General features: G+C 42.1%; 1 protein-coding gene and 1 long non-coding RNA gene across 8 annotated transcripts; one reads left to right on the top strand and one right to left on the bottom strand.

Moving 5' to 3' along the window:
• Positions 1-33,657: 33,657 nt before the first annotated feature.
• On the top strand, positions 33,658-48,253 carry LOC133249801 (uncharacterized). 2 transcript variants are annotated; one of them, XR_009737106.1, is made up of 3 exons: positions 33,658-34,118; positions 34,960-35,071; positions 47,587-48,253. It is a non-coding gene; the product is annotated as an uncharacterized LOC133249801 (long non-coding RNA). The 2 variants fall into 2 exon arrangements; XR_009737105.1 differs by lacking the exon at positions 47,587-48,253 and adding an exon at positions 40,225-40,970.
• Positions 48,254-57,965: 9,712 nt separating this feature from the next.
• Positions 57,966-138,076, bottom strand: GPAT3 (glycerol-3-phosphate acyltransferase 3). Of its 6 annotated transcripts, XM_061420679.1 has the most exons (13): positions 137,487-138,076; positions 136,391-136,677; positions 126,009-126,075; positions 99,182-99,452; positions 94,432-94,506; positions 91,140-91,229; positions 88,251-88,344; positions 83,206-83,321; positions 78,592-78,647; positions 77,342-77,427; positions 76,144-76,272; positions 75,576-75,655; positions 57,966-59,227 (listed from the first exon to the last, which is right to left on the bottom strand). In XM_061420679.1, exons 2-13 carry the CDS (start codon positions 136,529-136,531, stop codon positions 59,116-59,118), a joined length of 1,317 nt encoding a protein of 438 aa, XP_061276663.1. In that variant the 5' UTR covers positions 136,532-136,677; positions 137,487-138,076; the 3' UTR covers positions 57,966-59,115. The 6 variants fall into 6 exon arrangements, with proteins under 6 accessions (XP_061276663.1, XP_061276662.1, XP_061276664.1 ...); XM_061420678.1 differs by lacking the exon at positions 137,487-138,076 and having other exon boundaries at positions 136,391-137,017; XM_061420680.1 differs by lacking the exons at positions 94,432-94,506; positions 137,487-138,076 and having other exon boundaries at positions 136,391-137,020.
• Between the last annotated feature and the right edge of the window lie 6,103 nt (positions 138,077-144,179).

Raw genomic sequence — 144,179 nt, 5'->3', positions numbered from 1 at the left:
GGATTCTCTAGGCAAGAACACTGGAGTGGGTTACCATTTCCTTCTCCAAAGCGTGAAAATGAAAAATGAAAGTGAAGTCGCTCAGTTATGACCGACTCTTAGCAACCCCATGGACTGCAGCCTACCAGGCTCCTCCGTCCATGGAATTTTCCAGGCAAGAGTACTGGAGTGGGGTGCCATCGCCTTCTCCGATCCATTTGCCTAGCTGGTATCTATACTAAAGCATTCCTGTCTTAGCAAAGTCCAATTCTGCTGAGCACATTCTCTGCGAAGCAACTGGCTGAGCCCTGATGATTACTAAATAAGAACATAATTAATTATTTCTTCAACTGAATAGTCCTGAATTCTACCACAAATCAATCAGTTCTTCTAGCCTAAGAAGCTCTGACTCTATTTTAGCTCAATGAAAACAAAATCGATGAAGGCCAATTATAGCCCATCTCGTTAGAGTATGCAAATAGTGTGCCATACAAATTCCCAGCCATCACCTCCAGAGGAGAGGGGAAGCCAACTGTAGGCTGCTGCTGGCCCCTAGCTGTCCAGGCCATACAGGACAGCTACACCTGGACCAAGGGTAAGCATCCATTCGTTCTTGTAACAGGTGAGTATTCAAAGGCTCCTATGCAGAAGACATCACGGCATATCATCAGACTACAGGGAGCAAGTCTAAGCAGATAACCCCAACGTTCAGAGGTATTGACCTATATTCTGCATATGAAAGAGGATTTCCCTATAATTGATAAGCTTGCAAGCTGATTATGCAGTGCCCCAGAGTTTCTGAGCAAGGATAACATATATGTCGCAAAGGACACCAGACAAGCCTCGGGACAGACACAGAGTTGATAAGCACAGAGCACTGAGCGATGGAAAAAAGAAGGCCACCTGTCTCCCCAGGATTTCCCTGATACCCACCACAACCCAGCCACAGGCTGACATTTCTGCCTCTGCTATCACTCTCGGGGCTAAGGCTTTGCACCTGTAGAGGGTTCCTGTTAAATAAAACACAAAGGCTCCAGATGGAAAGAGCAGGTCACTAAGCTACTGTTTGCTAAATTCCAGGTATTTCTTCACCAACTCTCCATTCTTTCCAAGTCATATTTATTTACCATGTATCACTGAATCTAAAATGCTCCAATGTTGATCTTTCTCGACTCGACCACAGGTGTCACCTAAGGTTTCCACCCCACTGAGTGCCGACTTAGCCCATGGTGTCACAAGATGAAACCAATCGTGTGATGTATGATGGCTTCAGAGAGATTAAAATATTAAGGGGAAATGTGAGTCTTTAGAATCTGTGAAGTAGTGTAATACTTTTTCTTTAAATCAGTATCTACTCACTAAATTTCTTTTTTTAAAAAACTTTGTTAAAAACCAGTATCACTAACATAAGTAAAATGGAACTGTATAGACAATGAGAATTATTTAAATAATTTTAAATCCTAATACAATTAATCAAGGTATACATTTTTTACTTACTCAACTTTCTAGTGCATATATTATACTCAATACAAAAAAAAAAAAAGTCTAACAAATAATTCTACCTCCCAAGGCTGTCAGCCTGAAGACCATAGACTCGTTTTGTCAAAGGGGAAGATGAGCAGTTTGTTAAAAAAACAAAACTTTGTTGAAACCACCAAAACGAAACTTTCTCCTTCCCTTAATCAGAAAGATTTGAGAAGAGATTGAAAAGGGAGTAATGTTCACTCTACGTGATTCAGTGCTATGTTTTGCCACTTGCATATGCCATCTAAAATGCTCTTCCTTTACCATCAGTCCCACCACCACTCATTGAGGGACGCTGAGGAACCACCTTTAACCCCTCTACAAAGTCAGCAGTGTTAAGCTGTCAATTTGGAAAGCCAAGTAAAGGATCCTAGATGATGGGACAAAGGAAAGGGAAATGTTGACAAGTATGTGAGGAAGAAGGAGCCCAAGAAGTAAAGGTCCATCCCAGAGACACCAGTCCACAGAACAATATCGACATGAGCAAGGAGGAGGGCATTGAACTGGCAGGGAAGGGCAACTTAAACATCCCGGGGAATCTGAGAGAGAAATGTTCTAGGATGTGTTCATGGAAAAGGGAAACGAAGAGTAATTGGGAAGAATAAGAAGCAAACTTGCCAGTTTAGCAATTGCAGCATCATAGCAGAATTCCCACTGAAATGGGCACCAGTTTATCAATCACTTTTATCAGATCCACTGAATCAAGGAATAGAGGGTTCTGTGACAAGACAAGAAAGCAGAACAGTCAGCCCTCTGCTGGTTCCACATTCACAGATTTAGCCAACTCTGGATCTCAAAATATTCTAGGGAAAAATAATCCAGAAAGTTCCAAGAAACCAAAACCTGAATTTGCCACACATCAGTAACTATTTACATGGCACTTACATTGTACTAGAAATTGCAATTGATCTAGAGATGACTTACAGTATACAGAAGGATGTGCACAGGTTATGTGTAAATACTATACCATTTTACATAAGGAACTTGAGCATCCGCAGATTTTGATAGCCAAGGAGAGTCCTGGAACAAATCCCCCTCAGTTAGTTACCCAAGGGGACAACTGCATGTATTTAAGGGCCACGGATTTTTTCAAACTTTTATTTATTATTTATTTTTGGCTGTGCTGGGTCTTTGTCACTTCGGGGGCCTTTTCTCTAGTTGCAGAGAGTGAGGGGCTCCTGTCGAGTTGCAGTGCGCGGGCTTCTTATTGTGGGGGCCCGCTTGTTGTGGAGCATGGGCTCTAAAGCGCAGGCTCAGTAGTTGTGACGCCCAAGCTTAGTTGATTCACTGCCTGTGGGATCTTCCAGGATAAGGTATCCAACCCGTGCCCTGTGCATTGGCAGGCAGACTCTTACCACTGGGCCATCAGGGAAGACCCAGGACCATGGATTATTATGCTAAGGATTTGTGAGGAAAAGGAGCCCTCCATTCTGGTACATAATCACATAATCACTGTTAGTTTAGTTCTTTTTTGGTCTGACTCTCATAATACCAGTATATACCAAAACTCTCACTCTCCCCTGTGGAAAACAAAGCAATTAGCCAGAATGGTTTTCATGATAATCCTTCTTATTTAAACAAGACCACCCATCTCCTGTAACCTGAGATATGGCTATTGAAATGTCAATCATTTAAGATGCAAAAGCTGGATGTTCCAAATTAGTGTGATCTGGAACTTGGTATTCTTAACCAAAATAACGTCAGAGTGGAGAATTTACCTCCACTATTGGTTTTTCTCACCAGTATTTTATTCCATTTGCCATATTTTTGCTTCTTTCCTTGAACCTGTTCATCTCTTTTAATATGCAGTGACCGAGATTGATAATTATATTCTAAATAATGGTTGATCAATGCCAAGAGGATCCTTGCCCTTTTCATGTCATACATCTCTCGATCATGTTCCCTTTTTCAAATAATAGCATTACAAATTGCTGACTCATTTTCAATTTATGGTCCACAATACTTCAACCAATTGTCTTAGTATCCTTGGATATAAATCACCAGAGTCTGCAATTTAGATACAGATCTCTCTTATTTAAATTATCTTCCTCCAAGTCTTCTTTTATACTTTTCATTCTCCTGAAGTCTGCATTACATATTTCCAGAGCCCCATTCTACTCGATTGTGCAGAAATGTCTTGTAAAAAGACATTGAATAGCCTGTGGCCTTTTGATGTCATCACTGAGTCTCTTGCTTTCCTATGTAATTAAAGAACATCACTCTGCTTTAGTCTTTTCTTGCTCTTGATAGTGAAAAAAAAAAAGAAAAATAGAATGTTCTATTTCAACTTTAGAGGCTGCATTTCATTTCCTGCTTTAGTAATTCTGACCTTACTTCTATGAACCTTTCTACTGGTATTTGTCCTTGAAGATTCAGCTTTCTCCAAAGTTTTTTCTATTTCAGAAGCTTATGGCATTCTTTGATAAATCAATTAGATTTTTTTTAATCTTCCCAACTATCCTATTTTTTTCTTAATATGTATATTTTATTGAAGTAACAATGTTTCAGGTGTACAATAAGGTGATTCAGCTGTACATATGCACATTATTTTTGAGATTATTTTTCATCACAGGATATTACCAGATATTGCCTATAGGTCCCTGTGTTAAACAGTAAACCTTTGTTGTTTATTGTATATCTATTTTTTAGAATGTTAGAAATCTAACATTCTATTCATACTAAGTCAAAGAAGTGGAATCAAAATGTCATAAAATTTTTAGTTAGGCAAAAATTCATAAGCTTTCTTATATATATATTATTTACATATGTATACAAAAGTTTTTCTGCTATGCTTGATAAAGGCTTGAGAAAGAACATACAAAAAAAAAGAGACGGAGAGACTGGAAAACATAAACTGGGAGCACTGAATATGAAATAGAAAATGTGAAACAAACTACATAAAAGTAAAAGCTCATCATATAGTCCAGTTGTTTTTAAACATGGCTGCTCATTAGAAACGTATCTGGAGCTCCGAAGGAAAAAAAGCAATACCTGGACATTTGTATTTTTCAAATAATTCCAAGATAATTCTGATATGCATCTGGATTTTTAAAAGTGACTACAGGTTTTTTTATTAAATGGTAGTTTGGTAATACAGAATTCTATTATTTTTCTGTTAACCAATCATGATACAATGGTAGTGAGTGAGTAATAGTTACATAGTCACAATAGTAAAAGATGTTTATCAGTTTTCACAATCAATAGCCAGACAAAAAATAAAAGATAATTATAATTGCAAGCCATAATAGAACATGATTAACCTAACAATATCGGAGAAGGCAATGGCACCCCACTCCAGTACTCTTGCCTAGAAAATCCCATGGATGGAGGAGCCTAGAAGGCTGCAGTCCATGGGGTCGCTGAGGGTCGGACACGACTGAATGACTTCACTTTCACTTTTCACTTTCATGCATTGGAGAAGGAAATGGCAACTCACTCCAGTGTTCTTGCCTGGAGAATCCCGGGGACAGGGGAGCCTAGTGGGCTGCCGTCTATGGGGTTGCACAGAGTCAGACACGACTGAAGTGACTCAGCAGCAGCAACCTAACAATATAAAATAATTACATACAATTTGGGAGTAGAGAGCTGTGTGAACCTATTCTCCATCTCACCCCTGACAAAATTCTGATAATGTAACTTTACATAATCTAATCTCTTGTTTAAGTAATTAGTTGAAAAAAGAGATGAAAGGGAAGGAAACCAGGTGAACAGAAAGTTTCCTAAGAAAATATGTTGTTGCTAGGATTTTTGTCAACACTGAAATAGACGTGGTCACTTTATTTTAAATATTTTCTTAGATACTTTTCTAAAATATCTCCAAGAAAGATATTCCACATTATCTCCATTTACTAAATCCAAAATTCGTCCTTGAAACTCTTTTTTTTCCTGCTCTTAAATTTCCGTCCTTGCCTTTTGAGCACATTTCCTCCAATAACGTCCACAGCACAGTGTCAACTACAAATTGGCCCTTGCCATTATCAACATTCAGAAAACTAAGATCATGGCATCTGATCCCATCACTTCATGGGAAATAGATGAGGAAACAATGGAAACAGTGTCAGACTTTATTTTGGGGGGCTCCAAAATCACTGCAGATGGTGATTGCAGCCATGAAATTAAAAGACTCTTACTCCTTGGAAGGAAAGTTATGACCAACCTAGATAGCATATTCAAAAGCAAAGACTTTACTTTGCCAACAAAGGTCCGTCTAGTCAAGGCTATGGTTTTTCCAGTGGTCATGTATGGATGTGAGAGTTGGACTGTGAAGAAGGCTGAGCACTGAAGAATTGATGCTTTTGAACTGTGGTGTTGGAGAAGACTCTTGAGAGTCCCTTGGACAGAAAGGAGATCCAACCAGTCCATTCTAAAGGAGATCAGTCCTGGGTGTTCATTGGAAAGAATGATGCTAAAGCTGAAACTCCAGTACTTTGGCCACCTCATGCGAAGAGCTGACTCATTGGAAAAGACTCTGATGCTGGGAGGGATTGAGGGCAGGAAGAGAAGGGGACGACAGAGGATGAGATGGCTGGATGGCATCACCAACTTGATGGACATGAATTTGAATAAACTCCGGGAGTTGGTGATGGACAGAGAGGCCTGGAGTGCTGTGATTCATGGGGTCACAAAGAGTCGGACACGACTGAGCAACTGAACTGAACTGATTGCCTTCTACCTCTATAAGGATTAAATTACGTACTGCTGCAGCTGCTGATTTTCAACACCCTCTGAAAGGAGTTCAGGGTGGAGAGCAGAAGTGAGGCACTCTGTGCTTGGGGAAAAACTGGGAAGACAAGTCTACAGATAGGTATTTTTAGGAGCTGATTTTATGAGTCCAATTCTTGTATCTCCCCATATCTAGAAAAGCACTAAACTCCTTCATGGTGACTACTGTTCTTCCTGATAGCAAAAGCTTCACAAGACTAGTAGAAACCTTCTGGAAAAATAAGTGCTTGATTGCATGCATGCCCCTTGCACCAAAATGATATATATACTGACCTTTGGAGCAGTTTCTCAAAGCTATCCGAGGTGCCATCTCCAGAGCTGCAGTCCTCATTTTGCCCCAAATAAAACAACTCTCGACTCTCACATTGAGCAGTTTTTTTAAGCCAACAACAGTAGGAATGAAAACTACATTGTTGCTCTTCTTAATATTGTTGCCATGGCTGTTAGCCTCTAGCTCTAACCCTTCTCCTTCCTTAAGAGAACGTAAGCTGCAGAGAAGCATTATCTTTGTCCTACAGGAAACCACCAGAAGAGACAAGCAAGAGCCCACTGGGACTGGTTAGAACCATTCAAATCCAAGATCATCCCCAGATGACACAATCTTCAGTAGACCCTGAGTCTCATTATATGAAAAGTGAAAGTGTTAGTTGCTCAGTCGTGTCTGTCGCTTCACGACCCCATGGACTGTATGGACTATAGCCAGCCAGACTCCTCTGTCCATGGGATTCTCCAGGCAAGAATACTGCAGTGGGTTGCCATTTCCTTCTCCAGGGGAACCTTCCCGACCCAGGAACCGAACCCAGGTATCCTGCATTGTAAGCAGATTTTTTACCATCTGAGCCTCTGGGGAAGTCCCAAACCTCATTACCCTGCTCATTGTAATAAATTAGCGTGCCAATTGACACACCCACCAGCACCAAGACTGCTGTCAGTGCCACCTATGACAACCGGAAGAGCCTATACAAGGACTGAAAGGAGTATTGCCTCAGTTCTGAGCAAACTACACCCCTGTTCTCAGATAACTCATGAATATTCCCTCTCTTTACCCAATCCCTCCCTTTTACCTCAAGCCTCCTACCAGTAGGGTTAAGAAGTTGATTTGCGAACTAAGTTCCCATTTTTCCATTCTCTGGCCATTGAATAAAGCTTGTGCTGCTTCAGTCTCAATATTGATTATGTTATTAGCTGTGCAAATCCAAACAAAAAAGAACCTTCCCCACCAAGGCAGAGGGCTTTGGCCAGGCTAGGGTCCAAGTGGGAGTCCATTCGACCAGTTCAATAACAATACAATCCCAAATTCTATTTAATAATATTCAATGGGGACTTCCACTGTATATCGTAAAGGAGTTGATTTAGGTCATACCTGAATGGTCTAGTGGTTTTCCCTACTTTCTTCAATTTAAGTCTGAATTTGGCAATAAGGAGTTCATGATCTGAGCCACAGTCAGCTCCTGGTCTTGTTTTTGCTGACTGTATAGAGCTTCTCCATCTTTGGCTGCAAAGAATATAATCAATCTGATTTCAGTGTTGGCCATCTAGCAATGTCCATGCGTAGAGTCTTCTCTTGTGTTGTTGGAAGAGGGTGTTTGCTATGACCAGTGCATTTTCTTGGCAAAACTCTATTAGTCTTTGCCCTGCTTCATTCTGTACTCCAAAGCTGAATTTGCCTGTTACTCCAGGTGTTTCTTGACTTCCTACTTTTGCATTCCAGTCCCCTAAAATGAAAAGGACATCTTTTTTGGGTGTTAGTTCCAAAAGGTCTTGTAGGTCTTCATAGAACCGTTCAACTTCAGCTTCTTCAGCATTACTGGTTGGGACATAGACTTGGATTACTGTGACATTGAAAGGTTTGCCTTGGAAACGAACAGAGATCATTCTGTCATTTTTGAGATTGCATCCAAGTACTGAATTTCAGACTCTTTTGTTGACCATGATGGCTACTCCATTTCTTCTAAGGGATTCTTGCCCGCAGTAGTAGATATAATGGTCATCTGAGTTAAATTCACCCATTCCAGTCCATTTTAGTTTGCTGATTCCTAAAATGTCCACATTCACTCTTGTTATCTCCTGTTTGACCACTTCCCATTTGCCTTGATTCATGGATCTAACATTCCAGGTTCCCATGCAATATTGCTCTTTACAGCATCAGACGACCTTGCTTCTATCACCAGTCACATCCACAACTGGGTGTTGTTTTTGCTTTGACTCCGTCTCTTCATTCTTTCTGCAGTTATTTCTCCACTGATCTCCAGTAGCTTATTGGGCACCTACCGACCTGGGGAGTTCCTCTTTTAGTATCCTATCTTTTTGCCTTTTCATACTATTCATGGGGTTCTCAAGGCAAGAATAATAAAGTGGTTTGCCATTCCCTTCTCCAGTGGACCACATTTCATCAGAACCCTCCACCATGATCCATCCATACTGGGTGGCCCTACATGGCATGGCTTAGTTTCATTGAGTTAGACAAAAATGTGGCCCATGTGATTAGACTGGTTAGTTTTCTGTGATTGTGGTTTCAGTCTGTCTGCCCTCTGATGCCCTTTCTCAGCACCTACCGTCTTACTGGGGTTTCACTTACCTTGGACACGGGGTATCTCCTCATGGCTGTGGCTAATGACCTTGGATGTGGGGTATTTCCTCTTGGCTGCTCTTGGCTCCAGCGCCCCAAAGCTCAAAAGTTGTGCTCAAACTACCACACAAGTACACTCATCTCACACACTGGTAAAGTAATGCTCAAAATTCTCCAAGCCAGGCTTCAGCAATACGTGAACCATGAACTTCCAGATGTTCAAGCTGGTTTTAGAAAAGGCAGAGGAACCAGAGATCAAATTGCCAACATCTGCTGGATCATCAAAAGAACAAGAGAGTTCCAGAAAAACATCTATTTCTGCTTTATTGACTATGCCAAAGCCTTTGACTGTGTGGATCACAATAAACTGTGGAAAATTCTGAAAGAGATGGGAATACCAGACCACCTGACCTGCCTCTTGAGAAATCTGTGTGCAGGTCAGGAAGCAACAGTTAGAAATGGACATGGAACAACAGACTGGTTCCAAATAGGAAAAAGAGTACATCAAGGCTGTATATTGTCACCCTGCTTATTTAACTCATATGCAGAGTACATCATGTGAAATGCTGGGCTGGAAGAAGCACAAACTGGAATAAAGATTGCTGGGAGAAATATCAATAACCTCAGATACGCAGATGACACCACCCTTATGGCAGAAAGTAAAGAAGAACCAAAGAGCCTCTTGATGAAAGTGAAAGAGGAGAGTGAAAAAGTTGGCTTAAAGCGCAACATTCAGAAAACTAAGATCATGGCATCTGGTCCCATCACTTCACAGCAAATAGATGCAGAAACAATGGAAACAGTGTCAGACTTTCTTTTCTTGGGCTCCAAAATCACTGCATATGGTGATTGCAGCCATGAAATAAAAAGATGCTTTCTCCTTGGAAGAAAAATTATGACCAACCTAGATAGCATATTAAAAAGCAGAGACATTACTTTGCCAACAAAGATCTATCTAGTCAAAGCTATGGTTTTTCCAGTGGTCATGTATGGATATGAGAGTTAGACTATAAAGAAAGCTGAGTGCCAAAGAATTGATGCTTTTGAACTGTGGTGTTGGAGAAGACTCTTGACAGCCCCTTGGACTGCAAGGAAATCCAACCAGTCAATCCTAAAATAAAATCAGTCCTGAATATTCATTGGAAGGATTGATGCTGAAGCTGAAACTCCAATCCTTTGGCCACCTGATGCAAAGAACTGACTCATTGGAAAATACCCTGATTCTGGGAAAGATTGAAGAAGAAGGGGATAACAGAGGATGAGATAGTTGAATGGCATCACCGACTCAATGGACATGAGTTTGAGTAAACTATGGGAGTCGGTAATGGACAGGGAAGCCTGGCGTCCTGCAGTCCATAGGGTAGCAAAGAGTCAGACATGACTGAGTGACTGCACCAAACTGAACTGAAATGGAATGTAAGTTCTGTGAAAGCAAGAATTTTCATTTCTATGCTGTATTTCTAGCAACTGGAACAGTACCTGGCATCCATACACCAAGTACTCAAAAATAATTTGGGGTTAGTTAATGATGAAATAACCTCTGAACTTTTTACCTAGTAATTTATCACATTCCTTCAGACACACAAATTAAACACCATGATGAAAGCAGATTGCCTAGAACTCATGTCTTTTGCCCTACCAGAAGACTCATCAAAAGAAGAGTATTTGACTTTATATTGATAATGCATCTTGACTGTGTCTGTTGTGGAACACTATTCTGAGTCATCTGTTGTAAGTTCACTAGGGAACCAATTTGCAATTTATCTACAGAGCAAAATTTTGCTTTGCCCACCGCTGTTTGCAAAGGTCAAAAAGGATGGTATTGATCAGGGTATAGGGAGGATAAAAATGTTGAGAACATAGTCATTCTGGGGTGACTTATAAAATCTAAGAAAGCATGCAAAGTACTATAAAGAAGGCTAGGGTATGGATGCTACCCTAGAGAACATATCCATAAGAAAATACATTCCTTCTCTTTGTCCACAGCTATATCTTCCAGGGAATGAAATGCTCAAAGCATAATCACATTGGAAATTTCATTTATCGTTGTGTCTATTGCAGAATAAAAACCAGAGGGAGAAAAAAAATGATCTATGATATACACGGACCGTTTTCCTAAGTATTCTTGTTTAAAATAAATAAATAAAAGCTGAACTGTTGAACTGTAAAATCAAAAGTGCTTTACCAAGGCAGAAAATCTCTATTATGTTTCCCAATGTAACTCAGCTGGTAAAGAATCTGCCTGCAATGCAAGACCCCCGGTTCAATTTCTGGGTTGGGAAGATCCCCTGGAGAAGGGATAGGCTGCCCACTCCAGTATTCTTGGGCTTCCCTGGTGGCTTAGATGGTAAAGAATCCACCTGTAATGTGGGAGACTTGGTTTCGATCCCTGGGTTGGGAAGATCCCCTAGAGAAGGGCATGGCAACCCACTCCAGTATTCTTTCCTGGAGAATCCCCATGGACAGGGGAACCTGGAGAGCTACAGTTCATGGGGTCGCAAAGAGTTGAACATGACTGAGCGACTCAGCAGAGCACGATATTTCACTGTGATTTGAGCAAATATGTGGTCTTTTTAAGCAGTTATTTATTCCTGTATTCCATCCTTCAGTTAAGAAATGGTCAACAAAAACTGGTTGCACACTTGCTATGTCCATGATCCTGGGAAACAGCATCAACAGTGGTGGGAAGCAGATGATAAGGGGGTTGACAGGTGTGGTCCCTGATTTCATAGAGATTACAAGCTATAAATAAATTTTACAAATGGAGATTACAAGCTGGTGTGTTCATCAGTTAGGCTCCAAGTACTACTGCTCTATGTGCTTTTGTTAAAAGGAAACTTGATTCCGACCCAAGCATCTAGCCATGGCCAAAGGGTCTGAAGAGAAATAATTTGGGCACTTATTTGGTCACAGATGCTGGAGAAGCAATGGTTTTCCAAGTGTCTTACAAAATAAACAGCTCCATTAAGCTCATTACTATTAAATATGTTTGTGAATAAGAATTGGAGTTGCTATTTATCTAATGAGATTTTAATGAGTATGGGTTTTTTGAAAATAGTTTTAAAGGACAGGGACTGGTTTTTCCAATTTTTTTTTAACATATACTTATTTATTTGGCTGCAATCCATTGCAGCGTGCAATATCTTCTTTGCGGCACGTGTGACCTTAGTTTCCTGACCAGGGATCGAACCCAGACCCCCTGCACTGAGAGCGTGGAGCCTTAGCCACTGGACCACCAGGGAAGTTCTTCCAATGATATTTAAACTGTCTCTGTCTAAATGTGTCTGGTGTTAACAAAGTGCTGGCCTCCAAGTAATTCAGATTTAGTGTTAGAATTCACTGAAATCAGTCATGGGATCAAGATAAGGTAACAGTGGACGGTTTACACTTCCAAACACTCATGTGCTATTCTTTGCATACACATGCAAAATCAAGCTTATGCAAGAAGAGAAAATCGAAGCCCTCCCAATTTTCCAACCTGTAAACCACTATGTGGTGGGAACAGCGGATGGATGTGCTGTTCATTCATCCCAACCTCTGTCTACCATGCTTTCCTGCACCGCAGAAGCCGGAAAGATAAAAATTCCATTTCCATGACTCATTTGAAAATGAATTTGGGCAAGAACTGTATTTCATCCTGAGCCAAGTAGGGAGGGAGATATTCATTTGGAAACCATGTGCCTCAAATTGGAACTTGAATGCATGCAGCGCCAGGACTCGAACCCAGCCCAAACCCATGGTCTTCCGAGATCACACCCTGGTTTCAGCACTTAATTAAGCTCAGGTTCTTGGTCTTATCACAGAAAGAATTCAGTGAGAGACAAAGTAGATAGGAAAGTAGGTAAGAAGTGGATTTATTTAGAGAGAAACATACTCCACAGAAGGTGGGTCATCTCAGAAGGAGAGAGTGGCCTCACAATATGGCATGGTTAATTTTTATGGGCTGGGTAATTTCATAGGCTAATCAGTAGGAGGATTATTCCAACTAATTTGGGTAAGGGATGGAGATTTCCAGGAATCAGGCCACTGCTCCACTTTTTTACCTTTATGGTGGGTCTTGGAATTGTCATGGTGCCTGTGGGTGTGTCACTTAGCTTGCTGATGTGTTACAGTGAGCATATACTGAGGCTGGTGTGTTAAAATGAGGATATTCTGAGGCTCAAGGTCCAGTGGAAGTCAACTTGTCCACCATCTTGGACTACTTCTGTTCTAATCAGTTTATGTCATGTCTTCAGGCTATGTCATTCTTTTAAAGGTTGCACTCTGCCCCCTTGCCTCCTGTTTCAACTTTGCCAGTGCAGATTTATCAGACGATCACAGCTCCAGAGCCAACAATGACGGGACCAGCTTCCTGACCCCTAGGTTTTGGTTGAGGTGGTGTGTTTGTGAACTGACAGGGGAGGTGGTAGCACCCTGACCCCAGACTCACAGCTAAGGTAACGTGACTTCAGGACCAATAGCAGCCTGAGGAACCTGCTGGTTCTCCAACGTCCCCACTGTGCTGAAGTCATGGCCCTCTGACAAGCTGGTGTGGGCTGTCCTTTAGGTACTAGCACCCGGAGGGCCACCCAGGACCTCCTCCTCCAATCCCTCTAGTGATTTCATAAGCACATTTATTCCCTGTGTGAAATTTCCTTCTGCTTAAAACAACTGAAGAGTTTTCTCCTATATCTAACCAAGCCCTGACTGATAGATCCCTTACCCAGGAATTAACAGCCAAAAGCACAGAGACTGGCTTTTTCCATCTGTCTATAGAAAATGTCCTCTGAGTCTTATCTAAACACTACTTTGTGTGGCATTTTAAGGATTTTTTTTATACTACTTTAATGACTTCTAAAAAAGAACATAAAATCCCTTTTATGTCTTCTTGCCGTCTCTCCTCCTCCAATTTTCATCAGCCTCCATTTCCTGGGTCATGTAAGCTCCTTGAAGTAGATCTGTTAATGCAAGAGTAATAAAAGCAAGACGTGCCTTGAAAATGTCGGAAGGGGGCCAGGTGGGGCCGGATGGAACCAAGAAGCTCCATTTTTACTTCAGTACAAATTATTTGTCTAAAAACTCCGCACCTGAGAAATACGAAAATCTAGGATTCCGGACTTTGTCTTAAAACAGAATGCTAGAGATGATGTAGTCAAGCCTTCCAAAGCTGAAAGAATTAGGCATTTCATTCTTCTTCATGGTTCTTAAATCAAGCATCACCTTCTAGCAGGTGGAGCAAAATTGATAATAATAATAACGACAGCAACAATTGCTCCCACTTGAATGTGTATGCAGTGCAAGACTCTATGCTACATCAGTGATTGTTTCCAAACCTCACATCTCCCCAAAGACATCATTTCCTTTCTATGGATGAAAAAGTGAGGCTCAGAGAGAGTAAGAAAATTGTCCGGGGTTTTAACTCTGTTTTGAGCACATGTACATGCTAAGTTACTTCAGTCCTGTCTGACTCTTTGCAACCTCTGTACAAGGGGAGTCTCCAGCCAAGAAAAAATAGTAATAATAATCCTTCCAGTACACTCACTCCATCCATCACTGAATAAATCTCTTTTGAACACCTCGAATGGGCCATGCTATTCAGGGGGCCATGCCTTCCATGGGCTAATCCAGGATAGCTCAGACACAGCACTCTAACTTGTTGAAAGAGAAGTGGCCTGTCATGCCACTAACATTGTTCAGGAAACTTCATGTGACCAGATCTCAAAGCATCAGGGATGTCTTCTGAAGACCACCTTGCTTTTGTTTTGATCTTTCCACTTTTGCTTTTCCTGACTGATTTTGCAACCCAGCACTGTATTCATCAGCAACATAGCCTTGGACAAGTTATTTAAACTCTGAGCCTCAATTTTCCTCATCCTGAAAGTGAGAATAATAAAACTGCCTACCTTGTGGGGTTATTGTAAGGGTTAAATAGAAAATAGTAAATTGAGCATTTAGAAGAGTGCTGGCACATAGTAGCACTCAATTTGTGTTAATTGTGATTGTTGTTATCTTTACTGCTATTATTCTTATAGCACCAGCCAACATTAGAAGTACACAGAGTACCTACTATTGACTGGAGTATGAGAAATCTTCAGTCAATCCTGAAGGAAATCAGTCCTGAATATTCATTGGAAGGACTGATGCTAAAGCTGAAACTCCAATACTTTGGCCATCTGATGCAAAGAACTGAATTATTGGAAAAGACCCTGATGCTGGGAAGGATTGAAGGCAGGAGGAGAAGGGGACAACAGAGGATGAGATGGTTGGACGGCATCACTGACTCAATGGACATGAGTTTGAGCAAGCTCCAGGAGTTGGTGATGGACAGGGAAGCCTGGCATGCTAAAGTCCATGGGGTCACAAAGAGTCAGACAGGACTGAGCGATGGAACTGAACTGAAGTGAATGAGAAATCTTAGGGTATGCTCTTCTCAGAATGAGAAGGCCATAGGAACAGATTGGAGCTCATTCATTTTCATCTGACCTGATTTAAAGCTTAGTTTAAAGACGCAGTCAGTCCCCGATTCCCAGATCTGAGGATTACTACAGTTTGCTTGGGCTTCCCAGATGGCGCTAGGGGTAAATAACTTACCTGTCAGTGCAGGAGATATAAGAGATGTGGATTCAATCCCTGGGTCAGGAAGATCCCTTGGAGGAGGGCATGGCAACCCACTCCAGTATTCTTGCCTGAAGAATGAAATGGACAGAGGAGCATGGTGGGCTACAGTTCATGGGGTCACAAAGAGTCGGACATGAATGAGCGACTTAGCACTCAGTTTGTTTCATAGTCACACTGACTTCTATCTCCCCAAACCAGAAGCACTTCATTCAGTACATTTCACTGGTCTCTCAAAAAGTAAGTCCCTATGAAACAGACTGTGCTATCCCACCTAAATCTCAGCTTTAGGACTGAAGGTTTTATACCCCTACCTCCTGGGCTTGCTGCCCTCCACCAACCCTCAGCCCTTGGGAATACCCTCAAGTTGGCTGAATGCAACCACCTCAGCCATAGTCTTACCACTTCCCAGGGTCAACCTGCATTTGATGCCAAGTTGATATAGGGCCATTAAAATCCAGCCGCCAAGCCCCAAATGGGGTCAACTCCAAAAGAGCTATTGTAGTTGCAGAGCTAGCCATGGGGGTAGCCACACTGCCATCCAACCCCTCCTTCCACCCAATCCCTCCCCAGCAAGTCCTGATCCCAAGAGCACCCCTAATAAACTCACACACTAAACTCTGGTTTAGAGTCACCTTTCCAGGAATCAAACCCACAACATCCATTCTGTAGATGCAAACTCCATGTTTGCTGCATGGCAAAACTGCTCTCCCACAGATCCCCACCTCAGCTCAACATGGTGGGCACCTCTCCAGCCTCTGAGCTTCTGCATCAGCAGTATGGTCTTACGGGGTCTTATATCTCATGAGTCTGTTTCTCTTATGAACGTTCTATCATTGAAGCACTTCTAGTCTGCTTACAAACAGATGTTTTAGCATCACAACTCTGTCCGCTTCTGCCTTAGAGCATTTTTTTTTTCATTCCTCATCTACGAGAGAGAGACAGTGCACTAAGTTGTGTCCGACTCTTGTGACCCCATGGACTGTAGCCCACCAGGCTCCTCTGTCCATGGGATTCTCCAGTCAAGAATACTGGAGCAGGTTGCCATTTCCTTCTCCAGGGGATCTTCCCGAGCCAGGGATTGAACCCTGGTCTCCAGCATTGCAGGAAGATTCTTTACTGACTGGGGTTGGGGAGGGGGGGACCAGTGTAAGAACAAGAAAGCAAATAGAACAAGGTGGACAAAGAGTGGAATGATTAAGATTAATGGGGGCTCTAACTGGATCCGTTTTGCCATGACTCTCTGGCCCTCACAGGCTCTCAACAATCACATGAGATTTTAGGAATGCACCACACAGAACTGATTAGTGAAAGGATATACCACATAGAACTGATTTGTTAAATATCACCCCGCCCTTACCCTCTGCCTCCAACATACTCCCTAGAGTACTACAGGCAGGGAAGACCTAAACTATTAGGAGGAATCCCTAACACTTTTCCAGAGTAGAATTCGGCTAGTCCAAAAAGGGTCTTTCTTTTAAGGGTTTTGGGAAACTAGACACTGCAATTTTTTTTATTATTGGTGACGTGTGTTTGGAGCAAATTCAGCTCCAGGAGCTGCACAGTTGAATGCAGGAGGGGTTCCACCAATTGCTCCAATTCCTTCCATTGTAGCAGCTTGGCCAAAGCGTTCAGTTGTTGGTGGAGTCAATCCCAAGGTTCCATCTGGCATCATAGTGGCTGGTCCTGGAGGAGCTGGGGTACCAGCTGGCACAGGAGCAGGGGGCATGGCACCTCTGTTGTTTATGCCCATAGCACCTCCTCCCATAGTCATCTGACCCATCCGTATCTCTTGCTCTCTCACATCAGGGAAGGTTCCCCTGAATCCTTCCTGCTGCCGTTGCATCATTTCTTCTTGTTGCTGCCACATCTCTTCCTCACGGCGCCTGCGCTCCTCCTCCTGCCTGAGCTCCAGCTGCTTTCATTTTTGCACTTCTTGATTGTGCAGCCCTTCCATCCTCCGAAGTTCTTCTTGACACCTCATCAAATCCTGCCTCATTAGCATGACCTGGTGCTCATGGCGAGCAGCCTGCATCTCCATCTCCAGCCTATGAGGTAGAATATAGATGGTGCTGGTGGTAGTTTAGTCGCTAAGTCGTGTCTAACTCTTGTGACCCCATGGACTGTAACCTGCCAGGCTCCTCTGTCCATGGGATTCTCCAGGCAAGAATATTGGAGTGGGTTGCCATTTCCTTCTCCAAAGGATCTTCCTGACCCAGGAATCGAACCTGTGGCTCTTGCATTGCTGGCGAATTCTTTACCACTGAGCCACTAGAGAGGCCCATTCAAATACTGGTCCTCCCAAAACCTTACCCCAGACTTGGTCAGGGACTGGGCTCATGAAGCCTGATTCCTGCCTCATGCAGGGTCAGTCCTCTCCACAAGGCTCCCCAGCACTTTAAACAGACCTATTTCTGTCAACACCACTGAACACCAGCCGCCAACACAGCTGATGCTGACATTGCTTTCCCAGTCCACAAATTTTGCCACCAACTGTTAAATGTTGTTTTCTTGTATTCAGTTCAGTTCAGTTCAGTCACTCAGTCGTGTCCAACTCTTTGCAACCCCATGAATCGCAGCACGCCAGGCCTCCCTGTCCATCACCAACTCCAGGATTTCACCCAAACTCATGTGCATCGAGTCAGTGATGCCATCCAGCCATCTCATCCTCTGTCGTCCCTTTCTCCTCCTGCCCCAAATCCCTCCCAGCATCAGAGTCTTTTCCAATGGTCAACTTGTCACATAAGGTGGCCAAAGTATTGGAGTTTCAGCCTCAGCATCAATCCTTCCAATGAACACCCAGGACTGGTCTCCTTTAGGATGGACTGGTTGGATCTCCTTGCAGTCCAAGGAACTCTCAAGAGTCTTCTCTAACACCATAGTTCAAAAGCATCAATTCTTCGGTGCTCAGCTTTCTTCACAATCCAACTCTCACATCCATACATGACCACTGGAAAAACCATAGCCTTGACTAGACAGACCTTTGTTGGCAAAGTAATATCTCTGCTTTTTAATATGCTATCTCGGTTGGTCATATTCACCTTCTAAGCAGAGAATAACCTCATTCAGCCCAGTCTGTAGCTGTAATTTTTTTTTAACTGGAATATAATTGCATTACAATGTTGTGTTAGTTTCTGCTGTATAACAATGTGAATCAGCTATATGTATGCATATATCCCCTCCATCTTTAGCCTCCTTCTCACCCCCCATCCCATCCTTCTAGTTCATCACAGAGCACCGAGCTGAGCTCCCTCTGTTATACAGCAGCTCCCTACTTGTTGTTCAGTCACTAAGCCATGTCTGACTCTTTGAGATCCCATGGACTGCAGCACACCAGGCTTCCCTGCCCTTCACTGTCTTGGATTTTGCTCAAACTCCCATCCAGTGAGTCAGTGATGCTTCCCACTAGCTATCTGTTTTATACATGGTACTGTGTATATGTCAATGTAGCTGTAATTTTTTAAAGACTGAATTCCTAGTTTCCTTTAAAACCAAAAAAAAAGAAAAGTCTTAGCAGCAGAATCCAACCATGTGAAGGTGAATTCAGCAAATTTACTATCTGGACTGGGTACAGTTTCCGGTTGCCCAGTAAGGAGGATAGGCTATAAATTTGCTTTGCTGCCCAAGGCAGGTACTTCAAAGTGTCTCTCTTCTCCTTGAACACAAACCTGGCCTTCATTGTACCTGCTTCTGGCTCTCATCCCTGCCAGAACACTTGAGAAGGATTACTCCTCGACCCCAGGATGACTTTCCCTGGCTCAGAAAGTCAATGGAACTGCTGTAGGGAAAGGAGAGTGGGTTTGTGTGGGCAAGGCTGCTCCCACTGTCCATCACATGTATTGCTGCATGCGCTAAGTCTCTTCAGTCCTGTCTGACTCTTCACTACCCTATGGACTGTAGCCCACCAGGCTCCACTGTCCATGGGATTTCCCAGGTAAGAACAGTGGAATCAGTTACCACACCCTCCTCCAGGGGATCTTCCCAAACCAGGGATCGAAGCCTGGTCCCTTATGTCTCCCGCACTGGCAGGCAGGTTCTTTACCACTAGCACCACCTGGGAAGCCTTGCATGTACTTCACTGACAGCTATCCATCAGGTCTCCCTTCTACTTTCCATCCTGGTTCTTAGCCGAGGAGAGCAGTCCTCCCTTGGAGGACAGAATAAATTATATCCCAGAGGAGTCCCAGGAAGAAACGTACAGGTTCTGATGAAATCTTGGATCAGCTGGTTTGTCACACAGATCAAACTTCAATCCTAAGAAATTTATCAAATGGATACTTTATGCTTTCAATCTGAGTCTCAGCTAGAAAACAGTTCTCAGAATTAGAGTACATATCAATTAAAAGTTCAGGAAGAAGGAAGATGGTATAAAATGATAAGAGAAAGAAGTACCAAATGTTATTATTTAATCATGGCAAGTGAATGAGATGACTTTGTTGTTCAGTTGCTCAGTTGTGTCCAACTCTTTGCAACCCCATGGACTGCAGCAAGCTTGGCTTTCCTGTCCTTCACTATCTTCTGGAGTTTGCTCAAGCTCATGTCCATTCAGTCAGTGATGCCATTCAACCATCTCGTCCTCTGTCATCCCCTTCTCCTCCTGCCTTTAGTCTTTCCCAGCATCAGGGTCTTTTCCAATGAGTCAGCTCTTTTTATCACGTGGCCAAAGTATTGGAGCTTCAGTTTCATCATCAGTCCTTCCAATGAATATTCAGGACTGATTTCCTTTAGGATTGACTGGTTTGATCTCCTTGCAGTCCAAGGGACTCTCAAGAGTCTTCTCCAGCACCACAGTTTAATGACATCAATGAGACGGCTGCCCTACTATTAGAAACGAAAGTGTTCATAGCTACTATTTGTTTAGAATTATTTAATCCTAATGACTAACTATCATGAAGGAATTATGTCCCTGTTCACAAATAAGAAGATGGAGGTTTGCAGGGATTAAGTCAATTGCCCCAGGATACACAGCTAGAAAGCCCGGGAAAGGGATTCCAATAAAGGACTGTCTGACTCCACCTTTAGCCTCTCCTCATTGGCCATCCACCACTTTTCACACCTTCAAAAATCAAGACAGACATCCCACACTCAGCCTGCTTTCTCCTCATTTTGGTGGCAACTATAACTATGCCATGAAATTAAAAGAAGCTTATTCCTTGGAAAGAAAGCTATGACAAATCTAAACGGTGTATTAAAAAGCAGAGACATCACTTTGCCAACAAAGGTCCATAGCTTCACTATCTACTATAAAAAAGCTGTGTTTTTTTTCAGTAGTCATGTACAGACGTGAGAGCTGGACCATAAAGAAGGCTGAGCACCAAAAAATGGATGCTTTCAAACTATGGTGCTGGAGAAGACTCTCGAGAATCCTTTGGACACTAAGGATTTCAAACCAGTCAATCCTAAAGGTAATCAGCTCTGAATATTCATTGGAAGAACTGATGCTGAAGTTCCAATAGTTTGGCCACCTGATGCGAAGAGTCAAGTCATTGGAAAAGATCATGATGCTGGGAAAGATTGGAGGCAAAGAAGAAGGGGGTGGCAGAGGTTGGACAGCATCACTGCCTCAATGGACATGAGTTTCAGTAAATTCCAGGAGATAATGAAGGACAGGAAAGCCTAGCCGCTGCAGTCCTTGGGGTTGCAAAGAGTCAGACATTACTTAAGGACTGAACAGCAACATCATAACTGCACCAGGGCCTGCCCATCCTCAGCTTCCACCCACAGTCTACTCCGCTGAATTTCCGAGGCCTCCTTTCTAAAGACCCTCACCCCTCCAGCCTGGCTTCTCTGCAGGTAGGAGGCCTGTCTGGCCAAGCTCCCAGTTCCCTTCCCTCAAATTCAAGTCTATTTCAACCTGGACACACTTCTCAAGGTCACAGGAGTGTTTCCTCAGGCTGCTACTCACCCGATATTAGAGACGAAGACATAAAAGCTTCCAACTTATTTCCATCTTTGAAGTTCTCAATAAAGCTGAATAAAGCTTTTAATAATGATAAAGCCTCATCTTGAATTGAGGACAAATTCTTTCTGACTCAAGGACTTTACTCATTTTTTTACCTTCTCAGATGCTCAGTAAATAGTTATTTACATGGCATTTCTGAGCTATAGGTGTTTTATTTCGTTTTTAATTTTTTTAAACATACTCCTTTTTTTTTAAATTGGGATGTAGGTGCTTTACAATGTTGTACAACAAAGTAAGTCAGCTATATGCATACATACATAACTTCCCTCTTGGCTTTCCCCCTCACCCCCAAGAGAAAAACAAATACATCCTATATTAATGCATATATGTGACATCTAGACAAATGGTACAGGGGAACCTATTTGCAGGGAAGAAATAGAGACACAGGCATAGAGAATGGACATGTGGGCAAGAGTTCAGGGAAGGGGTGGGGTGAACTGGGAGATTGGGACTGACATGTGTGCACTCCCAAGTATCAAACAGCTAGCTGGTGTGAACCCGCTGTAGAGCACGGCAAGTTCGGCTTGGCCTTCCATGGTGTGTGCTTGTGCTTAGTCATATCCAACTCTTTGTGACCCATTGGACTATAGCCCACCAGGCTCCTCTGTCCATGAGATTTTTCAAGTCAGAATACTGGAGTAGGGTGCCATTTCCTTCCTCCAGGGGATCTTCCTGACCCAGGGATTGAACCCACGTCTCCTGTGTCTCCTGAATTGCAGGTGGATTCTTTACCCGCTGAGCCATCCAGGAAGCCCATTCTGTGGTGACCTAGGGGTTTTATTTCTGATTAGAAGAGGACTATCTGAGCACAGACCACTCAGAGGGGCCATTCCCTCTTTGTATGCCCATGGCCTGCATACCTGCTCCTCTGGCACTTGGCTTGTACAGGCGTGACCTCTGCTTTCTGGACATGTGACTCCCCAGGTCCTCCAGGTAGAGAGTTCATTGAGAGCCCATTTGTTTCGCTAAACTTCTGCCTTCAGAAGCCCTTTACATAGAAATTGCTCAGAAAAACTGTTGTTGGGTTGAATTTGACCTTTCTCTCACCCAGAAGCAAATCCAGAATAAACCCATTCTCCAGAGTGGCCAGCTCACCTGGGTTGGCCAGACTTTCCCAAGTTTGGCCTTGAAAGGCTCATGTCCTGGGAACTCCCTGCATTTTAAGCAAACCGAGATAGCTGGTCACTCAGTCATCCTCTCTGACACATAAACATCTATTTAAATGTAGTTCTTCCCACCAGTCTGAGAGAATAGTGAAGAATGAACAAAATTGTCACACACACACATTTGGACTTTTTCAAAAAACATAAGATGGAATCTGAAATAGGTTTCAACACATAATTAGCTACAAGATAAACTTAAAAAGAAAACAAAACTGTAATGTCCAACTCTTTGCAACTCCATGAACTATAGCCTGGCAGGCTCCTCTGTCCATGGAATTCTCCAGGCAAGAATACTGGAGTGGATTGCCATTCCCTTCTCCAGGGGATCTTCCCCACCTAGGGATGAAACCTGTGTCTCCAGCATTGCAGGCAGATTCCTTACCTTCTGAGCCACCAAGGAAGTCCAGAACAAACTGTAAAAGAAAACAAAATTTGAGTCCTAGAGGTATTTCTTTTAAAAAAAATAGTTAGAATTGGTTATTCATATCATATATGAATATCTGCATGTCATAACTAATGAAGGGGCAATATTCGGGTGTTGTAGTTGAGGGGGAAATGATGGCAGAAAGAAGACCTTCAGCATGTACTGTCATCTCTTCCAACACCAAAGTGATGTGAACCAAATGGCACCTATGTAATTTTAGCAGCATTCAGTGCACATGGTTAAAAAAAATCAATTTTTCTTAAGAGCCAAAGGGTTAAGAAGAGGTCGCAGGCACAATTGGAGAGCCTAAAAGCCAGATATTATTTTTGAGAGACTATAATAGCCTGGTGATCAGTTCAAGAAAATCACAGTCATTCAAGATGATGTCTTACATGTACTGGCTTCTCTGTAAAATGAATTTACCTTTTCATTATTATTTACTGAGTGAGCCAGTATTTCATTTGTATGGATTTTATCCAGCAACTAGGGGGGAGAAAACACAGAAAATCTAATAAAAAGATGAAGCTGCTGTACAATATTTTGAGTCTGTATCCTGCCTTTTGAGGTCATGCTTCTGTCTTTTTTATGATGTTCGTTTTAGAAAATGAAAAAAATGTGTACATATAGAGGTATGCGTTTTATGTCTTACAACTGGCGACAAATTTAACCTGGCAAGTATAGAGACATGCTTATCAGGAGTGACAGCAACAAAACAGTGCAAAAATAAAATCACAACATCACAAGGGTTCACCATTTGAGTATTAATGGAGAATCTTGTCTGCCTGGTATAAGCATTACCATTTCAAGATGGGTGACAGGAACACACTACAGTTAGATATGGCTCACGGTGCCATTCTCCATATAAAGTGGAACTCCTAGAAAGCATGTTCATTAACGAGTCCTGTCCTCTTGAAAGGGACCTTCACTAACCCCCAAACTTTCCATTTCTTACCATCTACTGCTAATATCTGGGTGACAGGGAGTTTCACAGTTAAACATCTTGTTTATAAGAGCATTGCATCATGCTGCCATTCAGGTCAGAGTTTACCAAAAGGTTTTTAAAAATGAAAACCTCTTATGCAGTGATTTTCCATCCTAGGCATCCCCAAGGAGCTACAGTGTCACTGCAAATGGTCTATGACTCTATTCTGGATTTTCCCAACTAATAAATACTAAAAATATAGCTACAGAAATAATCCAAGTGTCCATCATTGGATGAAAGGATAAGCCAAATGTGGTATATGCATCACATCAGATCAGATCAGTTGCTCAGTCGTGTCTGACTCTTTGCGACCCCATGAATCGCAGCACACCAGGCCTCCCTGTCCAACACCAACTCCTGGAGTTCACTCAGACTCACGTCCATCAAGTCAGTGACGCCATCCAGCCATCTCATCCTCTGTCGTCCCCTTCTCTTCCTGCCCCCAATCCCTCCCAGCATCAGAGTCTTTTCCAATGAGTCAACTCTTCGCATGAGGTGGCCAAAGTACTGGAGTTTCAGCTTCAGCATCATTCCTTCCAAAGAAATCCCAGGGCTGATCTCCTTCAGAATGGACTGGTTGGATCTCCCTGCAGTCCAAGGGACTCTCAAGAGTCTTCTCCAACACCACAGTTCAAAAACATCAATTCTTTGGCACTCAGCCTTCTTCACAGTCCAACTCTCACATCCATACATGACCACTGGAAAAACCATAGCCTTGACTAGACGGACCTTTTTTGGCGAAGTAATGTCTCTGCTTTTGAATATGCTATCTAGGCTGGTCATAACTTTCCTTCCAAGGAGAAAGCGTCTTTTAATTTCATGACTGCAGTCACCATCTGCAGTGATTTTGGAGCCCAGAAAAATAAAGTCTGACACTGTTTCCACTGTTTCCCCATCTATTTCCCATGAAGTGGTGGGATCAGATGCCATGATCTTCGTTTTCTGAATGTTGAGCTTTAAGCCAACTTTTTCACTCTCCTCTTTCACTTTCATCAAGAGGCTTTTGAGTTCCTCTTCACTTTCTGCCATAAGGGTGATGTCATCTGCATATCTGAGGTTATTGATATTTCTCCCAGCAATCTTGATTCCAGCTTGTGTTTCTTCCAGTCCAGCGTTTCTCATGATGTACTCTGCATATAAGTTAAATAAACAGGGTGACAATATACAGCCTTGATGTACTCCTTTTCCTATTTGGAACCAGTCTGTTGTTCCGTGTCCAGTTCTAACTGTTGCTTCCTGACCTGCATACAGGTTTCTCAAGAGGCAGGTCAGGTGGTCTGGTATTCCCATCTCTTTCAGAATTTTCCACAGTTTATTGTGATCCACACAGTCAAAGGCTTTGGCATAGTCAATAAAGCAAAAATAGATGTTTTTCTGGAACTCTCTTGCTTTTTCCATGATCCAGCAGATGTTGGCAATTTGATCTCTGGTTCCTCTGCCTTTTCTAAAACCAGCTTGAACATCAGGAAGTTCACGGTTCACATATTGCTGAAGCCTGGCTTGGAGAATTTTGAGCATTACTTTACTAGCGTGTGAGATGAGTACAATTGTGCGGTAGTTTGAGCATTCTTTGGCATTGCCTTTCTTTGAGATTGGAATGAAAACTGACCTTTTCCAGTCCTGTGGCCACTGCTGAGTTTTCCAAATTTGTCGCCATGTTGAGTGCAGCACTTTCACAGCATCAATAGCTCAACTGGAATTCCATCACCTCTGGGATATTATTCAGCCCTAAAAAGGAAGAAAATTATGACATACCTTGAAGACATTAGGCCAAGGTGAAATAAACCAGTCTCAAAAAGACAAATATCATAAGATTCGACTTATGTGAGGTAGAGTAGTAAAATTCATAGAGACAAAATGTTGAATGGTGATTACCAGGGGCTTAGGGGATGGACAAATGAAAAATACTATTTAATGAGTATAGAATTTCAGTTTTACAAGATGAAAAAAGCTCTGGAAATTGATGGTGGTGATGACTGTACAACATTATGGATGTATTTAGTACCATGGAATTGTACACTTAAGAATGATTAAAATGGCAAATTGTGTGTGTGTGAATACACTCAATTGTACAGTCATGTCCAACTCTTTTCAGCCTCATGGACTGTAGCCCACCAGGCTCCTCTGTCCATGGGATTTCCCAAGCAAGAATACTGAAGTGGGTTGCCATTTCCTTCTCCAGGGGATCTTCCTGACCCAGGGATTGAACCCAGGTCTACCTTATTGCAGGCATTCTTTACTGACAGAGCCACCAGGGAAGCTAAATCCTAAATATAGCTCAAGCTGAAAATCAAAATTCAAGTTAAAAGTCAGGCAATAAAATCTGCAGTAATTGTGAACAATAGTGGTCTTTGAAGCACACAGCAGTTGTCCACTTTAAGAGATAAGTTCCAGAAATTCAATACTAAAAAGCTATTTGAAACCACAGCTTTGTGGCCCATCTAGATGGATATAAAATAACATTATTGCTTGTATGAAATAACATTAATGAGAAAAAATGGAATATAAAATGGTATTTTTAAGACAAAGCAATCGATGGATTGATTACTACTAGGCAGAATGCTCATATGTACATCAATAAAGAGAGATTATCTTGAACAATAAAAATTCTTTAATATGTATTATTTTGGTAAATTTAAGGAAAGAAATTAGAATGAAAGAAAAAGATGTGCAGAAAGATTCAATACAACTTAAGTGAAAGCAGTTTTAAACAAGTGACCTGTGATATTAGCCCATAAAAATCTCCCTTAGAGAACTCTGACATCTTTGGGGTCAAATGTCCATAATTCAGTGACCATTTCATTATCTAAATCCAGTGGGTACCATGCTTGTCACACACTCCAACGTTGCCTTATTTTGTTATTTGCTCTGCCCAGATCAGAAGCTGCAAGTGGTTAGGGAACCAAAAATGCAGGCCCACTGGAAGTGGAAACCCCCCTGCAAATATTCGGTCGGATGGTATTAACTGTCAGAACTGGGGGGACACGAAGCTGATCACGAGAGAAGGATCTCTGCTGTATGTTAATGCTGACCTTCTCCGGAGCAACGTGCTCTCTTTAGCTTCTACACATGTCTAATCACTGGGGATTTGTCTAGCTACACGAATTTTTCACATTTGTCAGCTAAATCAGCGCTCCAAATGCACAATGCAGCACTTAGAAACATTATGTGAATTTATTAAATTCTCTGGAGGACTTTAGGTCCATAAAGCAGTAAATTGATTACAGGGAACTGAGGCCATAATATTTTCATCAGCAACAAAAGCAGTCGGGCTCCCATATTGTCCATGGCAGTTGAAGAGAAACTGTTTCTCACTTCATTTAAGCCAGCAGGCTGAGGATCACACAGCAAATGAGAAGGCTCTGGGATGCCCCAACCTCACCTGTCATTTCATCAGTGTCTTTGAGAATGCCAGCTTTCCAGCTTACCATGTACAAGAACATGTGTGAAAAATATAAATGGTCTCTTTCCACTCTGGATTTGCCTATGGATGCTTTCAGACTTGGGGCTTCCCAGGTGGCTCAGGGGTAAAGAATCCACCTGTCCATGCAGGAGACAAGGGTCCAATCCCTGGGTTGGCAAGATCCCCTAGAGAAGGGAATGGCAATGTAATCCAGTATTCTTGCCTGGAAATCCCATGGACAGAGGAGCCTGGCAGACTACAGTCCATAGGGTTGCAAAGTGTCAGACACAACTGAGCAGCTGAGCATCCACACACGCACACTTTCAGAATCAGCCCTTGAAATCCTTTGCCCATTGACTTTACAATAGACAAAGAAATTGTCCATTGGCATTGCCACCAAAATGAGGAGCATTGCTAGCAAACCAAGAGATGATGGGTCAATGGTGATGACATCATTTTGATACCAAACATCCTTACACATTGTCTGATGACTGTGTGACTGACCACCCACACATGCGTGTATGCTCAGTCGCTTCAGTCATGGCCAACTCTTTGCAACCCACTGGACCATAGCCTGCCAGGCTCCTCTGTTCATGAGCTCTCCAGGCAAGAATACTGGAGTGGATTACCATGCCCTCCTCCAGGGGATCTGCACAACCCAGGGATCGAACCATGTCTCCTGCATGTCCTACATTGCAGGCGGATTCTTTACCACTGAGCCACCAGGGAAGCCCAACTGACCACACATACCCCCTCTCAAAGAGGGGAAAAGTAATCCTAAAATTTTCTTGACTGCCTCATATGCCAGGAATGATAGTTGCTTTCCCATGTGTTATCCTATTTCAAGCATTCCAACAACCTTATGAGCTGGGAATTATAATTCCTATTTTTTTAAGTGAGACAACCAAGGCTCACAGCAGTTAAATAAATTATCCCAAATCACAGAGCTGACATGTGGTTAAGTTGGGATCTGAACCAGGACTGTGTGTTTTCAAAGATGTCTTTGTTCTATGACCCATTTCAAAATGGTTGCTGCTCACTTCTTCTAAAAGCTCTGATTCATAAAAAGTAACTGGGCATCTTTCTGCTACTGCCTAGGACAACTTTTACCTTTCTCAATTTTTCTGGATGATGAGGAGCGGATAAACCTGGGAACAATCTTATTAGAGCCTTGGCACAAGAGGTGTCATTTTCAAGCCTTCTCCTAGAATATGACTTTGACCATTTTGCCATGTCTTTGAACCTTCTACAAGCATCCTGGAAAAGGATACAATTATAAAATTCAGGTGTGATGCATGAACATTTTTAACCTATCACTGGATTTTAATATACATCCAAAATGACCGTACTTCTTCCCTGTTTGAAGGGTGAGAGGGAATTCCCTGGTGGTCCAGTTAAGACTCTGCTGTCGCAATGTAGGTGTTGCAGATTTCATCCTTAGTCAGGGAAGTAAGATCCCACATGCCACATGCCACAGCCAAAACAGATAAAATAAAAAATAAAACCACTTTCAAACCCATTTTTAAAATGGTAAAAACATTTTTTAAAAAATGAACACAAAAAGTGTGGTAGTACAAGAGGCATGTTGTTGTTCAGTCACTCAGTCGTGTCCGACTCTTTGCGACCCCATGGACTGCAGCATGCCAAGTTTCCTGGACCTTCACCACCTCCAGGAGCTTGCTCAAACTCATGTTCATTGAGTCAGTAATGCCATCTAACCATCTCATCCTCCCCTTCTTCTCCTGCCTTCAATCTTTCCCAGCAATAGGGTCTTTTCTAATGAGTTGGCTCTTTGCATCAGGTAGCCAAAGTATTGGAGCTTCAGCATCAGTCCTTCCAATGAATATTCAAAGTTGATTTCCTTTAAGATTGACTGGTTTGATCTCCTTGCTGTCCAAGGAACTCTCAAGAGTCCTTTCCAACACCACAGTTCAAAAGCATCAATTCTTTCGCTCTCAGCCTTCTTTGTGGTCCAGCTATCACATCCATACATGACTACTGGAGCATAATCAGAGGGTGAACAATTCTAACTCCTCTGCAGCCCCTGACTAGGCAAGGTTTCTGTGTGAGAGAAGCAGGGACTTTGCTACAGAAGGGAGCAGGAATTTAGGGAGCATTGAGTCCTCTCCTTGCACCACAGCCCTTGGACTGAGACCTTAGCTGTGATGGAGGAGAAGCAGGGTCTCCACAGGTTTGCAAACAGCTGGGCTGAAGGCTGACATGGAAGGAAGGCCTCCGTTTTACTAATTTGTGTATTTCCAGTGCTTGGCAGACTGCCTGGTACATAGTAGACCCCCAATACATGTTTATTAAATTCATTTGAAATATTAAGATAGCTCAGCAGTTTGTCAAGTTATACATATCAGAGTATTAAAAATTACTGTATGACTCGTTTTTAAATGTAATAATTTGCAAGCATAACTGTGGTATTTATGTGGTAATTTATATGTATTTAGGCGGTAATGCACAAAGTCAAGTCCCTGGTGGCTCAGATGGTTAAGAATCTGCCTGCACTGCAGGAGACCTGGGTATTCCCAGGTTGGGAAGAGCCCCTGGGGAAGGAAATGGCAACCAACTCCAGTATTTTTATCTGGAGAATTCCATGGACAGAGGAGCCTGGCAAGCTACAGTCCATAGTGCCTCAAAGATTCAGACACAATAGAGTGACTAACACTTCCACTTCCGTGTGGTAATTCACAAAGCTAAGTCTAATACTTCCCAGTTCATCTTAAAACTGTACTTTTAAGCAACTCTTAACCCTATAGCAGAACTATCCATTAAACCTGAATTTTTCCTGGCATATGTGCCTGTCCAAAACAGTTTTCAAAATTGGGATTATTCAGGCCACACAAGCGGATATAATCAACTTACAATTACCATTATTTTTTTTTACTTTTCATTTTGTACTGAGTATAGCCGATTAACAATGTTGTGATAGTTTCTGGTGAACAGAGAAGGGATTCTGCCATACATGTACAAGTATCTATTCTCCCTTACATGCCTCTCTCATCCAGGCTGCCACATAGCACTGAGCAGAGTTCCCTGTGCTATACAAGGTCCTTACTGGTTACTCATTTTAAATAGAGCAGTGTGCACATGTCCAGGGGAAGGATATGGGGACAGAATAGTTAGGGAGTTTGGGATAGACTTGTACATACCGTCATTTTCATGTATTTCTTCTTCCCCATACTACTGACTGCAGTTGTACGAACTGCAAAGATTGTATCTCCCTCTGAATTTTTTACTTGTGGAAGAGGGTGACTGATTTTTCTCCCGTTATTGCTTGCCTGATGCTAAAATCTTATCAATCCTTCAGAAACTAATCCAATTCATTTTGAGATTAATGTGAACTCAAACACAGTCCAAAATAAAACCACCTCGATTGCTTCGTGAAACACGCCACCTACTGGCAGAATTGTCACATTTCGCCACTGTATTCTCAGTCTTGAAATTTGTCCAAAATTGCTGAACTCTCTCGCTTTGGGAATGAGATTCCCAGGTGACTCGGTGGTAAAGAATCCTCCTGCTGATGCCGGAGACGCTGGAGACTCGGGTTTAATCGATCCCCGGGAGGACGAAACAGCAACCCACTCCAATATTCCTTTGGAAAAAGCCCATGGACAGAGGAGCCTGGCGGGCTATAGTCTGTGGGGTTGCGAAGAATCAGACATGACTGAGTAACTGAACCTGCAGGCACACTCCCTTTGGGAAACTTTGACAAGTCACTTCACAAACAGAACCAATATACACTATCATAAAATAGACAGCTAGCGGGAAGCTGCTGTATAGCACGGACTCAGCTCAGTGCTGTGATGACCTAGATGTGTGAGATGGGGAGTGGGAGGGAGGCTCAAGGGGGAGGGGATATATGTATACATATAGCTGATTCACTTCATTGTACAGCAGAAACTAATTCAACATTGAAAAGCAATTATCCTCCAATTAAAAATAAATAAATTTTTTAAAAGACTTCAAACAATAACATTTTTATTCCATCTTACCTTCATGGAAGCTACTCCCTGCTTACCATATTTGTTTAAGAGAGAGAAATATCTGATCTCTACTTTTTCCATGGACCATAAAATTGTAAAAGACAAGTTTCCTTCAAGTCTGACCCCAGATCAGATGGATTCAAACCAAGCATTCATGTCTTTGTGTTGAAAGAGTTCAGCAGTACTATCCTATGTGTAGAAATACAAAGTACAAAAACTTGCTTTATTAATATTCATATAGTTTTTTTTGCCATGAACATTTATTTATTCCTGATCAGAACATGCAGTCAACAAATATTTACTAATCACCTAGGCTTGGAGACACCACAGTGAACAACGTGGATCTTGTCCCTGCCCACGTAGAAATGAGATAGCCCAGGAGAAAGAATAGACAATGTGTACAATGCGGTAGGTTTTATAAGGGAAGAAACAAGAATCTGTGGAGACTTCGAGAAGGAATTTACGGCCTCCAGGGGAGAAGAATGGGAGGAAGGGATAGTTAGGGAGTTTGGGATTGACTTGTACACACTGCTATATTTAAGATGGATAACCAATAAGGACCTACTGTACGGCACGTGGAACTCTGCTCAGTGTGATGTGGCAGCCTGGATGGGAGTGGAGTTTGGGGGAGAATGGATACACGTGTATGGATGGCCGAGTCCCTTTGCTGTTCACCTGAAACTATCACATCTTCGTTAACTGGCTATACTCCAATATAAAATTAAAAGTTTAAAGAAAAAAAGAGTCCGTGGAACCACAGGGTGAGGGCACCTAACATAGCTAAGAGGGATTCATGGGAAAGTTTCTAGCACACATTTCTGGTACCCCACCCATATCCCCCCAACCCACACTCAGTCACTCATAGCCTCAACAGAGAGTTCTAGCCATACTGATGCTTTTCTATACCGAGGACTATACCTGCATCTCCCCAACTAAAGATTTCCACTGGGTACAAAATGGTCAGCTAAAGGTGTCAGGGAGTTAACACCCCCAAAGCAACCCTCAATCAGTAAAGAATGTGTGTGCTGTGCTGTGCTTAGCTGCTCAGTCATGTCCAACTCTTTGCGACCCCGTAGACTGTAGCCTGCCAGGCTCCTCTGTCCATGGGGATTCTCCAGGCAAGAATACTGGAGTGGGTTGCCATGCCCTTCTCCAGGGGATCTTCCCAACCCAGGGATCGAACCCAGGTCTCCTGCATTACAGGCAGATCCTTAACTTTCTGAGCCAGGGAAGCACTAGTTACTAATTCTGTTATACGTTTATCAAACCCTCACAATAATCTCATAAGGTAAGTACTGCTATTGCTCCCATCACTCAGATCAGAAAACGGAGACTTTGGTTAAAAAAGGTGCTGAAAGTCAGGCAATTAATAAGAGTGGAGCTAGGATTCAAATCTTAATCAATACAGTGCCAAAACCCATGCTCTTAAGCACTACTCTATCCTTCTTCTCTAATCATTAAGCTAACTGTAGGTCTTAAAATAAATCATTCAATTTGCTTTATATTAGAAACACCAACAAGATAATGAGCTCTGAAACTAATTAATGAATAATGTAAATTGATTCAACATTGTTTCATGATTAATCAGCCCTCAAGTGCACAAACTCTGTTTGGAACAAAAGACTAGAAAAATTCAAAAGAAGAAAATAGGCAAACCATTGCCAAGTATCTTTCACTTGAAATTATTCCCAGTAATATGGCTAACTCTGTGAGGTTCTATTGATGTTTGTCCTTATTCTCTGTATCAATGAGATTCTCTTATTTCAGCGGTCTTAATTTTCCATAAAGACCACTTGTGAAATATACAGAATTCTGAAAAATGCTACAAGTTAAACATATATGCGATTCCTTCTACAGTCCCTTACTGCTTAGTATTGTAATTATTTTCCAGATTTTTAAGTTCAGAGAAACCAGGGACATATTCCCAGGAACTAAAATAACTGACAAACAGGAGAGTTTCAAATAACTGTTTATTTGACTACGTGATTGAATGTCTCTGAAGTGTCTGACTTACTGACATGTTTTTCAGAGGATTTTTTTTCTTTAGGAAATTTTCAAAGATAAGTTAAGGGCACCCAAAATAGATCAACTCAAGTGAACTGACTTTGTGGTTGAGTTTTGTTTTTTTTTTTTTTCCCTTAATGGAAACAGATTGTTGGGCCAAGATTGGACACTCTATCTGGACCTAAGAGGAATGTACATCATCTAGAAATCCTGAAACTGTTGGTGTTGAATTTGTCAGCTCAGTGCATCTTTGAGTTGCCTCTGCTTAAAGAGGGGGTAAGCTTATGTTGTTGCATGTACTCGGGATAAAGTATTTGGGCCCTTTCAGATCCGAGGAAGGGTTTGGATGTGTGCTGGGGTCCAAGTAGTGCAGTTATAATGGGTCGGGTCGTGCCTTTTGTTTGCTCATTTGCCTATAAGCATTCCCACAGGTTCCGTCACTATGGTAACATGTTCATGTTGCTAAGGTGCCTTCTCCTCCACCCCCAACCATGGGGCGTGATCACAGACTCTAGCTGGCTGTTCAGGGTGCCCCCTTCCCCTTATGGCATGATTGGTACCAGGCTTGGCATGGGACCCAAATCGGGCCCAAGTCCTTCCTTCAAGATTCTTCTATCTGAACCTGAGTCACAACGCAGAAATGATTTGAAATCTGGACTTCTAGCAGCATTCTTCCTGGAAGCAAGAGGGGATAAAACCAAACAGAAATGAGAAACAGAAGGGCAGGTCCTGGTGACAACAGGACATGGAATTAGCCCCCAAGGCCTTGGCTCCTGCAGCTGCTTCTCCAGTTCTGCAAGGTAACACCTTTCTTCTTTAAGACAGTTTGAAACAGGTGTCTATCAACTGACACAGAAAGAGAACTGATTAATAGACCAAGGCTTTGTCATAGCCAAATAATGTAAATTCCTTTTAAGACACTAGTTCTATGGGGTGAGGTTTTAAGTCTGAACAGCCCAGAAGTCCTCATAAACCTTTATCTTTTTTCTTTTTTTTTAATATAATTGCTTTACAATGTTGTGTTAGTTTCTGCTGTACAATGAAGTGAGTCAGCTATATGCATACATATATCCCCTCTCTCTTGGACCTCCCTCTCAACTACCCCCACCCCACCCATCTAAGTCATTTGCTGCTGCTGCTGCTAAGTCTCTTCAGTCATGTCTGATTCTGTGCAACCCCATAGACAGCAGCCACCAGGCCCCACCATCCCTGGGATTTTCCAGGCAACAGTACTGGAGTGGGGTGCCATCGCCTTCTCCGATCTAGTCATCATAGAGCACCAAATAAATAGCTGATGGGAACCTCATAAACTTTTTAAACAGTCTTTCTGGAAACTTGAAGATGAGTTGAATTCAATACATTCATAATTCCGACCACAAGATGGCACCTAAAGCATTCTTCCAAAGACTTCTCAGCCACTCAGGATGATTGCCAAAGTCTAAGATCTTATTTTGGAGAAGGCAATGGCAACCTACTCCAGTACTCTCACCTGGAAAATCCCATGGACAGAGGAGCCTGGTAGGCTGCAGTCCATGGGGTCGCTAAGAGTCGGACACAACTGGGTGACTTCACTTTCACTTTTCACTTTCATGCATATGCACCACATAGATTCTTACTGATAGCAAAATTGCTTCATTCTAGATGATTCCATATACATTCTGGTAGTCACAGTATACCTCACAGAGTATCCTGCCCTTAACGACGGTCTTCAGGTGATGGTCAAATCACTAACGTGTTGAACAAATGTGAAAAGGTGAGGTTTGGTCATTTCTTTCAGGATAACAGATGCACCTACAATGTGTTTGGGAAATTAAGTTATATCACCTATTTGCAGGGCAGCAGCAGAGATGCAGACACAGAGAGCAGACTTGTGGACACAGTGGGGGAAGGGGAAGGAGAGGGTGGGACGAACGGAGTGGGTAGCATGAAGACATCCACATTACCATATGTAAAATAGACAGCCAGTGGGAATTTACTGTATGACCCGGGGAGTTTAAACCAAAGCTCTGTGACAACCTAGAGGGGTGGGATGAGGTGGAAGGTGGGAGGGAAGTTCAAGAGGGAGGGGATATATATATACCTATGGCTGATTCATATTAATGTATGGCAGAAACCAACACAGTATTGTAAAGCAATTATCCTTCAATTAAAAATAAATAATTTTTTATTTAGTCATATCAACATGTCATATGACAGCTGAGATCTCCTAACTCCTATGATGCACCCATGCAATTAGCCTCATTATCTGTTCTTTCTTCACAGCCAAACACAACTTTAATGAGTTTTAAATCACTTTCCCTGTTGAAACTTAGAGTCACAAGTTTATGTCCCCGTCTCTAAATCAGATTCAATGCCCACCAAATGGCCCAACAGGCTTTCAGGTGGCACAGTGGTAAAGAATCCATCTGCAGTGCAGGAGACCCAAGAGACTCGGGTTTGATCCCTGGATTGGAAGGATCCCTTGGAGAAGGAAATGGCAACCCACTCCAGTATTCTTGCCTCAGAAATCCCATGGACAGAGGAGCCTGGCAGGACTACAATCCACGGGGTCACAAAGAGTTGGACACAATGGAGCAACTGAACACACACACATCATTGGCCCAAGAGGTCTTCTTAAAGCTTTGCCTTCAGTTTTCAGTTACAACATACTACACATAAAACCAACACAAAAATATACTGTATCTTACAGAATGTATCGCACCAAGCCTCTTGGATAAAATGCAAAGATCTTACCATCAGAATGAAAGCTGGTGAACCCTCTTTACAGGGAAAAGTCTCTCTCCATAGCCCTTCCTTTGATAGTAAAACACCATCACATGTTACATCCTAATCACAATTTGCAATATTCCTGCTTAGCACATGGTACAATGTGTAATTATATGCTTAATCGGAGAAGGCAATGGCACCCCACTCCAGTACTCTTGCCTGGAAAATCCCACGGACGGAGGAGCCTGGTAGGCTGCAGTCCATGGGGTCACTAAGAGTCGGGCCGACTGAGTGACTTCACTTTCACTTTTCAGTTTCATGCATTGGAGAAGGAAATGGCAACCCACTCCAGTATTCTTGCCTGGAGAATCCCAGGGACAGAGGAGCTTAGTGGGCTGCTGTCTATGGGGTCGCACAGAGTCGGACACGACTGAAGCGACTTAGCAGCAGCAGCAGCATATGCTTAATATCATTCTCCCCGTCTCTATAGTTACTATCCCCTTGAGAAAGGAACTGTATCTATTCCGTACCACTAGGTACTTAGCATCAATATCAGGGACTGGCATTCAATAAATATTTACTAAATGAGTAAACAAATGAGTGTCACAAATCTGAGACAATTTCCTGAAGGCTGAGAGTGACTACAAAGCAGGTACAATTATTTATCAGGACAAGATCTATGTCCTGATAAACAATGGCAGGTTCACAGGACAGCTCCAGGGTCCAGTCCAGTTCAGGCTGGGAGAACAGTCTAACTCAGGGAGCCTAAGATCTATGCCAGTCACTGGCATCCAACCTGTTTCCAGCACACACACTGCCCAAGGAAGAGGCTGACTAAGAAGTTCTGATCTATTCTTGTCCCAACAAGAATTCTCCCTAAACTCTCTTGGCCATAGATGGATCAAACCTGACCTGATCTCCAACCCTACACAGGGTTCTTTATTTTTAATTAATTAATTAATTTTAATTGGAGGCTAATTACTTTACAATATTGTAGTGGTTTTTGCCATACATTGACATGAATCGGCCACGGGTGTACATCTGTTCTCCATCCTGAACCCCCCTCCCACCTCCTTCCCCATCCTATCCCTCAGGGTCATCCCAGTACACCAGCCCTGAGCACCCTGTCTCATGCATCGAACCTGGACTGGTGATCTATTTCACATATGATAATATACATGTTTCAATGCTATTCTCTCAAATCATCCCACCCTCGCCTTCTCCCACAGAGTCCAAAAGTCTGTTCTTTACATCTGTGTCTCTTTTGATGTCTCACATATAGGGTCATCGTTACCATCTTTCTAAATTCCATATATATGCGTTAATATACTGTATTGGTGTTTTTCTTTCTGACTTACTTCACTCTGTATAATAGGCTCCAGTTTCATCCACCTCAGTAGTACTAATTCAAATGCATTTTTAATAGCTGAGTAATATTCCATTGTGTATATGAACCACAGCTGTCTTATCCATTGATCTGCCAATGGACATCTAGGTTCCTTCCATGTCCTGGATATTGTAAACAGTGCCTACACAGGGTTCTTAACCAATAGACATCTTTATAACTACCTTTTCTCTTCTTGAACCCACTGTTTCCTGGTGAGCTCAGATTTCCCACACTTTTATTAACTGTTTAACCTGGCTCCAGCTTGTCTTCTGCCTGAAAAGGGCTTTTTCTCCACAAGTTAGCAAATGTACAAAGTATTTGCATAGAATATGAAGACTGCCCACAACAAAGAAAATACTGAGCAACACTGTACTACCGCTGTACTTCCTAGAGTTTTTTTTTTATTATGCTGTGCAATGAAGGAAGCCTGAGTTTTTCCCCTCCTCTTTTCTTCTTGCTCTACGACACAGGCAGGAACCAACTTCTGCCCCCAACATTGGGAGTACAGAGCCTTAACCACTGGACCACCAGGAAAGTCCTGTTAGAGATATTTAGACTGAAGCAACCAAAATTAACTCTGGGGTGACTTAAACTAAAGGCAGTAAATTAGAAGGGCATGTGGTAACTTATCAAGTCAAAAGAAATAGAAAAGTATCAGGCCCCAAGGAGGAAACAGAGCAGCTTTGAAGATCTCGGTAGCAGGAAATAACAACCAGATTCTCTTCAAGTTGTCTCCCTCAAAGTGAATCACTTCAGTCCACCTGAACATTTCAGTCCAGACTCCAATTTCAGAGAGGGAATCTGATTGGCCTAGAGTGGATCATGTGATCAACCCTTGGCCCAAGGAGGGGCATCTTGATTGACAGGCCCACTAAGAACCCAGTCAAGGGGGATGCTTCTGCTACTCAAGAAAAAAAAAAAAAGGAAGACACAGAAGAGTCCATATGTCCCTTAGAGCCTGTAAACCTAGTGTGGATTCTTCTGGGTCCTACGGTGTGCCATGTACCCTTGAGCAGAGTGAAGCATAATAATCTTTCAAAAGAGTCTCCACAATAATTGGCCTGATCTCTGAGCTCTGGCGTTTTCCTCCCAGAACATTTTGACGAACAGTACGTGATGATGTCATAAGGAAAATGGGAGTTAAAAGGGCCATTATCTGTATATCTAAAGCCAGATCCTCATGACTTGTTGAAGCAAATCACTCTATCCCTTCATTCATCATGCCTTTGTTGAGTGATTGGGCTGTTTTGACATTTTCCTCTAGAAAAATCTGCCTTCAGTCCCCACACCTTCTCCCCCACCTCCAACACAGGCACAGTACACGCAGGCACACACCTCTAGGCACTGTGTTTCTGATCATAATGGCAGCAGAAAGAGCTTCAATCTAGAAATCTGAGTCTCTTCTTCCTCATCTGTAACAGCGTAATTTACATGGATCAATCGAGGGGATGTATGCAAAGCTGCTTACATGCACAGAAAAATAAGATAGTATTTTTATTGCTAAGAAAGTATTATTTCTGAACTATTTCCCCATTTCAGGGCTTTAACTCCCTCTTTCTTCACTCTTCCTTCTTCAGTTTCAGAAGCCTGATGACCAGTGGTGGGTTAGGGAGAGGAGATGGTGGTTTGGTTTTTGTTTTTTTTTAACAGCAGAACAAACAACCAGATAACTCAAATCCCAAGAGGAAAAGTTACAGACTAAAAATAATTGAATATTTTAATATTACAGTTTAATATTAAGTAGCAAGTGATATGGGGGTCTGTTCCCAGGGAGCTCTGAAACTTGTGGCTAGGTTTCCATAGCACCTTGGGGGACCTCCCTGGGGATCCAATGGTTAAGACTTCACCCTTCCACTGCAGGTTTGGTACCTGGTCCGGGACCTAAGATCCCACATGCTATGTGGTGGGGCAAAAAAGAAAAAAACAAAAATGACACTTTGGAGCTAATCTAGTAAAACACACAGCAGCCGGCATGCCTGGTAACTGTGTCCACCTCTCTCCCAGACTAAGCAGGATAGTCTATTGGCCTACCATCCACAGGAATACAGTCCGCCGGCCATTCTCCAGTGGTCTCCTCTCAGGCTGGTTTTGTCGCTTACACGATTCATCCTATCCTTCCTCGCTTCACAGACCTCAGTTCCCTCTGCACACAGAAGTGTCTGGTGCCTCCCTCCTTTCCTCTGGCCACCACCCCCACACAAGTCATCATGGGTCCTCCTCAACCATGCTCCAAGGCTTCTCCAATCAATTCCCCACCCGTTCTGGTAACTTACTCTGTGCAACTTCACTCGCGCCTGTAGGTGAGCCGTGGGAGGAGATTGTGCCTACACACGCCCCACCATTCCGCTCTTCTTCAGCTGCGCCATCTTAGTATGGGGACTGGGACAGAAGGACTTCCAAGGCTTGTTGCCTTAAAGCTCACGTGGGAAATAAGAGGCAGGTCCTCTCCCCTCTGACATCTCCCAGATGAATTAAAAATGTCTCTCCTTTCTCATCCTCCACCTCCACTACATGGTTCAGTGCAGAAGGCTCATCTCAGACACTCAACAGCATCAAAGTCTCAGTCACGTTCTGTCTGAAACTTGGATTCTAACATTAGACTTAGACTTTAATGCCTGTCTGATGGGAAGCTACTACTGCACCATTGCGCATGCTTTCCAGACCACAGTTAGAAAGGTAACTCAATGCTTAAGGCCTCCTTTTTTCTTTCAAAAGTTTGACTTTTCCAATAGGAAGCCTGATTTTCAATATAATAATGAATGCTGCTATGCATTTTTTTTAATCACATAAAACTCAATTTTTACACTTTCTAGGGCCAAAGCAGTGAATGCTAGCAGTAGCCTATGGAACAACAAGAAAATTGCAGAAAAGAAAAGCATTGGTTATTATTTTGCAGTTCTATCTTGTCACACTAGTCTGTGTGTCACGTGAGGACTTGGAAGTACAAACAACAAAGGCATTTGGATATGGTTTTCGAAAGTCAAATAATAAACTAACACAGCAGAAGTCTTGGGAACTGTATTTAGCTTCACTGAAAGTCAGAGCTCGAAAGACCTGAGAATTCATCTTTGTCTAACCCCCTCCCTGCACACATAAGGCTCTGAAGCTTTGGAAAGCGGGGAACAGATGGAATCAAATGATTCGCCCAAGGACATGGAAACAGACACTCTTTTTTTTATTTTTAGCTACAATCTATTCAGTGCTTGCTCCCTGGCAATCCCTCTGCTGTCACTACATAGTCATTGTCTCATTTACTCCTCTCAGCACTCCTGAGAATTGGTATGATTAAACTCATTTTACAAGGGAGTAGCTGGGGTTTACAGAGGTTAATTTATCTGCTCAATGTCACATAGCTACTGAATGAAGAGCCAGTTTGCAATGCCATGATGTTGGACGCCAGAACCCAGGCTTCTAACCTGGGCCTACTGTGTTTCAGATACCATGCCGAGGACTGAGAAAACAAGGAAAAATAAGGTACCCTACATGGCCCTGAGTCTCTGAATCTGCTAACAATACAAGCTCCTGTGGTCTACTACTGTGACCTGCAGTGATAATTTCTATCAGGTCAGGAAGATGGATTTCTCCTTGGAAATCTACTCGGTAGCAGCTACTCATTCATGCGCAATGTCGTTATGAGCAAAGATCACAGGACTTGGGGTCTGAAGGCTCTAGTTCTAACCTCAAGTCTGATACCTACTCATCAGTTATGAGTCCTGGGTGAGCCTCTTTTCTCTACCTGCAAAAGTATAAAATTTCCATCCAAGTTAGTTCATAGAACTGTTGTGAATTTCAAAGACCATAGATTGAAAGCCCTCAGCATGAAGCAAAGAATTACTGTATTGATAAATATACATCTGAAGTCATATTGCATATTCTCCTAAAAAGTTTTCAAAACTCTTTATAAATATAGTCAGCTCATGAAAATTTTGGAAAGCACAATGTGGTTCATAGTGGGAAGGGAAGAAGGAGGAAGGAAATGAACCACAGATCAATTGAATAGCATTAACCATGTCCTGGCTCAGAAGCAGATTGGTGGTTCCATGTTCAACTTATTAGTAAGTTTCTTAATTATGTATGTGGTGCAGACATTCTTTCTTACATATTAACTGTTGAATAATAAATGTTTGAATTTTTAACAAAGAAAGGAAGGTATTACTGACAAAAAAAATCTGTGGACCCTTTTCTGGAGATCTTTTTATGTTTGGGGTTCTTTTATGGAGGGAGCTTAAGACCACACAGATTTGAAGGATGGAGAGGGAATAAAAGCAGGACCCCTAACCTACTAACCTCTCTAATTCAGACCCCATCAAGTTTCAGCCTTAATACAATTGGGTGCCCACTTTCCCTGTTTGAATGGAAAGAGACCATTTCCTTTTCCAAGAAAAAAACTCTCATGTAGTCTAGAGAGATACCACAGTTGTCATAACTATAAATTTATTTGGAAGAACAACTGGGCTTTACACAGGCCATCTGGAGAAGACAAATGTTTCGTGTAAGCATGTGGGAAATTTCACCGACGACATATGCAGCTAAATGAACTGTCTTCAGCATTGCCAAAAAAGAAAATTCCATTACACATGGGGAAGGTATCTCAATCATCACCTTAAAATAAATACTTGTCCATCTTTTAATTTAACTAAAACATACCTAAAATGTAGCTATGTTTCTTTTCAATGTACTGACAACCAAATATACAGCCTCTGCAGAGAGATGCCTTAGGTTCAACTCCACAGGGACAGCTCTGAAATCACTGCATTCATCTGCTCATGTTTTAAAAAAATACATCTTCCTACCACCTCCTCTGGTTTGTACACCTTCCACTCCTCTGAACACTGGATGTGACATCATGGAAGAGTGTTAGACAGTAAATCAGAAATTTGAGTCCTGCCCTCAACACTAATTCACAGTGACCACAAACCCTGTTACCGATCTGTTTTCATTTACTCCCCTCTAAAACGAAGAATAATTCCTTCCCTATTTACATCTTAGAGTTTTCTGTGAAGATACTATTAACACCTCACATAAGCAGAATATTTTATAATTTAATAAGTGTTTAAATATATTATTTCAGTAACAACTTTATGCCCATTTTATAGATTTTTAAAAATTGATGCTGGACCTTCCCTGGTAGTCCAGTGATTAAAAATATGCCTGCCGATGCAGGGGACACGGGTTCCATCACTGGGCAGGGAAGATGCCACATGCTGCGGGCAGCTAAGCCTGTGCACCCCAACTACTGAGCCCATGTGTCCTAGAACCCATGCTCTAAAAAAAAATAAAAATAAAAATAAAAAAATTAAAAATTAAATAACAACAAGAGAAGCCACAGTAAAGAGAAGCCTGCGTACTGCAACTAGAGAGTAGCACCCCCTTGCCACAACTAGAAAAAAGCCCCCATACAGCAACAAAGACCCAGCAGAGCCAAAAATAAATGGGTAGCCAATTCCTCCTCCAAGCGGTCTTCCCGTCCCAGGAATCGCACCGTCTCTTATGTCTCCTGCACTGGCAGGCAGATTCTTTACCTGAGCCACCTTGGGCGTCCTAAAAAAAATTAGTACATAAATAAATCTAAATAAACAAATAACAATTTTATTAGTTTGGAACCATACTGTGGGGAGCCTAGAATTCCAGGCTAAGGAACTGACCTTTGTTTGGCATCAAGTAAGGAACCAGGACAGGACGAAAGGGTATTTTAGGAAGCTGAATCTAATGGTGGCTTTGGATTTGGAGAGTTTTGGTTCCAAGACTGTTACAGTCTAGCAACGGAGTGAACAGGTCTGAACGCTGCCTGAATGGTGATGACAGAAAAGAAGAAAGGAGTGAGCCCAAAGGAAGATTCCAATTGCGTGTATAGGGCAGGGCAGGGTAAAGGGTTCAGAGATTGCCAGACAGGTTGATGGGGAGACAAAGGTGAGAGAGAAGAACCAGAAGTCATACAGTATCATGAATCAGAAAAGCAATTGGAATGCTGAGGCAAAGAATTAGAATTGAGGAAAACAAGTGATAAGGAGTGGCAGCCATTTTGAAAAATATAGCAGTAAAATATTTACAAAGAAATATCTTAAATGTATACTAGCTGTGACTCCATCTCAAAAACTGTGGGGCCTTAGGTAGCCTCCTAGCCTCTGTGGGCTTCACTCCTGATCACCTGAAAAATGAGGATAATAATTCTTACATCCTAGGGTCAGGGTCCCTGGTATACAGAACACACAGTAGCAATGACACCTACTTTCGCAACTCAAAAGAGTCAGCGAGGAGACTGCCCTGGCCGACCAGTGATTAGGACGTGACACTTCCACTGCAGGGGTGCAGGTTTGATCCCAAGTCAGGGAACTAAGACTCCACATACCAAGCAAGCCTCACGCGCAAGCCTCGCAGCATGGCAAAAAAAAAAAAAAATTAAATAACAATAAAAATGTCCATGAAACACTTTTTTAAAAAGTAAGAGAAGCAGTGACCACATGCTTGGCTGTGTGGCTCAGACAGATCCACCTATTGAAGCAGCTACAGGTCAAGTTCCTTTCTCTTCCAGGAAATTGCATGAATCTAGCAGCTTTAATGGGAAATCCAACACCAGGGGATAAACAGAAACACAGTCTCCTTCAACCCTATTTGACCTCAGCAGTCTTCAAATGCCAACCGCTCTCACTGCTGCCGCTGCTGTGTAGTCACTAAGTCTTGTCTGACTCTGTGACCCCATGACTGTAGCCCACCAGGCTCCTCTGTCCATGGGGATTCTCCAGGCAAGAACACTGGAGTGGGCTGCCATCGCCTTCTCCAGATAACCTTCCCAACCCAGGGATCAAACCCACATCTCCTGCTTTGCAGGTGGATTCTTTACCACTGAGCCACCTGGGAAGCCCAGTAACTTCCACTGGCCACTAACAAATCTGCCAACATGGCAGGGACCACCTCCGGCCCCTCCACAAGGAGCACTAGGAGCCAGTCTCACAAGCCATGCTCAAAAGCTGGACGCACCAATGTTGGCCACGCCCTGCCCCCCCAACCACCACAATGAGGGGCTGGGACATGTAGCCCAAGACTGGAGGAAGATCTGTAGGCAGACTTAATTCCTGCCTCATGGCCACACCCACAGACAAAAGGGTGAGACAACAATCAACGTGAAAAATTAATGCTTTTTTCTCCCCAATCAAAAGGTTGTCAGAAAAGGTTCTATTTCAGTGATCACTGAGTAAATGAATGAATCACTGTCTCTAAGCTTTTGTTCAGAACGTTGGGCTATAGATACAGGACAGGTGGTTAATCCACAAAGTATTTTGAACTGCCACTAGAAGATCCACTCTCTCAACTTCATCTGTAAATATAACAACAGCAGAATAAAATCTCCTGAATTGGAATTTATTAGGAGTCAAGAGAAGGAAGAAATGTAAAATCTTTTGATAATATAGCAATTTCCCATTATTTTTTTTTAAAGGTGCTAATTGACATTATTTACTTTCTAAGTAGAACATGAAGTTGAACTTTTGGTCACAGACTTTGGCTTGTGTCTGTGAAACTGGATTTTCTTCTAAGGATGCAAGCAATTATTTGATGAGACCACTTTAGAAGGAAATGAGATCAGTCCTGGGAAATAAATACTTCTTGCTCCAAAGCAAATCTCGCTAGAATTCACATAACCACTTGGAAAATACTACTCTTAAAAAAAAAAATTCTGACTTGGCTTCACTTCAGTGATTACTACGCCTTTGTTAGCTGAATGACTTGTGCTGCCAAAGCACATGATTTTGATCCAAAACTACCTCAATGATGTGCTAAAAATAGCAAAGCTAAATGAACTGAACACAGGCGACCAAAGCCACACTGAGTGTTGAAGGAGTCACACTATAAATAGAAGAAAAGAAAAGAGCAAAAGAAAACAGGGTCAAAGGAAAAGCCAAAATGTTTTTCTTTAATACAGACTGGGATTCCCAGATTACAATGAGAAAACGGGTTACTTCTGTTTTAAAAAATTTTATTGGAGTATATTTTTTTACAATGCTGTGTTAGTGTCTGCTGTACAGCAAAGTGAATCAGCCACGCGTGTATATTTGGCCCCTCTTTTTTGGATTCCCTTCCTATTTAGGTCACCATAGAGTATTGAGTAGAGTTTCCTGTGCCATACAGTAGGTTCTTGTATCCATTTATACATAATAGTGCATATATGTCAATCCAGGCTCCAGTTCAACCCACTCCTCTTCCCCTCCTTGGTGTCCATACAGTTGTTCTCTATGCCTGTGTCTTTATTTCTGCTTTGCAAATAGTTTCATCTGTACCATTTTTCTAGATTTCACATATATGCATTAATATACGATACAGCTCATGCAGCTCAATATAAAAAAAAAAAGCAAACAACACAATCCAAAAAAATGAATGGAAGACCTAAATAGACATTTCTCCAAAGAAGACATACAGATGGCCAAGAGGCACATGAAAAGGTACTCAACATCAATAATTACTAAAGAAATGCAAATCAAAACTGTAATGAGATATTATCTCACAGCCACTATGAAGAACAGTACGGAAATTCCTAAAAAAACAAAAATGGAGCTACCATATGACCCAACAATCCCACTCTTGAGCACATATATCTGGAGAAAACCATAATTTGAAAAGATACGTGTATCCCAATGTTCATTGCAGCACTATTTACAATAGCCAAGACATAAAAGCAACTTAAATGTCCATCCGAGGAATGGATAAAGATGTAGTACAAATATACAATGGAATATTACTCAGCCATAAAAAGGAATGAAACTGTGCCATTTGCAGAGACATGGATGGACCTAGAGACTGTCATACAGAGTCATAAGGAGAGAAAATTGGTTACTTCTTATGTTGCTTTATAGAAGGTTGCCATGGTTTACTCATTCTGAGATTCTGAGAGTTGTTCTGCAATGCAGCATTCTCTCCTGGACTTCCCAGGTGGCACTAGTGGTAAAGAACCTGCCTGTCAATGCAGGAGATGCAAGAGACCTAGGTTCTATCCCTGGGTAGGGAAGCTCCCCTGGAGAAGGAAATGGCAACACACTCTAGTGTTCTTGCCTGGGAAATTCCAGGGACAGAGGACCTGATGGGCTACAGTCGAAGGAGTCGAAAAGAGTCAGACACAACTAAACAACAACAAAAGCATTCTCTCCTAATAATAGAGGGTTGTTTACAGAAGAAAAGCACTGACACCAGCCTTCTCATGGCCCCCGTTAAAGTGTAACTACAGTGGAACCTCTAATTCCCAGTATTTTATTATTAAACCCCTTTGAGAATCTGTTCAATTATCCCTTTTATGTTTAGATGTCAGAAACATCTAAAATGGTGTGGGTGAAAGTGTGTGTGAAAATGAAGTGTGTTAGTCACTCAGTCATGTCTGACTCTTTGCAACCCCATGGACTATAGCCTGCCACGATCCTCTGTCCATGGGGTTCTCCAAGCAAGAATACTGGAGTGGGTTGCCATTCCCTTCTCCAGAGGATCTTCCTGATCCAGGGATCGAACCCTGGTCTCCCACATTGCAGGCAGAGTGGTGTGCCCTATATCAAAACCTATCATTCTGCAGCATTAGACAATGTGTGTGTGTTCTGCTGAATATGGGGACTTCCCTCAGGAGATGGCTGGAGTCGGGTATAGATTCATCACAAGAGGTAATGGGGTCTCAAGTGCTCTTTTTCTCCAGCTCACTGCTAAAGGGAGAGGGAGACTTCTGAAAAATCTCCCTCTAGTTCCTGTGAGTGTGTGATAACTTTGTACTGCTCAGGACAGGCTCAGACTGGCTGGCTGTCTGCCCTGACCTTGAACTAAGATTCTGTGCTCTGCAGCTGCTGAAAGAATCCGTGACTCTGAGGTCTGCCTTGTCTAGGCGCAACACCCACACTGGCTTCTCTACCTCAGACAGGTGCTCTGCAGTAGGCAGGAAGGTGCCAGGAGCTCATGGCACAGTTACCTATCTCAGCTGGACTCAGGTTTAATTACATTAATATTTAATTAGCGTGATAATTGATGCTGTCCAAAAAGTACCCTGAAGGAGATGTTTAAATTCTATAAATAGTCAATAACAGGTTTATTGTATTTGTTTTATATTTAAACCACTAAAATTAGGCCCTACTTAACTAAAGGGGAAATTCCTAAAAAATACACATTGCACATTCATTGCCCAAAAATGGGCTTTCATTTTTGTCTCGCAGAGCCCCAGGATTTCACAGCGTTGCCCCAGAGAGAATGGATGGAGGCAAAGGGCGACTGAGTGAATGAGGCTCTGGGCATTTGGAAGCCCATCCCTGATCCAGTGAAAGTATTATGTTTTGGAGTTCCAAAGATTTCAGTTGAGGGGAAAAAGAGAATTCCTGGGACTTCCCTGGCAGTCAAGAGGCTAAGACTTCAGGCTTCAATGGAAGGGGCTCAAGTTCAATCCCTGGTCAGGGAACTAGATCCCACATGCCTCAACTAAGCGTTCACATGCCACAACTGAAGACCCTGCCTGCCACAACAAAGACCCAGCACAGCCAAATAAATAAATATTTTTAAAAGTTAAAAAAATTCCTAGCTGGAAAGTTCTTGTGTATGTGCACATATATGTATATAAACTATACATATGTATTTACAAAGCTATTTGTTTTAGGACTGTTTCATTTTCAACATACTATAGCCAAAAATTTAAACTCACTCTAAATATAAACCCATCTAGCTTAAGTAGGGGGAAAATAGTTTATCGATTATTGTATCTCAAAATTCATGGGGTTTTCTAGCTTCAGGCATGAGTGAATGAAGGCTATCAAACTGTACCATCAGGATGAATCCCACTTTTTCTGTCTACTTTCCTCTATGTTGGCTTCTTTCTCAACAAGCTGCTCTCCATGTGCAGCAAAGATGACCCCAGGATCTTGAGATCTACATGTGCAACCTCAGAAAAAAATAAGAACTTATCTCCCCTATATGCCTTTCGCTCTTTCAAAAGACTCTTCTTGACACTCTTGGGTCATCTGTTCACACTGGGAACAAAGGAACTTCTCTAACTGGCTAGCCTAGAGGGGATGTACCAACTTCTGTGGTAGGAGAAGTTGCTTGCTCTCAGTACTGTAGCATGGCAACAACAGGAAAGAATATGAGCAAAAGTAAAGATAACATTTACCCTCTGCGGCACAGTAATATCAGATCTCAGTTTGTTTCATAGTACTACCAGACCTCCAGGAGATGGTGAGGGACAGGAGGCCTGGCGTGCTGCAGTCCATGGGGTCTCAAAGAGTCGGACATGACCTAGCAACTGAACAATAAAAACAACCATCAGATCTCAGTTTTCGAAAGAAAACATAGCCCTAAAACATTTTGAAATTCCTTGTTTGTTAAAGCAAAATCAGAATTCATCCAGGAGAGGACTTCCCTGGCAGTCCAGTGGTTAAGACTTCCAATGCAGGGGGTGAGGCATCGATCTCTGGTAGCATAGCCTATTCCCACATGCCCTGGGGCCAAAAAAGCAAAACATAAAACAGAAGTAATATTGCAACTAATTCAATAAAGACTTTAAAAGCATCCACATCAAAAAAAAAATTTATGCAGGAAAATGACCCTGTTATTTAGAGTGAAAGTTAAAGTGCTCCTTGCTTAGTCATGTCCATCTCTTTGCAACCCTATGGACTGTAGTCTACTAGGCTCCTCGATCCATGGGATTCTCTGGGCAAGAATACTAGAGTGGGTTGCATTTCCTTCTCCAGGGGATCTTCCTGAACCAAGGCTTAAACCCAGGTCTCCTGCATTACAGGCAGATTCTTTACCATCTGAGCCACCAGGGATCTTTAAATATGTACACTTATCTATGTGTAATTTAAAGAAACACGTAAGATCGAAAGTAAAGGTTGGAAAAAAGATACACTCTGCAACCACTAACCAATGCCCCTGCTGTCCCCTCCTCAAAATACAAAAAATAGGAATGGCTCTCCCACCTCCCCTTTCTCTGCTTCTCCCTTTCCTGAAGCATCCGGTCTTTAGGCCACAGGTGGTGCAGTGTAAGGCGGCCCCCACACCGGGGGTCAGAAGGCTGCTCAGGGTATCAGAACCTGCACAGAGGGCGGAGCTGTCCATGGAGGAAGGAACCACAGGGCTCATTTCACGGGCAAGTGACATGATTCCATTATGATTCTAAAGGATCATAATCATTCACTAGGATGCTATTTGGTGATCCGCAGTCACCAAATAGACTATTTTTGAGAGAAGAGCAGAAGCAGGTTAATCCGATGAAAGATTCTTACTGTAGCCCAGGTGAGAGATGAAGATGGTTTGGGCTCAGGTAGCATTAATAACAGGAGAGAAAGAGTAAATGGCTCTAAAAATAAGAACAGGAAACACTTCACAGACAAACAGTTCCGTGGTTATAAACAACCCTCTCCTACTGAGGCTTTTGTTTTGTTTTTGTTGAGGCGGGGGCGGGGGGCGGGGGGAAGGGAGGGCGTGGTGTACCTAGGTGCACATAAGGAATGAGGAATCCATTCATCTGCATTTTCCCTCATTTCATCAGAGAGCACTTACCCTCCAGAGATGGCTCAAATGTCCTCCCTTCCACATGCCCTCTCATCCCCTGCATTAACCACTTCTTCAGACTCCACAGCACTGTGTGCCTGGGCCAAAAAAAAAAAAAACAACAACAACGGTCTTGCCACTTCCTCTTGTGGTTCGTGATGCTTGTTTTCACTTCCAGATTTGAAACTCCTGTGGTGTGGATTCCTATCTTGGGCATCACAGGGCCTCCGTACTAGCAGAGTCAGAATCATCATCTGTATTACCTAAAGTATGTGCTAAATACCTAAACAAAACCACTGTTTAATAAGAGCATTTTCCAGGGCTTCCCTGGTGGTCCAGTGGTTACGAATCCACCTGCCAATGCAGGAGACATGGGTTCCATCCTTGTTCTGGGAAGATCCCACATGCCGCAGCCACACGCCACAACTACTGAGCCTGTGCTCCACAGCAAGAGAAGCCACCACAATGAGAAACCCTCACACTGCAGCTAGAGTAGCCCCCACTCACCACAACTGGAGAAAGCAAGCCCACAGGTAGCAACAAAGACCCAGCGCAGCCAAAAATAAATAATTAAGTAAATAATAAATTAGTTGTTTCAGAAAAAAAAACCCAAAAAAGCATTTCCCAAAGAGAGGTATTAAACCAAGGGATTTATTGGTTAAAGCCACAGTATCTCATTCATCACTCCACTCATTAACCAAATTACTGTAGAACCTCCTGGGTAAGACAGGGTTTCAGAATCCTTCCTCTGTCCCATCCTAAAAAAATTCTGGCTCTTCAAGGACAACCTCAGAACCTGCCTTGAGAACAACCAGCACGGAAAATTCTTTCCAGTTAGAAGTCTGGAACTCTCACTTGTGCCCAATTTAGCAACAATCGGGCCCAGTGGTAAAGAATCTGCCTGTAACTCGGGAGACATAGAATGCAGGAAACATGGGTTCGGTCCCTGGGTCAGGAAGATCCCCTTGAGAAGGAAATGACAACACACTTCAGTATTCTTGCCTGGGAAATCCCATGAACAGAGGAACCTGGAGGGCTACAGTCTATGGGGTTGCAAAAGAGTCAGACACAACTGAGCGATTAAACAAGACGTCAGGGTTGCCAGTATGAGATGGTTGCTATAATAAGCAGGTCTTAACCAAGGTCAAATGTTCAGTCCATTTGGCAATGTTGACTATCAGGCGTGCATTCCATAGATTAGGCTCACTCTCTTCTCCCAGTTACAGAGCTCCATTGAGTTGACGCTATACTCTAGCTATAAGAAGAGTATAATTTTCTGTAAACTCTTCCTAAAGTTACGCTAAAGAATGCATAGGCATTTACTATCCTAGGTTTATATATTAAAAAAAAAAAGTTAAAGATCACATTGAATCCCTTGTGATGGTTTTGTCCAAATATGCGCCTTGATTTTTTGCTTTTCAGCTGCTCCTGTGGATTTCTGTAAGCCCAGTAACTGTGTCATTCCTTGTCATTGCTGTGTCCTTGGACCAGGCACACATAGCAGGCACCACGTATGTGTTTTACTTTATAAAGCTAGAGAAACAGCCATTTGAAGGCTTTCCCAAGAAAGCTATCATTCCCAATTGGTTTGTATAACTGGCAAGAATGTATCTTAAGCGAAGGGATATAATTTTGAAAGCATCTCCAAAAAAATTAAATTCACTTATTTTTCAAAGTAGTATCATATTTCACCTTGCAAGGAGACTGACTTTTTGGCCCCTGTCTTCCAGGCATCCCACACCCTAATCATAGCTTAAAGCTCAAAGGGATTCACGGTTTTTCAGCTCACCAAGACAGGGCATAAATATTCTATTTTAAAAGCTGTTTTGGGGCATATTTTCCAAGAGACCATTGAGTAGCCAGAACTGCTGTATGCTTCCTACAACAGCAGGGGGCACCCATCAAGGAGATTTTTGACCCCTGTGAAGGGCAATCAAAGGCTTTGAAGGGACTTCGGCCCACGTCAACTCAGACCATAGGCAGTCAGAGAACTTGTCATTCAGCCAAAAATTCAGAAAATACCACTGCACCTGCTTTCAGCTGCCGTCATGCCATTAGGTTATCATATGCAATGTGACTGTTAAGAATCTCAGAGCTTTCCCTGTGTTGGTCTGTATCTTCTTGTTTATCACTTCATCTTACAAAAAACCTTCAGCACAGTACTTAATTTGTAAATTAAGTTCTAATCCTAAAGGAAGTGCTCTGCTCTTTATATTAAAATGACTCAGAGAAACTTTTTAGAAAGCTATTGCTTTCTAGAACTCTTATTTCTACCAACATGCACCCATCCTCTTTTTATATGATAAAAGAAAACTGTTTTGACTACTTCCATTATCTAGCAATGGCAACCCACTCCAGTATTCTTGCCTGGAGAATCCCCATGGACAGAGAAGCCTGGTGGGCTACAGTCAGTGGGATTGAAAAAAGTCATATATGACTGAGCGACTAAGCGCAGCACAGCACATTAACTAGCAAGAAGGTACTCACGCCAAAGACTGGAGGAAGATACATTACCTCGGAAGATAAGCGGACTGGAGAGGCCAGCTATTGGCCTTCATCTTGAGGGTGTTGGCTGAGCCAAGCAAGCTTGAGCAGTGGTTTCCAGAGCCTCAGGGACCATAAAGAAGGCTGAGTGCAGAAGAATCAATGCTTTCAAACTGTGATGTTGGAGAAGACTCTTGAGAGTCCCTTGGACAGCAAGGAGATCAAACCAATCAATTTTAAAGGAAATCAATCCTGAATATTCATTGCAAGGACTGATGCTGAACTGTAGCTTTAATTCTTTGGCCACCTGATGTGAAGAGTTGTCTCTTTGGAAAAGACCTGATGCTGGGAAAGACTGAGGGCAAGAGAAGAAGGGGTGGCAGAGGATGAGATGGTTGGATGGCATCACTGACTCAGTGGACATTAGTTTGAGCAAACTCTGCGAAATAGTAGAGGACAGGGAAGTCTGGCATGCTACAGTCCACGGGATCACAGAGTCGGACCCAACTGAGCGACTGAACAACAACAACAAGGACCTAAGGGACCAGATAAAAAGTTGAAGGCCAGCCCATGGTGAGAAGTCTAGTAGAAACTCTTTCCCTGAAGGGTGGGATCTCAAAGGACCACATCTTTTAAGTAAGGAGAAAGAAGAAATCACCCATCCTTCACTCCCAGATGCCAGCCCAATAAATTGCCTGTGTCAAACCTTAGTGCTAAGTGAAAGGGAAAAATAATTTCCCCCTAAGGATTTAAAACCACTTGGCAATTAAAAGAAAAGAATTACTCATAAACATAACTATGGACGAATCTCAAAAACATTAGGCAGAGAATTCAAAACCACCAGATGACCTCATTTGGGTTGACAAGCCACATTCTCACTATATACACGGTTCAGTAAGTCTCAAGCTAGTCAGTATAAAGTGGTGCCAGGTTGACTGTACCCTAGAACAGAGGTAGGCAAACCATTCCAGGTGAAGGGCCAGAGAGTAAATATTTTAGGCATTGTGGGTGATCCGGTCACTGTTGCAACTGCTCAGCTCTGCAGTTGTAGCACAGAAGCAAACAGACAGTGAGTGAACAAACAGGTGTGGCTGTCTTCCAATAAAATCTTAAAAATCTTTAAAAAATATTGCACAAGGTCCAGCCTATGGGCTATAGTTTGCTTATCCTTGATCTGAAGGCCTGAAGCTTGAAGATAAAAATTCCAAAGATGACATCATCATGAAAACTCTCTAAACACACAAGAAATGACTCCCTTAATGAGAAGCCACAGGGGGGGAAAAAAAGACTCAGACTCAAGAAAGATGTAAGACTTTGGAATAGGTGGAAAAAGATATAAAATCTGTATGTGTAAGATGCTCCAAAACTTACTGAAGAGTAAGCACTCTTGAAAAAGAACCAAATACACAAGGAACTATATTCAATCTTATAATAACTTAGAAAAGAATCTGAAACAGACATATAGATGCAGATATAGATATGTGAATAACTGAATCACTTAGCTATACACCTGAAACTAACACATTATAAATCAACTACACTGCAATTTAGACAAAAAAAAAAGAACAAATAAATGTATATGCAAAACAGAAATAGACTAACAGGTCTAGAAAACAAATTAGTGATTACCAACGTGGAGAGGAAAGGGGGAAGGACAAATTGAGGGTATGAAATGAACAGACCCAAACTACTGTGTATAGGACAGATAAGCTACAAGGATAAGCACGTCTTGTAACAATTTTTAATGGAGTATAATCTGTAAAAATATTGAATCACTATGCTGTAAAACTGAAATGAATATAAAACCATATTTTAATAAAAAAACATTAAACACTGTGATTTTTAAGCAATACGCCCTTTAGAGAACTATATTTTAAAACCTTCAAGTAATAAAATACCTTGCAGCCTCATAAAAATTAAAATGAAAAATTAAAATAAATATAACTCATAAAAATGAAAAATATAAAAACTGAAATTAAAGACTCAATGAAGGGACAGAACAGCAAATTAGGCAGAAGTAAAGAATTAGTGAAATGGTACAATCATAAGATTGTCCAGAAAGAAGTCTAGCTAGAGGCAAAGAAATGGAAAGTATAAAAAAGAGAGATTAAGAGACATACAGGATAGAGGGAGAAAGTCTAGCACTTGCTTAATCAGACTTCTAAAAAGACAGGAGAGGGCAAGTGGGACAGAAACATTATGGAAAGGAATATCTGAGAACTGATGAAAAATACTAAACCACAGATGAGAAGTCAAGTCACAAGCAAGATAGATAACAAGAGACTCACACTGAGTACATCACAGGCAAGTGGTAAAAGAACAAACATAAGTCACCTTACATATGCTCAAAGAAACACCACCTTCAAAGAAGTAATACTCATGCCTCATAGCTGACTTCTCAGTAGCAACTATGGGATGATCCTTAACGTCATTAGAGAAAAATAACTTGATATGAACATAAACTTCTACATCCAGCAAAAACTTCCAAGAATGTATACAAATAAATAAAACATTCAGAAAAACAAAAACCCAATTTGCCACCAAGAGACTCTCATTCAGAAAATGATCCCACATGGAAGGACTGAGATAAAGGAGGTAAGGAATACAAAGTAGTCAACAGATGGGTAAACACTGTGTAAAATTACAAAAAAGATTACGATGGCAACAATGATTATGATATTTTGTGATTATATAAGCAATTTAAATGCATTCATATAAATTCATAGAAGGAATGAATGACTGAAATTCTAAGTCCCTGTTTCATTCATGAGTGTAAGGATAGTGATCAATTTTAGACCTTGGCAAGTTGAAATTTATAACGTAACCACAGACGAAAACAAACAAGACCATTAAACCCCAACTTCAGTAGAGAAAATGGAAAAAGAAATAAATCCAAAAAAGGGCAAGGAGAGAGCTATTTTTAAAAATGTAAGAAAGAAAACAGGGCTTCCCTGGTGGCTCAGTGGTAAAAAACTTGCCTGTCAATGCAGAAGATTTGAAGTCAATCCCTAGTCTGGGAAGATCCCCTGGAGAAGGAAATGGTAACCCACTCTGGTATTCTTGCCTGGAAAATCCCATGGACAGAGGATCCTGGCAGGCTACAATCCACAGGGTTGCAGAACAGTTGGACATGATTTAGTGACAAAACAACAAACAACAAGAAAGCACAAAATTAAGATTAAAAATACAATTTAAATATTACTACACTAAACGTAAATGTTGCTTTCATGTAGTGCTGATAGTATAATTTGTGTAAAATGGTACAACCTTTTTGAAAATGTATGGCTGTTTCAACGCTAAAGTTGAAATATTTATACCCTACCCTAGAACAATTCCTACTATACATACAACTAGAGAAAGTCCGTAGCATGTCTACCAAGAGATACACAAGTATGTCTCAATACACTAAAAAGAACCCTACTGTCCATTGACTATAAATGGAATAACAGTTGGTGAATTTTTCATACCTTCCAGGATACAATCATGTTCTACTTATTGGCTTGGTAACAAATATGCCAATAACAAAGTATCTGTTTTTATCATTGCCCTTAAAGGATACCTGCACATAAATGCACACACATACATTTGTGTGTGCTCTAGAATTTCACAATAAATAAACAGAAGACAAATGAGAATCAGAGCAGTAATTGGTCAAAGGCTGAAAAGCTGATGAGTGCTACAGTCACAATTAGAAAATGTCTTTATGACTCTTTATCTCATCTTAACCATTACTCCAAAAATAACATCAAACACCAGTAGCATCAATCCATTGGAACCCAGTATTCAAAAAAAAAAAAAAAACCAAAAAGCAAGCATACAGCTTTTGTCAAGTTCCTAATAGGGTCCCTTGTTTTCACACCTCATCCTCCCTGTGGTCTCCCATCATAAGCCACTAGACCCACCCAGAAACAGGTTAGATCTGCAGTACCACACTTTAAAAAGTACCATATTTCAGAAACAGTTATTGAGAGCAACTCTGGTCCAGAGGCAGCCCTCATGACCCCAGTACATTATCTGTAGTCACGATAAACCAACAGCCCTTATTGTGTATTTCCAGGTATCAACAGAGTGCCCGAAATGCAGCACGTGCAAATCACCAAGTCGACTAGACCTTGGCAAGTCTGCCTCTACTAGAAAACTTTCCTCCCACTGGTCTTTGCACCAGGCTGTGAACCAGGACTGTTTCCCCTATGCTCTGAGGATTATTTGCTCATTCAGACATGGCTGCTCATCGAATCCCAGTATGTGCCAGGATGTTTCAGAAACCCTTGGTGTTCCTGACACCCAGTGTCTATAAAGGTCACCAAGACAAAGGGTAGGAATAAAAAAGGGCCATCACATTTTTTTAGGTGATGGCCCATCACAAGACTCAATGAATGAATCTGTGTTAGATGAAAGGGCTTATCTAATGGGATTTTTTTCTACCAAATCCTGCTTACCCTTCATACACCAATAGTTACAGAAGTCCCAGGAATTATTCCTGGGACTTCTGAAGTGGGCATAAAATAATATAAAGAAAGGCAAGTCAAAAATGAAAAAAAAAAAAAAGGTGTTCTAGGGAACATGAACTAAATCTGAGCAGTATTTGCTTTCTAAAAACATGTTTTCAGTAATACTGTAATTCCTAAAGCAACTTGAAAACTAGTTGTGTAAGTCAAAAACTTACAAGACAAAGGTTCTGGTGCTCTGTGATGACCTATAGGGGTGGAATGGCGGGTTTTGCAGAGGAGAGAGGCTCGAGGGAGGGGATATACGTATACATATAGTTGATTCACCTTGTACAGCAGAAACTAAGACAACATTGTAAAGCAATTATATTCTGATAAAACAATAGCATTAGATTTTCTAGTGAATATGTGATAGCATTATTGCTTTCATGGTACCCTTGGAAAGATACATATTATCAGTAGCCAAACAAAACAACTGTTAATTGTTCTTCCAACTTTCCTGAGAATTGACCTAATTAATAAAATGAGTTTATTAATTCAAGCTGTATTGAATATGACAAGCAAAAAGAAAAGGAAATCTTTTAAGAGTCACCGCAACATACAAATTCACTGATTTGAGGTCAAAGCTTACCTCCCAAGAGAGTTTTTTGGGGGTGTGGGGCCAAAGGTTAAAGCAAGAACAAAGGAAAAAGATGGGGGGAAGCGAGAAGAGAAGGCTAGCTGACCGTGATGGTCACCTGTTCACAAATTTTCCTTTGGGATCAAATCCATGCAGCTTGAGGAAAATACACCCTGATAGTGCTGGGGCAGGCCTATCTCAGTTAAGAGAGAAGGGCCCGTGTTCATTTGCAAAACAACCCAAGTCTATGTCTTTGCGCAAGACAAGGTCCAAGAGTCAGAGTCCAGACAAACTCAGCTTAAAAAAAAAAGAGGAAAAAAACACACCAAAACCAATGGTCCATGTTTCTCATTTTCCAGCCACTGCAGTCTAATAAAATCTAACTATATCACTGAAATGAAAAAACAAACAATCCTTGATTATAATGTGAAAAAATTTAACTTACTCAAAAATCAAAAGGCGGCAAGAGAGTTGAGATATGGAGAAAATAACGCAACACACGTTTAGAAATATAGAATTTATTTATATTCACCGTAAGACAGTGTCACATTTTGTACATGGTTCCCAGAAGAGAAATAACACTCTGATGGCACTATATTGCTATCAATGTTGCTTATGCTGCACAGTCGGGAAACACTGATTTTCCCCTTTGAAAGATTTAAGGCTCAGATTCCAAAAGGTAATTTTGTCACTTGTTTTCCTGTTTAAGAAAATGGGAAAGTTCTGAACTAAAGGACACACGGGTGATGGGGGAGGAACAGCGCCACCCACTTCACTCACAACACCCCCACCTCTGCGGAAGACACTCAGTGCGGTTGGTGGTGGTTGTCAGAGGCTCTTCCTCTTTGAAATGTGTTTGGTGACACGGATCAAACAAATGAGCAGATGGGAGAGGCGTCAGGTAGAGATCTTTACTATAGAAACTTGGAAAACTAAAAGCTTTATCACCAGTTGCTGGCTAACATAGGTCTATTTGAAAGTCACCTACATATAAATATGCACTCACTGTAATGGGGATTCACTTTTCTTTGGTAAAGCTCACCAAATAGGATGTCTCTTCTAACACGCCAGTAAAAAATATTTAATTTCCTTTCAACTTTGAGATCAAGGGGCCACAAAGCTGTCCGTTCTCCTAAAGACTGTCTTCCATTTTTCTTTTCAACCTTGTAGTAGAACAAAACCATGACAGCCATTTGAACCAAATGTGCAATCCTTGTTTGAGTGATTAATGGAAGTGGGAAGGGAAGGGCGTGTGAAAACAAATCATGAACAAAGTTTGGGGTATTTTCTTGAGAACTGCCCTCTCAATGAGTTCCCAAAGTGTTTTAGAAGAACTTTTTCCAGTACAAATACTTCATTCAATCCACAAGGCCACAGTCATTTCACAAAAGGCAGAATCAGTTCAAACTCAGTACACTACTTTACAGTTGATGCGGCTAATGCTATAACAACAAAAGCCAAGAAGGGCACCGTGGGTTCCGCCTCTGGCACGAGGAGGTAGAGACAACCATCCTGTAGAAAAGGTTAACAATTAAAAAAAAAAAAAGTAAAACAAAACAACGCACTCCCTTCCTCCCCTCGCCAAAAAAAAAAAACCAAAACTCCACCCCGTTGCATCTCTAAGGACTAGCTCTGGAAAGCCTGGATGGCATTCAGTCCAGTTCCGACTTGAGAGATCCATTGCCCACAATCATTTTGCTGTAATTCTTCTGCTGCTCTTCCTTAAAGGTGTCCTTCACCTTGGCTCTCTTCAGCCCTCCATCCCTGAGAATAGAAAGACACATAAATACTTCCAGCAATGATGTCAAAGGGCTACCTACTCATACATTCTGCACAGTGCCATGGCATTGAACAGATGCTCAGAGAGGAGGCAAAGTACAATGGATTTGGAAGCAGAAAGACCCAGATTTCAGTCTCTGTTCTACCGCTTAACCAGACCTCTGTTACTTCAAGGAAGGAACAATCTCTTTGATGTTTGGTAAGAATTAAGCACAATTTCACGGCTCAGTTTCTTTTTTAGAAGTCAGGGCTGCTATCTTCCATATTTGGATGCTATATTAAAACTTGGACTGTTTATCTTTTTCCCCAAGGAAAGCCAAGTACTAGACTTTTTCATCTAAATCAGCCTATGTGTATGTTAGCCGCTCAGTCATGTCCGACTCTCTGCAATCCCACGGACTGTAGCCCACCAGGCTCCTCTGTCCATGGGATTCTCCAGGCAAGAACACTGGAGTGGGTTGCCATTTCCTTCTCCAGGGGATCTTCTCGACCCAGGTATCAAACCCAGGTCTCCTGCATTCCAGGCGGATGCTTTACCGTCTGAGTTACTGGGCTTCCCTGGTCTCACTATAAATACACATATAAGAAATGATGGGTCCTGAGGAGATCTTGATGGCGTCTGGTTTGTGAGCCCCTGTGCAACAATGGTCTAACTGCTGGGATTCGTTGAGTCACCGACCTCGCTGGGCCCTGATTCTTGACGTCATAAACAGCATGGGAGCTGAATCCAGGCCAGAGATCAGGAAGATTTTAACTAACTTTCGCTCAAGATTCTTGCCGCAAAAGAAATGGAAACTGAGAAAGATTAAGAAGTGTGTCCAGATTCACATAGCTGTGTGATCCGTGAAGTCCTGGGGAACTCTGCAGGGGAATCCAAAAGATCAAAACTACTTTCATAATAATGTTTGAAGAATGATTTGCCTTTTACACTATGTGGACATTTATATTGATGATGCAAAAGTAATACTGGCTCAAACTGACAGTCCCTTAATACATGTTGAAGAAGGAGCACCAAACTGTACCCAACAGACACCATTTTCTTCACCAGCACAAACTCACAAATCAAAAGTTGAGGAATCTGAGGCTCGAAGAAGTTCCACAGTTTGCCTGAAGACTCAGTAAACAATGGAATCAGGAAAGGATCTCAGAACTCCTGATTCCAAGATGGAAGCTGTGAACTGGCTTTTAGAAATGGACTGGCAATGTCAAATAGGGAAGAGGTGTTGAAGGAAGGATTGAGGCAATTGCCCTGGGTCAGGCACACAGAAAAAGAGGGTCTACATAGTTATGCTCATCTGTAATGGTTGTTACTTGAGAACTTCAGAGGAAATCAAGAGACAAACTGAGGTCAGAAGCAGAGTCAGAAAAGGTATGACGCGTAGAGGAGCAGAGGAAAGCATACATGGAGGACGGATGGCCATGAAAGTCAATTCAAAAAGAGACTGAATGGAAAAATTGAGGATCTGGTACAGACTCAGTGAATTTAGGTCATTACAGATTTAGTCTGTGTCAGAGCATTGCTCTTATTAAAAAAGTATTACTAGGTTTTAGAGGAGAGGAGCCAAGATGGCGGAGGAGTAGGACAGGGAGAACACTTTCTCCCCCACAAATTCATCAAAAGAGCATTTAAACGTCGAGTAAATTCCATAAAACAACTTCTGAATGCCGGCAGAGGACATCAGGCACCCAGAAAAGCAATCCAACTCTTCGAAAGGAGGTAGGAAAAAATATAAAAGACAAAAAAAGAGACAAAGAGGGAGGGACGGAGCTCCGTCCCGGGAAGGGAGTCTTAAAAAGAGAGAAGTTTCCAAACACCAGAAAACCTTCTCACTGCCGAATCTGTGCCGAGCTTTGGAAGCACAGAGGGCAACATAACAGGAAGAAAAAATAAATAAACAATTAAAACTCGAAGATTGCGAGTCCTACGGTAACTCCCCCAGCGGAGAAGCAGCGCAGACGCCTGCAGGCGCCATTAACAAGCGGGAGCTGGGCAGGGAGGCGCAGCGCGGGCTGCATCGCTTAGAGTAAGAATCTGGCCTGAATACCCTAAGCGCTATCTGAGCGAAATAATTTGGGCTAACAAACCAGACTGTGGGATATCTACCACGCGAAAAGCCAGCCCCAACCTAAGACCACCAGGCCCGCGCACGGAACAAAGAATTGAACAGAGATAGCCGGCTGCAGACCTTCCCCCTCCGGTGACAGGCAGCCAGAGCCGGAAGGGGGCAATCGCAGCCCCAGAGAGACATTATCTATAAAACTGTAAGCAGGCTTCTTTGCTAACTAAAACTTCTTGGGGGTCTGGACGGTTAACATCTGCCTAAGAAGGTGCGCCGGTTTTGCGCCCAGATAACCGAGTGGCGGGGAGGCGATAAGTGGCAGCATTGGCGCTCGCCAAACACCTCATCACTTGAGCTGCTCGGACCTGGGAAGAGCACAATACTCAGGCCCAACTGAGTCTGCACCTCTGAGGACTACCCGAGTGCCTGAACCTGAGCGGCTTGGACCTGGGAGGTACATACAACCCAGGGCCAGCCTCGGATTGTTCCCGGCGGAACAACCTAGAGCCCGAGCAGTGTGGGCAGGGAGGCTACACGCGCAGTGAGCGGGGGCAGACCCAGTGTGGCTGAGGCACTGCGAGCACACGCCAGTGTTATTTGCTTGCAGCATCCCTCCCTCCCTCCCCACAGCGCGACTGAACAAAGAGAAGAAATACAGTTCCACCCATCAGAACACTGACACAAGCTTCCCTAACCAGGAAACCCTGACAAGCCACCTGTACAAACCCACACACAGCGAGGAATAGCCACAATAAAGAGAACTCCACAAACTGCCAGAATACAGAAAGGACACCCCAAACTCAGCAATTTAAACAAGATGAAGAGACAGAGGAATAGCCAGCAGATAAAGGAACAGGATAAATGCCCACCAAACCAAACAAAAGAGGAAGAGATAGGGAATCTACCTGATAAAGAATTCCGAATAATGATAGTGAAATTGATCCAAAATCTTGAAATTAAAATGGAATCACAGATAAATAGCTTGGAGACAAGGATTGAGAAGATGCAAGAAAGGTTTAACAAGGACCTAGAAGAAATAAAAAAGAGTCAATATACAATGAATAATGCAATAAATGAAATTAAAAACACTCTGGAGGCAACAAATAGTAGAATAACAGAGGCAGAAGATAGGATTAGTGAATTAGAAGATAGATTGGTAGAAATAAATGAATCAGAGAGAATAAAAGAAAAACGAATTAAAAGAAATGAGGACAATCTCAGAGACCTCCAGGACAATATTAAATGCTACAACATTCGAATCATAGGGGTTCCAGAAGAAGAAGACAAAAAGAAAGATCATGAGAAAATACTTGAGGAGATAATAGTTGAAAACTTCCCTAAACTGGGGAAGGAAATAATCACCCAAGTCCAAGAAACCCAGAGAATCCCAAACAGGATAAACCCAAGGTGAAACACCCCAAGACACATATTACTCAAATTAACGAAGATCAAACACAAAGAACAAATATTAAAAGCAGCAAGGGAACAACAACAAATAACACACAAGGGAATTCCCATAAGGATAACAGCTGATCTTTCAATAGAAACTCTTCAAGCCAGGAGGGAATGGCAAGACATACTTAAAATGATGAAAGAAAATAACCTACAGCCCAGATTATTGTACCCAGCAAGGATTTCATTCAAGTATGAAGGAGAAATCAAAAGCTTTTCAGATAAGCAAAAGCTGAGAGAATTCTGCACCACCAAACCAGCTCTACAACAAATACTAAAGGATATTCTCTAGACAGGAAACACAAAAATGGTGTATAAATTCGAACCCCAAACAATAAAGTAAATGGCAACGGGATCATACTTATCAGTAATTACCTTAAACGTAAATGGGTTGAATGCCCCAACCAAAAGACAAAGACTGGCTGAATGGATATAAAAACAAGACCCCTACATATGTTGTCTACAGGAGACCCACCTCAAAACAGGGGACACATACAGACTGAAAGTGAAGGGCTGGAAAAAGATTTTCCATGCAAATAGGGACCAAAAGAAAGCAGGAGTAGCAATACTCATATCAGATAAAATAGACTTTAAAACAAAGGCTGTGAAAAGAGACAAAGAAGGTCACTACATAATGATCAAAGGATCAATCCAAGAAGAAGATATAACAATTATAAATATACATGCACCCAACACGGGAGCACCGCAGTATGTAAGACAAATGCTAACAAGTATGAAAGGAGACATTAACAATAACACAATAATAGTGGGAGACTTTAATATCCCACTCACACCTATGGATAGATCAACTAAACAGAAAATTAACAAGGAAACACAAACTTTAAACGATACAATAGACCAGTTAGACCTAATTGATATCTATAGGACATTTCATCCCAAAACAATGAATTTCACCTTTTTCTCAAGCGCACATGGAACCTTCTCCAGGATAGATCACATCCTGGGCCATAAAGCTAGCCTTGGTAAATTCAAAAAAATAGAAATCATTCCAAGCATCTTTTCTGACCACAATGCAGTAAGATTAGATCTCAATTACAGGAGAAAAACTATTAAAAATTCCAACATATGGAGGCTGAACAACACGCTGCTGAATAACCAACAAATCACAGAAGAAATCAAAAAAGAAATCAAAATTTGCATAGAAACGAATGAAAATGAAAACACAACAACCCAAAACCTGTGGGACACAGTAAAAGCAGTCCTAAGGGGAAAGTTCATAGCAATACAGGCACACCTCAAGAAACAAGAAAAAAGTCAAATAAATAACCTAACTCTACACCTAAAGCAACTAGAAAAGGAAGAAATGAAGAACCCCAGGGTTAGTAGAAGGAAAGAAATCTTAAAAATTAGAGCAGAAATAAATGCAAAAGAAACAAAAGAGACCATAGCAAAAATCAACAAAGCCAAAAGCTGGTTCTTTGAAAGGATAAATGAAATTGACAAACCATTAGCCAGACTCATCAAGAAACAAAGGGAGAAAAATCAAATCAATAAAATTAGAAATGACAGTGGAGAGATCACAACAGACAACATAGAAATACAAAGGATCATAAGAGACTATTATCAACAATTGTATGCCAATAAAATGGACAACGAGGAAGAAATGGACAAATTCTTAGAAAAGTACAACTTTCCAAAACTCGACCAGGAAGAAATAGAAAACCTTAACAGACCCATCACAAGCATGGAAATTGAAACTGTAATCAAAAATCTTCCAGCAAACAAAAGCCCAGGTCCAGACGGCTTCACAGCTGAATTCTACCAAAAATTTAGAGAAGAGCTAACACCTATCCTGCTCAAACTCTTCCAGAAAATTGCAGAGGAAGGTAAACTTCCAAACTCATTCTATGAGGCCACCATCACCCTAATACCAAAACCTGACAAAGATGCCACAAAAAAAGAAAACTATAGGCTAATATCACTGATGAACATAGATGCAAAAATCCTAAACAAAATTTTAGCAATCAGAATCCAACAACACATTAAAAAGATCATACACCATGACCAAGTGGGCTTTATCCCAGGGATGCAAGGATTCTTCAATATCCGCAAATCAATCAATGTAATACACCACATTAACAAATTGAGAAACAAAAACCATATGATTATCTCAATAGATGCAGAGAAAGCCTTTGACAAAATTCAACACCCATTTATGATAAAAACTCTCCAGAAAGCAGGAATAGAAGGAACATACCTCAACATAATAAAAGCTATATATGACAAACCCACAGCAAACATTATCCTCAATGGTGAAAAATTGAAAGCATTTCCTCTAAAGTCAGGAACAAGACAAGGGTGCCCACTTTCACCATTACTATTCAACATAGTTTTGGAAGTTTTGGCCACAGCAATCAGAGCAGAAAAAGAAATAAAAGGAATCCAAATTGGAAAAGAAGAAGTAAAACTCTCACTATTTGCAGATGACATGATCCTCTACATAGAAAACCCTAAAGACTCCACCAGAAAATTACTAGAACTAATCAATGGTTATAGTAAAGTTGCAGGATATAAAATCAACACACAGAAATCCCTTGCATTCATATACACTAATAATGAGAAAACAGAAAGAGAAATTAAGGAAACAATTCCATTCACCATTGCAACGAAAAGAATAAAATACTTAGGAATATATCTACCTAAAGAAACTAAAGACCTATATATAGAAAACTATAAAACACTGGTGAAAGAAATCAAAGAGGACACTAATAGATGGAGAAATATACCATGTTCATGGATTGGAAGAATCAATATAGTGAAAATGAGTATACTACCCAAAGCAATTTATAGATTCAATGCAATCCCTATCAAGCTACCAACAGTATTCTTCACAGAGCTAGAACAAATAATTTCACAATTTGTATGGAAATACAAAAAACCTCGAATAGCCAAAGCGATCTTGAGAAAGAAAAATGGAACTGGAGGAATCAACCTACCTGACTTCAGGCTCTACTACAAAGCCACAGTCATCAAGACAGTATGGTACTGGCACAAAGACAGAAATATAGATCAATGGAACAAAATAGAAAGCCCAGAGATAAATCCACGCACATATGGACACCTTATCTTTGACAAAGGAGGCAAGAATATACAGTGGATTAAAGACAATCTCTTTAACAAGTGGTGCTGGGAAATCTGGTCAACCACTTGTAAAAGAATGAAACTAGAACACTTTCTAACACCATATACAAAAATAAACTCAAAATGGATTAAAGATCTCAACATAAGACCAGAAACTATAAAACTCCTAGAGGAGAACATAGGCAAAACACTCTCTGACATACATCACAGCAGGATCCTCTATGACCCACCTCCCAGAATATTGGAAATAAAAGCAAAAATAAACAAATGGGACCTAATTAAACTTAAAAGCTTCTGCACATCAAAGGAAACTATTAGCAAGGTGAAAAGACAGCCTTCAGAATGGGAGAAAATAATAGCAAATGAAGCAACCGACAAACAACTAATCTCAAAAATATACAAGCAACTCCTACAGCTCAACTCCAGAAAAATAAATGACCCAATCAAAAAATAGGCCAAAGATCTAAATAGACATTTCTCCAAAGAAGACATACAGATGGCTAACAAACACATGAAAAGATGCTCAACATCACTCTTTATCAGAGAAATGCAAATCAAAACCACTATGAGGTACCATTTCACACCAGTCAGAATGGCTGCGATCCAAAAGTCTACAAATAATAAATGCTGGAGAGGGTGTGGAGAAAAGGGAACCCTCTTACACTGTTGGTGGGAATGCAGACTGGTACAGCCACTATGGAGAACAGTGTGGAGATTCCTTAAAAAACTGGAAATAGAACTGCCTTATGATCCAGCAATCCCACTGCTGGGCATACACACTGAGGAAACCAGAAGGGAAAGAGACACGTGTACCCCAATGTTCATCGCAGCACTGTTTATAATAGCCAGGACATGGAAGCAACCTAGATGTCCATCAGCAGATGAATGGATAAGCAAGCTGTGATACATATACACAATGGAGTATTACTCAGCCATTAAAAAGAATACATTTGAATCAGTTCTAATGAGGTGGATGAAACTGGAGCCTATTATACAGAGTGAAGTAAGCCAGAAGGAAAAACATAAATACAGTATACTAACGCATATATATGGAATTTAGAAAGATGGTAACGATAACCCTGTATACGAGACAGCAAAAGAGACACTGATGTATAGAACAGTCTTATGGACTCTGTGGGAGAGGGTGGGAAGATTTGGGAGAATGGCATTGAAACATGTGAAATGTCATGTATGAAACGAGATGCCAGTCCAGGTTCAGTGCACGATGCTGGATGCTCGGGGCTGGTGCGCTGGGAAGGCCCAGGGGGATAGTATGGGGAGGTTGGGAGGGAGGAGGGTTCAGGATGGGGAGCATGTGTATATCTGAAATTAAAAAAAATAAAAAAATAAAAATACTGAAAAAAATTAAAAAATAAATAAAAAATAAAAAAAAAGAAAAAAAAAAGAAATGATGAAGGTGCTATGTGTGGGGTTGGGGGTGGGGTAAATTCCTCAAAAAGAAATGTGCTCATGATTCAAATCTAATCCTGTGTCTAACAAGTCATGTTTTGATTCAAAGTGCTCTATTGTAAGTATTGATAATCTTCCATATTCCAAAAGAGACTAAAATAAAACAAGCAACAAAAACATAAATGGCATTCAACCAATCACAGTGCCTATGTAAGCAGCATTCCTTAATTCAGAGCCTACGAATCTTTGAACTCTCTCCAGGGTGGTAAAAATCAGACCTGCCAAAGTTAAAAGGATTGTGTATGTCTTTCCTCCTTTTGACAATACAAAGAAACAAGCTGGAAGACCTGGAAGAAGACTGGATTATCTGGATCCACTCTCTCCTAATCTCACACTTTACATTTTAATTCCCAGGAGACCATGGACCCAGAAGGTGCTTACTTTATTCTCTGCCTGTTTAATTTTAACCCAGCTAAGCATGAATGTTTACCAAGTGCTCTCTAATGATGATGGGTGTTTCACAGGTTAGCCAGTGAACTCAATGCCGTGAAGACGGAACTTGACCTACAAACAGAAGGCAGCCTGAGTCCGCTGTAACGTTCAGGCATCTACAGTCAAAACTAAGTCATGGTCCACAACGAAGTCCTCAACTTTAAAAATGGACTTTGGTCCACAAATCTTCCAGGGGGTCAGCTGTAGGAAATTTCCATGAAATAAGGTTAGAAGTTGTCATGAGACCTCCAGAATTGTCCACAAGAGCCTCTTTTATCCATAGGAGATGCTTCTCACTATACATAGCATTTAGGGGCTTCCCTGGTACCACTCAGCATCTGCTCAAGAACATATGTTGGTTAACTGACTTGTTGCCTGTTTTGGCTACTCAAGGAGAGATGTTGCTAACTGACTTGTTGCCTGTTTTGGCCTGGACCTCAGAAAAGGAGGAATGGCCTTTCCTCTGGCTCTCCCTCCCTTTCTTAGTTCTTAGTATTCAGAATTCACATAAAAGCAATGTGTGCGGTGCTTAGTCGCTCAGTCAAGTCCAATTCTTTGTGACCCCGTGGACTGTAGCCCACCAGGCTTCTCTGTCTGTGGGGATTCTCTAGGCAAGAATACTGGAGTGGGTTGCCATGCCCTCCTCCAGGGGATCTTTACAACCCAGGGATCAAACCCAGGTCTTCTGCATTCAAGGTGGATTCTTTACTGTCTGAGTCACCAGGAAAGCCCAAGACTACTGGAGTGGGTAGCCTATCCCATCTCCAGGGGATCTTCCTGACACAGGAATCAAACCAGGGTCTCCTGCATTGTAGGCGGATTTTTTACCAGCTGAGTTACCAGTTCAGTTCAGTCACTTAGTCATGTCCAACTCTTTGTGACCCGATGGACTGCAGCACACCCAGCTTCTCTGTCCATCACCAATTCCCAGAGCTTACTCAAACTCATGTCCATTGAGTCGGTGATGTCATCCAGGATGGTTGGTAAGAACTAAGAAATGGAGAGCCAGAAGAAAAGCCATCCCTCCTTTTCTGAGGTCCAGGCCAAAACAGGCAACAAATCAATTAGCGACATCTGTCCTTGAAAATCCTGAGCATCTCCCTTCTAAAGAAAGTGAAAGTGAAGTCACTCAGTTGGGTCCAACTCTTTGCGATCCCATGGACTGTAGCCTACCAGGTTCCTCCATCCATGGAATTTTACAGGCAGAAGTAATGGAGTGGGTTGCCATTTCCCTCTCCAGGGGATCTTCCCGACCCAGGGATGGAACCTGGGTCTCCTGCATTGCAGGCAGATGCTTTACCATCTGAGCCACTGCTCTAAGCACTCCAACTGTGACTCATCACCCTCTAGAGACTTCAAAGCTTTATTCAATTCCCCTTTGCAATGGCAGGAGATCTTAGTACTTAAGGAGGGCAGCAGCTGAATGTAAAAGCCAGTTTAAGATGATACAATTGAGGACTTCCCTGGTGATCCAGTGGTTAAGAATCCACCTGTCAATGCAGGGGACACAGGTTAGACCCCTGGTCTGGGAGGATACCACATGCCAAGGGGCAACTAAGCCGTGCACAGAACTCGTGAGCCCATGTCCTGCAACTACTGAAGTCTGTGCACCTAGAACCCACGCTCTGTGTCAACCACAGACTGGCACTTGCCAAGAGCATTTGCCAGTGGCTGGAGGAAGCACAAACTGCAATCAAGACTGCCAGGAGAAATATCAATAACCTCAGATATGCAGATGACACCACCCTTATGGCAGAAAGTGAAGAGGAACTAAGGAGCCTCTTGATGAAAGTGAAAGTGGAGAGTGAAAAAGTTGCCTTAAAGCTCAACATTCAGAAAACGAAGATCATGGCATCCAGTCCCATCACTTCATGGGAAATAGATGGGGAAACAGTGGAAACAGTGTCAGACTTTATTTTTCTGGGCTCCAAAATCAATGCAGATGGTGATTGCAGCCATGAAATTAAAAGACACTTACTCCTTGGAAGGAAAGTTATGACCAACCTAGATAGCATATTGAAAAGCAGAGACATTACTTTGCCAACAAAGGTCCATCTAGTCAAGGCTATGGTTTTTCCAGTGGTCGTGTATGGATGTGAGAGGTGGATTGTGAAGAAAGCTGAGCGCCGAAGAATTGATGCTTTTGAACTGTGGTGTTGGAGAAGACTCTTGAGAGTCCCTTGGACTGTAAGGAGATCCAACCAGTCCATTCTAAAGGAGATCAGTCCTGGGTGTTCTTTGGAAGGACTGATGCTAAAGCCAAAACTCCAGTACTTTGGCCACCTCATGCGAAGAGTTGACTCATTGGAAAAGACTCTGATGCTGGGAGGGATTGAGGGGAGGAGGAGAAGGGGACAACAGAGGATGAGATGGCTGGACGGTATCACCGACTCGATGGACATGGGTGTGAGTGAACTCTGGGAGTTGGTGATGGACAGGGAGGCCTGGTGTGCTTCGATTCATGGGGTTGCAAAGAGTCAGACACGACTGAGCGACTGAACTGAACTGAACTGATCAACAAGAGCATTTGCCATCTGCCTCTGAGGAGACTGAACTCTGTGCTGCTGCAGCTGTTGACACTCAACAACCCCTGAGGGAGTTTAGGGTAGACAGTGAGGCACTCTGTGCTCCACGGAATCTGACAGAACAGGCCTTTAGATAGTTAGATATTTTCAGGAACTGATTCATATCTAGAAAATCTCTTCATATCTAGAAAATCTAAAAGTCCCTTCACGATGACATCAGCTCTTCATGATGAGCAATAAACCTTTTATAAAGTGCTTGATTCACCAAAATCTTATATACTGACCTTCCCCCACTACCTCTTTGGAGTAGTCTCTCAGAGCAATCTGAGGTGCTGTCTCCTGAGCTACAGTCCTCATTTCACCCTAAATAAAACTTAACTTGCAACTCTCACGTGGTGCATCTTTTTTAGTTGACATCTGCAACAAGAGAAGCCACTGCAATGAGAAACTCATGCCCCGCTACTAGAGAGAGCCCCTACTCACCAACTAAAGAAAGCCCACCTGCGGCAACAAGCCAGCAGAGCCAAAAATAAATCAATAAATTTTAAAAATAGTCACCTAATAATTTTTAAAAAAATGTTTCAATTAAGTTCTCATTTAATCTGGGGAGGGGGGCGGAAATCTAGACATGTTAATTCATACCCAACAGATGAATGACAAATATAACCGGAAAGGCAGTGAACTTATTTTCTTCTAAAAGAAGAGTCTAGGTAATTAAAAGTAACTTTTTTTTTTCTTATAAGACTGCATGTAGCCTGATAAAAGGCAATTTAAAAACTACGAGGATCATTTCTGCCATGCTATTCAAGCCAATCTGGCTAAGGACAGTCTGTCCTGGAGCTAACTCCCTTAGGCTCTTTTTGTTTCTCAAGGCTTTCTTCATTTTCTTGGTATCTGAGGCTACAGATCCAAAGCTCTAAGCTTTTCATAATGGCCTCAGGACAGGAGCAGGGTTAGGATGTCAAGTAAAAGGAAGGGGGATAAAGAATAGAAAACAGTGGACGAGGAAGAGGAAGCCCCAGTTATACGTATGAACATGGGTCACTAAGACATCTGTAAACTAGAGCACTGGTAAGCCTGCTCATTCCCTGATGGCAGTGATTAGGATAAAATAGGATACTTACACAGGTAGTTGTAGAGGTCCCAGTAGGGGACTATAGATAGATACAGAATCTGAGGAAACTGTGGGAGACTGATTGCTCAAGAAAGGTCGGTCTAGTCAAAGCTATGGTTTTTCCAGTTCAGTTCAGTCGCTCAGTCGTGTCTGACTCTTTGCAACCCCATGAATCACAGCACACCAGGCCTCCCTGTCCATCACCAACTCCCAGAGTTCACTCACACCCATGTCCATCGAGTCGGTGATGCCCTCTAGCCATTTCATCCTCCGTTGTCCCCTTCTCCTCCTGCCCCCAATCCCTCCCAGCATCAGAGTCTTTTCCAATGAGTCAGCTCTTCGCACGAGGTGGCCAAAGTACTGGAGTTGCAGCTTTAGCATCAGTCCTTCCAAAGAACACCCAGGACTGATCTCCTTCAGAATGGACTGGTTGGATGTCCTTGCAGTCCAAGGGACTCTCAAGAGTCTTCTCCAACACCACAGTTCAAAAGCATCAATTCTTCGGCGCCCAGCTTTCTTCACAATCCAACTCTCACATCCATACACGACCACTGGAAAAACCATAGCCTTGACTAGATGGACCTTTGTTGGCAAAGTAATGTCTCTGCTTTTCAATATGCTATCTAGGTTGGTCATAACTTTCCTTCCAGAGTAAGTGTCTTTTAATTTCATGGCTGCAGTCACCATCTGCAGTGATTTTGGAGCCCCCAAAAATAAAGTCTGACACTGTTTCCACTGTTTCCCCATCTATTTCCCATGAAGTGATGGGACTGGATGCCATGATCTTCGTTTTCTGAATGTTGAGCTTTAAGCCAACTTTTTCACTCTCCACTTTCACTTTCATCAAGAGGCTTTTGAGTTCCTCTTCAGTTTCTGCCATAGGGGTGGTGTCATCATGTACAGATATGAGAGTTGAACCATAAAGAAGGCTGAGCGCCAAAGAACTGATGCTTTCAAATTGTCGTGCTAGTAAGATTCATGAGAGTCCCTTGGACTGCAAGGAGATCAAACCAGTCAATCCTAAAGGAAATCAACCTTGAATATGCCCCAATACTTTGGTCACCTGATGCAAAGAGCTGACTCATTGGAAAAAACCCTCATGCTGGGAAAGACAGGGCAGGAGAAGAAGGGGGCGACAGAGAATGACATTGTTGGTTGGCATCACCGACTCAATGGACATGAGTTTGAGCAAATTCTGGGAGATAGTGAGGGACAGGGAAGCCTGGCGTGCTGCAGTTCGTGGAATCACAAAGAGTCAGACGTGACTGAGGGACTAAACAACAACAGGTAGTTGTAAAGGTCTCGGATGGGACTACAGACAGACAGAGAAACTTAGGCAATTTTGGGAGACCACTGTAAGTTAATTATTGCTCGAGAAAACTATGGGATTATCATGGAATGAAGCAGGCTTGTTTTGCTATAAAGCCATAAATAAAAAGCATGAGACATTCCCCAGGTCATTAGGTGAAAGAAAAACATTACCACTCTTCTACTGATTTGAATAAGCTACGATAGTCCCAGTTTGACCTTGTAGGGTCAGACACTCTCCTGCCCAATACAAAGGAGGAGCTAATGGCGTAAGCCTGACCTCTACCCACGGCTTCCCTGGTGGCTCAGACGGTAAAGCGTCTGCCTGCAATGCGGGAGACCTGGGTTCAATTCCTGGGTCGGGAAGATGCCCTGGCGAAGGAAACGGCAATCCACTCCAGCACTCTTGCCTGGAAAATCCCAGACGAGGAGCCTGATAGGCTACAGTCCATGGGGTCACAAAGAGTCAGACACGACTGAGCTACTAGCTACTATGGTGACCTCTACTCAGAGAAGACAATCTTTTCCTCTCCCTCATTTTCCTTCGATTATAAAATTGTGGACCACTTAAATCGTGGGACAGGCAACCCGCCCGTTTGCATTTCCTCAACTGTCCTATAGTAACAAATCTACTTGTTGCCTATCACTTTGCCTCTTACTGAATTTCTTCTGCACTGAGACACAAAGTGCCTGAGCCTCAGTAACCCCAGGCATCAGGTGAGTGATTCTAGTTTAAAGACCGTGGGCTCAAGCCCCAGTCTAGGTTTAGGCAGGGTTCAAGTCCCGGCCACGTGGACTGAAGTCCCACTCTGAGTCACTGGTTTCAGTAGGATGTCTGCAATTTAGTTTCACATATTCCAGTTTAGAGAGTGTAATAAGAATGTTAGTTCTAATCTATCTTAAGCATAATTCAGGGAGTTGCCCTGAATCAAGAACTCATAGCCCCAGAGTGGTCAGCCAGGCATTTCATCAGAAGGCCACCCTCCAGAGGTGCTACTATAAGGCTTCCACTATCTTGATCTCCCATCAACTTTTCAAGCTTTGTTAATTAGCATAGTGAATTTAAAAATGGGCTTCCCTGGTGGCTCAGACGGTAAAGTGTCTGCCTACAATGTAGGAGACTGGGGTTCAATCCCTGGGTCGGGAAGATCCTCTGGAGAAGGAAATGGCAACCCACTCCAGTACTCTTGCCTGGAAAATCCCATGGACGGAGGAGCCTGGTAGGCTACAGTCTATGGGGTCGCAAAGAGTCGGACACGACTGAGTGACTTCACTCACTTTCACTGCAGAAGTTAGTGGCTTGTTAATTAGCATGACAGATGACAGAAACAGACTTTTGTGGGTGAAATTAGTTGTGTTCAAGATACGTGAATTGATGAAATTATTTTAGAGATATTCCCCACCCTTGCATTAAAGGGTATATAAGAATCCAGGCAGCCCTTCTTCCATAGACTTAATCCCTAAGCAGTCCTGGGTCCCTCTGCCGGTTCAGAAGGTTTTGGCTGCCTAGCTGACAGCCTGACTTGGCTAGCCACATCCTGCTCCACGACACTCCCAAAACTGCCTCTAGTGAACTTCTCATGTCAAGTGTTTTCAAAACACCAAACAGATAGATAGCAGGGACTTTATTAAATGCACAGGACTTAACGAATGGACTGTTTTTGTGCTAAATATGCTAAAACAATGTCTGTGTGTATATACAAATTTAATCTCCCATTATAACCTAGGGATATTCAACCCTCACTGACACAGGCTAAAGGTTTGCATGTGCCCCCCAAAATTCAGGTACTGAAGCCCTAACCTTCAATAATACAGTATTTGGAGATGGAGCTTTGAGGAGCCAGTTAGGTATAGATGAGGTCATCAGGGACGGGCCCTCAAGACAGGAACAGTGCCCGTGTAAGAAGACACACCAGAGAGCTTCCAGCCTTCAGCAATGAGACAAAATAAATTTCTGTTGTTTAAGCCACCCAGTCTACGGGAGCTTGTTCTGGCAGCCTGATCAGATTAATACTCTCACCTATATTCTTTCTTAAAAAAACACAAAACTAAAGCCATAGATATCCATACTTAAAATATTTCACTTATTTCCTGTCAAGTTTTTAAGTTTTCTTTAATATAATTACAGCTAGAGATAAATAAGAACAAGTTTGTAAGTTGCCCCCTGGCTGCAAAGATACATTTCCCTCAAATCCAATCCCACTTTCTTCTTCAGTGAAAGATCCCTAAATTTTAGTTAGGCATATGGTCAAGCAGGAGCTTTCCCGGTGGCTCTGACAGTACAGAGTCTGCCTGCAATGCAGGAGACCCAGGTTCAATCCCTGGGTTAGGAAGATCCCCTGGAGAAAGAAATGGCAACCCACTCCAGTACTCTTGCCTGGAGAACTACATGGACAGAGGAGCCTGGCAAGCCCCAGTTCATGGGGTTACCAAGAGTTGGACATGACTGAGCCACTAATGTGGCCAAGCAGAACAAAGACTACATTTCTGAGCCTCCTCTGCAGCAAGGTGTTATCACGTGACTTGAGTTCGAGTCAACAAATAGAAGTGGAAGTGGTAAGTCCAACTTCCAGCTTTTGCTCTTAAACATATGAACGCATCCTTCTTGTTTTAGTTCTTCCCTGCTACTCATGTTATTGTACTCACTGGGCAGTCATCTTGGACCATACTGAGGATGGTAGATCAATACAAAATGAGCTATTATACCAGTCTAGGCTGCCTATGATGAGGTATGGGAGATAAAATTCTGTCTTATTTAAGCCATCATTATGCTGTATAAACCACTGTCAGTGTCAGCTAAACCTCCAGCTAACAAGCATAATAAATGACATCTTTTTTTTAAGTAATAATACTTCTGAAAAATTTCTTACCAAGGAAGCTCAGTCAATCCTCCTTGTACAGCAATAGCAGACTTAACCCTGTTAGCAAACTGGACTGCGTCTTCTCCTTCCTGGAATAAAAAATTACAAGTACATCCTGAAGACAGGGTTCTCAAACAATGCTTTCAAATGTCTCACAATCACTTAGATTCGTTTTAAAGTATAATATTCACATTTTTAACTCAAATATGCTCTATTCTGAATTATAGCAAATATCATTTGTCCATCAAGAAAATGCAGTGCTGTTTTTCTTTAATATCTTTATCACATATATATATTATGCTCTTTACTAGACTTATTCAAGACACAACATTCTACAGTATCTGTAGGTTCAATAAACCAACAACAATGGTAAAAACTATTATGGAAAAGAATTCTCCTGATCTCAAATCAGCGTGACTTTGCAGAGTGCTAGATACATTTTTTTTTTAATGACTCTTGCTGAGAAAGCAGAAAGTCCAACTTCAACTGATGTGAGGAAGGGAGACACCCACATGTGCAGGTAAAGGTTTTCTCACCCTCATCTGATTAGATAAAGCACCTGTTATCTATGCAATACCTCTCTGGTCATGGGGGGCATGTACCACACGTCACAGACGATGGCCCAGCTGGTCATCACTCGAAGCAGGTAGCTCACAATGTTGTATTTACTACTGTTCCAAAATGCATCACCAAACCGAGGATTATACTGTGAAAAGAGAAAAGAAAATGCATTCTAGTTAGGAATTAAATGGCAGCTTCTCTTCTACATGCCAGTGCATGACAGGCCAAACATCTATCAGACCTGCGCCCTGCCAAAAAAAAAAAAAAGCTACTTTACTTGATCCAAAGTAAAGTAAAGTAAAAGTAAAGTAAAGGATCCAAAGAGCAAACAAGACGTAGAAAACAACCTATGGTCACCAGGGGACGGATAAACTGGGAGACGGAGACTGACATAAACACACTACTGTATATAAAATAGGTAACTAATAAGGACCTACTATAGCACAGGGAAGTCTACTCAATACTCCATAACAGCCTATAGGGGAAAAGAATTTAAAAGACTGGATATATGTATAACTGAGTGGATTCACTTTGCGGAACACCTGAAACTAACACAGCCTGTAAATCAACTATATTCCAGTGAAACTTTTCACAAAAGAAAAGAACAAAAATAAAGAATAAACCAGGCTGGGCAACCCCCCTGCCTAGAGCCTCAGAGCCCTTAGACTGGAGGGTTATTGACATGATTCTTAAATATCTGTCTGCCCACTTCATGGAAGGTGGGTGAAAGTAGGAATAGTATCTGATTGCTCATCACAGTGTCCTCAGTAGGCAGACACTGGCTTGGCACATAGTATCCCCCAACCGCTACTTACCTATATCCGTATCAGTAGCCGGAAAAAGGGATCAAGCAAACGGGACAAATGTAAACAACAGGTGGATATGAATAAAGAGCACATGCTCGGTCGTGCCCAACTTTTTGTGACCCCATAAACTGTGTAGCCCATGAGCCTCCACTGTCCATGGAATTCTCCAGGCAAGAATACTGGAGGGGGTTGCCACTTCCTTCCCCAGGGGATCCTCCCGACTCAGGCATCAAACTCGTGTCTCCTGCATTGCAGGCAGATTCTTTACCGTCTGAGCAACCAGGGAAGCAAAGAGCACACAAGTATTCCGTATGTTTGCAAATCTTAAGTTTGAAATTATATCAAAATAAAGTGACCAAGTCACTGTCTTTGGCAGGGAGGGGTATGAGAGAGGATAATCTGTCTTACCTTAATGGCAACTGGATGGATGGTTCCTCCAATTTCAAAGCTTCCTTTTTTAAACATCATGACTGAAGTATTGTTGATACAAGTTCCTATAAGGACATCGGTAGGGAGTGAAATTTTTTAAAGCAGTCAATTTAAAAAGGAAATATTTTGTTATAAAATAATTTAAAATATTCAGGTCACATCAAAATTACAGACTTTTTAAAAAATTACAGATATTTTAAATACTATCATTTTACAAATTAACTCCTGTTTGCTGCTGCTGCTAAGTCGCTTCAGTCGTGTCCAACTCTGTGCGACCCCATAGACGGCAGCCCACCAGGCTCCGCCGTCCCTGGGATTCTCCAGGCAAGAACACTGGAGTGGGTTGCCATTTCCTTCTCCAATGCATGAAAGTGAAAAGTGAAAGTGAAGTCGCGAAATGGCAACCCACTCCAGTACTCTTGCCTGGAAAATCCCATGGACAGAGGAGCCTGGGAGGATGCAGTACATGGGGTCGCTAAGAGTCGGACACAACTGAGTGACTTTACTTTCACTTTCATGCATTGGAAAAGGAAATGGCAACCCACTCCAGTGTTCTTGCCTGGAGAATCCCAGGGACGGGAGCCTGGTGGGCTGCCGTCTATGGGGTCGCACAGAGTTGGACACAACTGGAGCGACTTAGCAGCAGCAGCAGCACCAGCAGCAAGCAGGTTTAACAACAAATTTTACTTTATTGTTGACTACTCTAGAGATAGTTTCTTCACAACAGATGGCAATTTCAATATATTTTAAAATAAGAACCTTTATAAAGTTATGGACAATACCTATCTAAGTTCATTAAAAGTGAAATTGCTAGTCATTCAGTCATGTCCAACTCTTTGGGGCCCCATGGACTGTAGCCCACCAGGCTCCTCTGTCCATGGAATTCTCCAGCAAAGAATACTGGAGTGGGTTGCCATTTCCTTCTCCAGAGGATTTTCAAAACCCAGGGATCGAACCCGAGTCTCCTGCATTGCAGGCACATTCTTCACCATCTGGTCCACCATCAAATTTTATTACCCAGAAACAAATTCTGAGATCAAAAAGGTACCATGACTTCCTTCAAACCTCATAAGAAAGCAGGGAATCACTGGCTCAGAGAGGCCATGCCATTCCTGAAGGACAGCAGAAATCTGGACTAAGAATGCCAACTCCAGAACAATCCAGCTCCCCATATACTTCGGGTACCTGTTGTTATCAACCACAGCTTGGTAAGCAATCCCACTTCTCACCTTCAGGAAAGATTAATATGGGTAATTCTTCCTTAAGAGCAATATGTTCTTTTAGTCTGTGAAGAAAAATAAAGGATCTAAATTATACCTTCAAAAAGAGAGGTGGGAATCCCCTTTGGTATCTTTTCTTTTAGGTTCAATTAAATCATGCAAATTTTTTAAAACTGGTATATAGTTGCTTTACAATATTGTGTTAATTTCTGCTGTACCACAACGTGAATGAGCTATAGGTATATATATATATCCCCTCCCCCTGGAGCCTCCCTCCCAGCCTACCCCCATCCCACCCCTCTAGGTCATCACACAGCACTGAGCTGAGCTCCCTGTGCTACATAGCAGCTTCCCACTAACTATCTGTTTTACACGTGGTAGTGTGCACACATCAATCCCAATCTCTCTTTGGTATTCTTTACTCTCTACTAACACAAATACAATTGTAAAGCAATAAGGAGAAGAGAAAGGAAATAAACACAAGTTGGTCCCTTTCTATACAAGTATTAAGAGCTAACAAAGTTGAGATAGATTACAACTGCCAGCGTGCACACCACTGCTCAATAATCACAAGATGGGGAACAGTTTTCTAACCTTAAAGACATTTCAATAGGTATGTACTATTTCACTCTTAAAAGCATAGCCCACCATCACATTTACAGAAGCAATGACTCGAGTGCCTCCAGTTAAAGGTCTCAGGCAAAAAGCTTCTTCAAACAAAGGTTTCTGGTAGCTTAACTCCACTCCAAGACCCAGAAGTTCCCTCTCCTGTTCCATAAAGAGCACTAGCTCTGTCTGCCTTTCAGTTCATTTCAGCTGCTCAGTCGTGTCCAACGTTTTGCAATCTCAAGGACTACTGCAGCATGCCAAGACTGTCTGTCCATCACCAACTCCCGGAGCTTGCTTAAACTCATATCCATCAAGTCGGTGATTGCTGGGAGCCGGTGAGGCATTCCACTCATGACAAAGGTCATGAGGAAGGAGGCTCGGCAAACGCAAAGGCGGGATCGAGCCTCAGGAGTCCACCCGGATATTCTCGAGCATCTACCCCCCAAAAAACCAGAGTCTGCCTACTTTATTGCTTTGTGCTCTCACCTCTGACTTTACTGGGGGCTGTCCCCCACCACCATCTCGCTCTCTCTGTCAAAGAGTTAACTTACAGCTCCAATTAATAAAGTTCCTGGGCAATTAGGAGTGTTTAAATCCAAACCCCTCAGATGGCTCTCTAACTCGCCTGACAAGTTTACCTGGACTCCTACAGCTATGCATACGATTGTTTACAGTCTCCCAGCCTCGAGAGGCACAGGAAGCTTAAGATATTCAAATAGCTTAGAGCCTCTCAGAGAGTTAGAAACTGTCAGAATAAAACTAGTAAAAGATTTCATTGATGAACCAATGTTTGTTGCCAAGTTTTCACATCCCCTGAATTGTATCCTTGAATGTGTATTAATTAATAGTTGGTATGTAGAAAAAATAAGTAGTGGCCTTGGTGTTAGTAACTTTAGACCCTTAAGGTAATAAATTCTTTCCTTTGTTGTAAACCCATTACACATCCACCCTATAGGAATGCAATTTTATCTTCGGAAGATGGCGCCAAACCTTAAAATAATTACTCTTAGAGAAAATAAGTCTTTGTTGATAAGTCCTTATCAAGAGTCATAAAATGTTAGTAGGCCTTCTGGCCAGAAGATGATGTAAATCACCTAAACCATTTGTATACGATAAATTTGCAGGAAAGAAACCCTGGTTTTTGATAAGGATCAAAAACTGCTGACTTTGCATCCCCTATTATCCTCTATGTGTAACTTAGGGTATATAAGCCCCTGTTGAAAATAAAGCTATGGGCCTTGCTCACCAGCGCTTGGTCTCCCCATGTCATTCTTTTCACATTCTGGCTGAAGTCTCCATCTGGAGCGTGGAACCCATCATGCTTACTAATTATGCCTGGGCTTCTAAGACCCACTCGAGAAGGTGTCTAGGTTGAGGCACCTTCCGCTATTCGAGAGGGCGCCTGCGGCCTACGTAAGTGGTGCAAACTTCTTGTCTTGAAGTTTTATTGGTCTCCCGCGTAAAGCAAGCTACTCAGCCTCTTTTCTCCACTGAATTTTCCTACTGAGCTATCCTCATTCTATTATTCTTTATATCTCTAATTAGCATATAAATAGTCGCCTAGGCGTCTCTCCTTCGAATACCCTGAATCAGCCATACCCTGAATCAGCCAGGGCTGGACCCCGGCAGGTGATGCCATCCAACCATCTCATCCTCTGTCATCCCCTTCTCCTCCTGCCTTCAATCTTTCCCAGCATCAGGGGCTTTTCCAATGAGACAACTCTTCACATCAAATGTCCAAAGTACTCGGAGTTTCAGCTTCAGCATCAGTCCTTCCAATGAACAGTCAGGTCTGATTTCCTGTAGGACTGACTGGTTTGATCTCCTTGCAGTCCAAGGGACTCTCAAGAGTCTTCTCCAACACCACAGTTCAAAAGCATCAATTCTTTGGGGCTGAGCTTTATGGTCCAACTCTCACATCCATACTTGACTACTGGAAAAACCATAGCTTTGACTAGATGGACCTTTGTTGGTAAATAATGACTCTGCTTTTTAATATGATGTCTAGGTTGGTTGGTGCTCAGCTGCTAAAGAATCCACCTGCAATGCAGGAGACCTGGGCTCGATCCCTGGGCTGGAAAGATACCCTACAGAAGGGAAAGGCTACCCATTCCAGTATTCTGCCCTGGAGAATTCCATGGGGTCACAAAGAGTTGGACACTTTTCACGACGAAAGTGAGTGACTTTCACTTTCTTTTTTCACTTTCTAGGTTGGTCACAGCTTTTCTTCCAAGAAGCCAGCATCTTTTAATTTCATGGCTGCAGTCACAATCTACAGTGATTTTGGAGCCCAAGAAAATAAAGTTTCTCACTGTTTCCATTGTTTCTTCATCTACTTGCCATGAAGTGATAGGAGCAGATGTCATGATCTTAGTTTCTTGAAAGTTGAGTTTGAAGTCAACTTTTTCACTCTCCTCTTTCACTTTCATCAAGAGGCTCTTTATTTCTTCTTCGCTTTCTGCCATAAGTGTGGTGTCATCTGCATATCTGAGGTTATTGATATTTCTCCCGACAATCTGATTCCAGCTTGTGCTTCATCCAGGCAGGCATTCTGCATGATGTACTCTGCATATAAGTTAAATAAGCAGGGTGACAATGTATAGCCTTGACGTACTTCTTTCCCGATTTGGAACCAGTCTGTTGTTCCATATCCCATTCTAACCACTGCTTCTTGACCTGCATACAGATTTCTTAGGAAGCAGGTCAGGCGGTCTGGTATTCCCATCTCCTGAAAAATTTTCCACAGTTTGTTGTGATCCACACAGTCAAAGGCTTTGGCATAGTCAATAAATAAAGCAGGAGTAGATGTTTTTCTGGAACTCTCTTGCTTTTTCAGTGATCCAGTGGTTTGTTGGCAATTTGATCTCTGGTTTCTCTGCCTTTTCTAAATCCAGCTTGAATATCTGGAAGTTCACAGTTCACATACTGTTGAAGCCTGGCTTGGAGAACTTTGAGCATTACATTGCTAGCGTGTGAGATGAGTGCAATTGTGCGGCAGTTTGAGCATTCTTTAGTGTTGCCCTTCTTTGGGACTGGAATGAAAACTGACCTTTTCCAGTCCTGTGGCCACTGCTGAGTTTTCCAAATTTGCTGGCATATTGAGTGCAGCACCTTCACAGCACAATCTTTTAGGATTTGAAATAGCTCAGCTGGAACTCCATCACCTCCACTAGCTTTGTTCTTAGTGATGCTTCCTAAGGCCCACTTGACTTCGCATTCCAGGATGTCTTGCTCTAGGTGAGTGATCACACCATTTGTGGTTATCTGGATCATTAAGAGCTTTTTTGTATAGTTCTTCGTGTATTCTTGCCACCTCTTCTTAATATCTTCTGCTTCTGTTAGGTCCATATCATTTCTGTCCTTTATCGAGCCCATCTTTGCATGATATGCTCCCTTGGCATCTCTAATTTTCTTAAAGAAATCTAGTCTTTCCATTCTATTGTTTTCCTCTATTTCTTTGCATTGATCACTGAGAAAGGCTTTCTTATCTCTTCTTGCTATTCTTTGGAACTTTGCATTCATATGCACATATCTTTCCTTTTCTCCTTTGCCTGTCACTTCTCTTCTTTTCTCAGCTATTTGTAAGGCCTCTTCAGACAACCATTTTGCCTTTTTGCCTGTCAATCTCTAGATGCGTGTAAGTGATAACATCCAGCAAATACTCAATCAACCATCTATTTATTCAGCCAACCATTACCAATTACTTACATTCAAGGTAGTAATTTTCAGTTTTAGAAATTCAGTGACTGGAATACCTAAGTCAGGGCAATGTAAATGTATGGGTCTTCTAACCACATCATGTATACCACCATGACTACAGAATTCAAAATTTTTTAAATACAGTTAAGACAGGTGACTCAGTGGAAATGGCGAACCACAGACAGAGGTCCATATATTTTAGTTTTAACCCTTAGTTTTAGTGTTAGCCTTTAGTACCACTGGCTCTGCCCTCTTTGATGGGAAGGCCAAGAGTTTATGCCAACCCAATGGATACCAAGTAATGTCACTGCTTACCTCCTAATAACCAGGTGTCGGTCCTTCATTTCTGAACGTTCAAACCAGATATGTGGACAAGCCTTGACCATGGATCTCTGAATGATTCCCATCAATCCACCATGAACCTGGCCCACCTACAAGGACCATGAGAAAATGGAAAAAATGTAAAGGCACAGCTGTCGAAAAAAAAGCCTTCTTTTCTTTAACCAGTAAGTTCCTATTCCCCACTCAGAGAAAAGACTGGTCTTCTACTGACTGAAGTTGTTAATCTCTTCAAAGGTCATACATGTGGGCTCAGTCGCTCAGTAGTATCCCACTCTGTTGCAATCCCATGGACTATAGCCTGCCAGGATCCTCTGTCCATGGGATTCTCCAGGCAAGACTACTGGAGTGGGTTGCCATTTCTTCCACCAGGGAATCTTCCCGACCTAGGAATTGAACCCACGTCTCCTGCTGCCTCCTGCTTTGGCAGGCGGTGCTTTACTACCTGGGAAGCCCACGCTCAAAGGACATGACTGGCCAAATACAAGCACAAAATGTTCTTGAGTAGCACTTTTGAATTTTAAGTTATGTTGCGGTACTGCCTTTACGCTGGCTATTAAAAGTAGAGATTTTCCAATAAAGTCAAAGTAAGTGAAATACAAATTAAAACTACACTGAAATACGATTTCAGACCCAACAGACTGGCAAAGATTCAAAAGCATGACAAAGAACCAAGGCTGTGAGAAAGAGGCACTCTTATACAGTGCTTGGGATGGGGAGCTTATAATCCTCATAGAAGGAAATCTGGCAATATCTATTAAAATTACATATACATTAGCTTCCCTGGAGCTCAGATGGTAAAGAATCTGCCTCCAATGCAGGACACTGGGGTTCAATCCCTGGGGCTGGAAGATCCCCTGGAAAAGGGAATGGTAACAAACATCTATTTCTGCTTTATTGACTATGCCAAAGCCTCTGACTGTGTGGATCACAATAAACTGGAAAATTCTGAAAGAGATGGGAATACCAGACCACCTGACCTGCCTCTTGAGAAACCTATATGCAGGTCAGGAAGCAACAGTTAGAACTGGACATGGAACAACAGACTGGTTCCAAATAAGAAAAGGAGTACGTCAAGACTGTATACTGTCACCCTGCTTATTTAACTTATATGCAGACTACATCATGAGAAATGCTAGGCTGGAAGAAGCACAAGCTGGAATAAAGACAGCTGAGAGAAATATCAATAACCTCAGATATCCAGATGACACCACCCTTATGGCAGAAAGTGAAGAGGAACTCAAAAGCCTCCTGATGAAAGCAAAAGAGGAGAGTGAAAAAGTTGGCTTAAAGCTCAACATTCAGAAAACGAAGATCATGGCATCTGGTCCCATCACTTCATGGCAAATAGTTGGGGAAACAGTGGAAACAGTGGCTGACTTTATTGTTCTGGGCTCCAAAATCACTTCAGATGGTGACTGCAGCCATGAAATTAAAAGACGCTTACTCCTTGGAAGGAAAGTTATGACCAACCTAGATAGCATATTCAAAAGCAGAGACATCACTTTGTCAACAAAGGTCTGTCTAGGCTATGGTTTTTCCAGTGGTCACATATGGATGTGAGAGTTGGACTATGAAGAAAGCTGAGTGCCGAAGAATTGATGCTTTTGAACTGTGGTGTTGGAGAAGACTTTTGAGAGTCCCTTGGACAGAAAGGAGATCCAACCAGTCCATCCTAAAGGAGATCAGTCCTGGGTGTTCATTGGAAGGACTGATGTTGAAGCTGAAACTCCAATACTTTGGCCCCCTGATGTGAAGAGCTGACTCATTTGAAAAGACCCTGATGCTGGGAAAGATTGAGGGCAGGAGGAGAAGGGGACGACAGAGGATGACATGGCTGGATGGCATCACCGACTCGATGGACATGGGTTTTGGTGGATTCCGGGAGTTGGTGATGGACAGGGAGGCCTGGCATGCTGCGGTTCATGGGGTCGCAAAGAGTCGGACACAACTGAGCGACTGAAGTGAACTGAACTGAACCCACTCCAGTATTGTTGCCTGGAGAATTCCATGGACAGAGAACCCTGTGGGCTACAACCCATGGAATCGTAAAGAATCAGACACAACTGAGTGACTAACACTTTCACTTCACTTTACACAAACATTTATCCTTAAACTCAATAATTCACTTCTAGGAATTTACGCTGAAGATACACCCCAAACAAAATGGAAATACATATACACAATGTTTAAATTGCAACATTATTTATAATGTGAGCTATTGAAAAATACCCAAATTTGAAAAATCCATTTGGCTTAGAGAGGATAGGAATGCAGAGGAGGACAAAATAGGTGAAGGAGATTAAGAGTACCAACTTCCAGTTACAAAACAAGTAAGCCATGGGATGTAATGTACCACACAGGGAATATAGTCAATTAATGTTGCATTAACTTTTTATGGTGAGCAGACAAATACTAAACGTACAGTGGTGATCAATTCATAATGTATATAAGTGATGAATCATCATATTGTACACCTGAAACTAACATAACATTGTATTCAACTACAATTAAAAAATTAAAAGTAAAAAATAAATCCAATAGGCTTTTGGTTTCTATCATTCAAACCATTAAAGTTTGCAGTTCTATTTCTAATACTTGGCTAAAACTGTAAATTATACCATTATATATTGAAGTTGTAATGATAATTATATATGATCAAGAAGCATGGAAATATGCTAAGAAAATTCTGAGGCCTACAGTCACAAATGAGTTATACTCAATCTTTGTTGACTAAGACATAGAATGAGTACTGTCTCAGAAACACAAAATCATGATTAGGCAAGTTAGTTAAGAAATTTAAAAAGATAGTATTATAGGAAAACAGCTGCTCTCTCCGCTAAACATCTCAGCCCTAACCTCTTTGGATTACAGGGAGGTCACAATGGATGTGAAAGTGCTTGTCCACTTAAATGAAAGGAATTATTTATATACACCCAGAGTCGGATGGGGTCTATCAAGGACTGTTAACATGAGGGTCTCTGGATGGGCTTTTTGAAATCCATAAACATCTTGGAACTACATAAAAATACTTGTTGGTATAAAGCAAATGCATGCTATTGTTTTTCTGAAAAAAAAGGATACATAAATATTAACTGATTGCTAACCTAATAAATGTCAAGAACTACCAATTCCCATAAGTCTTTTCAGAGAGGTGGTTAAAGCTTTCTTAGATTCAGGAAGAGCTCCACAACTTAGAGAAATGTATAACTTGTTAAAAGGTAGCTGTCCAAGAGTTATATATCTGAACTTATATTTTAGACAATATCTGCCAATAAAAAAATAGTTTTTACAAAGGTCTTCAAACCCCCTTCAATGAATGTATAACCCACAGGCAATCAGACCACCAGGACTCCACGGTGGCCTACAGACACTTCAACTGTCTTCCCAGGAAAGCACACCAGACCATGACTACCCATCATAGGAGTAGGAGACTAAGAGGTACAAAACTACCTTCTAGAAAATAAATAAGCTACAAGGACATATTGCACAACACAGGGAATATGGCCAATACTTTACAACTATGAATGGAGTATAACCTTTAAAAAACTGTGAATCACTATAGTGTAAGCCTGAAACTTATATAATATTGTACATCAACTATATCTCTAAATAAATAAATAAAATAAAGTTCCCTTCGAATGCTTTCACAGAAAAACACACCAGACCCCTACTATCAGTTACTGGAGCTGACAAGTGAAATGAAAAAAATCCACCCATTCTCTGTGTGAAGCCCTAGTCACCAACATGAGATATGAAAAGAAATTCCCCTCCTCAGGATCCTGGGCTTCCCTGGTGGCTCAGGTGGTAAAGAATCCGCCTGCAACTCAGGAGACCTGGGTTCGATCCCTGAGTTGGGAAGATCCCTTGGAGGAGGGCATGGCAACCCACTCCAGTATTCTTGCCTGGAGAATTCCGTGGACAGAGGAGTCTGGCGGGCTACAGTTCATGAGGTTGCAGAGTCAGACACAGCACAGCGACCAAGCACACCTCAGGATCTCTGTGCCATCTTTCTATTTCACACACCAGCTTGGGGCATAGTTACCACCATGCAGGAAAGAACACCTTCAGAGATTCTCCAAATTTAACCTGACACGCACAGGAAAGAGAGGAAGGAAATCTTGACAAGTTTCTTCAGGGTGATAGAAAACACCCACTGACTTGAAACACCCTAGATTTGAAAAAAATGCAAGAAATGCCACAAAAAGGTCTTTAGAGGTGTTTGATTTTAGTAAGCTTTGTCTTTTCTTTGGGGGCTGTCAGCAAGAACTGACAAAGGCAATGTGGTATAAATATTAGCCTTTCTTGCTTGATCTTCACTAAAGAGCCAGTTTTTTTTTTTTTTTCCTTTTTTAATTGCATATGACTCCCTGAAGGGAGAAAGAACTAATTGGCTGGTGAGGGATTTGTACAGCTCTAAAGAGGATGACTTTAACGTCTCAAAGTGTCATTAAACACTGCAGGGATTCTAGAAGCAAGATGGAGTCAACTTTATAAAGACTAGTCACGCTCAAGCGTGTCTACATTTCAGTACATTAATTTCTTACTACCTTAAATATAATGACTATTTTCTTTTTCTTGCACTATATATTCCTCGTGTAATTATATATTAAAAATATAAATAATGTAAATACATTATTAATGTATGTAAATATATTAATAATTTGTGGGTTTCCCTGGTGGCTCAGATGGTAAAGAATCAGCCTACTATTCGGGAGATCTGGGTTTGATCCCTGGGTTGGGAAGATTCCCTGGAAGAAGGCATGGCAACCCACTCCAGTATTCTTGCCTGGAGAATCCCCATGGACAGAGAGGCCTGGCAGGCTACAGTCTATGGGGTCACAAAGAGTCGGACACAACTGAAGTGACTAGGCATTAATAATTTATAGACTTACTTATATAGTATAACCCAGTCACTTTCTAATATAAAACTAACTTTCTAATTTGTGCCAAAATAAAATAAAAGTCTGACTAATCCACGGAACATGCAAGTACTTGAAATGCCAGTGAGCCGTTCTTACCATAGTATAGCACCCATCCGTTGTCAAGATCAAAACATCGATTGGGGACGTATGGTTGGCAACACAAATGCCTCCCTTCTGGGGCCTGTACTGCCTGCAATTACATACAGCAGTTAATACTAAACATTGAAAAACGGCTACTATTTTGCAAAACAGCAACTTCCATGGTAGCTCAGATGATAAAGAATCCACCTGCAATGCAAGAGACTCGGGTGTGATCCCTGGGTCAGAAAGATCCCCCGGAGAAATAAATGGCTACCCACTCCAGTATTCTTGCCTGGAGAATTCCATGGACAGAGGAGCCTGGTGGGCTACAATCTGTGGAGTTGCAGAGTCAGATACAACTGAGCAACTAACTCACAATACACCTGGAGAAATTCATGCTATTTTGTTTTTTAAAGTACACTAAAAAAAAAAAAAGAAACTTACAAATATATGGGCTCATCTTAAAAGGGTTGTCTCTAGGCAGTATGATGGGAGGGGGGTAAGAGTATATGAGGATGGGGGCCCACAATTTTCCCTTTACATATATTTATATCACTTTTCTGTAATGATCATATTGTCCATTTAGAATGAAAAAAAAATTTAAATATTAGACTGAATTATCAATACAAAGATTCTATCACTTTAATAAACTTTATGATATGTAAGCTTTCCTTATTTTATCCTAAGTATTTTTGTATTATTTCAACCTTCATAAATATCACTTTCAGTTGCTTCAGAGTGATCCAGAGTAAATGTACTGTAGTTTCCTTCACCTTATCCCCCTAAAGCAGAAGTTGGCAAACTTTTCCTATGGAAGCCCAGACAGTAAATACTCTAGGGTTTGCAAGCCAGCCAATCCCAGTCAAAACTCCTGGACTCTGCTATTTGGCACAATGGCAGATATAGATAATACATAAATGAATGAGCATGGCTGTGTCCCAATAAAACTTTATTTACAAAAACCAGAGGACGGCCCACATTTGGCCTACAGGCTCATAGTTTAGTTTGCTAACCTCTGTCCCAAAGTTTAAGCAGAATTTGACACTATTGAAGCAGAGTTTTCTTTGAGCCTCAACAGAGAAGAAAGGGAACAAAATGCGTAACTTCAACATGTTTTCCTTAAAATTAGAAGCAATTCTACAAGTTGTGAACAACTCTCTATGTAATTAAAGCACCTTTTCCAAAGAAGGGGCTTCCCTGATGGCTCAGACAGTAAAGAATATGCCTGTAATGCAGGAGACCGGGGTTTGATCCCTGGGTCGGGAAGATCCCCTGGAGGAGGGCACGGCAATTCACTCCAGTATTCCTGCATGGAGATTTCCATGGACAGAGGAGCCTGGTCGGCCACAGTCCATGGGATTGTAGAGTAAGACATGACTGAGTGACTAATTTTCATTTCATTTCTGAAGGTGTTTCCTTTGATCACACTTTTACCAAAACATTTTCTTCTCATTCTCACCCCAAAACTTACAGCCCAATCACAAAAGTCATGTAATTTTAGAAATTTAAGAGGGCTTTAAGTTGGTAACACATGGCAAAGCCAAATGATGAAATGTTTTCCTTCTACAAATTAGACAGAAAGATCCAGTCACACAGATACAAAGAACCAACCAATGGTTATTCGTGAAAGGTGGTGGGGGGGTCGGGGGGGCCAATACGGGGGTGAGGGAGTGGAGGGTACAAATTTTTAGGTGTAAGATAAGCTCAAGGATGTAATGTACAACAAGGGGAATATAGCCAACATTTTGTAATAACTGTAAGTAGAAAGTAACTTTTAAAAGATAAATTCTTTTTTAATTAAAAAAAAAGATCTAGTCAGTAGAAAAGAGATGTTTGTCCTAGAATTTTTAAGCTAATGATATTAAGTATAAAAAAATTGAATTTACAGAAAAGCAATTCAAAAACAATCAAAACAAACTTCATGTGGCTAATGACTTCATTTACCACCTTTCTCCTCCCTGATGAAGGGGTGAGGGAAGCAGAAAGCTAGGCCTGTTTTCAGCTCAGTGTTGGCATTTTAAACGTTGGCAAGGCTGAGACTAGAAACCAGCCTCAGAATTCCATGTCTAGCCTTCTTTCCATCATTCTACAGCCCTATCACCTTCACCATTTAAAAAAAATTTTTTAATTAACCCCATTCTAAACCTAACTCTGACATTTATTAGGCATATGACCCTAGACAACCAATCCTGGAGCTTCCACTTCTTCGCCTGTAAAATGGTATAATAGCACCTTCTCTTAGAGATGACCTAGGAGAAAGAATCACAGGCCAGGCCTGCACACTATAAACGTCCAATTATTAGGTGTCATTACATGTTTATCGTCATGTTCCATGGGGCTTCCCTAGACTCAGAGGTTAAAGCGTCTGCCTGCAAAGCAGGAGACCCGGGTTCGATCCCTGGGTCCAGAAGATCCCCTGGAGAAGGAAATGGCAACCCACTCTAGTATTGCCTGGAGAATCCCATGGAGGGAGGAGCCTGGTAGGCTACAGTCCACGGGGTCGCAAAGAGTTGGACTGAGTGACTTCACTTTCACTTTCTGCAAATGGATTGCTGTTTTGAGGGGAAGGGGAGGCGCTGTGCTGGGTCTTTGTTACGGCACTTGGGCTTCTCTAGTTGTGGTGTGTGGGCTTAGCTGCCCTGCGGGATGCGAGATTTTAGTTCACCAGGGACTGAAGGCCCACCCATACATTAGAAGGTGGATTCTTAACCACTGGACCACCAGGGAAGTCCCTGGATTGCCTTCGAAAAGTGTTCAGGTGCATTGTTATGTCTGTGACGCTCTACACGGTAGAGATGAACACGCCGGAAGTACTCTTCCTTCCCTTGTTTTCCCCCACCCACTCCTGTCAATCACATGCGAGACTGACCTGAGGAAGCAGGCACGAAAGCGGAACACACGCACCTGTTATGATAGTGAATGGTTCCAGAGAGGGCGCGAACACAGATGCGGCAGCAAGTCAGGTGGACCACTTCACTCAGGAAGTTTTTGAGTCTGAAAGAGACAGAAAACATTTTATTAAGCAGCTCTGGGCTCTCCTATGAAACAACACAAAGCTCCAGGGTGTTCCTTCCACAGCAGCATACTATGTTCTGAAATACGAGCACAGTTCAATTCTCAAGGTCCCACCGAGGCAGTTAGGACAAAACTCTAATGGAGGACAGTTCCCATCGTGACAAATCCTTGACCAAGATAAGCTGAGGCAACTATGGTCTTGGCCTCACAAGTCTGACGATCCTACAAGACTCTCTCGTGTTCCTTGAGTCTCTCAGTCTATTTTCTCCCTCCTCCTCTTCACTTTCTCTTTTGTAAGAGCAACTTCTGTCAATTTAAATGCAAGCATGATGGAAAATCACATAGAGACTCTAAAGATGAGGTGAGCAGCATTTTAATACATGTGCTAAGGCCATACCAGTAACACTGAAGAAGCTGAAGTTGAACGGTTCTATAAGACCTACAAGACCTTTTAGAACTAACACCCAAAACAGATGTCCTTTTCATTATAAGGGACTGGAATGCAAAAGTACGAAGTCAAGAAACACCTGGAGTAACAGGCAAATTTGGCCTTGGAATACAGAATGAAGCAGGGCAAAGGCTAATAGAGTTTTGCCAGGAGAACACACTGGTCATAGCAAACACCCTCTTCCAACAACACAAGAGAAGACTCTACACATGGACATCACCAGATGGTCAACACTGAAATCAGATTGATTATATTCTTTACAGTCAAAGATGGAGAAGCTCTATACAGTCAGCAAAAACAAGACCAGGAGCTGACTGTGGCTTAGATCATGAACTCCTTATTGCCAAATTCAGACTGAAATTGAAGAAAGTAGGGAAAACCACTAGATCATTCAGGTATGACCTAAATCAAATCCCTTATGATTATACAGTGGAAGTGAGAAATAGATTTAAGGGACTAGATCTGATAGATAGAGGGCCTGATGAACTATGGAATGAGGTTCATGACATTGTACAGGAGACAGGGATCAAGACCATCCCCATGGAAAAGAAATGCAAAAAAGCAAAATGGCTGTCTGGGGAGGCCTTACAAATAGCTGTGAAAAGAAGAGAAGCGAAAAGCAAAGAAGAAAAGGAAAGATATAAGCATCTGAATGCAGAGTTTCAAAGAATAGCAAGAAGAGATAAGAAAGCCTTCCTCAGCGATCAATGCAAAGAAATAGAGGAAAACAACAGAATGGGAAAGACTAGAGATCTCTTCAAGAAAATTGGAGATACCAAGGGAACATTTCATGCAAAGATGGGCTCAATAAAGGACAGAAATGGTATGGACCTAACAGAAGCAGAAGATATTAAGAGGACGTGGCAAGAATCCACAGAAGAACTGTACAAAAAAGATCTTCATGACCCAGATAATCACGATGGTGTGATCACTCACCTAGAGCCAGACATCCTGGAATGTGAAGTCAACTGGGCCTCAGAAACCATCACTACGAACAAAGCTAGTGAATGTGATGGAATTCCAGTTGAGCTCTTTCAAATCCTGAAAGATGATGTTGTGAAAGTGCTGCACTCAATATGCCAACAAATTTGGAAAACTCAGCAGTGGCCACAGGACTGGAAAAGGTCAGTTTTCATTCCAATCCCAAAGAAAGGCAATGCCAAAGAATGCTCAAACGACCACACAATTGCACTCATCTCACACGCTAGTAAAGTAATGCTCAAAATTCTCCAAGCCAGGCTTCAGCAATACGTGAACCATGAACTTCCAGATGTTCAAGCTGGTTTTAGAAAAGGCAGAGGAACCAGAGATCAAATTGCCAACATCTGCTGGATCATGGAAAAAGCAAGAGAGTTCCAGAAAAACATCTATTTCTGCTTTATTGACTATGCCAAAGCCTTTGACTGTGTGGATCACAATAAACTGTGGAAAATTCTGAAAGAGATGGCAATACCAGACCACCTGACCTGCCTCTTGAGAAACCTGTATGCAGGTCAGGAAGCAACAGTTAGAACTGGACATGGAAAAACAGACTGGTTCCAAATAGGAAAAGGAGTACGTCAAGGCTATATATTGTCACCCTGCTTATTTAACTTCTGTGCAGAGTACATCATGAGAAACGCTGGGCTGGAAGAAGCACAAGCTGGAATCAAGATTGCCGGGAGAAATAGCAATAACTTCAGATATGCAGATGACACCACCCTTATGGCAGAAAGTGAAGAGGAACTCAAAAGCCTCTTGATGACAGTGAAAGTGGAGAGTGAAAAAGTTGGCTTAAAGCTCAACATTCAGAAAACGAAGATCATGGCATCTGGTCCCATCACTTCATGGCAAATAGATGGGGAAACAGTAGAAACAGTATCAGACTTTATTTTTTGGGCTCCAAAATCACTGCAGATGGTGATTGCAGCCATGAAATTAAAAGACGCTTACTCCTTGGAAGGAAAGTTACGACCAACCTAGATAGCATATTCAAAAGCAGAGACATTGCCAACAAAGGTCCATCTAGTCAAGGCTATGGTTTTTCCAGTGGTCATGTATGGATGTGAGAGTTGGACTGTGAAGAAAGCTGAGCACCGAAGAACTGATGTTTTTGAACTGTGGTATTGGAGAAGACTCTTGAGAGTCCCTTGGACTGCAAGGAGATCCAACCAATCCATCCTAAAGGAGATCAGTTCTGGGTGTTCTTTGGAAGGAATGATGCTAAAGCTGAAACTCTGGTACTTAGGCCACCTCATGCGAAGAGTTGACTCATTGGAAAAGACTCTGATGCTGGGAGGGATTGGGGGCAGGAGGAGAAGGGGACGACAGAGGATGAGATGGCTGGATGGCATCACTGACTTGATGGACATGAGTTTGAGTGAACTCCAGGAGTTGGCGATGGACAGGGAGGCCTGGCATGCTGCAGTTCATGGGGTTGCAAAGAGTTGGACACGACTGAGTGACTGAACTGAACTGAACTGAAGGCCATAAATTTGAGGCAGTACACAGGAATCACACAAATATTCTCTTTGTGGACACAGCTAGGAAAAGGGACAATCCAGGACTTCCCTGGTGGTCCAGTGGTTAAGACACCACACTTTCAAGGCAGGGGCATGGGTTCAATCCCTGTTCAGGGAACTAATATCCCCCATGCCATGCAGCATGGCCAGAAAATTTTTTTTAAAAAAATGTAAAAAGAAAGAAAAGGGACAATCCTATTAAATGGCTGGGAGGAAAAAAAAAACATTTCACCTGTTTCTGGGCAGCTGTCCAACCAGGGTGGTTCCTATAACAAACAAACTGATCCCAATGACAGCCAAAGTAAGCCTGAAAGAGAAAAGAAAAGGTAATGCAAAAGCTAGTTGAACAGCAGGGGGAAAAGAGAAGGAACATAAAATTCAAGAATAACAAAACCACAAGTAAGTTGTAGAGCATTCACACCACAGAATATGATGCAGTCATTCGAAGAATCATGCAAATCTATAGATTCTGACACAGAAGAACGGTTCTTGGTACATTTTGAGAGGAAAAAAAACAGCGTTAACTTTCAAAATACTGTGTAGGGTTTGATACCATTTTCCAAAAAAAAACAGCAAGCACATAACCAGCCTACAGATGTATAGACCAGACCTGGAAATTTGTTCACAAAACTGCCACATTTAGTCTATGCAATTATCAAAGGGTTAATAGGGCTAGTGGAGAAAATAAAATCTTTCTCTTCTTGCTTTTCCGAAGTTTTTTTTTTTTAATTTAAAAAAATATATTCATATTTTAATTTAAAAGTTTTTTATTAGAGTATAATTGTTTTACAATATTGTGTTAGTTTCTTCTCTATAACAAAGTGAATCAGCTGTAAGTATACCTTTATCCCCTTCCTCTTGAGCCTTCCTCCCACCCCTCTAGGTCATCACAAAGCACTGAGCTGAGTTCCCTGTTCCTCCCACTAGTATCTAGTTTATACATGGTGTCCATATGTCACTCATAACAATGTATAAAGCTTCCCTGGTGGCTCAGATGGTAAAGAATCTGCCTGCAATGCAGGAGGCCCAGGTTCGATCCCTGAGTCAGGAAGATCCCCTGGAGAAGGGAATGGCAATCCAATCCAGTAGTACTGTCTGGACAATCCCGGTTCATTGGAGCCTGGTGGGCTACAGTTCAGGGGGGGCAAAGAGTGGAACAGGACTGAGTGACTAACACTTTCACTTTTTTTTCCTTTCATATAATGTATAAAGGAGTCATTTTAGGTTGAAAGTAGTTATTCTGGTGTGGCCTGGTGAGGCTATAAAAGAAAATACCTTGCAAAGCTCTAAAAATAACTTGTTTTCCTGTATTTTCTAAGTTCAGTTCAGTTCAGTTGCTCAGTCATTTCCAACTCTTTGCGACCCCATGGACTGCAGCACACCAGGCCTCCCTGCCCATCACCAGTTCCCAGAGTTTACTCAAACTCGTGCCTATTGAGTTGGTGATGCCATCCAACCATCTCATCCTCTGTCATCCCCTTCTCCTGCTGCCTTCAATCTTTCCCAGCATCAGGGTCTTTTTTAATCATGGGGACAAAAGGGAAAAATTCAAATTTTCCTCAAAGAAATTTAAAATGTATAGCAAATGGCAAGGAAGTTTTACCTAAAGTTTCCTTCATAATAAGAACAGCACATTATATTTTCCATGCAAATTTAACTGCTGTACCTTCGTGAGGTTCTAAATAGCTCAGAAGTTAGTAAACAAGGTGATAGGACCTCTCATCTCAACAGACACTTTCTAATTTTTAAAAAGTGCTTTTAATATCTGGGCCAATCACTTCAAAAAGAAAAGATATTTTTAGAAATGTAAATAGAATCACTCGAAAAGAAAAGGCTGAGATTTTAAATCTTTCGAGATAAATAGGGCTTCCTTATAAATTCTTTGTTAAGGTTTTAAACCTTGTTAAAGTCTTGGTTTAACACCTTTTGAGACAGCAGTCTGAAGGTCTGTTTCATTTTCTTTGGACACCATATTTTCATGTCAGCCACTAATGCAATAACTAAAGGACTGCTTAATCTCATCCATCAATTACACACGTTTTAAAATACTGCCATTTTGCATAATGAATCAATTGCTCCTAACACATTAAATCAGAAGAGGTCATATATTTTAACATGCTTAACAGCTGGGTTCAAAACTACTGAACATTTTAATTCGTTAATTAACGGAAAATTCTGTCTTCCAGTGTCAGTAAGCCAAAGTGAAAGTTCTCACAGATGACACAGTTTTCTGGCACAATCTGTTTTGCTGAAGAACTTTAGTGAGATACAATTCACATGTCATACAATTCACCTACTTAAAGTGGCAATTCAGTGGTTTTTGGCACATTCACAGAGTTATACCACCATCAACACAATCAATTTTAGCACAATCTGTGTTTTAAATGCTCACTTTGTAGAAACTACTTTTTTTTAAATTGGAGTATAATTGCTTTACAATGTTGTGCTGGTTTCTGCTGTACAACAATGTGAATCAGCTCTAAGTACACATATATCCCCTCTTGAGCCTCTCTCCCAGTCCCTGACACCCATCCCACCCCTCTAGGCCATCACAGAGCATCAAGCTGAGCTCCCTGTGCTACAGAGCAGCTTCCCACTAGCTAGCTATTCCATAAACTATGTCAACATTGCTCTCTCAATTTGTCCCACTCTCTCCTTCCCCCACTGTGTCCACAAGTGCTTCAAACTGCTTCTTCTAAACAGTATTTGCAAAGGAATTCTTTCACATGAAGAGTACGTACTAAGAGGAGGAGCTTCAATTCTGCCATTTTCTTCTTTTATTGAGTGTTTACATTACTGGAGTATCCTAAATCTGTGGTTTATTTGCAAGAATCTTGTATGTCATGTACCTATTTTACGAGTATAAATTTAAACTAGATAGCAGAATCATATCACTATTTGGTGGGCCCCTCCAGCAAGTGGAAGCTAACCAACATAGGAGAGAATCTCAAGCGCCCTGGACTGTAAAATCCTCACTCTTTCTTCAGGTTGCTTGGATACAGTGCCTGACTAGTGGACCAAGTGAAGATATAAGAGCTCATCTATATATTATTCAACTTTACTGAAATTTCATTTCTTTATAAGAATAAAATAATATCAATGGAAGGTGCTAATTATAAACAGACTAGAAACTTCCAATAAATAAAAGTTGAACTTTTTTTTTTGGTTGTGCTGGGTCTTCTTTGATGCACAGGTTTACTGTAGTTGTGGTACACAGGCTCCTCATTGCAGTAGCTTCTCTTGTTGCAGAACACGGGCTCCAGGGTGCACGTAGGCTTTAGTCATTGGCGTATATGGGCTAAGCAGATGCAGGTCCCCAGCTCTAGAGCACAGGCTCAATAGCTGTGGCTCAAGGGCTTAGTTCCTCCAAAGCATGTGGGATCCTCCTGGCTCAGGGATTGAACCTATGTCTCCTGCACTGGCAGGTGGATCCTTCCCCACTGAGCTACCAGGGAAGCTCAAAGCAGAACCATTTCCTTTTTACACACCAAATCCCACTTTGGGAACACTGACTTAATGTTCAAGCAAGTATGTTCGAGTTTCACTCTGTTATCACGGCTGAAATGATTCCCCAAAGATACCCCCACCATCTAATTTTTTTTTTCCCTTCCCCTCCCTCCTACCTCTACCATCTAGACACTGGCAACATGAGGACAAGAAAAGAGAAACAGCTTGGTAGAAATGTGCCTTTGCCTACACTTAAGCAACCTCTTTCCTTGTAATAAATCTGAATGAGGCAAGGATAGGCCACCCTAGGGGTGGTAAAGACATTTCAACTCACGTGCCAATTTTACTTGGCTGGTAGCAACTGCCTGAAAAGCCCTATTGGGAGCACACCAAGGCCACATCCAGGGGAATGAAGCAAGACCATCAGGGACATGTCGTGCCTGGCAGCCGCATTTCTACCTGTCACCATCATACTAAAGAGACCTCAGCCACTTCCTCCCGCTGCCCAGCTTGTCCTGCTTCATCACTTTTTCTACTTATGCTCCACACTGTGGCTCCAGTAAACTGGGCTTTGAGGCTAACTCCTCATAAGGAGGCACGCTAACTTAGAACCAAAGTGGACCCAACTGGTGAACTTTTAATATAAAAAAAGAGAGATCGAAGTGGAACAAATTCACCATCCCAAATCTCTCTCTCCCATGTGGTAACCACTCTCAGGAATTTTCTTCTCTCCTGTGCAGTTATGAACCGCTGCAGACCAGGGAAGAGAGGCAGTCACAGTTTGGATGATATTCTGGTGGACACGAAACTGTACATATTTTCCCTTCTTTGTTCTAACTTCCCTTTTCTATCCATCCTCGGGGCTTCCCGGGTGGCTCAGTGGAGACATGGGTTCGATCCCTGGGTCGGGAAGATGCCCTGGAGGAGGAAATGGCAACCCACTCCAGTAATCTTGCCTGGGAAATCCCAGGAACAGAGGAGCCTGGCAGGCTATAGTCCATGGGGTCGCAAAGAGTGGGACACAACTTTGCGACTCAACAACAATGAAAATCCATCCTCAAATTATCTATGACTAAAAAAGCAACATGGATCCAGATGGATATATACTGGATTCTGAATATATACTTTCATCTGGGGAAGATATGAGAGAAGAGATAATATGTCTTTGTGGAGGTCACATTCAGTGGTGTTTTCTACTAATAAACAGGAAGGGGTGGGATTACTGCATTAATACACTCTCGTGTGATCACTACATACATAATTTAAAAAAGAAAGATGGGGGACTTCCCTGATGGTCCAGCAGTTAAGACTTCGCTTTCCAATGCAGGGTGTGCGGGTTCCATCCCTGGTCAGGAAGCTAATATCCCACATGCCCCATGGTCAAAAAAAAAAAAAAAAAAACAACCATAAAGTAGAAGCAATATTGTAACAAATTCCATAAAGACTTTAAAATGGTACACCTCAAAAAAAAAAAAAAATCCTAAATACATAAAACGAAAGCTAGACTAGCTGTAGTTGCCGGCGGGGAGACGCACCTCAGAGGCAGGAGAACACAGTAGCGCACGATGACGCCCAGCACCCACACCATGGTGAGCCGCGGACTGACATACTGGAAATTCACATTGGTCCTTGTGAGGAGGTTCCATGACACTAGCTCCTCTGAGGAGAACCTCTGGGTCACTTCGTCTTCCACAATGGCTTCCAACCCCTTCTTGGAGAAATAAAACACGTCAGACAGCTCAAAGTCCCTTCCTCGCAGACCAGACAGCCCTTTTTCCATGGGTGACTCATCTCTTTGGATAATACCTTAAAAGAAAGCATCAGGACATGAGAAAACGCCATCGGACAGAAGAACAAGTGATCAAAAAGGCTACTTTATGCAGAAGACAAATACATCTACTGGGTAACATGAAGCAGATTTCAGAAATAAAGGACGAGCAACTGCAGTGAGAAAAGAGGTAAAATCACTGAGTCTGCGTGAAATGGCTTCTATCTGATGATTTCAGTTCATTACAGAGGAATCTCGTCCTCAGTATCCCTTTTGCTTGCATTCATCCCTATGTATCATCAGCAAAAGAACTCACAGAAACAAACTGTCCCCCGAGTATAGACCTAGATCATGTAGAAACAAAGGTTTATATTTCCCCCAGTGAAAAACTATAAAGCCAGAAAGTAAGCAAAGTTCATGGACTGAATTCAAAGAAACAACATAAATAGTTAATAAATATTCAATGCCTTTTTTAGTCTTCAAAGAAATGTGAATCAAACACAGTGGCCTATTCACATGATCAAACCAGCCGCATGTTTGTTTAATGATAAAATTCAGACAGAAATGACACAGGTATTCTCATACTCAATTTGGATGAGTATGGAACTGGATTATTTTCAGTGAATCACGAGACAGAGGCACTGATGTCAGTCTGTCCTATGACTTGTGCCGCTTAACTCTGAACGCTTGGTTTAAGGTAGTCAGTTAAGGAGCAATCTTGTCAAAATCTGTTTGGCATAAAGAGACTAAAAATAGTTTTGCTGATGATTATAATTCCAATTCTAGGAAACTGTCACAAGAAAATAATCAGAAATGCAAGCAAGAGTGTTTACTGTAGCATTTTCCATTATAATCAATCCAGACAACGCAAGGTAGTACATCCTTTAAAAAAAAAAAAAAAAAACCTATAATGTTAAGTGAAAAAAGTCAGGATCTAAAACTCTGGTTTACTCAACTCTATGTCAAGAAGAAAAAAATTAAGAGGTTACTCTGGGCTGTTAGGTTTTCCTCTTTATACTGTTTATTGTACTTTCCGTAAAGAAAATAATTCAAAGATTTTTCAAAGTAGTGTAAGTTTGATAAATCGAAAAATGACTAATACCACCCACTTCTAACCACGTAATAAAAATAATAAATGAGACGATCTTCAAAGAATAAAAAGCAGCTGCATACACTGTGACATGGCTATCCATCTGTCCCTATAGGGCGTACCACAAACAAATTTATGTCCAACTTTAATTAGAAAAGCCAAGAATTCAGATGTTAAATTCCCTGAAAGAGATCGCCTTTGATTTCCTCACTTTTCCATTTCCTAGGAAATCAATGAGGACAGTGGAGGGAGCTATGTTATCTACCTGCTGGAGAACTTGGATGTATATCCAAAGAAGCAGCTATAATATACCCATTTTCTTTTTTCTGAAAGAACTGCAGCATAATGGAGTAGAAAATAAAGAGGACCTGAAGTCCAAAGTCCAGTTCTATTAGGACAACCACCAGGTAGCTCTATGTCCAGGTGTAACTGATAAGTCACCTAACTTGGTGTCCTCCTCTATAAAATGGGGATGGAGAGCGGTTGGGAAAGTGTTTAGTATCCTTACAAAGACTAAAGTTTTCTGATTTTACTTTTGGGATTTGGGGTGGGTTTTCTTTCAATTTTGCCCATAGCAAAGCTAATACCTAACCACCTTAAGAATGAGAGCACTAAAGTAAGTTCTTGAATGATCATTAGATTATCTTCTTAGTCCAAGTAGTTTAATCTTTCTTCATCTCTGCAAAGGGTTTCATCAGTATTAGAGAATAAACCAGCGTTCTAGTGAAATACCCTCATGTTCTGTAGGTACTGCAGTACCACTGAGAACGGGTTACTCTATCCAATATGGCCAATATTTAGCAGTACAAGAGTTTCGTTATTTACCAATGTACAGATTTTTTTTTTTTTTTAAGTCTAGAGGGGAGAGGTGACCAGTTACTTGGGAAATCGCTGAATGAAACACACTGGAGACAGGAGTGTGTGTGTGCTTAGTCGCTCAGTCATTTCTGACTCTTTGTGACCCCATGGACTGTGGCCCACCAGGCTCCTCTGTCCATGGGGATTCTCCAGGCAAGAATACTGGAACAGGTTGTCTTTTCCTTCTCCAGGGGATCTTCCAGATCGAACCCAGGTCTCTGCATTGCAGGCAGATTCTTTACCATCTGAGCCACCAGCCCTTCTAAAAATAAGCTTTTTCAGAGGACTTCCCAGGTAGTGCTAGTGGTAAAGAATTTGCCTGCCAATGCAGGAGACACAGGTTTGACACCTGGGCCAGGAGGATCTCACTGACAAGGAGCAACTAAGTCTTTGTTGCACAACTATTCAGCCTGTGCTCTAGAGCCCAGGAGCTGCAACTCCTGAGCCCACGTGCAAACTACTAAAGCCTGCGTGCCCTAGAGGCTGTGCTCCACAAGAGAAGCCACCGAAATGAGAAGCCCACACACTGCATCTGGAGTGTAGCCCCCGCTCCTGCAACCAGAGAAAAGACTGCGCAGCAACGAAGAGCCAGCACAGCCAAAATTAAATAAGTAAACAAATAATTTTTTTCATTAACTAAACATTTACCAACTTAGATCATTTCCAAACATCAGAAGAAATAGATAATTCAGAGTAATACATGACAGGTGATATTTTTAGAGTTAGCTTAATGCAAAACAATAGATACTATATTATTTAAGGATACATACATGTATGGGAGGGGGGGCTTCCCTGGCAGCTCAGCTGGTAAAGAATCCACCTGCAATGCAGGAGACCTGGGTTCGATCCCTGGGTTGGGAAGATCCCCTGGAGAAGGGAATGGCTACCCACTCCATGGGGTCACAAAGAGTCGGACATGACTGAGCTACTTTCACTTCACTTCATTTCACATGTATAGAGGAATTATGAAAATATGCATAAAAATAATAAACATGAAATCAGAGTAGTAGTTTCAGGGGTTGGCTGCTGCTGCTGCTAAGTCGCGTCAGTCATGTCCGACTCTGTGCGACCCCATAGACGGAAGCCCACCAGGCTCCTCTGTCCCTGGGATTCTCCAGGCAAGAACACTGGAGTGGGTTGCCATTTCCCTCTCCAATGCATGAAAGTGAAAAGTGAAAGTGGGAAAAAAAAGAAAAAAAGTGAAAGTGAAGTTGCTCAGTCGCGCCCAACTCTTAGCAGCCCCATGGACTGTAGCCTACCAGGCTCCTCCGTCCATGGGATTTCCTAGGCAAGAGTACTGGAGTGGGCTGCCATTGCAGGGCTATATAAATACATATCAAACTAGCACAGATGTTTCAATATTGGGTTTTTATTGTCTTTAAGGAAATCTCGCTATTGTTAATAAATTAATCCTGATCCTTCAGAGTGACCCCAATTCTTAAATTGATAAAACCGTGATTCTAGGAGCTATTTCCTTTTGTTTTACAAGTTAACTTCAAAAAAGGAAAGCCACAAACATTTGAACTTTGTCCTTACACCAAATGCTTCAGCCAACCCGACAAGGTTCATGTTTGGGATAAAGATAAAATTACAACAACTATCTCCATCTAATGCAAGAGATTAATTGCACAAGCTTCCTATGCCCCCTGCCTCAGGCAAGTCATTGGGACATAAATAATACCAGCTATGACAGGCCTGTTAAAAAAAATGGAGGCTTAAGTTAAAACCATCTCAAATATAATTAACTCTAAATTAGCTGAGTCAACCCTTGGAATAACTGCCCATTTATAAGTCATGCTCGTTTTTCCATCTTGCAGCTGTAAAGTATGTTTTCTGGGTCAGCGATTACTACAGAAAATCAGGGTCTACTACACATCAGAAGTGGATATAACCGGCTTATGTACAGAAACTGATCCTTAACCTACCAATGAGCTGTATTCCAAACGTCAGAAGCTCAGAGTTTAAAACACTCTCTCATGGAAACTTTGTGTGAATTAGTCTGTGCCGGGGTCCAGCCCCGGCTAATCCAGGGTATTCAAAGGAGAGACGGCATAGGCGACCTATTTATTTAAATATTTATCAAAGATATAAAGAGTAATAGAATGAGGATAGCTCAGTGAGGAAATTCAATGGAGAAAAGCGGCTGAAATAAGGATAGCTCAGTAGGAAAATTCAGTGAAGAAAAGCGGCTGAAATAAGGATAGCTCAGTAGAAAAATTCAGTGAAGAAAAGAGGCTGAGTAGCTTGGTTTACGCGGGAGACCAATAAAACTTCAAGACAAGAAGTTTGCACCACTTACGTAGGCTGCAGGCGTCCTTCCGTTCTCCCGAAGGAGAGGAGACACTGAGGCCTCCCCGGTCGGATCTTAGAAGCCCTGGCATAATTAGCAAGCATGGCGGGTTCCGCACTCCAGATGGAGACTCAGCCAGAATTTGGGAGAGAGAGCGACATGGGGAGACCAAGTTTCAGTGAACAAGGCCCGCACTTTATTTTCCAAAGTAGTTTTTATACCTTAAGTTGCGCATAGAGGATAATGGGGGAAGGGGTGGAGTCATGCAGGGACAGCAGTTCCTGGTCCTAATCGAAGCCAGGCTTTCAGACTTATCATATGCAAAAGTTCAGGTGAATTACATCATCTTCTGGCCAGGAGGCCTGTTAACATTTTAAGAAACTTATCTTTCTCTAAAGGTGATTATTCCAAAGTCAGGCACCAGCCTCCAAAAAAGCATTGGACAAAGCTGCATTCCTATAGGGCAAAGGTGAGGTGGGCTCAATCAAGAAAAGAATTAACTCAAGGGTCCAAGGTTACAAACATTGAGGCTACTACTTACATTTCTATACACCCATTATATCAATCAATACACTGCCAAGGACACAGTAGGTAAGGAGTATGGAGACTTAGCAGCAAACATTGGCCCAATAAGTGAAAAACCTTTCACCAATACAATTTCTAATCAATCTTTTAACTACTCAAAGGAATCTGTGTTTAGACAGTTTAGAACATCTCCTGCCTCTCACAGTTGGGAGGCTCTGAACAATCACATGTGGTGGCCGGAAAAACCTATTCAGGCAGGCTAGAGGATTTCCAAAGGAGTTTGTAGGTTGAAACACTGTCACACCCAGGAATTATTAACTGGAGCTGTAAGCTAACTCTTTCTTCAGAGAGAGGTAGTGGGGGACGGCCCCTGTAAAGTCAGAGGTGTAGGTGAAAGCACAAAGCAGAAAGTAGGCAGACTCTGGTTTTGGGGGTAGATGCTCAAGAATTTCCAGGGGGACTCCTGAGGCTCGATCCCGCCTATGCGTATGCCGAGCCTCCTTCCTCATGACCTTTGCCACGGAGGAGTTCCTCACGCTGGCTCCCGGCAGTGATACAATTCCAGTTGAGCTATTCCAGATCCTGAAAGATGATGCTGTGGAAAGTGCTGCACTCAATATGCAATATGCACTCAATATGCAATATGCCGGCTCCCGGCAAGTCTGTTTGAGCTGGAATCCTATACAAGCAAAGTCTACTTAACTCAAAATATACGTGATCACAGATCATGCAGTACCAGTACCATGAAATTGGTACTTGGAGTACTTTGGCCTCCAATACTTTGGCCACCTGATGCGAAGAACTGACTCATTGAAAAAGACTCTGATGCTGGGAAAGACTGAAGGCAGGAGGAGAAGGGGATGACAGAGAATGAGATGGTTGGATGGCATCAAGGACTCAACGGACATGAGTTTGAGCAAGCTCCGGGAGTTGATGATGGACAGGGAAGCCTGACGTGCTACAGTCCATGGGGTCACGAAGAGTCCGACACAACGAAGCGACTGAACTGAACTGAACCATGAAATAGAAATTTCCTTTAGCACTATTTCCACAAGAAATTTAAAAATTAAATCTAGTTTGGAATTAACAAAAATAAAAAATTCCTCATCCTGTAGGGACTTAGAGGAGGCAACAGGAGGACTTTCTGGGGCACGGGTAATGTTCCATTTCTTGATCTAGATGAGAGGTTCATGGTACATTTATTTTGGGAAATACATCAAGTTGTACAGTTATAATTTTGCACCCTTGTCTGTGTATATTATGCTTCAATTTTTTAAGAAAAATCATACTTGAGACCTGCTGCACAGTATGGCCTATGGTTAACAATACTGTATTGTACACTTTAAATTTGTTAATAAGGTAGATCTTATGTTGAGTGTTTCCACAACTATGGGAAAAAAGGAATCGAAGGAGACAGTATCTGTTAATCCTCTATTTTCATGATTTATCTATTACGGGGCTAAGTAAATACTACTTCCCTTTAAAAAAAAGTTTACTCTGTATTTGTGTGTGTGTATTCAGTCGTTCAGCCATGTCTGACTCTTTGTGAGCCAAGCCCACCAGGCTCCTCTATCCACAGGATTTTCCTAGCAATAATACTAGAGTGGGTTGCCATTCCCTTCTCCAGGGGATCTTCCTGACCCAGGTAGCAAACCCACATCTCCTGAATTGCAGGCAGATTCTTTTACCACTGAGCCACTGGGGAAGCCCTTTACTCTATAGCCCCCTACCCAATTATTAAGCAATTGGGCAGGAAGGAGTCTATCTGTCTCAGTACCAAATCCTGTTAAAAAGGTTGTTTTTCTGCTATGAGGAGCTCCTCTGAAGGGCTCTGGTCTCAGCAAGGAAGCCGGTCCTACATTCTTCCCTCCCCTGCCCCAACATCCTTTCTGATCCATAAATGCAATCTGCTTGATTAAAGAGACCAAGGTAAAGTAGCTGTAAAAACTATACGCTGTCGGGTTTCGGAGAGTGGGTTGAGTCAGAGCTGCTGGGATTAAAGAGCAGAAATATTCAGTGCCAAGCCCCGGAGAGATAAGACCCATGCTTAGTCACTTAGGCGTAGTTCAAGGTCCTGATGCAATGCTAGCAGGCCAAGGCCAAGGTTTCCTGAAGAGACCACTGAGTCTGTCCTCGTGCGTCTTCAGTTCATTAATCATCACAGATATTAACACACTAACCAGTGCACCAACTACGCAGTCACGCAACCGCACAGCTTTCTAGTCCACTTTTTGTCACCCTTTTTCAAAATAATTTATCTGTAATATGACAAGGCAAAGCTTGAGACATACCACGTGCAAAAAATTCACTGGGCCGTTAGTCAAAATACAATTTCCAGCACATAATTTAGACCATTTGACTGTGCTTTTTCATAGCAAATTCTTTGTGTTCCTGATGACAACTCCCTTCCTTCTTAAGTATCTTTTAAAATCCAGTTTACTGTTATCAACTTAGTTAAGTATAATAATGGTACCTGGATTATATTTTTTAAAAGTGAAGTTTTTGAGGTGCATGCATACTAAGGTACTTAGAGGTAAAATGACATAGTATCTAGATTAGTTTTAAAATACTTTTGTAAAAAAAAGATAAAATACTTCTATAGAAGGACATTCACTAAGGTGAGAATATGGTGTTTTTGATTGTTTGTCTGTATTCTCTGATTTTCTACATTGCTTACATATTGCATTTCTAATTAAACTTTTAATGAAAAAAAAAAACTTCCGCAAAGGAAAAACTGAAAAAAAATGACAGATGAAACAAATCCTTGTTGAATTTGGGTGATGGGTATAATGGAATTAATTGTACTATTCTCTTTACTTTTTAAAAATGAATACTAGATATATATATATATATTTTAATGTGTCTAAAAACTCATTTGAAAAGTCAATTTAGCTGGGAATCAATTTCCTCATCTAAATCAAAAGCACTCATTCATTTGCTCATTCAGTCATTACAGAGAGAGTGCCAGGCCAGGAACTAAAATATACAGAAAGGAGAGGAAAAAAAAAAAAATTTGAACTAACTCAGTAGTTCGCAACCTTGGCTGCACATTAGACTATCTTTGGTATCTATAAAAATACAGATGTGAGTATGTGCTCAGTCCCTTTGGTCGTGTCCAACTCTTTGCGACCTATGGACTGTAGCCTACAGGCTCCTCTGTCCATGGGATTCTCCAGGCAAGAATACTGGAGTGGGCTACCATATCCTCCTCTAGAAAAATACAGACACAAGGGTCCAATCCCAAATCTAATAAACTAATTTCTGGACTTCCTTGGCGGTCCAGTGCAGGGGGCACAGATTTTATCCCGGGTCAGGGGACTAGGACCTGACGTGCCATGTGATGAGGCCAAAAAAAATAAAATAACTACCTTTTTAAAAATATATAGGAATAGATGAAAAATTATAAGGAAAGACATCAAAATATTAGGTCTTCTCTGAGTAACAGGATTTCATGTGGGGGATTTTTTTAAATTTTCTTATTTATACATTTGCCATGTCTAATTTTTCAATTAAGCATATGGATCATTTTACATGGACTTCCCAGGTGGCTCAGTGGTAAAGAATCTGCCTGACAATGCATGTTCGATCTCTGGGTAGAGAAGATCACCCGGAGGGAACCCACTCAAATATTCTTGCTTAGAGAATCCCATGGACAGAGGATCCTGGCAGGCTACAGTCCACGGGGTCACAGAGTCAGACGCAACTGAGCAACTGAGCACACACATCATTTTACATAGTGAGAGAAAAGTACTTAAAATGCTGTTTTTAATAAAATGCTGTTTTTAAAAAAAACAAAACGAGATATGTACTACTACTTACCCACCACAATGGCTATAATTTAAAAAGCCCAAAATACCAAGCACTCAAGAGATTATGGAACTCAGGCCCAGCTCTGAGAGTGCACAACCATCTTGGAATACCACTTAGCAGTTTTCAACAGTTAAAACACACTTGCTTACCCTATGACCCGGCAATCTTGCTACAAGGTGTGTACAAAAAACCAAGTAAATAGGTTCACAACAATGGTCACAGCAGCTTTATTCCTAATGGCTACAAACTTTAAAATACCCAAATCTCAATCAACACAATAATAGGTAAGCAAATTAGTATGTATTTGTATGCAAAGAAATGTGTGCGTGCAAAGTCGCTTCAGTCATGTCTGACTCTGTGAACCTATGGACTGTAGCCCGCCAGGCTCCTGTGTCCATGGGATTCTTAAGGCAAGAATACTGGAGTGGGCTGCTGTGCCCTCCTCCTCCAGGGGATCTTCCCGACCCAGGGATGGAGCCAGCGTCTCTTAAGTCTCCTGCATTTGCAATGACAGATTAGTTCTTTAAAAATGAGGGCCATGTGGGAAACCCCATATAAAGAAATAGTCCACAGCAGTTAAAAAAAAAACAAACCCACTGATTCATGCCATGATAAGGAGAAATTGCACAAACATTATGCTGGGTGAAAAAATGGATACAAAACAGCCCGAACAGTATGATTCCATTTATGTGAATTTCAATAAATGGGAAAAACTAAATGATGATGACAGAAATCAAGAGAGGTTACAGCAGGGACTGAGGGATGAGTGATGTCTCCTAGAGCGGGGCCTGCAAGAACCTTGAGATGATGAATACTATCTTTAGTTGAATCTGGGGGGTAGTCACATTGGTCTACAAACATGTAAAAGTTCATCTTGTTGAACAGCTGGTGTTTGTACAGTTTAATGTATCCTAATTATGCCTCAGGGGGTTTTTTTGTTTTTTTTTTAAGAGTCTTCACAGGGACTTCTCTGGTGGTCCAGCAGTTAAGACTCCACGCTCCCAACTCAGGGGACATGGGTTCAATCCCTGGTCAAGGAATTAAGATCCCACATGCTGTATGGTACATGGTGTGGCCAAAAAAAAAAAAGTCTCCACAGCTTTCAGCTTTTAGCCTCTCAATTAGAGGCTCTAGACAATCATACCTACACTTCCCATGGATACTTTTGTCTTCTTTCCTGAACTAAAAGACAGCTGACATTTATTGAGTCTGGCTTCCTGGCTTCCTGATGCCAGACTGTGTGCTAAACCCTTGACACATGCACTGACGGAATCCTGGGAGGTACTGTCTATTATCCCCATTTCGCAAATGAGGAAATTAAGACTCAGAGTGATTAACTTGCCCAGGGCCATGGGGAGAAAGAGGAACAGAACCAGGATTTAAAAACCAAGCTTGTGACTCCGAAACCAAATGTTCCCTCATATCCTAAGTTTCCAAATTCCATGTTACTCTGTCCAACACTTGATCATTCACAAACCTCAAAGACATAATTAAGATCGTCCCCCATCAACTCCACATCAGCCTAGTTTTTCCTTGCTAAACAGAAGCCCTACTCGAGTAGCAGTTCTTCTTAATATCTCTTCTACCTCTGAAGGAAGAAATGGAACTTCGATACGGGAAAATCTGTAAGTGGCCTCCATCTGCCATTAATCTGGACACACGCTTGTCACTAACTGAACCAGGCTCAACTGTCTTTCCCAGGAAGCCTGAATTCAAGTTACTGTTTTGTTGTTGCTTTTTTTAACAGGGGCAGGAATCTTTACAGATTGGAGCACATCTGGTTAGGTCTTCCCACTACAAGTCCAACAAAGAACAGCCCCCGGGCAGTGTTCTATTTAATACTCCCTTAGTTTGTAGTTCGGCCAGACTCAAGTTCTCTGAGGAGGCTATTCTGTCCAGTTTATGACTCAGCACACAGATGTCCTCCCTGTATCTTTCCTCTTCAAGTCCTCTCTGAGGCAGAGGCAGCTGCCCCATGTATCTTGCAGATTAGTCAAGGTTTAAAAAGGATAATCATCCCTGACGCTTATTGCTGTCGCTAAGGTATATTCTAAAATTGTCAACATCTGTTATATTAACAGAGGTACAGTAACCTGTACTGTCACCCAGCCAAGTTTTGTAGAAAATAGCCTCTCTTTTGGTCCCAATAAATAACGTGCTACATCCTCAGCCATGACTGTACAATGAATTCAAGGTCTCTGAGCCAAAGACAGATGGACCATGCTGTTAACAAGAGTAAGCCTCAGTTTCCTCACCTGCACAGACCCTTCGAAGCTCCCACATTTACTTTTGAGTATTATTTTTCTTAAAGAGAAAAATAAGACAGTTCCAAACTGTCTTAAGCGTCAGGCCCCCACAAAACCTGGATTGGCCCCCACCTCTGAATCACATTATTATTTTGTTGCTACAAGTGACAGATTAATGTTAACACACTTACTCTACAACCTAAAACAGTTGTGCATGCTCAGTCGCTATAGTCAGGTCAGACTCTGTGACCCCACAGACTGTAGCCTGCCAGGCTCCTCTGTCTATGGGATTTTTCCGGCAAGAAAACTGGAGTAGATTGCCATGTCCTCCTCCAGGGGATCTTCCCGATCCAGGGATTGAACCCACATCTCCTGCATTACAGACGGAGTTTTTGCTGCTGAGCCACCAGGGAAGCCCCTTAAAATGGTTTAGAAGAAGAAATACTTAGGATTGAGAGAACCACATTATTACCAATAAGTATTAGAACACTGAGATTTCATACACATTAACATCTTTCTCTTCAGTTCAGTTCAGTTGCTCAGTCGTGTCAGACTCTTTGTGACCCCATGAATTGCAGCACACCAGGCCTCCTTGTCCATCACCAACACCCAGAGTTCACTCAAACTCACGTCCATCAAGTTGGTGATGCCATCCAGCCATCTCATCCTCTGTCGTCCCCTTCTCCTCCTGCCCCCAATCCCTCCCAGCATCAGAGTCTTTTCCAATGAGTCAACTCTTTGCATGAGGTGGCCAAAGTACTGGAGTTTCAGCTTCAACATCAGTCCTTCCAAAGAACACCCAGGACCGATCTCCTTTATAATGGACTGGGTGGATCTCCTTGCAGTCCAAGGGACTCTCAAGAGTCTTCTCCAACACCACAGTTCAAAAGCATTAATTCTTCGGCACTCAGCCTTCTTCACAGTCCAACTCTCACATCCATACATGACCACTGGAAAAACCACAGCCTTGACTAGACAGGCCTTTGTTGGCAAAGTAATGTCTCTGCTTTTGAATATGCTATCTAGGTTGGTCATAACTTTCCTTCCAAGGAGTAAGCGTCTTTTTAATTTCGTGGCGGCAGTCACCATCTGCAGTGATTTTGGAGCCCAGAAAAATAAAGTCTAACAGTTTCCACTGTTTCCCCATCTATTTCCCATGAAGTGATGGGACCAGATGCCATGATCTTAGTTTTCTGACCTATTATTGATATTTTATCTATCTGATGGTCAAATTAACAGATGTACTTTTAAGAGGAGGAGTTGCCGTTTGCTCGGTCATTTGGATGTTGTTTTAAGGTCTGAAGTTTCTGTCTTGTTGGAAATGGAGAGATTGGTAAAGACAAAAAGCAAAAATGTGAAAACAAAATCACTGCACAGAAGTCTCACAAGTGTCCCTGCTTTAGAACTAGACTCATGTGCACCACAAAACAGAACCATAAAAAGAAAAGGGGGCAAGGAATTTCCTGGTGCTCCAGTGGTCAGGACTTGGCACTTTCACAGCCAAGCACCTGGGTTCAATCCCTGGTGGGGGATCTAAGATTCCACATAGATACTTCAAGCTGCACGGCCAAAATAAAAAGGGGTGGACAAAATCAGAACTTATCATGAAGCTATCACTATCATATACATGGTATGTGCTAAAAATAAGTGCTGACTTAGCACTTCTTCTGGTTTCCTAAGCGCTACTCTATCACGATGGCCTAGTTTTTTAAAAAAGCTTTAGAGTTATGAAATTATGCTCTTGTAGTAACGTTTCCCCAGTTGGCACATTTAAGAGTTACATTCAACTTTTCTTTTCTTTTTTACATAAAAAGGATAAAGTTTACTTTAAACACCTATATATCCCATCAGTTAATCCAAGCAAGAAAAATAAGGACAGGGGAGAAAGTCACATAAATATGAAATAAGAATTTACAAAGATGAAATTACAAAGTAGAGAAGCCTGTACATGGAAACAAGAAGCCTTGCAGCACAACTAAAGCCCCTGTGTGATGCAAATAGGGGAAGCCTACAGGCAGCAATGAACACCCAACACAGCCAAAAAGGAGGAAAAAAAGAAATAGAAAGTATAAAAGGAATAAGAAACAACTTTGCACAAAGTCCTGGAAAATTCAATAAGCTAAGCAAAAGTGTTGGCTTTCTAACTGAAAAAAAAAAAAAAAAAATTACTAATACTGACACCAAGAGATGAATGCTCTAAAGAGAACCATTTGCACAAATGAAATAAATGTGGGAGTAAAGAAACTTTATCAGTCCCAGACCCAAACTGTTTTTACAAGGAATTCTACCAAACCTTTAAATCTGAGAAGAAAGGGGACAAGGGAAAGAAGGGAAGGAGGGGGGGAAAGTAAGTTGGTATGTAATACATTAACCTCAAGTATAAGGATCAATTGCAAAAAGTCCTAACTTCAATTTTGGCAGACAGTTTCTAGCACATCATGGTCAAGCAATGTTTAGTCCATAAACTCAGATGACTCAGATATTATGCTATTAATGTAATTTATTCATCACCAAAATGCTGAAAAAAGATTAAAACTTCAACATTTGTTCTTGACTTACAAAACAAGCACCAAGAAGTATTTACCATAAGATGGTAAACTAGATCAAGCCCAGCCTGATGCTTACTGGGCAGACACTGGAGGCCTGTCTCCAGTAGGCATGACAACTAACAGCACTGCTAGTCAACACTGTCCTGAAGCAGCAGCCAGCACAATTAGACCAGGGAAAGAAATGAAGTATAAAGTGGAAAAGAGGGACTTTGCTGGCAGTCCAGTGGTTAAGACTCCACACTGCCAATGCAGGGGGCACGGGTCTGATCCCCAGTCAGGGAACTAAGACCCAACATGCTGTGTGATGCAATCAAAAAAAAAAAAAAAGAAAGAAAATAAACTGGAAAAGAAATAAAATACAGACTAAAGTTGAATCATAGGTGGCAAAACTATCACTATTTGACAATAAAATAACTGCATACCTGGGGGGAAAAAACAAGGAAATATGAAAATCTACATACAGTAGGAGAATTCTTATTTGAGTATATCCTCTGCCTTTACTGAAATCAAAAGCTTTCCAATATACAAACAACAACCGGTTAGAAGATATGATGGAAGAAGATGCTCCATTTATAATATCAGCTAGAATTATAAACTTAAGAGGAAATGTATACTATCTAAGGAAAACTTTCAAACACCTCTGGACGATTAAAAAAAAAAAAAAAAACACCTAAATAAATGGAAAGATCCAATATCCTTGGAGAGGAAGACTCAACACTGATAATTTCAAACCACCCTCAGGAAATTTATAAATTTAACACAATGCTAATAAAAACAGATGTTGTATTTCCTCTTGATCACAGACAAGCTAAATCTCAAGATCATATGGGTCAAAAGCAAGAATTATCACAACAGTTTTCTGTAAGGAAAAGTGACCAAACAGCAATCCCTACCAGATATTAAAACAATCTGTTAAAAATGTCAATAATTAAAGCAACATACCCGTGCAAGAGAAGACAAGTAAATGTTACAGAACAGAAAGTTCAGAAATAGATCCAAAAATGTACTAGAACACAGGAAACTATGAAGGACGCATCGAAAATCAGTTGGGTAGAGATGGGCTTTTTAATAGGGAGTTGGCAACATCTGGATAGTCATCTGGACAAACAGACCAGCATAAATGAATCAAAGATTTAAGTTTTTTTAAAGCCATAAAAGTAATCAAAGAAAACATTAGGTAAATTCCCTTAGGACTTGGCAGAGGGAAAAATCTTTCTACTACAAAACTCAAAATCCAGATGCTATAAAAAGAAAATACTGATAAGTGTGACTACATAAAGATGAAAAATAATGTAAGACACATGATAAGCAAAGGACAAAACACAAACTGCAAACTGAAAGCAGTACTTTTATCTCCGCAGAGACAAAAACTAACCACCTGAATGCATGAGAAGATCCTAGATGTCAAGGTGAAACAGAAATCAAGAGAAATAGAAAAGTGGCAAAAAAAAGAAAAATGACCAAAGATGGGAGTAGACAGTTCCCAGAAAAACAAATACAAATGGCCCCTAAAAACAAACCAAGTACCAAATCACACTCTCCATAAAAGAAATGCAAATTAAGACTAAAGGATTTCAGGACTTCCCTAGTGGTCTAGTGGCTAAGACTTCACCCTCCCAATGCAGGCGGCCCTGGTTGGATCCCTGGTCAGGGAACTAGATCCCACATGCCTCAACTAAACATCTTGCAGGCTGCAACAGAGCTCGAAGATGTGCGTGCTACAACTAAGACTCCTCGCAGTCAGTCAAATAAATTAATTAATTAAAATTAAGGGGGAAAACGTATCAGTGGGCAGAGAAATACAGAGAGAAAATATAAAGTCAGAACCCCCCCTCCTCTGAATTTCCACTCTCTCTGCTCGTATTCTCTTCCCTGGTGAATCCTTATTTGGTTCATTTATCTCTTCCTGCTCCTTTTCCATTTTTCTTTTTTCTCTAGCCTCAATAAAATGTCTTTCACTGAGTGAGTTCACTCAGTCCACCATTTCAACTTCCACCCTCTGCAAATAACTCCCAAATGCGCAACTCTAGTCCTGACTCCTACCCCAAGGCTCACATTTTATAATATATGGCTGCCCAGACCCTCTACCTCCGCACCAGCCTCATGGCTCTGGTTCAAAGCCCCTTTACCTTCCAGAATGACTTTCCATCTACCACCATCCTTTCTCCACTTCCCCCACCCTCTTCCTGTCTAGCCCCACTTCCACAAAGCTACCAGATTTGTTCTGAGTTTAATTAAATAATCTCCTGGCCTGGCATTCAAGATCTTTCAGAACTAAAACATCCAATCTCGATTCTCTCCACCTCCAACTCATCTTCCCTCATCCTAGCTCCAGCCTGGCTAGGCCCCTAGTTCTTAGGCCCTTAATATCTCTTAGACTTCCCTACACTTCTGTCTTTGCTTACAATTTCTTCCACCTGATACTCTTTTTCCCCAAAATCACTCAAAATTCTTCACATCAGCGGAACTCCATTTTCCCCTTTTCATTTTCCTTGAGCCCATAAACCACCAATCCCACTCATTATATGATGCAGGCATTGTTTTAACTGATTATCTGCAAAGACAAGGAGGGGAAAGACTATATTTCATCAAACTTACAAAATATCACTTATAAGTTTCTAAATCTAAATCCGTTCAGTAGTCCAGTTCAGTCACTCAGTCATGTCTGACTCTTTTAGACCCCATAGACTGCAGCACTGCCAGGCCTCCCTGTCCTTCACCAACTCCCGGAGCTTGCTCAAACTCATGTCCATCGAGTCAGTAACGCCATCCAACCATCTCATCCTCTGTCATCCCCTTCTCTTCCTGCCTTCAATCCTTCCCAGCATCAGTCTTTTCCAATGAGTCAATTCTTCACATCAGGTGTCCAAAGTATTACAATTTCAACTTCAGCATTTAAATCAGGCTTTTACTACAACTAAATCAGGCTTATACTAAAAAGACACAATGGCTGGCTTGCCCTGTGAAGATGAGGATAGGGACTTCCCCGGCGGTTCAGCGGTTAAGAATCCTCCTGCCAATGCAGGGAACACAAGTTCGATCCCTGATCCGGGAAGGTCCCACATGCTGCAACTAAGCCCATGCACCATAACTAATAAGCCTGCGTTCTAGAGCCCATGAGTCGCAGCTACTGAAGCTGATGTGCCTAGAGCCCGTGCTCCACAACAGAAGAAGCCACCGCCATCAGAAGCCCACGTGCCACAACTAGAGAGTAGCCCCGTCATCATCACAACTAGAGAAAGCTGATGCACAGCAACAAAGACCCAGCGCAACCACAAATAAATAATAATTTTTTTTTAAAAAGATAAGGGTGAAATGGCAAAGCAATGTCCTGCCTTTAAAAAAAAAAAAAAAGAAAAGGATGTCCGCTCTTTTTGTTGATTACAAAATGCCGGTTTTTCTCTTGCACAGGTACTCTGAGATGCAAGCTTCCCTACTAATTAACGATCTTGGGCACAGGCTCGTTGAGAGGGGCACCAGAGGCTAAGCTGAGAACTGCCGCGCTGGGATTTCACAACGCCTGCTGGTGTCACACACTCAGTAACTGTTGCAGAGGATCATGTGGGTTGCCACTGACTGGCAAGAAAACTCACTGTGTGAACATATGAGTCACTGAAAATGGGGACGTTCATTTTTTCAAGTATATCTGTGCAAATGCTGTGGCAGAAGCAGGAAGAGGAAGGAAGGGGATTCAAGTTTGCATGAAACACTAACAGATACCAACTTAATAAACAAAAAGTTTACCACACTTGGGGGAAAAAAACAACACCACCAAGCCTCTACAAAGACTTGGAGTACTTTACATAGTCTACCAAGCGGGTGCACGCTATAAATCACACACAGCCAACATCTGCACTGTCTATCCAATCTTAATCTCCTTTCTTTCTCCCTTTCTAGGGATGGTCTCTGGAATTCATTATCAATTTCCATTTTGCTTAAACCAAGAGACCACTGGTTACAAAGGGATATCTGAAATCACCATCCATAACAATCTTTTCTCTTAGAACTTGAAGAAAGGTGTCATTCGCTATGTATTTGCACTGTCTCCAAAGTACAGTAAGTCCCCTACATAACTTTCAACTTGCGAACTTTCAAACAGGAACACGTGTTTGCAGGTCCATCCACGTAAGTTAGTTCTATTTGAGGAGATACAGGACCCAAACACAGAACAGTACAAGACGAGTAAGCAGTGTTCAGAATGCAATCCAGTGCCACTGGGTCACCCAGGAGAAGAGAAAAAATAGCTGCTACCCAGATGGGAAAAAAGTGGACACAGTGACAGATTTTATTTTCTGGGGCTCCAAAATGACTGCAGACAGTAACCGTAGCCACGAAATTAGAAGATGCTTGCTCCTTGGAAGAAAAGCTATCACAAACCTAGACAGTGTATTAAAGAGCAGAGACATCATTTTGCGGACAAAGGTCCATATAGTCAAAGCTATAGTTTTTCAAGTAGTCATATACAGATGTGAGAGTTGGACCATAAAGACGGCTGAGTGGTGACAAAGACATCATCACTTAGTGATGTCTCCAGGGTCACAGGAAGATGAACATGGTCCTAGACTGGCCAAAAAGTTCATTTGGGTTTTTCTGTAACAGTGTATGGAAAAACCCAAATGAACTTTCTGCCAACCCAACAGAATGCATTTGTTGACCCTGTTATTTGGGATTAAGATAGAAGCAAAAGTTCTGCTGAAATAAATGTTCTATTTTCCTGATTTCTACATGGTTCATATATCTATGATAGAGTAATTTGCCATTTTCATTGTGAGTAATTTTCTATTAGTGTCTCGGTTATCAAGACTAAAAGCACTAAGCCAGAAGTACTGGAAATGTACTTGCAGCCTCTTGAGAAACATGGATGAGAAAACCTACCATGATTTCCATCATTATATCCCTCAGTACTTCAGAAACGTACAAAATAGCCAATACTGATTATAAAATGGGAGGATTTTAGCCCCAGATATATAATCATGGAATGAATTATGTATTTATACCCATTTCAAGGCATCAGTAGAGTAGAAGTATGGACACTGTAATCGGTTGTCAACTGACACTGCAGAGAAACCAACAGGCATTTGGAATAACAGGCATAGTTTCATTTTAACAACTAACATTTTAACATCTCATTCAATACACTGTCGACTCATATTTTGACTGACACACATTATTCATTGCTTTGGACATAACTAATCAGATTAAACAAGAAATTCCACAACACAAAGTGTCCATAAAACTTCATCATCAAATGAACCATTAATTCAATTAAAATGTCAGTCTTAGGGTTTGGCATTTATGTACAGTAGCTTTGATCATAATGTTGAATAGTCTGAAAAGAGTCATTTCTTTAAAATTTCTGTTGATGTCTTGAGATTGAAATGTCATGAGTTTCCTAGGATGTGACAAAGCCAACACCCAGCAGAGGAGTTTCCATTTGTGCAAGAGTCACCTCAACCTTCAAAGGGAGAATCAGAAGACGTTGACCAGACAGGCTGGTAAGGAAGGCATGGATTAGGGTAGGGAGTGGTGGCAAGGGGTTTTGAGTAGGAAAGACAAATTGAGATTCCTTTCCAGGCTGCCTTTGACTAGTGACATGATCTGAAGCAAGTTACTTGAGCTTCTTCATCTATAATTTTCTCATCTATAAAATGAGGATTAAGAAAATATTGTTTAGTTGCTAAGTCGTGTCTGACTCTTTTGAGACCTCATGGACTGTAGCCAGAATACCAGAGTGGGTTGCCATTTCCTTCTCCAGGGGATCTTCCCGACCCAGGGATCGATTCCACGTCTTCTGCCTTGCAAGGTGGGTTCTTTTTACCACTGAGCCACAGGGGAAGCCCTAACAAGACATTATCTTGACATAAGCAATGTAAATAAAGTTTGCACAACGGAGTCAGTGTTTAACAAAGATTATCATTATTATTGATAGGTTCTTACCTATAAGGCAGAAACAGAATGGAAAAGCTTTGGCATTTTGATCAGGGTTTTCTCTGTGGTGTAGGGTGGCCAAAAGGGGTGTGGTGGGTGGGGAAGCTGGTTTTAGGAATGCTTCTAAAATAACAAGCTGCATTTTAAATTTGATGAGTCCCCAATGAGATGTCCACCCCTCCCAGCAGTAGAGAACTCTAAATAAACAGGAGACGTGCTCTTGAGTTGACTGTCTTATCATCTGATCCTACATTCTTTTCCCTCTCAGAGTCCTTGAGTCTTCGTTTACACCCAGCTGTTTCAAATCTCATAATTCTGAAATGCAGATCCCTTCTTCTAAACAACAGAGGGAATTGGGATAAAGAGAGCGAAATCACCAACAAGACTTCCAACAGCTGAGGGTTTGTTGTTGTTTAGTCACTAAGTTGTTTCTGACTGTTTTCTGACCCCGTGGACTACAGCCTGCCAAGTACTTCTGTCCATGGGATTTCCCAGGCAAGAATACTGGAATGGATTGCCACTTCCTTCACCAGGGGATCATTCCAACCCAGGGAAGATCCACTGTGTCAAACCTGTGTCTCCTGCATTGGCAGATTCTTTACCACTGAGCCACCCGGAAAACACAGTCCAACTCTGTGATTCCATGGACTGCAGCCCGCCAGGCTCCTCTGTCCATGGAATTTCCCAGGCAAGGAAACTGGAGTGGGTTGCCATTAGATTAAAAATCTGCTTAGATTAGGTACTTTTTTTTTTTTTATGGCTGATTCTTATTGATGTTTGACAGAAAACAAGAAAATTCTGTAAAGCAAGTATCCTTCATTTAAAAAATAAATAATTTTTTAAAAAACAAATTTAAAACAAAACCTAATTTCACAGAAAATAGGGACAGGGCACAGGGCAAGTCATCCACTTTGTTACAGCTATATGAAAAGGAGAACAATCTTGAAAAATAATAGAGTATGTTTTATGGGCTAAAACATACTGGAAAAACTGGTTTCTTAGGCTAGGAGCCTTCCTCTCTGTGATGTATGGATCAAATTGCTCTTTTCCCACCCATCCCTCACCGCGCAGTTAAGACCATTAGTTTGCTCTGACGTCCTGTCTTCTCTTTCCTGCCAAAACCACTCCATCCCGCTTACTCACTGTTGGCCAGAATAACATGCACAGTCATCTGCGTTCAGAGGTAAGAGAGTAAAGATTCCTCTAAAAGAGGAAGTCTATTTTCATCGGATGACGAGGTAAACTTTGAAGGAAGATTCCCTCCACTCGCCTCTCCCTTTCCTTGAAGAACCTGCCGCCTCCTCTCCCACCATCTAGTGACCCCGCTAACCCTGTGGTTTTCATGCCTTACCTCGCATACCATCTCCCCCCAAACCAGTCGCCACAAACTGGAGAAATCAAGTTCTGCTCCTTTGAGGGGCTACTGGTTAGAACACTAAATAAATTATTCCAATGAGAGTGGGTACCGATAGATTAACATATTATTCACTAAGAGAAGTGGAAGGCGGGGTGGGGGAGAAAGGGGAGGATTTTGCCCCCAGGGGACAGTGGGCAATATCTGGGTTGTCACATTAACAATGTGTTAGTGTCACCTAGTGAGTAGAGACCCGGAACCCTATGCAGGACCGCTCCCTGTAACAAAGAATGATTCAGCTTCAGAGAGGGCAGAGCCTTCATTTGGGGCTTCCCTGATGGCTCAGTTGGTAAAGAATCTGCCCACAATGCAGGAGACCCTGGTTCAATTCCTGGGTCGGGAAGATCCCCTGGAGGAGGAAACGGCACCCCACTCCAGTACTCTTCCCTGGAGAATCCCATGGACAGAGGAGCCTGGTGGGCAGTAGTCCATGGGGTCACAAAGAGTCGGACACGACTAAGCAACTGAACAACAAAATGTCAGTAGTACTAAGGTTGTGAAACTCCGCTCTAACTCAGTTACTAGCGCCTCTGTTCCACAGGTTTAAGTTTAAATTCCTGGCACTGGGCATACTGACTAGAGATGAATTTTGGAGCTTGAATCCATCAGTCACACCCCTGAGATAAGTGTCTGTTTTCTAGTCACATAAAACTCGTTCCATTCATCAGACTACAGACTCTAGCTGAATGATTATTGATATTAATAACTTATTTGATTGGTTTTCTTAACATGTATGTTTAAAATACAAGTTTAACCAAAACATACGAGTTCAACAAAGAAAAGAAACCCACTGGCCTATCTGCTTCAATTATTTTTTAAAGAAAAAATCATAGGTACAGTTAAAACCCACCTCTCCATCTGACCTTCCTTCTAGCTGATGTATCATTTCCATAAGTATTTTATTACTAATCGACATAAGACCAATCTCTCATCAGTTGTGTCTGACTCTTTGCGACCCCAGGGACTGTATATAGCCCACCAGGCTCCTTCATACTAATTGACATACATCTACATAAATATATAGTTTAAGGTACTTAAACCTTATATCTGTTTAAGGTACTGAATTTTAAATGAATATTATCATACTGTATATTCATTTTCTCTCAACGTTGTTTGAGATTTGTCTATTTTGTTTTCTTCATGCAAATCCATTTAATTCATTTTGATTGCTGTACAGTATAAATAAAGCACCTTATATAATCTTCCCTCCCCAGGAATAACTGGGTCGTCTCCACATTTCCACGTTTCCATGCATTCATAACATGTCTCCTAACACATACATGCTGAGTTTGGATAGCTTTGATATCACAGGAATTGAGGAGTTAACAGGTAATAAGTAGGTCTTCAACTTTGCTACAAATTGCCAAATTGTCCTCCAAAGTGTCGCTAAACTAAGTTGTCATTATAGCTCAGCGGTAAAGAATCCCACATGCCTTGTAGTATGGCAAGAAGAAAAAAAAAATTGAGGTGAAATTCATCTAACACCAAATTCACTATTTTCAAGTGTCTAATTCAGTGGTATTTAGCTCATTCACAGTGTGCAGCTGCCCCTCTATTTGGTTCCAGAACATTTTCATTCCCACCAAGGGAGACTTGAACCCGTGAAACAGTCACTCCTTACCCCTCTACCCCAGACCCTAACTGTATTCTGTGTCTATGGATTCATCTCTCCTGGTCAATTTATATAAATGGAATTACAGGGCTTCCCAGGTGGCTCAGTGGTAAAAAATCCACCTGCCAGGCAGACCCGGGTTCAAACCCTGGGTCTGGAAGATCCCCTGGAGAAGAAAATGGCAACCCACTCCAGTATTCTTGCCTGGGAAATCCTATGGATAGAGAAGTCTGGTGGGTTACAGTCCACAGGGTCACATAGAGTTGGACACAACTGAGCAATGAAACAGCAACAACTACTACTACTACTAATAATAATGTTGTACTGGTATCAACATGGTTAGTCAGTTCTCACAAAAGAATTCCAAATGTGAATGAAATTAGTGGGAAACATTAGTGGGGCTGAATTCTCCTTGAACAGGTACATAAGAAGCTTCGCCACAGCATTTTGTCCTTTGTGTATGTTCGGGAGAAGGGAGAGGTGGAGTCGGGGTGCTGAGGGGCAAGAGATGTAGGAGAGAAGAAAAATTTAGCCCAGGGGCTTAATTAACGGTAAGCCACGTGGCCCCATGGAGAAGGCAATGGCACCCCACTCCAGTACTCTTGCCTGGAAAATCCATGGATGGAGGAGCCTGGTAGGCTGCAGTCCATGGGGTCGCACAGAGTCGGACACGACTGAAGCGATGCAGCAGCAGCAGCACATGGCCCCAAATCCTTGCTGGAACAGAGCAAGGTGGAGGGCCGGAGGAGGCAAGTATGTTTCCCCACTGACAATAATGCTGAGTCAGGCCAGCAACACGCACCACGGAACAAAGCCAGCAACACGTACCAGGGAACACCAGCAGGTGTGAGCCACAGCCTCTACATGCATTGTTTGTGACTCACTCCCCAGGTAAGGGCAACTGCAGGCACTTAATTCCTGCCTGTCAACATTCAGTTGGTAATCATCACGGTGTCCTAGCACCATAAGGCAATTACAGTGGAATTTATCTTGAGTCGTGAAAATGACATAATTAATGACATTCATTTTAATGACAATCACAGTTACTGACTCCTTCCAGTCTGGCAGTCTAAATCCTGGAAATCAGATACCCAAAGAAAGAGGCAAGTGGCTTCTTATAGTCCAAAGGTCCCTTCCACTATTTATAACAAAGTAAAATAAAAGTTGTTAAAAATCACATTCCAGGGTTCCAAGGAGATGCATTTGTCCTCTGGCTAGAGCACAGCTGATGCAAAGAAACCAAGACTCTTATTTTACCTTCTAGCACATCAGCTCTCAGGGAAGAAAAACTAGGTTAGAGGGCAACTCTATAGTCTCCACTTAAGATGAATGCTTCCTTTATAACACAGTTACTTGAAGGGAGGAGAAAATTTATATTCACCACTGTTTTAACACTAACCCTAACCTAGAAGAGGAATGTGCAATGACAGAGCTTCTTAAAGAGCCTCTTCATGATTATATTTAAAGCTCAATGAGTTAAGACAGCGTTTTAATAAAAGTCATGGTAGAGTACAGTCAAGGACGGCAATGAAGTATTTAAGCACAAAGATAACACTTCTCAAAGTTCAGCTTTCAATCAGCTTATTCAATAAAGGCACAGAAAAAATATTGGGGTGGCCAAAAAGTTCATTTGTGTTTTTCCATAAGCCGGTACAGAAAACCTGAAAGAACTTTTTTGGCCAACCCAATACAGTACAAGAGGGGTTTAGCTGGAGAGGGAGATTTGAAAAGTGTTTCCAAAAATGTGTTTCACCAAGTAAGAGTGGCAGAGAGAATTTTTGGATGCAGAAAATAAACATAACTCTCATCCCTGTTTAGCTCATCTCTTCCTCTCGGTTCCCCAAATTTTTCATCAGCACTACATCATTTGGACATCTCAAAATCATACCCACACCCCCGGCCTGTGGCCTGCCAGTGACCCTTGCCTAAACTCTGCCCGGCTCAACCCTGACTTGTGCTCTAGTTGGCCACGGGACAGAGGCAGGATGTTCTGAAGGCAGGAGATTGCACCAGCCAGACACATAAGTGCTCAAGGTTTCATCACCCTCTGCCTCTGTCTAGGACTGTGACACTACCTCCCGGCTGACTCCAAGCAGCAGAACGTATCCACAGAGGACACACCCTGCCACCGGGTGACCCAAACAGGACATAAGTCAGGAGGAGAGGGGCATACCAAGCACAGTTGTGGGATTAACAGAGGCGAAAGCAGCACATGGCAGAGCCTACATGAGACCTCACATCATCCTCTGCTTATGCAGCTACTTGAGCATTTATTGCAGTGGGCTGTCGGATGCCCGTCTCCCCACAGGAACCGAGTCTTAATCACCTATGGATCCATTGTCAGCCTCACTGGCAACAGATGCTTGGTCTCTGCAATAGTCAATTCCCAACTGCACAGGCTGAAAAGGAAGAGCAGCCACTCCGAAGGAAACAGGACAAATTTTGTAGACATCAAAAGTGTTTGATGACATCAAAAGAGTCAACAGATGACTCTCAACCACTGTGATGTGTATTTTCCCCTCCTGCTTACTTCCACGGTCTCCTGGAGGTCCCCAGGAAAAGGCAAAGAAAAAGAGCATGACAAAAATAAAGAAATCCAAGTGGAAATATTCATTCCCATTATGCTGAAAAAACTAAAACAGAGAGTTCCCTGGTGGCCCAGGGGTTGAAAATCTGCCTTCCAATGCAGGGCACTCAGGTTGGACACCTGGCCCAGGAACTAAGACCTCACATGCATTGGGGCAACTAAGCCCGTGTGCCTCAACTAGAGAGGCCTAAGTGCTGCAACTAAGGCCCGACACAGCCAAAAACAAATAGTTTTCACAAAACCAAAACAATGCTGCACCCTTACCTAGTGAGTTTAATCCTCTTAACTACCAAATTGAAACACTTTGTGCTCTTTTAAATTCATGGCCCAAGACATAGGCCGCCGCCACGCCAATCTATAGGGTCCCAGAGAATTTCATCCAAGGTCAACAACAGCCCAAAGTCTCATCGAGTACAACAAAAAATCAGCAATAAAGTTTCTTCTCTCCTTAAATCACAGGACGCACATTTAAAGAGAACCCAGAAAAAAAAGTTACTAGGTCGTTTAGTGCCGTTTAGTCGCTATCAGAGAGGGTATCCGGCAATAAAAAGAAGATCAAGTATAGCCGGAAATACCCAATCTTGGTAAAAACGTTATCAGCGCTAATCCTTTGGTGTTTACATAGACAACGAAAAGCTCACTAGTTGCTTCAATCATTAGAACACAGCAATCTAATTATACAAAAATGCACAGATACGTTCCTTCAAATTCTTTATTTCCAAAATGTACTATAATTTCTACAATTCCTTAGACAAGCCTTCAGAAGACAAATTCCATCTAGTGTAATTCCATCTACAATTCCTTAGACAAGCCTTCAGAAGACAAATTCCGTGGAATTGAAGACCAATTCCATCCCATCTAGTGAAGTGTTTGACATTTTGACCATGTTGAACCCTAAATCAGATGGGCACAATATTGTTTCTATACATTATTTTTGGAAAACACATACAGCCTAATTCTTTTAATTAAATCAAGGGTTTATTTCTTCCTAATTTCACTGCCATCGCTTCCACAGAATTCTACTCCCCTATGAACCCTGTGTCTTAAAAAATTCTTAAAGTTCTTAACTCACATGAAAGGGGTTTTTGGGACAAAGGAAAAACACACAAACAGAAGCAGGGACTAGTCAGCTCGGTTGATTTGGTAACTCACTTCTAACAAAAACTAAGGGAGTGTCTTTACTACCGAATTTTCTGAGTCTTTATTACTAGACATTATTAGTAGCATGTGGTGACTCCCAAGCTTATATCACAAGGGAGGTTTTTTTTTTCATTAATTACTAATTGGTTTTTAGCAGGAAATAATATTTTAAGGAACATACTTTAAGAACCAAAGTTAGAATAAGGTGATAATGAAATCTCAACATAGGTTTAACTTAACCCTAGGTGGTCCAATTAGCCCCCTTCTTTTTTTCTTAAGACCATTTAAATACCATGGGCAACCACTTTTAAATGCATACCTTTAGAAATACCCTGTAAGAACACATAGATGAACCAGCATGGTATGACTACAGTGAAAAGTCATCCAGAACTCAGAAGGCTGCTATTTTGCAAAAAGGACAGAATTATGAACAATCCAAGGCCCATAAAATGCACTGTTTTGGGTATATTTCAAGTTCAAGTTGGGTAGACACATATCTACCCAATTTGGATATTTTAACCGTCATAATGAAAAGGGAGACTTACCGACAGAAGCTGAGTTTTTAAGGACTGATTGCTTTGCAACTCCTGTTTCAATTCGTAATGTGGCCCACTGTTCAAAAAACAAGAAGTTATGAATTTAAAATGTGCCATAGACAGGACACAACATATTTAAACCATGCTTAAATAACATGAAATTAATCATTAAGCCCTCATGCTATCTGAATTGAAGAGACACCCCACTGAATTTCTGATATAATAGGATTCCAAGTCCCAGGTATACTCTTATATTAGTTACCAATAATTCCCAAATAAAAATGAGGAAAATATCATGTTTACCTTATTAAAACTCTCACACACACCTGGTATCCAATAAATTACTCCTTGAAAAGGTCAGAAAGTATGAAGGACAAGAGCACAGACTATAACATCAACTCTGGGTATAAAATTACTTAATTCCTCTCAGCCTCAATTTCCTCATCTGTTAAATGAGGATAATAGTTCCTATCCCATAAGGTTGCCTTGAGGATTAAATGAGATTAATACATGTAAAGACATAAACACAGGACACAAAGAATATTATTTTCATAACAAATTAGGCAATCAAGGATGAGACATTCTCAAAGATGCCTAACTGCCTATATCAGACAGAAGCTTGCAGAAGGACTATTGTGAGACTTGGAAAGCTGGAAAGGAATCCATGAAATCACTAAGGAGACTGGTGTTGACATATACACACTGCTATACATAAAACAAATAACTAACAAGGACCTACTGTATAGCACAGGGAACTCTACTCAATACTCTATAAATGGCCTATTTTGGGAAAAGAATCTAAAAAAAGTGAAAAAGAAAAGATATATATATGTATAACTGATTCACTATGCTATACATTTGAAACTAACACAACATTGTAAAGCAACTATACACCAATAAAAAATTTTTAAAACAAAGAAACAAAGTAAAAAAAAAATCTGCGCATGAGGTCACTTACCTACTAAGATAAAGAAAATATTATGATTAAGAGGAACCAGTTTTGAGAGAATTTAAGAACAGAAAAAATTAACTCCCAGAAATATAGCAAGGTGTGATTTGCTCTTTTCTTCTTTATACTTTTTTTATATATTTCCCAAATCATCTGGAGAAGGCAATGGCACCCTACTCTAGTACTCTTGCCTGGACAATCCCATGGACAGAGGAGCCTGGTGGGCTGCAGTCCATGAGGCCGCTAAGAGTCGGACACGACTGAGTGACTTCACTTTCACTTTCCACTTTCATGCATTGGAGAAGGAAATGGCAACCCACTCCAGTGTTCTTGCCTGGAGAATCCCAGGGACGGGGGAGCCTGGTGGGCTGCCGTCTATGGGGTCGCACAGAGTTGGACACGACTGAAGTGACTTAGCAGCAGCAGCAGCAAATCACCTACCATTAACATCACAGTTCAAGAGCAGCAAGTAAACTCTTTTGACAGCACTCCAGAAAACCCAGTGGCTACCATCTTCAGCTGAGAACGGATCAATTAAAATATCATCTAGATGATTACAATTCTAGAAGCTAACAGTGCCTAAACTGACTTGGGGAGGTAGGAGAAGAGCAAAAGAAGAAGTAAAGGTCACTGTAATAATTATAATTAAGAGTTCAGCACCTTTGAAGGGGCAAAAAGACAGGATTTATTAAGCATGTCAAGGCAAAAACCTCAGTTATTGGGACTTTCCTGGTCATCCAGTGGTTAAGAGTTCGCCTTCCAGTGCAGGAGACTCGAGTTCAACCCCTGGTTGGGGAACTAAGATCCCACATGCTGCCGGGTAACTACGCCTACGCGCTATAACTAGAGAGCTCCAGCACTGCAACTGCTGAGCCCACCGGCAACAAGAGAAGCCTGTGCACCTCAACAAAGACCCAGCACAATCCCCTTCCAAAATACAAACAAATGAAAAAACACACTTCAGTTATTGCAGGGCCTGAAGGGATTAAGCAGAAAGATAAAAGGATTTTTTGTTTTGTTTTGTTTAATAAATAAGAAAATAAGTGCTAGAGAATAAATAACTTAAAACATGTACATGAAGGTCAAGAAGTAGGGCATAACCTGACTGGATCAGGACCCCTGCACCACACCCCAAATAGCAAAGCAGGAACATGCCATTTGTGCCTAGAAAACAGCCTATAAATAGGTGCCTAATCTTCCCGGCTTCAAGTGGCCAGTCACAAATGATAACAGGCTCAGAGTCTTAATTTGGTTTCGTCCTTTTCTCCCCCTTGCTGATCCCAGGCAGGAATTCTCAAATTCTGGACTTTCATGCCTCCCACCTTGTCTCAGTAGAGGTGAAGGTTCATTTCTGCGTGTGTGTGTGTGTGTGTGCTTTGTGACCACACACAATGTCCAGTGCTTTGTGAACTCATAGACCGTAGCCCGTCAAGCTCCTCTGTCCATGGGACTTCCCAGGCAAGAATCCTAGAGTAGGTTGCCATGCCCTCCTCCAGGGTTCTTCCCAACCAGGAGATTGAACCCACGTCTCCAACGTCTCCTGCACTACAGGCAGATTCTTTACCACTGAGCCACTGGGGAAGAGTTTTTCACTTTACAGTCTTGGTACCTATCATTGGTTGTTAAGTAGACTAAAGATATGATTAAGATAAAATTTTGTAAATAAACATTCATCCTTATCTTGGAGCTCTTTTTTTTTAATGTGGGCATGCGCTTTTGAGTATTATATAAGTGGGAATTACCTTTAGACTAGGACAATCAGTTCATGCTGACAGGATGGAAAATATTGGTATCGAATGGCTGTTATGAGCTGAACTGTACAAATTCATGTGTTAAAGCCCTAACCCCCAGTACCTCAGAACGTGGCTGTATTTGAAAACTGAGTCTTTAAAGAGGTGACTAAGTTAAACAGAAGCCCTTAGGGTGAAGTCCTAATCCAGTATGACTGGTATCCTCATACGAACAGGAAGAACTAGGGACGCGTATACACAAGACAGACCTTCCAGGCCACTGCCTACAGGACGGCACCATCTACAAGCCAAGGAGAGGCCTCAGAAGAAATCAAACCTGCTGACACCTTGATCTTGGGCTTCTAGCTTCCAGAACTGTGAGGGAATAAATTTCCACGGTTTAAGCTACCGAGTTTATGGGATTCTGCTATGGCAACAAACTAATATGGGTACTTTGCTGCAACAGCATGATGTGCTCCAAAGAACTCCATGTTCTGTCATCACCCGAGGTTTAGAACAAAGCCCCTCTCCTGAAATGCTAGCTCCAAAGTCTGTCCTCCAAAACACAGTTCCTGTGTTCAAGACGAGCACGTTTTTTGCTTTTGCTTTTAATGATTATTATTTATTTAGCGGTGTCTGGTCTTAGTTGTGGCACATGGAATCTAGTCCTCTGACCAGGGGTCAAACCTAGCCCCCTGCATTGGGAGCAAGCAGTCTTAGCCACTGGACCACCAGGGAAGTCCTGACAACTTTCCATCAGGTTGTCATTTCACTTAATTTCAAAATCCTCTTGAAAGAAAATAAGTAGCTGTCCACAATTCACAGTAAAGAAATGGGTAAGCCTAATTTTTCTAACTTGGGCCAAAAGTTTGCAAAAATGTGACACTGTCAGCTAGACAATTCAACTTCCGGTTTCCATGCTAAAAAGACACATAAGAATTAACTAAGGAGAGGGAAAGGAAAAAGGAAAAATGTAGAAAATTGTAGCTCAGAGGGTAAAGTGTCTGCCTGCAATGCAAGAGACCTGGGTTCAGTCCCTGGGCTGGGAAGATCCCCTGGAGAAGCAAATAGCAACGAACTCCAGTACTCTTGCCTGGAAAATCCCATGGATGGAGAAACTTGGTAGGCTACAGTCCATGGGATCGCAAAGAGTTGGACCCGACTGAGCAGCTTCACTTACAAAAGGTTAGGCCTACTCAATGGCTGGCCATCAATTGTAGCAAAATAAAACGGTCTCTTGGCAGAATAAGAACTTAGGCTCTAGATTCAAGTTAAATTCTGATTCTACCACTGACAGCTGTATGCCACTGTCCAGTCAACTCACCTCTCTGAACCTTCTTTCCTCAGTCTATCAGTGGGAATAACACACCCTATCCCAAAGAGGTGTTGTGGAATGAAGTTAACTAAGAAGCACATTGCTTTGGTAGTTTTCTTTTATTATGACTTAATGGCTCAGCAGGTAAAGAATCCACCTGCAATGCAAGAGACACAGGAGCCGCGATTGGATCCCTGGGTAGGAAAGATCCCCTGGAGGAGGGCATGGCAACCCACTCCACTATTCTTGCTTGGAAAATCCTATGGACCGAGGAGCCTGGCGAGCTACAGTCCGTGGGGTCACAAAAAGTCAGACACAACTGAGTGACTAAGCACACTCTGTCATAAACAGTCATGGCCTTCTAGAAGATTTACTGTATTTCCAACACCAGGGGTAATGCCTGAGTGTTATAACAACAGAAGTGTTAACCATCTGAAAATTATTGACCTGCCTTTTTTAAAAGACAGAAAAATAACCAGTGAATGGAGGAGACGGTAAGGGAAAGAATAGTAACTAAAATACAAGTCAGGAGTAGTCTGCTCTGAATATGTGTGTGCTGACCCATCAGATCTGAAGGTAGATTAATTCTTGGCTACATAGGAGCAAACACACACACACACATACAACCAAAGAGTGTTCCAATCCAAACTCCACTAAGATTTGAGCACCTAGTGTATATTAATGGCTTTCATTCACTTCTCCTCATTCAATCTGCACAATAACTCTGTGAGCTACATTCCTAAATACACAGGAAGAAACTAAGGTGGAGATGCTGAATGACCTGCCCAAGGTTACAAAGCCAGAAATTTGGAGGCAGCTGTTCATGTGTCCAAATTATTCTTCAAAAGTTGAGGGGAAAATTAAGTCCATTAATATTTACTTTTATCTATCTATTGCTTTCAATATCTGGTTAGATTCAGCAATTTATGTATCAGTCCCCCATATCTTTTTCTCCATTAATCCTATATTCTTTCCATTCTTTATTTCCCTCTAATTGTGAACTTTAGGCCAATGAATAACAGTCCTTAGACCAATGAATAACAAGCATCATTAACCCTTCCTAGTTGAGAACAGCATAATTCAACCTTTAATCCATGCTCCTGTCTGATGAACATAAAAAACTCATATTCTCTTCCAGAGATCTAAATATATATTAATACACCCTACCAGGCAGGGTGTATTAATGGACTATGCATTCCCTCAGTCAGAAGTTTTACTTTGCATAGTTTGCACTCCTAAAACAACTTTCTCCAATATAAAGTCATAATATTGACACATCTACTTCCTAAAAATGACTATAAACCCCTAGAAAATCACTGGTTTAGAGGGACTTCTCTGGTGGTCCAATGGCTGACTCTGTGCTCCCAATAGAGGGGGCCTGGGCGTTTGCATGCCACAACTAAGCCCTGGCACAGCCAAATATATAAATAAATAAAAAACTACCAAAAAAAAAGAAACAGAAGTGAAGAAAATCACTGGTTTAGAGACTCACTCACTTACTCTATGATAAAAATCCAAGCCCTGTTTTTCAAGTAGCTTGCCATATCAAGGACTTATGAATACACATAAAGATATTCAGCAATGCAGAAGGCAGCAATCAGCAGGTACTTAATAAATAGTTATTACCTGAACTGGAGAGCTAAGAAGAGTCCTCAGCTGGCTGAGTTATTTGACAACTAGTCGTTTTCATAGTCAGCTATTCTGAAGATTATCCCCTCATACTGCAACTTTCAGAATTTTTTTGAGTTTATGGTCACAAAAAAGCTACCCATTGTCAAGAAAACTTATCAAAGTAAACACACATGTATAAAACTAAACAGCCTTTTAAAATGGTATGTAAACTGTAACCAAGGAAACCTGAAAAATATCCAATTCTAATTAAAGAGTCCAAAGAGGGATTTCCCTGGTGATCCAGTGGCTAAGACCCCAAGCTCCCAATGCAGGGGGCCCAGGTTCAATCCCTGGTTGGGGAACTACATCCCACATGCAGCAACTAAGACTTCACCTGCAACTATTAATAAAAGATCCCACATGCTGCAACAAAAACCAAAGATCTCACATGCCACAGCTAAGACCCCTCGCAGCCAAATAAATATTTTTTAATTAATTAAATTAAATAAATATATATTTTTAAAGAGTCCAAGTAATATTCTTGGGGCTGTGTGTGTGCTCAGTTGCTATGTTCAACTCTTTGGGACCCCAAGAACTACATACATAGCCAGCCAGTCTCCTCTCTCCATGGAATATTCCAGGCAAGAATACTGGAGTGGGTTGCCATTTTCTACTCCAGGGGACCTTCCTAACAGAGGAATTGAACCCAAGCTTCTCAAGTCTCCTGCATTGGCAGACAGATTCTTTACCACAGGGCCACCTGGGAAGCCATATATTCTTGGGGCTGGAAAGTAAAAGAAAGAAACCACCGAGTCAGTTGAGAATATACTAAGGAATAATGAGTAACAGAAGGTCTGGACCTTGAATGGACTTTAACAAAGAGTAGGGTATTTGTCCAAATATGAAAATGTTTTAATATTAAACAACCAGCACAATCTTTAAGGGAATGATTCCCATAGTTGGCAGAAAAACAATCCAGTCTACCAACCTCTGCCTAACAAATGTCTTTCAAATACCAAATACAGTCCTGGGCTTCCCTGATGGCTCAGACAGTAAAGGATCTACCTGTAATGTAGGAGACCCAGGTTCAAAACCTGGGTCAGGAAGATTCCCTGGAGAAGGGAATAGCTATCCACTCCCGTGTTCTTGCCTGGAGAATTCCATGGATTGAGGAACCTAGCAGGCTACAGTCCATGGGATCGCAAAAAGCTAGACACAACTGAGCAACACTGTCAATTTCCAACATTGCTGTTCTGGTTGGAGGATACAAAGCCCTGGGTTACCATCTCCCTCTCCTGTGCCCAAAGCAGACCTCACTACTGGATCATAGCTCTTCCCTGAGGCGCCCAGCTGTTCCCAAACACAGGAAACCCAGGCAGCTACCACCAAATCAGAGGTGGCTCACAAAATGAATCCCCATTCTAACTACATATATGCCAAGCATCTGTCTGACCTAATAAACTCTGGTCTTAGCAAAGACGATGGTTCCTTATGCTGCCATCTACCTGGTTTCCAAGCTAGTTGGTTTATCTTCCACTAAAATTAGAAATCTGGTGGGACTCCCCTGGTGGTCTGGTGGTTAAAATTTACCATCCAATGCAGGGGCTTCAGGTTTGATCCCTGGTCGGGGAACTAAGAATTTAATTAACTCTAAATTAATTGAGAACTTAACTAATTCTCAATTAATTTAAAATTAAACTAATTCTAAGCCTGTGCACCGCAACTACTGAACTGGCACACACTAGGGCCCATACTCTACAATAAGAGAAACATATGCTGCAACTGAAGGGCTTCCCTGGTAGCTCAGACGGTAAAGCGTCTGCCTACAATGCAGGAGACCTGGGTTCGATCCCTGGGTTGGGAAGATCCCCTGAAAAAAGAAATGTCAACCCACTCCAGTATTCTTGCCTGGAAAACCCCATGGACTGAGAAGCCTGGTAGGCTACAGTCCATGGGGTCGCAAAGAGTCCCACATGACTGAGCAACTTCACTTTCTTTCACTTTCATGCTGCAACTGAAGAAGAGCCCACCTATAGCAACAAAGATCCAGCAGCTGCAAGAAAGACCCAGCGCAAATACAGAAAAAGAAAACTAGCATTCCTGAGAGCTTTACTAACAAGGAGTACATCTCTAAAAATCTCTTGAAATCTAGATGGACAAAAATTAAAACTTGAGGCCTTGCCACACTGAAAGTCAGATCCTGGACTGGAGATATCTCTTCAAAGTGTAGAAGTTATTTGCCAAGCTAACAGCAACTAGAGGGCTTCCCCGGTGACTCGGTGGGATAAAGAATCCAAGAATCATGTTCAATCCCTGGGTTGGGAAGATCCCCTGGAGGAAGAAATAGCAACCCACTCCAGTATTCTTGCTTGAAAAATCCCATGGACAGAGGAGTCTGGCAGGCTACAGTCTATGAGGTCACAAAGACTCAGATACTACTGAGCACGCAAGCACTCACACACGCTACAGGGACTAGCAGGCCAGTCTCCTTGACGTCTCTTTAGCTGTAGCTGACTTACGCAAGCATTCAAGAGTCAGCACCTGGAAGATAGAGTGTGCAATTTACTATATTCTCACTTGGAGTATCAATTCCAAAAGATATTACTATGTGGGAGAACAGTTCAGTCATTTCAGAGTTCTAAGAGTGAACACCAGCTGAAAATAATCATCTGCTACAGGCAGATGATCTAAGGCAAGAGGCAGCTAGGAAATTCACATCTCTAAAAATTTATTTGTGACCACATGAAATTCACACTTCTAAAAATTTATTTGTGACCATTCATTTGTGACCATGTCCAAAGTGTGATGTCAAGAAGGAAGGTTCGAGACTGAAATATCTCCCAAGTAGAAACAACAGAACTTTTAAAACATGAGGGCTGATGAACAGTCAAATATAACTTTTAAAGACTAGACAGAAAATCAACCATAAAGTACAACAAAAATGTGAGATAAAACATGAGTAGGTAGAAAAGATTTGCAGGAGATTAGCTGGTGGGTGTGGAGAAGGCAATGGCACCCCACTCTAGTACTCTTGCCTGGACAATCCCATGGACCGAGGAGCCTGATGGGCTGCAGTCCATGGGGTCGCTAAGAGTTGGACACGATTGAGCGACTTCACTTTCACTTTTCACTTTCATGCGTTGGAGAAGGAAATGGCAACCCCCTCCAGTGTTCTCGCCTGGAGAATCCGAGGGACAGCATAGAGATCGACACAACTGAAGCGACTTAGCAGCAGCTGGTGGGTGATCAACAGGTAATCTCCAGGTAGGAGATAAAAGATTAGAGATGGGTATCTGAAAGCCACTCTCCTGGCTGACGGAGAAGAGCAAATAAAGCCAAGCCCCAGGCAGAGAATAAGGGCAGAAAAATGAGAACCCGTGTAAGAAGGTACTGTAAAGAATCCACCTGCCAATGCAGGAGACACAGAAGACTTGGGTTTGATCCCTAGGTCGGGAAGATCCCCTGGAGGAAGAAATGGCAACCCACTCAGTATTCTTGCCTGGGAAACCACACGGACAGAGGAGCCTGGCAGGCTACAGTCCATGGGATCACAAAGAGTTGGACACCACTGAGGAGGCACGTAGGCACATTAGAAGCTTCTGTAGCAGCTAGAGAAACAAGGCATGTAAGATCCTCAAGGATAGAACCTGTGTCTCCTGCAGTGGAAGTGTGTAGTCTTAATCACTGGACCACCAGGCAAGTCCCAATAATATTATTCTTTTAATAGCAGCAAACATTACAAAGCATCTAACATGTCCAGATACCAATCTGAAGTGCTTGACATATTTTAACTCACTCAACTCACTTGACAACCCTATGGAAGTAGTTCTTATTATTACTACTATTTTATAGATAAGGAACATGAAGCATAAGAAGTAGGTGAGTCCGCTGTTGAGAAGCAGAGCTGGGATTTTGGTACCAAGTCAAAGCAAATCTGTAACCAGAGTCTGCACTATTAACCTTTAGGCTACAGGCCCTCACTTCAGTTAGACTCCTGTCTTCACTGCTTGATTCAAGCAAACCACTGAACTTCTCAGAGTTTCAGTGTCCTTATCTGTAAAGGGGGGATAACATTTGCTCTCCCTACATCTGATGAGAGTCCACAGGGAACCCTCAGTGACTTAATAAAACCCTATATGAAGGGCAAGTTACAGTTGTTCCATTAGGGCCTCTCCCATCTAACACCTTTCTTTGCAAAACTTGGAAACAGGAAGATAGGGAGAGCTGAAGTAAAAAAAAAAAAACACAGATTTTCAATGACGTGTCAAGTGCCATTGGTTAGATTAAATTTCCATGACTCCTAAAATATAATCAGATTTCTTTCTACCATCCATTCTTATCTTGGGCATAAACTTGATGCCTTTCTGGACGGGAAACCTTAGTCCACAGAAGGACCTCTGAAACCTGAGGTTATAAAAACTAAGGAGAATGAGGTGGCGGCTGCCTCGCTTAAAGAACAGAAAGAAATACCGGTGATAGAAAAGGCGGTCGCGTTGTTATTGAGATGAGTAAAAAGCATCATCATAATAACAGGGAGTGGGGTCTTTCTACCTCCAACCACAGCAACCAGGTGGTCCAGTGGTCTCAGGATCCCTCCAACTCTGCGGGAGAAGCCGGGATACGGCCGAGGATAAACTAAAACGCACCTCCTTCCAGACCACTGACCTTTCTCCTGGTCTCCTGGCGTCTCCTCGGCTCTCAGCTCTAACCTTGTTCCCCATCGCCCCGGGTTTCCCCCCTCCAAAGCCCTCCGAGGAGGGGGAGCAGCATCCCTCCACGGACTCACCTCTAAAGTTTTCACCAGGATCTTCATGTAGATCTCAGAGATGCCCAAAGACACCCCAAAGGCCGAAGGCAGGAGAATGAGGCCAAGCACCAGGGTCAGCCAGGTGTAAAGGATCTGCCCGGCCAGCTCCGCGCCATCCATGGCTCGGAGCACCCCGACGGGGTCCACGGAGGAGGTCCGAGTGCGATGGCCGTCCCTGTCTCCAGGTAGTCCGAAGGCAACTCCGGGAGCAGCAGCGCGGAGCCCGGCTCCCAGGAGTCAACGCCGCCGCCTCCCGGCACTCACCTCTGCGGGGGAAAAAGAAGAGAGGAAGGAAAAAAAAAAAAAAACTTTCAGAAGGACAGCAATTTCCTTCCTTTCTCTTCGGGCTCCTCCTCGCCGCGGCCGATTAACTCCCTCTGCGCCAGAGGCCCAGGCCCCCCACCGAAGCCGTCGCCTGGAGCGCAGACCTGGGAGCGAGCGCGGAGACACGCGAGCGCGGCGGGGAACCGGCTCCACCCCGGGTCCGATTTCCGCTGGGTGGCGATTGCGACAACTCAAGCGGTGACTCACGGAGGCCCTCCCGGGCGAGGATCCCGAGGCGCACGGCACCGCACCGCCGCGGACCTGGCGCCCGGCCGAGGACTGCACCGGCGGCGGGCTGCGCGCGGACGCCGGGAGTCCCTATTTCTGCGCCCTGCCCTGGCCCCACCTCCTCCGCCACCCAACGGGGAGCCTCCAGGCGGGATCCACGCGGAAAGCACCGCAGCCTCCCCCGGCGGCCTCCCGCCTTCGCCGCCCCGCCTCCCAGCACTCTCAGCGGAGGTCCCTTTGGGGGCAGAATTTTCATCTGCAAAACGTTAGCCTTTTCTCATGCCCAGAATGGACTACCGATAGGTCCGGGACGCTAGAGAAGGTCCTATTTGGGTATAAAACGACCTCTCGGCCGGGCTTTGAAGGCAGGGAACCGCAGGGGAGAGAAACGCCTCGGTTCCTCGGCTTCCCGGTCTCCCACACCTCCTTCTCCCCCCGCCCCCCATCCCCTCCCTCCTCTGCTGAGCCGCTAGGGAGACACCTAGCTCATCCCTGGAGGGGAAAGCTTTTTCCGACCTCTCACCTGGCTCAGCCGCCGCGTCCCTGGCACAGAAATCCTTCCGCCCAGGGTAGCTCCCTTCCTGGGGCAAAATTCCGACCACAGCTCCCCTCTCCTTTCACCCCCCCACTTAAGGCACAGAAACCACAGAAAAACGCCAGGCCGGCGCTGGCTTCACCCCGCGGACGCGCGCTGCCGGGGAATTCAGTTCCCGCACCGCCGTCTGGCTGGCCCTCCTTCGAACAACCTTGGAGGGGTATTGACTTCACTGCGGTTCACGCCTTTTAGAAACCTGATCTGTTTTTAAGAATATAGCCGGAGAAGGGATGTTGAGACCGTGTAGTAGATGAGAAAATCAGGCTCCCCGGGATTTCCAGGTCGTCACTGAATGAGACCAAAAATCTCACAGCAGTCTCTTTCGGGTGTTATTTCAAGCTGGAAAAGCGGGGAGGGCAAGAAAAACTGAATTCAGAGGGCTGATCGAAAATACTGCCAAGGAGGCTGCCGGGGCCTAAGGTGTAGCGGAAACTAGGAGCGGAAGGAAGGAGAATCCCCCGGCGAGGAATGTAAATATTCGGCCTTTGCACCTCTCTCCCGGTGGGTATCACAACCCCCCCTCCCCCGCCCCCACTAAGAAGGGGCAAAGAAATGTAACTCGGTCCTAAAATTCAAGTTACGAATAAAGAAGTTTCACGCGCTTGGCCTCTCAACATTAAACCTCTGTTTGGTCTGCCATTTTATGAAAACAAGAAAAACAATTGCCAAAATCCTTACAAAGTCCTTGATGGAAACAAACACATATTTAAAACACATAATCCAAATCCTCAAAGATTATTTTGGCTCAACACTACACATTCAAGCAAAACTCTTAAACGCTTCTTTTATTTCCTCAAAGGAAGATGACTAAGGAACCCTGAGCGATTATACCGAAGTTTACCCAACAAGTCCCAGTGCAGGCAGCTTTGTTTAAGGACGGACTTTTTCTACCCATTGAGACCCAAAAGCTGAGCGCCCACAATCTGCAATGGTATCTGTTGCTCATGACCAAATTTCATGAACTGGGTTTGCTTCTTTTGTTTTTGGGGGCTTTTGTTTGTTTTTTCACGGAACAAGTATTGTCCCACAACAGAATGGTTAAATGGCTATGATCTCGAGTGACCTCTGCCTGCAGCAGCTTGAAAAGGGGCTTCGGTTCCCTGCCAGAGATGGAGGCCGTCCTCAGTGACAACACCCTGGCTTCTCAGCTTTGCAGAAAATAATTCCCACAAAGAAGGCAAGTGATGAAACAAGTAAAGTGTTTGTTAGGAGGAAAAGAGTAATGTGGATGAACACACAAGCGGGCTCAGAGAGTCACTCAGTTGCACCCTCCTGGCAGTTTTAATTACTTTTATGGGGCATTTCTTCCCGGTTTCCTCGGGCCAATCATTTTGATTTGCCTGGTTCTGAGTCTGTATTTGGTATATCTCAGGACCCTCCCATGTGTGCAGGCTCATTTCTTAGCAAAAATGGAGTCTAGTGAAGAGGCTCATTGGGTAGTTGATTATCACTTACTATGAGGTGACGCTCTCTCCCTTTTTGACCACCAAGGAGCCTTTCTGCGCATGTGTGATCTGGGAGGTCTCTTCGACTTGCAGAATAAGGAATATGTGGTCTTCATGTTTCATCTGGACAAGGCCCAGCTTCCTCCATCGTTCTGTTTTTATAGAATTTCTGCTATTACAGAGTTTCTATCCAAAGGACAGAAACTGTTCAGCCTGGGGCTCATCTATCTCCTGCCTCAGCAATAAAGTAGAATTTGAAGGGTTTTGACTCCAGCACATAAATTTGAACAATTCATTTAGTTTTCTGTGCTTCAGTTTTCTCATCAGTAAAATGGATTCTTTTTAGGGTCAAATGTGATGATGAGTTTGAAATCATTTAGTAACAACAAAGGTCTGTGTAGACATTGAAGGGGGCTTCAATGAGAGAGTTAAAAGATCATCTTTTTCTTGCCTGAAACACAGGAACCAAGATAGACTCACTTTTGCAGTGATGGGGGAGGGAGAGGGGAGACAAGACATAGCAGGGGGTCTCCATGCTTTCTTCAGCCTTCTCACTTCACTCCTTTCCTTGCCCACCCTAAGGCTCTATCATTTAAACCTAGGAAGGATACTCCCTCCTGTGCTACGCTTAAGACTCCCTTCACTGTCTTAGGGCTGCCATAACAAATTACCACAAACATAGTGACTTTGGTGGTAGTTTAGTCGCTAAGTCATGTCCAACTCTTGCCACCGCATGGACTGTAGCCCACCTAGTTCCTTCGTCCATGGGGTTCTCCAGGCAAGAATACTGGAGTGGGTTGCCATTTCCTTTTTCAGGGGATCTTAACAACCTAGGGATTGAACCTAGGTCTCCTGCACTGCAGGCAGATTCTTTACTGACTGAGCCACCAAGGAAGCCCCCTAGTGACTAAACATAAATTTATTCTCTCAATTCTAAAGGCCAGAAGTCTGAAATCAATGTGTCTGCAGAGCCAAGCTCCCTCCAAAGGCTCCAGGGGCAAATCGTTCTTACATCTTCCAGCTTCGTGGGTTACTTAGTGTTCCTTGGCTTGTGGCAGCATACCTGCTGCCTCAGTCTTCAAATGGCCTTTTCTTCTCTTATAAAGACACTCATCACCCCAGATTTAAGGCTCACTCTAATGCAGGATGATTTCTTTTTAAAAAATATTTTATTATTTATTTATTTGACTACTATGGGTCTTAGTTGCAGCACTCTGGATTTTCTATCTTCAGTTCCACCACGTGGGATCTTTAGTTGCAGCATGTGAGATCTAGTTCCGTGATCAGTTATTGAACCTAGGCCTCCTGCATTGAGAGCTCAGAGTCAGCCACTGGACCACCAGGAAAGTCCCCAGAACAGTTTCATCTTGAGATTCTTTACTTGATTATATTTAATCCGCAAAGAACTTTTTTTCCAAATGAGTTCATGTTCACAGGTTAGAATTTGGGCATATCTTCTGGGAGGCTACAGTTCAACCCACTACACCTACCATATCTGTAAACCAGGGTTAATAACACCTACCTGGGCAGGTTGTTATTGGGATTTGAGATAATCCATTTAAACTTTCAGTTCAGTTCAGTAGCTCAGTCATGTCCAACTCTTTGCAACCCCATGAATCGCAGCACACCAGGCCTCCCTGTCCATCACCAACTCCCGGAGTTCACTCAGACTCACGTCCATCGAGTCAGTGATGCCATCCAGCCATCTCATCCTCTGTCATCCCCTTCTCCTCTTGCCCCCAATCCCTCCCAGCACCAGAGTCTTTTCCAATGAGTCAACTCTTCGCATGAGGTGGCCAAAGTACTGGAGTTTCAGCTTTAGCATTAAACTTTAGCTGATAGTAAATACTCAATAATGAGGTTGTTTAGGACAATCCTGTTTTCACCTGTTCTTCTGCCATACATTTTTAATAACACTTCCTTTCACTCTCAAAAAATGTCCTGGTTTGAGTGATAAATCCCATGGTTCCCTTATTATTATGTAATTTCTAAGATCCCTTCCAGTCCTAAAATATTAAACTTTTTGATGAAACTGTCAAGTCCATGCATGACCCCTTGTCAACACCTGAGGCCAAAGGAAGTTGTATAGGAGAATGAAGAAAAGGGTTAGCATATAGTCCAGAGCTCCTCAAACTTTAAAGTGGGTAGGAATCCCTGGGGCTCCTGAGAGTGAAGATTCTTCCTAGGGCTGGGATGGGGCCTGAGATTCTGCATTTCTAGGAGCTCCCAGGTGATGCTGATATTGTTGGTGTACAGACACACTTTGAGCAGCAAGCCCTTAGAGTGTGGACAAAGAGGAGAGATTTTTATATTTAACTGATGGCAAAAGGTCCTGGGGAAAAACAAACATACAGTTATCAAAGGGGAAAGGTGGAAGGAGGGATGAATTAGGAGTTTGGGATTAACAGATACACACTACTATACATAAAACAGATAAAAAACCTACTGTATACTACAGTAAACAATATTCAATATCTTGTAATAACCTATAATGGAAAAGAATCTGAAAAAGAATATATATACACAAATATATGTATAATTGAACCACTTTGCTCTGTACCTGAAACAAACACGACATTGTTAGTTATTCAGTTCAGTCGCTCAGTCCTGTCTGACTCTTTGCCACCCCATGAATCGCAGCAAGCCAGGCTTCTCTGTCCATCACCAACTCCTGGAGTTCACTCAGACTCACATCCATCGAGTCGGTGATGCCATCCAACCATCTCATCCTCTGTCGTCCCCTTCTCCTCCTGCCCCCAATCCCTGTCAGCATCAGAGTCTTTTCCAATGAGTCAACTCTTCACATGAGGTGGCCAAAGTGTTGGAGTTTCAGCTTCAACATCCATCCTTCCAAAGAACATCCAGGACTGATCTCCTTTAGAATGGACTGGTTGGATCTCCTTGCAGTCCAAGGGACTCTCAAGAGTCTTCTCCAACACCACAGTTCAAAAGCATCAATTCTTCAGCGCTCAGCTTTCTTCACAGTCCAACTTTCACATCTATACATGACCACTGGAAAAACTATAGCCTTGACTAGACGGACCTTTGTTGGCAAAGTAATGTCTCTGCTTTTGAATATGCTATCTAGGTTGGTCATAACTTCCCTTCCAAGGAGTAAGCGTCTTTTAATTTCATGGCTGCAATCACCATCTGCAGTGATTTGGGAGCCCAAAAAAAAATAAAGTCTGACACTGCTTCCACTGTTTCCCCATCTATTTGCCATGAAGTGATGGGACCAGATGCCATGATCGTTTTCTGAATGTTGAGCTTTAAGCCAACTTTTTCACTGTCCACTTTCACTTTCATCAACAGGCTCTTTAGTTCCTCTTCACTTTCTGCCATAAGGGTGGTGTCATCTGCATATCTGAGGTTATTGATATTTCTCCTGGCAATCTTGATTCCAGCTTATGCCTCTTCCAGCCCAGCATTTCTCATGATGTACTCTGCACAGAAGTTAAATAAGCAGGGTGACGATATACAGCCTTAATGTACTCTTTTCCTATTTGGAACCAGTCTGTTGTTCCATGTCCAGTTCTAACTGTTGCTTCCTGACCTGCATACAGGTTTCTCAAGAGGCAGGTCAGGTGGTCTGGTATTCCCATCTCTTGAAGAATTTTCCACAGTTGATTGTGATCCACACAGTCAAAGGCTTTGGCAGAGTCAATAAAGCAGAAATAGATGTTTTTCTGGAACTCTGTTGCTTTTTCCATGATCCAGCGGATGTTGGCAATTTGATCTCTGGTTCCTCTGCCTTTTCTAAAACCAGCTTGAACATCTGGAAGCTCACGGTTCATGTACTGCTGAAGCCTGGCTTGGAGAATTTTGAGCATTACTTTACTAGTGTGTGAGATGAGTGCAATTGTGTGGTAGTTTGAGCATTCTTTGGCATTGCCTTTCTTTGGGATTGGAATGAAAACGGACCTTTTCCAGTCCTGTGGCCACTGCTGAGTTTTCCAAATTTGCTGGCATATTGAGTGCAGCACTTTCACAGCATCATCTTTCAGGATTTGAAAGAGCTCAACTGGAATTCCATCCCCTCCAGTAGCTTTGTTCATAGTGATGCTTTCTAAGGCCCACTTGACTTCACATTCCAGGATGTCTGGTTCTAGGTGAGTGATCACACAATCGTGATTACCTGGGTCGTGAAGATCTTTTTCTACACTTTTTCTGTGTATTTTTGGCACCTCTTCTTAATATCTTCTGCTTCTGTTAGGTCCATACCATTTCTGTCCTTTGTCGAGCCCATCTTTGCATGAAATGTTCCCTTGATATCTCTAATTTTCTTGAAGAGATCTCTAGTCTTTCCCACTCTGTTGTTTTCCTCTATTTCTTTGCATTGATTGCTGAGGAGGGCTGTCTTATCTCTTCTTGCTATTCTTTGGAACTCTGCATTCAGATGTTTATATCTTTCCTTTTCTCCTTTGCTTTTCGCTTCTCTTCTTTTCACAGCTATTTGTAAGGCCTCCTAAGACAGCCATTTTGCTTTTTTTGCATTTCTTTTCCGTGGGGATGGTCTTGATCCCTGTCTCCTGTACAATGTCACGAACCTCCATCCATAGTTCATCAGGCACTCTGTCTATCAGATCTAGTCCCTTAAATCTATTTCTCACTTCCACTGTATAATCATAAGGAATTTGATTTAGGTCATACCTGAAAGGTCTAGTGGTTTTCCCTACTTTCTTCAATTTAAGTCTGAATTTGGCAATAAGGAGTTCATGATCTGAGCCACAGTCAGCTCCCAGTCTTGTTTTTGCTGACTGTATAGAGCTTCTCCATCTTTGGCTGCAAAGAATATAATCAATCTGATTTCGGTGTTGACCATCTGGTAATGTCCATGTGTAGAGTCTTCTCTTGTGTTGTTGGAAGAGGGTGTTTGCTATGACCAGTGCGTTCTCTTGGCAAAACTCTATTAGCCTTTGCCCTGCTTCATTCCGTATTGCAAGGCCAAATTTGCCTGTTACCCCAGGTGTTTCTTGACTTCCTACTTTTGCATTCCAGTCCCCTATAATGAAAAGGACATCTTTTTTGGGTGTTAGTTCTAAAAGGTCTTGTAGGTCTTCATAGAACCATTCAACTTCAGCTTCTTCAGCATTACTGGTTGGGGCATAGACTTGGATTACTGTGATATTGAATGGTTTGCCTTGGAAATGAACAGAGATCATTCTGTCATTTTTGA

The sequence above is a fragment of the Bos javanicus genome, chromosome 6, assembly GCF_032452875.1.
Source record: "Bos javanicus breed banteng chromosome 6, ARS-OSU_banteng_1.0, whole genome shotgun sequence".
Classification (NCBI taxonomy): Eukaryota; Metazoa; Chordata; class Mammalia; order Artiodactyla; family Bovidae; genus Bos; species Bos javanicus.
Note: the sequence above shows the minus strand (reverse complement) of the source record. Positions and strands in the feature narration are given on the sequence as shown.

Bases quoted from the DNA above. Each gene is read 5' to 3' on its own strand.
- GPAT3 (XM_061420679.1), bottom strand. From the start codon at position 136,531: ATGGATGGCGCGGAGCTGGCCGGGCAGATCCTTTACACCTGGCTGACC. The intron at 91,230-94,431 runs GTGAAATGTTTT...TGTCTCTTTCAG, and splicing joins GGACAGCTGCCCAGAAACAG to ACTCAAAAACTTCCTGAGTG. The intron at 83,322-88,250 runs GTAAGAACGGCT...TGGTCCTTGTAG, and splicing joins CGGATGGGTGCTATACTATG to GTGGGCCAGGTTCATGGTGG.